The 144,179-nt window shown below is 41.3% G+C and overlaps 1 protein-coding gene and 2 pseudogenes across 5 annotated transcripts; 2 read left to right on the top strand and 1 right to left on the bottom strand.

The window, feature by feature from the left end:
- The first annotated feature begins 33,782 nt into the window (after positions 1–33,782).
- On the top strand, positions 33,783–115,902 carry LOC148020654 (signal peptide peptidase 2-like). 5 transcript variants are annotated; one of them, XR_015694578.1, is made up of 10 exons: positions 33,787–34,234; positions 101,488–101,612; positions 101,825–102,060; positions 109,278–109,358; positions 110,663–110,774; positions 111,919–112,018; positions 114,435–114,491; positions 114,644–114,866; positions 115,103–115,411; positions 115,528–115,902. XR_015694578.1 is itself a non-coding variant. In XM_087698456.1 (9 exons), exons 1-9 carry the CDS (start codon positions 33,911–33,913, stop codon positions 115,249–115,251), a joined length of 1,407 nt encoding a protein of 468 aa, XP_087554582.1. In that variant the 5' UTR covers positions 33,787–33,910; the 3' UTR covers positions 115,252–115,902. The 5 variants fall into 5 exon arrangements, 1 of the variants encoding a protein (XP_087554582.1); XR_015694577.1 differs by having other exon boundaries at positions 115,503–115,902; XR_015694579.1 differs by having other exon boundaries at positions 115,103–115,448.
- On the bottom strand, positions 36,335–59,840 carry LOC148020655 (uncharacterized; annotated as a pseudogene).
- On the top strand, positions 40,757–40,824 carry LOC148020656 (U6 spliceosomal RNA; annotated as a pseudogene).
- Positions 115,903–144,179: the final 28,277 nt, after the last annotated feature.

Raw genomic sequence — 144,179 nt, 5'->3', positions numbered from 1 at the left:
TAGTGAATTTTTCAAATCCTGATATTGCCATGTTACGATGGATTATATACATAAAGTCACTTAACCCTGATTTTCAGCATATTGAAAATAGAGAAAACCTCATGGTTGGCATGCTTTCACAAGCAAGGTTTGAAGATGATGAACTGATGGAAGATGAAGAGGATGATGTGATAGGTGTTGAAAACAACTTTACAACAGTAGGGAATGAGTATGTTGTTACTACAGGTACAACTATTGTAACAGGGATTTCATCAATAAGAAAAAAACTTATAGCCATGAAGAGGAGATGGACAGTAGAGAGAAAGCATCATCATTGCTATGCTTCAGTGAGAACACAATTTTTGAAAGAATTGTATGAGAATGATTGGCTGAAAATAGGTGATATCTCAGCCTCGTGACAAAGAAGGTTGAGTGGTATGAAGCTGAATTCAAAAGGATTAAAAGAAAATCTTATGGGTTTTTCTTGAAAGACCGATATTTATGGAAGCATGCAAATAAAAAGAGAGGAGCTCCAGTACGTGTATTGGGAGATACGGCTTTTCAACAACAGGTGATGCAAAAGTTTCATGAAAGCTTATGGGTTGGATATAGAGGAGTTTGGGGCACATTTGCCAAGATCAAAGAGAAGTATTGATGGCAAAACATGTATAAAGATGTGGAGCATTATGTGGAATCATGCAATGTCTATTAGATGTATTCCATGGTAAAGCATAGGGTTGCAACCAACCTATCCATTGTCTATGCAATACAAATGGGTAGTTGATTTGGTTACTATGCCTACAGGTTTATGGAATATGAGATATCTTGTGCTTGCATAAGAAGACTTGACAAATCAAGTGGAAGGTCGAGCTCTTAGTACAAAGACTATTCAAGCAGTTTACAAGTTCTTATTGGAAGAAGTTTTTTGCAAGTATGGTTGTGTTGGTAAAGTGGTTGCAGATAGAGGAGAATTGGATGTAGATGAGGCTCGTGACTTCTTTTCACGATTGGGTATCAAGCTAGCTTTAACTTCAACCTATAATCCTAAAGCAAATGGCAAAAGTGAAAGAGGTCATCAACCTATCATTAAGGCATTAGCAAAGTCATGCAAGGGTAGGATGAAAGAGTGGCCAAGAATGTTACCCTTTGCTTTGTGGGCTGATAGAACCACTCATAGTGTAGTTACAAGGTATATGCCTACTGGATTAATGTATGGAAAATAGCCAATCATGCTTATTGAGGAGACTATTGCTACTTGGGGTGTTCTACCATGGGAAGAGGGTTTGAATAGAGAAGAGTTGTTGACCCTATGCACAAGACAGTTAGAAAGAAGACCTGAAGACATTGAGATAGCCATGAAAAAACTGAAGACTGCAAGGATCAAGAACAAGAAGAGGTTTGACAAGCAACACAGACTTCAACCACGAGCTATACAAGAAGGGTACTGTGTGCTGGTTTATGACAATAGCTTGGAAAATTAGCATAGTGCCAGCCGAAAGATGGCAAAGTGGTGGTTTGGTCCATGTGTGGTAAGGTTTGTTTTTTATAATGCTACCTATGCATTAAATGAGATGGATGGGACAACTCTAAGGATTCTAGTGGTTGGAAAATGTATCAAGCTCTTTAAACATAGGGAGTCTTCAGCATATGAGTTGAAGGAGTTGGATACTGAGCATGAATATGAGAATATGGAAGAAGAAGAAGAGGTAGAAGATGAAGACATTGACATGGCAGAAGAAACTTCTTTTGACACTGCAGATCCATAAGACTTTGGCACATGCCAAAGGATGTGTAGGTTAGGAGGGGGTGGATGTCATGCCACTACGTGCACACTGTGTGAAAAACTCTAGATTTCGTCTTTCTTATTGATCTAGAGAGCCAATGCCAGTTTAGACATCAGTGTTAGTGTCCATGGTTCAAAAATATTAGGATTTTGGACAAGTTTAGTCAATTTTTGATCTTTTAGATATTATCTCTTGTAAAAATCCAAGAACTATAGATAACTTCTAGAATAGGATGACATGTAAAAGAAAGTAGAAAGTTTTCAGTCATTTTGAGAGGACTTTATGTAAAAAGAGGGATTGGCGAAATCATGCGACGCGTGATCACTGTTTTCAAGCAGTAGTGAACAACACTCCGAAGTGGAAGATGAGGAAGGAGTGATTTGGTAGAATGTTGGCCAAGTGTTCTAGTATTTTACCCCCTTTTTGGAGCCAATTGAAGCATCCAATTGGCCGTTTGAGCAACATAGAGGAAGGTATTATTTTATGCATGTTTTTGTCTACAAGAGTTGTATATTCTCATCATGCAGAAATAAACTGATAGGTTTCATCTTTGTGAGTATTCTTCTACATCTTTTATTTCTTTGAACCCCTTCTCTTCCATCTACTCCTCTCCCTGAATCTCCCTTCACCCCGCTATCTCTTACCCCCGCGGTAGACTTTCGACCCCAAACGCTCCCGAGAACGCTCAGCTCACTCCTTTTTACACGCTAGAGTATTAGGTTTTGAAGGAAAAAAAAGCTAAATAGAAAGAAAATAATAATAAATAAATGAGATCAAGATTTACAAAGTCCTTGCCTAGTGGGAGCTCCTAGTTCTAGTATCCTGGGTTAGGTAGGTAGGTCAAACAACCACTTAGGATGATCTCTTTGATAGTTCTTTTTAGCTAGGCTGTGTTGGAGCAGTTGGTTGACAACCGACTCTTGACATCTTGATTAGATACTGCTTAGCTTCTCCCTCATGGATTTCATGCCAATAATTTTGTGTATAGACTGCGTATTGCCAATTGTTCGTTGTAATCTGCTTCTGTCAGTTCACAGGTGTGAACAGGGGCTTCCAGAGGGTAGTAAACTGATTCGTGAGCTGCTGAATATGAACTACCTCTATAGTAGTTGTTGAAGATTGAAGTTAGGACCTTAGTGACTTGGAGTACTTGGAGTTTTAGTCTTTTAGACTAATCATGGACTTTTAGGACCTGGGTATATTGACGTCCGATTCAGCGATGGGCAGTATATGCTGCCGCCGTCGACGGGTTAAAATGAGTAGTGAAGCTTTTTAATAAGCTTCTTTTGAAGCTTTACAAGCTTAACCTTAAGCTTTAAGAGCTATGATGAAGAATTTCTTATCTGTTCTCAATGACTTCATGAAGGATCTTCCCGCATGGTCCTCTGCCTCTGTAGAGGCTGGTCCCTTACGATCTGAGTGTATAGCAAGGGGTTCTTAACTGCCAGGAACACGTCGGTATCAACCGTTTGCCACGAGACTATGACTATAGAGCTCGATCGTTCCAGGAGCTCTGCCTTCGCGCGAGATGGTAAGCGATTGGAAGCTCTCGATCTTAGCTTCGCTCTGATACCACTGATGCACAGATCGGATGCCGTATGTGCACGTAGTGAGCGTTAGAAGGTCCCCAAGAACAAATGAACTCTACTTTTGCACAAAAAATAAGGAAGAAAGCTTGCACGACATGAAGCAAGAGACTAATTGGGTGCAATCTCCCCCCATGCCTTGTGTGAGTGCTCCACAAAGCATGTATTTTATATATTATTTATCTACAAGCTCAAAAAAATAGCCCAATTTACAATTAGCACGCTTTAGCTTTTGTGTTTACTTTTGTGCCACTAAAGAATTAAAGCTATTGAGCGCCCAATGATGCTAGGAGGCATATTCCACGGTGGATTCCGTGAGGTTTTACGGTGGATTCCGTAAACCTAGATGACCGGGGCTCATACGCAAAGAGGATTCTTTGTGCGAGAAGTTGATGGGGACGCCTGTCCTTTTCGGACGTTTCATTAATTTAGTGTGTACATGGGTGATTCCATAGCGGGTGATTCCGCAAAATGCATATTAAATTAATAAACGTTTATGAGTTTAGAGTGCGCACTCGTAATAAATTAAGGTTAGGATTTATTTCTAACCAGTTGATTTATTTATGTAGCTGAAGACTGCTAGGTATTCACTTTTGTCGGTTTAATTGTGTTATTTTACTAACGATTGTGAATGCTTCAGTTGATGTGTAGAGATAGCAGCAGTGGCGGAGGAAAGCATTGGAGTCTAGCGGGTTTTCGACCTTTGGACTATATTTTGATAGGCGCCACGCCTATATTTTATTATGTCTATAGAGACATCGATTATTTATTATTATTTTGTATGCGCTTATGCGCCTGGATATGTTATTTCTATTTGGACATTGAGATTGGGCGTGCCAGACTCTATGGGCACCGTCCATTAGCTTTATTTTCTTATTTTTGGTAGAAAGCAAACTCAAAAGCTAAAAGCTTGTCATATTTTTGTAATTGGACTATTTTTGAGCATGAAGATTGGAAATATACATTAAATACATGCTTTGTGAAGCGCTCACACAAGGCATGGGGGAGATTGAACCCAATTTGTCTCTTGCCTCATGTCGTGCTTGCTTTTACATGGGTTTTTGTGCTAAAAAGTAGAGTACTTTGTTCTTGGGGACCTTCCGGGATTCACCACGTGAGCAATCTGCGACCGATCTGCGCACCAGTGGTATCAGAGCGGAGCAGAGATCAAGGGCTTCCAATCGCTACCAATCTCGGGCGAAGGCGGAGCTCCAGGAACAAACGGCCTCTACAGTCAATCTCGTCGCGAACCGTCGATACAGACAGACTTCTGGCGATCAAGAACCCCTGTTTCCACTGTCAGATCGCAAAGGACCAATCTCTGCAGGCGGAGAACCACGCATCCAACTCCTTCATCAAGTCGTGGAGTTACAGAGATAAGCTTCATGGTTTTTTTCTCAAAATTTCTTTCAATTATGCTTAAAAGAAAGCTTATGAAGCTTGGAAATCAATAAGAAAACAAATCGATCCATCCTGGAGAAGCCCGAAAATTCCGCGTGGGAAAAAACGGCCCCCCCCCCACGAAAATTGACGACGTGCTGCCATACTTCTTCCTTCCATAACTTAAGCTTATTAAGCTTAAGCTTAATTCATTAAGCTTAAGTCACTCCATACTTTGCAAGTTATACAGGGCAGAGAAGTCGATATACTCCGGGTCTCGCACTCCAGAAGTCAAGTTCAGTAAGTCACTTGGAATCAAGTACTGCAAGTTCCGCAAGTCGGCCTAAGTCCAGCAAGTCAACAACCCTACAAGTCTGCTAAGTCTGCAACTCTGCAAGTCAGACTAAATCAGAACTGACTAGTGCTTAAAACTCATAGAAGACTTGTTCGTATGCAAAAACTCTGAACTGGAAAGTTGTTCGCAGCAAGCTATTCTACCTATCTACAAGTTCGTTGAAGTACTTTCAGCAAACGGAGACAGAAATATTGCAGAATTTCTAAAAATTGAAGAAGAAAATACCCAAAAATACATAGCCTTGTAACCCCAAATTTGAGCTACGCTCATCCCGCTAACTGATTTTGAGTGAGAAAGGTTTGTTGAGTTTTACAGGATGACTACCCCACATATGGATGATCCTATGGCTGAAGACGATCTACCCGAGCCTACCATGGAACAAAAGCTGGATCTTATCATGCTGCAATTGGAAGAAGAGCGAAGAGCTAGGCAAGCCTTGAAAGCGCAATTGACAAAGCTACAAGGAGCGTCCACTGACAAAGAAGAACCTCAAGCTGAAGATTTGATTCGCCGTACCATCGACGCCACTCTTGAAGCACAAACCATTCGCAAGGAATCTAAGATAAGTAAACGAAGTTTCAAGTTTCGCACTTTCAATGGCATAAAAGACGGAAAGACTGTTTTATCATTCATTAGCCAGTTTGATGACTATTTCCATGAGGAAACTTATCCCGAGAAAGATAAAATCAAGTGTGTTACTAACCATCTGATAGACAGAGCATCACTTTGGTGGACTGTAGTCCGCAAGAGTATAGAATGTCCTGCTACATGGGAAGATTTCAAGAAGAAGTTCATGCAAAATTTCCTTCCACCGCAATTTCATGAGAAGGCTATCAAGCAATGGGATTTACTTCAACAACGCGATCGTGAGCCTATTCCACAGTATACAGAGCGTTTTTGGAATGCACTCCTACAGCTACGCATGCTTGAAGATGTACCAGAGACGACACATAAGCGGAAGTACATGTCTGGACTTCTTGGACATTACTACGCTGAGGTGAATATGTTCAAGCCTACTACCCTTGAAGACGCCATCTCCTTAGCTCACGACACTGAAGATAAGTTACGCGGAAGAGATCGACGACCACAGCCATTCCAAGCAAACGGTAATTATGGATCTAAACAATTCAATTCCAATTTCAGAAGATTTAATCCAGGTCGTTTCTCATTACCATCTTTCCGCAAGAATTGGCCTAAACCACCTGCATTACCATCCACTGTCAATCCAAATCCTAAGCCTATTCAACAAGCAAATCCAAATATACCCAGACTCCCAGCCATTGCAAATAATGTGACCAAAGCCAAGCCCATAGTATGCTACAAGTGTCACCAGCCAGGGCATCTCGCAGCAAATTGTCATTCAAAGAAGCCATCAGCACATATCAACTACCTTGGAGCTATAGACGAAGACGAGCATGAGGATATGCCGGATTTCACTGAAGAAGAAGATGATATTACTACTACTTCCGACACTTTACCAGGTATGCCTACTTCACATTCATTGTTGACTATAAAATGTATGGTGCATGGAAAAAAAAGAACTATATTGCATGATGACGGTAGTACCCATGACTTTATTTCAGCAAAATTGGTAAAGGAATTGAAACTGCATACTGTACCTACGCACTATCGCATAAAAGCTGCATTTTTAGGCACTAGGTACAATGGCACACAAGAAGTTCAAGATTTAGAAATTCAAATTGGTTCATATATTGAAAGAAGAAATTTCTTAGTTGTCCCATTACAGTCTAGCGACATTATTCTAGGAATGCCATGGAGACACCAACATAATCCCAATATAGATTATTCCACACACACAATGAATATTAATTTTCAAGGAAAATCTATTACATTATTTGGTATGCATGCATCTCATATTTTTCCACTGCTTTCGCATACTCAAGCAAAACGTGCACTACGCAAGAACACTAAATCATATCTCATTTGGGTGAATGAATTGCACGCAAAAGAAACTCATATGCACCCTCAGCATAAGGAATTTCTTGCATATTTTAAGGACTGTTTTGCAGAAGACCTACCACCAGGTTTACCTCCATCACGTCCAGAAGACCATAAGATTGACCTAATACCTGGCACACAACCACCTTGCAAAGCCCCATATAGGCACAATCAAATAGAGCAAAAAGAAATCCAGAGTCAAGTAGAAGAATTACTAAATAGACGCTTAATTCGACCTAGCAGTTCTCCATTCGGTGCACCTGTGCTCCTAGTCAAGAAAAAGAATAATACTTATCGGATGTGTATTGACTACCGAGCATTAAACAAGATCACTGTAAAGAATAGATATCCTATACCTAGAGTTGATGACCTTATGGACAAACTGCAAGGATCTTCTATATTTAGTAAAATTGACCTTAAGTCTGGATATCATCAGGTGAGGCTTGATAGATCCGACATATTTAAGACTGCATTCAGGACACAGTTTGGCCATTACGAATTCTTAGTCATGCCATTTGGATTAACTAATGCACCTGCTACTTTCAGTAGAATGATGAACCGTATTTTTCTAAAATATCAATATTGTGTCATTGTTTTCTTTGATGATATTTTAGTGTTCAGTCAAAGTGAAAAAGAGCATTATGAGCATTTATCATTAGTTTTTCAATTACTGAAAGAAAATCAATTGTTTGCAAATCCTGACAAGAGTGAATTCTTTAAGACAGAAATAGAATATCTAGGTCATATTGTATCAAAAGAAGGAATAAAAGTTGATCCTAAGAAAATTGATGCAATATTGCATTGGCCTGTTCCTAAAAATGTACATGAATTACGCTCATTCCTTAGTCTTGCTAGTTTCTATAGGAAGTTTGTACGTAATTTCTCATTACTTGCTTTACCATTGACCAAACTTCTTAAGAAAGGCATTGTTTATCAATGGACTGAAAACCAGCAGAAATCCTTTGACTTACTCAAACGTGCATTGACCAATGCCCCTGTTCTACAATTGCCTGACTTTAACAGACCATTCTTTTTAGTTGTGACCGATGCTAGCGGATCAGGAATAGGAGCCGTGCTAATGCAAGACAACCATCCAATAGCATATTCTAGTTCTAAGCTGAAACCCTCTGAGCTTAAATATTCCACTTATGACAAGGAACTCTTAGCAGTTGTCCAAGCATTAAAACAATGGAAGCATTATTTAATGGGTTCAGAATTCATGATAAAGACCGACCAGCAAAGCATTAGACATCTACTTAGCCAACCCCAAATTTCTGACCGTCATATCAAATGGGCTTCAATCATTCAAAGTTTCCATCCTATCATTCAATACCAACCTGGAAAAGAAAATGTAGTTGCTGATGCATTGAGTAGAAGACCTGCAATTCATAATATATCTATCATATCTTTTGATTCTTTGATTGCTATGAAAGATACATATCACCAGGATATTACTTTTCATTCTGATTGGCAAAAATTAGTTCAAAATAATTTCATTCCTGTTGATTCATTGTCATATAATGATGGATTCATGTTCTTTGAAAAGAGACTGTGTGTTACTATTCCATTCCGATTTTTTGTTTTGAATGAAATTCATTGTCCCCCATATCAAGGTCATAGAGGTATCATCTCTACATTACGCATGTTAACTGAAGATTTTTATTGGCCGCATATGGATGCAGATGTATCTAATTTTGTCTCTGAATGTTTGATTTGTCAAAGAATAAAAAGACATCATGGTAAACAGTATGGATTATTAATGCCTTTATCTATTCCATCTAAACCTTGGGAACATATATCTATGGATTTCATTACTGGCTTACCAAATACTAAATCTAACCATGACATGATTTGGACAATTGTAGATAGATTTAGTAGGCAAGCATATTTTATTGCATGTAAGAAAACTTTAACAGCATCACAAGCAGCACAGTTATTTTTGAAAACTGTTTTTACTAACTATGGATTGCCGAAAGTGATTATTTCAGATAGAGATTCTAGATTTTGTAATAATTTTTGGATTACACTGTTTGCAAATCTAGGCACAAAGATTGATTTCTCATCTGCATTTCATCCAGAAACAAATGGACAAACAGAAGCCACAAATAGCACCATTCTAGATCTTTTACGTGCATACACTATCTCTAAACCTCAGACATGGGATACTCATTTACATTTATTACAGTCTGCATATAACAATACACCGCACACATCTACAAAGAAAGCACCTTTTGAAGTTATTTATGGATATAGATTATCTACACCTGTTGCCTCTTTGTCTAATAGAATACAAAGTGCCGATGATATTGCTGTTATGCATAACACTATTTTTGATGAGGTCAAGGATATGATTGCTAAAGCCTAACAATCATATACCAAACAAGCCAACAAGAAAAGACAAGCCATGAATTTCAAAGTTGATGATTATGTTTGGCTTAGAATAGAAAAGCGTAGACTGCAAAGTGTAGATAGACATCCAGTTGTCAAATTAGCTCCTAGATTCTACGGACCATTTAGAATCATTCATAAGATTAATGACAATGCATTCAAGTTAGAACTGCCATCCCATTGGAAAATTCATAATACATTTCATATTAGTTTATTGAGACCATTTAGAGGACAATTACCTATCCACCCTGTCTATGAAAACCCACCTTTACTAGAAGAAGAGACTGAAATACTTGAACCAGAAGCCATTATAGACACTGACTACATGACCACTAGAACTGGCCGAAGGTATTCTAGATATCTAGTAAAATTTAATAACCATCCTGTAGAGGAAGCACAATGGATGCACGCTAGAGACTTAAATGCTTTCCCCACTCTGTTAGCTCCACATTGAGCTAATAGCAATTGAGGTCAATTGCTATCCCACCCCGGGGGTATGATGCCAGGAGGCATATTCCACGGTGGATTCCGTGAGGTTTTACGGTGGATTCCATAAACTTAGATGACCGGGGCTCATATGCAAAGAGGATTCTTTGTGCGAGAAGTTGATGGGGACGCCTGTCCTTTTTGGGCGTTTCATTAATTTAGTGTGTACATGGGTGATTCCATAGCGGGTGATTCCGCAAAATGCATATTAAATTAATAAACGTTTATGAGTTTAGAGTGCGCACTCGTAATAAATTAAGGTTAGGATTTATTTCTAACCAGTTGATTTATTTATGTAGCTGAAGACTGCTAGGTATTCACTTTTGTCGGTTTAATTGTGTTATTTTACTAACGATTGTGAATGCTTCAGTTGATGTGTAGAGATAGCAGCAGTGGTGGAGGAAAGCATTGGAGTCTAGCGAGTTTTCGACCTTTGGACTATATTTTGATAGGCGCCACGCCTATATTTTGTTATGTCTATAGAGACATCGATTATTTATTATTATTTTGTATGCGCTTATGCGCCTGGATATGTTATTTCTATTTGGACATTGAGATTGGGCGTGCCAGACTCTATGGGCACCGTCCGTTAGCTTTATTTTCTTATTTTTGGTAGAAAGCAAACTCAAAAGCTAAAAGCTTGTCATATTTTTATAATTGGGCTATTTTTGAGCATGAAGATTGGAAATATACATTAAATACATGCTTTGTGAAGCGCTCACACAAGGCATGGGGGAGATTGAACCCAATTTGTCTCTTGCGTCATGTCGTGCTTGCTTTTACATGGGTTTTTGTGCTAAAAAGTAGAGTACTTTGTTCTTGGGGACCTTCCGGGATTCACCACGTGAGCAATCTGCGACCGATCTGCGCACCACCCAAGGAGTCAAGCGGTACCCAAATACAATGTCCAATACAAATATTTAAATCGTGCACCCATGTGCATACAAAAATAATAAATAAATATCAAGCACTTTAGTAAATAAGCGGGATAAAATATGAGCGCCATGCCTAAGATACGCACCCATCAAAAATTGATGATAATTTGAATACACACTATCCTCCAATGCTTCCCAATGCCACCGCTGCTTGCTCTACACATCAACTGAAGCATTCACAATTGTTAGAAAAATAATACAATTAAACCGACAAAAGTGAATACCTAGCAGTCTTCAGCTACAAAAATAAATTGGTTAGAACTCAATCCCAACCTTAATTTATTACAAGTGCACACTCTAAACTCATAAACGTTTATTAATTTAAATATGTATTTTGCGGAATCACCTGCTATGGAATCACCCACTTACACATTAAATTAACAAAACGCCCGAAAAGGATAGGCGTCCCCATCGACTTTTCGCACAAAGAATCCACCTTGTGTATGAGTCCCGGTAATAAAATTTTACGGAATCCACTGCAAACCCACCGGAATCCACCGTGGAACATGACTCCTAGCATCATTACTATGAAGGATAAGTTCAATGGTGAGCTTGATTTGTTGGCTAAAGAAAATGCTAAGTTGAAAGCTGATAGAGTATTGTTAGATGCTTGTTTGCAACCTCTTCTTAAAGTGGAAAAGCAACTCTTGAGTGATATGGAGGTTGATCTTGATGGATCATTTTTATGCAGTAGAACTTAGCATCTATGAGGACTACATTGACCAGTTTAATGCATGACCAGTGGGTAGGTATTGCTTCTTGGATGTCTTAGGCTATATCTCGGCCCTATGCAGTTCTGTAGCAAACATTTGTATCTAAGAATATGGAGGCATTAATTCATGATAAAGACATGCTGAAGGAGAAATTAGATGGTTTGCAGGCTGAGTATCATCGACTTGTGGACATGGTTGATGGTTTGCAGCAAGTTAAACAGGTTCATGGTGTTGAAAATCGGCCTACAAAGGTTGATGATGTAGTTCAGGCTGGCATTAATGATGTGTTGCAGGATCTTAACCAGTAGGTTAAGATTAGAGATCTCACAACTGATAGAGTTCATGATATGGCTATCTTACCTTTTGGTTCACATGAGCAGCATGATCAGGAGCAGTTAGTTTACTGATTGCCATGATGATCATGAGCCTACTAGCTCATGAGTGATTTTGATGTTCCAACTGCTAGACTTTGTTTCTTTCTTTGTCTATCATACTTCCATCAGATTATGACATGTATGCATCTATGATTATGCCTTTATATTTTGTTTTGGGTGTCTCTTGAGGGGCTTATGCAATTGTAGTAGAAGGCTATAAGTACCCTACTAGAGAGGCTCTGATTATGGTTTTTCTCTGTGGCTTACTTTACGATGAAAGGCTGTGGGTAAGGCATAATCTTTCTCATTAGGTATGTCAGTTTTGGATAAGGCATTTGCACTTCATACATCATGTAAGGGTTCGTGTCATGGCTATGCCAGCCATCCACCGGGCTATACTAGGTGTTAGCCATGGTCATGGTCTCACTGTATATTGAACATGTATTATGCCCTTAGCATGGTTAGACCTTAGTTGTGTTAGTTCTATGTGTGAGGCAGCCTCTAATTGTCTCATGAAGTTCTTTGCCTCATGAAGTGTAGTTTTTGGGTAGTTGTAATAACGTGACCTGATGAGACATTTTCATGTATCCTTCTTATATATCTGATCTTATCTGATGTCTACTTCTGATGTATGATGGATTTACTTTGAAATATGAATGATTTGATAGTTGGGGCCATCATTTCTTGTGTATCTGTTCTATTTACAGCATGCTTTATGCATTATGGTTCTTATTCTCTGATTTCTAGTGCTGAGTAGAGTAGATCTATGTTGTCATATGATTATTTCTGAGTTTCTATGATTTCTAGGGATGATATGGAGTATTTGCTTCATGAAGTATTCTCTGTTCTTTTATGCATTTTGCATAGAAAGGACAGCAACAACAGGGAGTTTAGAAAATCTGTCCTTTTTGTAGTTGCGGTGGGACAAGAGTGACCTACGACTTTTATTCTGTCAGCTAGAAGGATCTTTATAACTTTCTCATAGATATAATGGTTTAGTTTAGCCTTCTTGCTTGTAGTATACATGGTTGAGTTTACACTAGCCTCATAAAATAGATAGATCTCAATAACTTTAAGATCTTCCATCCATTTTACCCTTTTCATATTATTTTAAAGATAAGCTAGACGGCTTGCATCAATATAGCAGTAGTCTCCGCTACTCATCCACTGTCTTTTCACAATATAGAGGCGAGGGGTTGTACAACTGATCTAGTATCTACATCATTTGATTCCTCCTCTAGCCAAGATTGGATGAATGCATAGCTGATATAAACATTACTCGAAAAATCAAGAATCCTTTCCAAGTTTGGTTATTATACCATAATTCAAAAAACATACATTAACAAAGAGAAGAAAACATATCCTACGATATAATTACCATCCAAGGAAAAAATAAATTCTTAGGATTATATCATATTCTATTCTAACAAGCACTCTAGTACCAACTATGAGGTGTCTGCCAGTCTCAATCCAAGGCACACCTTTTAAAAGTCCATCAATAGGTTTTCCAAAATGACTATGCGCGGCACTCCCTTGGAGTATCACGGGGTTTACCACTTAGGCCCTACTGAGTCTACATCACAACAAAAGAGTTCCGGCCGAACCCAATAAGATCGACCTAAACTTTTGGGTTCCTAAAATCAGATGGCCTTCTAACACCCAGTTAGCGTCAGTAATTTTGAGTTCTCACTTCCTACAAGATTACTCGAACTGAAGCGAACTTACCATTGCACTTGGTTCAAAGAGAATGGGAGATGGAGGAGAGTGAAATATGTCAATCCTCCTACCCATAAGGCAAAATCCCATTCCAGCCCCTTAAAACAATGCAAGTTGATTCTACCTAATGACTAATTGGTCAATTTATAGTATTCCTATTTCTATCGCGGATTTAGAAAAGCTTCCATCTAACCGAGACCACCCTATCATTGGACGGACCCGTCAAGGGTCATGCCCACCCGCTTTCCTTTTTTGACGTTATAATATTTAGTTTTTTAATTATCTACAACAAATTTATTGAAACATATACAACTAGCTTCCTTAATTAGTCCGTTAAATCACAAGTTCCCTTCACGTAATTTATTTCACAGACATGCATACAATTCAAACAACCCTTAAATAAAAAACAAATTCCTTTATTATATTGGAAGTTTATTACAATTCCCATCCTTTTGACCTTGCAGAAGATATAGAGAATTCCACAAGGGTATTTTATCCACCAAGTTTCCTCCCTTATAACTAGTATTAGAGTTCCAGGATCCCATCCTGGGTCGCAAAGGGGCTCGTTCGATTCTAGGAGTAATGCGAAATTTATGCCCATCTTTTCGACCTTGCAGAAGATATACAAAATTTCAAGAGGGTATTTTGTCCACCAAGTTTCCTCCCTTGTAACTAGTATTAGAGTTCCAGGATCCCATCCTAGGTCACAAAGGGGCTCGTCGGATTCTAAAAGCAATGTGAAATTTATGACTAGATCCCCTCCTAGCATTCACATTTCCTACTGCTCAAGACTATACCTATGGATAGACATTTCCACTATGGAGTCAATCACACCATCCTTGTAAAGGCTTAGATTGACTCCATAGTGGAAATGTCTATCCATAGGTATAGTCTTTTTTAATTAGATTTCCACTATGGATAGGTTTAATTAGAGATCTAGATTCTAGCAAACACAAACAATCCTTGTAAACAATGACAATCACACCATCGTGTAGTTCACAACTTCATTAGCCAAGGTAGATCCTTAACCCAAGGTAACCTTACATTCTAACGAGGATTCTTCTTCCCATAAAGAAGTGTTGAATACAAATCTTTCAATGTTGTTAAGAAAGACACAAATTTCCTGTTTAGGGCTAACTTATCCAATATAAGCAAATTTTCTTTAGTTGGTACTTAGAAAAATATTGCGACAATAATTTAACAAGATGATTTACAAGATTCTTTAAATAAACTTTCACTTTTCAAGCATTAATCAACTCGTAACCATTGTTGTTTTTGGCAATAAATATATCAAGTTATTTTACTAATCTCAAGTGCGCATAACGTCCTTTACTCATTTCGTGCAATAACCTCTTGCAACTATTTCTATCATGATTCTATGAATTATAATCTCGATTAACCTATCTACAAATCATAGGTAGTAGTTAACTGTTTGTGTGTGTATTAGTACGCTCTCTAGATGAAATTGACATCTCGTGTAAGTGTAAATGCAAAAGCTAACATTTTATGTACTTAATTTCGAAAAAAAACCTTATTATTTTATGTGGCAATATGAAAATAATAGACTATTTCTGAGTTGTGAACAACCTAGTTTGGCATGATGTCATTGGGAATTTTGTCTTTGCTTGCACTTGCGTTCGCCCACACCCGATGTTCCGTTGGTAGTGGCAATTCCGACAACCTCGGGCATTTCACTATCTCTGGCAATACCCCGTTCTTTGACCAGTTGCTATGGATTTCATGGTCTTTTCACCTCGTTTCTTTGGAGCCATCATTCGCGAGTGGGTTCGAGAGATAGAGAAGGTGAATGAATTCAGGATGGGAGAGTGTGAGAGCAGCTTGCCGAGTTGAAGAGAGACAGGGGGAGGTTGAGTTAATTCGTTTCCTCTCTAATCCCCTCTCTAATTCCCTCTCTTGCAGCCTCTCAGGATCTTCTTCTCTCTCTCTCTCTCTTTCTAATTCTCCCCCTCTCAAACTCCCTCTCACATCCTCTTGGGGGGAGGGGGAGAGGGGTATCCTTCTATCTCCCGCTCTTTTCCTCCCTCTTGCTCTATGCTCCTGAGAAGGGCCTCTTCGCTCTTGCTCGGACCTACCTCACCTGCTCCCCATGCCTCTTATTTATAGCTAAATTAGAGAAGAAGGGTTGTGAGTAAGAAAAAGAGCTCTTTATCAAGGGGATGTTAGCAAAATCAGCAATCTGAAGCTTCTAAGCTATAAATCCGATGGTTTCGTTGGCTCCGAAAGGGAGGTAAAAACCCCAAGCCATGACACCTGCTCAGAAATCTTCCAAATCACTCCTTCTTCTCCCCATTCGAAGTGCTACTTACTTTCTATAAATTGTGATCGCAATATGCACGATTTCACTGATCCTTGTTTTTGCATTAAATCTTCAAAACTGGCTTTAAAACCCACCTTTTTTTTAATATGACATCATGTTCTAGAAGTTTCCATAGCCTTTTAGGATATTTATATTAAATAATATCTAATATATCAAAAATATCCTAGTTTTGTCCAAAAATCTAATATTTTTGGACCATCCATATTATAGACAGTGACACTAATGACTAGTATGGCTCATAACTCTCATTCACATGGTAACTTCCGTGATGGGTGGCTACAGTCCCTGTCCATCAAAAAAAAAAAATTTGAGTTACAATCCTTGGGGTTTTTTTTTGCTTGAGATCTTCTCTATTTAATGATTTTAGAGTTCTTCAAGTTCATATTGCGAGAAGTCAGGATATCACACCATACAAATGTTGAACTGGTGCAACAAGACCAGTATCTCTAGCGGCCTGAAATCCAAGTTCTCTATTCTTCTAATAATTTTGTAGTACACCACAACAACAAATTCAATAAGTCCCTATTGCTAAAGGCTACATGTAGACTAATAGATTCTTCTTGAACAATGCTCATCCTTGTATTGTATACATAGATAGTAGATATGGAATCACAAGATCACCTTTGTTAATATGTAGATGCCATTAGAATGGATTTGAGAAAAATACTACTTAGAAAGAGAGGAATGGCTATGGCTATGGCTAGGAGAAGCTGGGGGCTGTGAGGCTATGGCTATGTGAGCATATAAAGATAAGAAAATTTTTGAGGGAGGTAAGAGAATGACCATGAAAAAGAAGTTAGGTGATGCATGGTTATGGCTATGAGAAGCTGGGGGCTTGTGGCTATGGTTATGCTCAAAAGAAATAGAGAAGTTGGATGATGCAAAGCTATGGTTGAGTGAAGTTGGGGGCTATGTGGCCATGGGCTATGCTCAGAAGAAAGAAAGAAGCTAGGGTTGTGTAGCTATGCTTGTGTGAGCATAAAAAGATGAGGAGATTTGTGGAATGGAAATAAGATAATTACCACAGACGAAAGAGAGAAGCTAGATGTTGTGTGGCTATGGCTGGGAGAAGTTGAGGGATGTGTGGTTATAGCTATGTGAGCATAGAAAGTTGAGAAGATATGTGAATGGAGGTAAGATAATGACCAAATCGGAAGCATATCTTACAGAAAGATACCAAAAAAATTTTAAAAGCCTACATGATATGAAAGGAGGTTTTGAAGGGGAGGAAAGCTCTTTTTGGAGAGGGAGGAAAATTTTCAAATTTTTAGTTACACTACAAGATATAGACCTTATAGCGACGTTTAAAGCGACGAAAATACAAACAACAAAATTTTCCCCCGTCGTCGCAAAAAGCGTCGTTATTGACGACGCCATAGAATCGTCGCTATATGCGTCGCTATATGCATCGCAATTTGCAATGCATATAGCGAAGCATATAGCGACAGTTGCAGAGAATTTGCGACGCTTATAGCGACGCCAATAGCGACGCGTGTAGTAAATTTGCAACGGAAATAGCGACAGTAACACAGAAAAAAAAAATTTGTGGCAGGGCAGCAAGCTGCCCTGCCACATATAGCACTGTGTGCTGTATGAGAGCCATACAAAATAGTTTATGCACTGCTGCATACAAAGCGTTTGCAAACAAAAAGAATGTATACTGAAATCATAAAACTGATACATGAAATAAATACATGATCGCATAAAATGTGATTGGTACAATCATGAAACGATATCACTAATACATAAAAAATGTCTACATAGATCAGGCGACTAAAAACTAAAGGTGTGTGAGCTCTAAGGATCCAAGGGCGAGCTACAAATCCTCGTCCCCCGAAAGCTTGTCCCGCTGCAAAGGAGCGTCAAACGGATTCTGCAGAAAAAGAAACAACATATCAATCCACCATACAATAATGCATTCAAATATCTCATGGTAACTACGGACAAGAAAGATGAGTGACTTACAGGGCCGCCGTGTCTATACAATCGGTCGATCAATGCCCTGAAACCGTGCCTCTTTGCATATCGAGTCTCAAGGCCTTGCGGATCGCGATTTGTAACGGAGTGCTGCAAAGAAAACAAAATGCTAACTGTTAGAAACATGATTGTCAGTACAAAGAATATCTCAAAAAAACAAATAAGCAAAACAAAAGAGAAACTTACAAAGTCCTCCAAATATGTCCTGTGGCCGCCACTCCCAAGATGATGCACCGATCCGGCCTCGATTCGTGCCCTCGATTCGTGCTGACTCCAATGTCCTGGCGAATTTGTAGCCTCCTCCCTCAGTCGGCGCCAGTCGTCTGCATCTAACCACTCGGGCTTTGGAGCCCCACTCTTGATTGCCTTGCGTGCGTCGGATCGTCTATGTGACATGTATGCACGCATGCAATCCATCATCCAGCCCGTAGAGAATCTATCCACTGCGGCTGGCACTGAGAACTCCTCGTGCAAGGATGCTACTATGTAGTCCTTGCTCCCCTCCGGTATGTTCCTCCACTGATCCAGGACGTTGTACCGAAAAACTTGTTGGCACAACTCCCTCATGCGAGCCATCACCCTCCTCCCCTCATCATTCATGATGATGGCTCCTGACTTGCTATCCACTAGGTATCCATAACCCCTAGGAGTCTGCCTAAGATGGGCCCTCTCCCATCTCTGTCCACGCTCCTGGGCATATCCAGGAGACCCCTGTACATCCAGTGTACCGACGGGGGTACCCTCTCCCGGAGTGCCACTCAAAGGGGTGCCACCAAAAGGAGTGCCACCAAAAGGCGTGCCATCTACCGACGGTTGCGCAAAAGCCGGAGTAACTAGAGTGGACGTCCCCACAGGTGTGACAAATCCTGGAGGTGACGCAGCTCCAGCTGAACGATGAGACGGAGACACCACGTCCGTGTCTCCACAGCAGCACCCCCTGATCCTCCTACAGTCGCAGTCCCTCCCTCTGGCCCAAGTCGCGAGCGTCGAGATCGTCTGCTCGAAGCTGAAGCATCTGATCGCGTTGAAGCTGATCTCGCTGAAGCTGATCTAGCAGAGCGCCCTAACGAAGAACGAGACAGCTCCTGATCTGCCATCTCTCTGAATCTCGCGAGCTGATATGGAGACATGCGTGCCATCATGTCCTAAAACTCCTCATCGCTCATCCCTCGACTCATCCTGAAAATGTCGATACCTGCACAGATTAAAAAAAATCTTATCTACCTTTATGGAAGATCTAAACAACGAATTGAGTAATACAATTCTCCAAGAATGAAGTATTCTATGGTCCCATGTTAATCTCCTGACACAACTCTGCATACATTGGAAGGTCGATAGACATGTCACCACAAAAGAACGAGTCTACCTCGTTCTCAAAAAATTCTACGACTTCTGTATTTCCATCATTGTTAGTCGATGCAGGCTCCAAGCTTGCGGTGGCCTCCACCCCTTGTAATATCGATCCCTCTATTTGCATATTTTCTTCATCTATGCCTGGAACATCGCTTTGATCATATACTCTCGCACCTCGAGGAGTTGAAGGTATAACATACCACCATCGAGGTTGTCGGGGGTTTGGATAGAAGATTACCTGTTCACAAACACTTACAAAGCGAGTTCAAACCATTGTGACATAAATCATGTCGTATTACAATTAGCAAGCAAATGACTATTTGTACCTGTTCACAATGGGCCGGCAACACAAAGGTGTCGCGCAAATCCATCCATTTTTTTCGGAATCTATTTCGAGAAATCCAGATGGACCTCGTTGAAATGTTGCTCCAGCTCCTCCAAGTACCACTTTGAACCACTGCACATCGAATAGTATCATGGAGAAGCTACAGTAATCCACCGTAATAATACTTTGCAAGTTCCCAAAATACTCCATCTCATCCACAACCGTGTTTGGATCCGTTGCTCGTCACTGGCTCTCTTGCTCAAACCTTGCCATGACACCACAGTCCATTGTGGAGCGCATTTTGTCAATACGCTCCACCCGAAAATGCCGTCCGCGCGACCATGCTACACTATATATTTTGTACTGCACATTGAAACACTCAAATTAGATGTAGCAAGCAAATTTAGATACGACGCATTCTAAACCCCTCATTACCTTTGGACTGCATCCCCTCGAGAACTCCCACTCCTCCATTGAGACCTCTGTCCCTTCGCTCGATGCTGCGGTCAAGGCTCCATGCAACCATCGTGTTGACATAAACCGTGGCATCTCCTCTATGCCTTCGGGATATCGAATCGGTCGGTGACGCGTACTGCGTCAGAATTCAGCTCGCGCTTCCTCTCGATCTTGCCTTGCAATCTGGTACTTGGCGAGCCACGTCTCCATGGAGGCATGGTGCAACATACAAAAGCGATTCACCTTCTCTTCCATTGAGACATCCATTCTTTTTTCTACCCCATTTCCAACCACCACATCTCCAGTCAGCCTATCATCGTCCTTCAGCGTCCATAGCATTTCATTGTCTGGTTCCACCGTTAATAGCCATTGTGAGATATGCAGTAATGCCTCTGACACCAACCAACCTTCCGCCATGCTACCTTCCGGACGAGCTCGTTGTCGCACAAAGCCTTTCAGGGTTTCCATGAAGCGCTCCAGGAAGAACATCCATCGCGTATGGACAGGTCCAGCAATCTCCACTTCGTCCACAAGATGCACAAGAAGGTGAACTTGTATCGTGAGCATGCTAGTGGGCAGGTATTTCTCAAAGAGACAGACCGTCTCAAATGCTCCCCGCCTTGCGGATTCAATAGAGGACGTCTTAATCTCTTTCTGTGAGATCCATTGCACCAAATTCGACAACTTGTAAATGGCCTCGCGAATTTCTGGAGTTAGGCATCCCGCGATCGCGATCGGTAGGACAAACTGCCACAAATGAGAAAGCATTAAGAATAATGGTCACTTTTCAAATTTCAAAATGTCCACGCTAATTAAAATCCATTCTGTTCACAAACCTGACATATCTTATCCTAATCATGGGATTTTAGCCCAGACATTTGGTCATCTTTAGAAAATGCGGACCTAAGAGAACGCATCATACCCGTCGGAGTGCGGATAGACTTGATTACTTGCTTCACAATGCGCTCTTCTTTGAATGTTGGCCGACCATCGCGCATGCTCATATCTTGCACCGTGACCCCCTCCTCCCACAAAATCTTAAGCTCATCGACTAATGGACGAAGATACACGTCCATATTTTTTACTTTGTAGCGGCCCGGGACGAGCAAGCTAAGGATGAGATGTCCTTTCTTTGTAGAAAGCCATGGAGGGATGTTGTAGTTGACAAGCACTATAGGCCACACACTGTAAGAAGTCGAGCGCAGACCGAATGGGTTCACACCATCCATGGCAAGACCGAGCCGAAGATTCCTTGGCTCTCGTGCAAAGCCTGGGAAGGTAGAGTCAATGTGGCTCCATGCGCGCGAATCTGCTGATATTCGTTGAACTCCATCCGTGGACCTATTCTGCACATGCCACGTTGTCAAGCTTGCCATGGCAGACGTGCGAAGCATGTGGTTTATGTGGGGGATGAGCGGAAAGTATCTAAGAACTTTTTGAGGGATGGTTTGCCCTTGCAAGTCCTGTCGATACCTGTGAGCACCACACTTTGGACATGTCTCCATAGTCTCGTATTCATCTCAAAACAATATGCAGTCGTTGATACATGCATGGATGTTATTGTAATCCATGCCAAGCTTCCGTAAAACATGTCGTGCATCATCACGAGACTCAGGCATGGTATTTGCAGGTGGCAATATATAATATTTCAATAACCTTAAAAAATCATAAAACACCTTGAAAAAACACAAATGTTTGCAATAATACAGTTTTTAAAAAAATCAATGAAGCCTGTGTACAAGGTACCTGAATAACTCAGTCACACTCGTATCGCTCCAACCGTATTTTGATTGCACACTTAAGAGTGCAAGCAATGTCTTCAACCAAGATACTCGGCACCCATCATATAATGGTATGGATGCTTCCTCTCTAAGCGGATCAGATGTCTCAACATCCATGGGAATCAATGCATCGATCATTGCCTCCATCTTGGGCTCCAAGATTGTAGGCAGGTCGGGAAGGTTATCTGTCTCCTCTGGCATTGACGGTATAGATGGGCCTTGCGAGTGGTCGATTGGCTCCTGCAATCCATCCATCGCACGTCCACGAACTCTTCTAATTGGCCGCAAAGGGTGCACTCCCCCTTGGGTCGAGACATCACCCCCTGGATACAAAATTTGCCAACAAGACCCAATCTTATTGTGTATGGTTTTCAATTAGCTTGAGAGTACAATGCATGAAAAATGCTAACTTCAAATTACCGTTTGCTGAAAATTCGCAATCGCCTGATCAATGATCTCAGATTGAAACTCGCCAAATCGTCGTACGTGTTCTATAGACAATCGGCGTTTTCGTCTAATTGCCAACTTGCATTGAGAGCAAAGACATGGGACATGCTAATTAAGATACGTCTCGCGGTCTTGAACAATAAGACCTTCTTCGTTTGCCATCTTATCTACATTACAGCAAACGAGGCTTAAATGGATAGCTTTATGGAGATGTACGTCAAGTTACAAGTTGACCATAAATCTTGCATTGTATATAGTAGTTGAGAGATTTTCCGATGTTATATCTCGGCCTTGTATCATGCTCAACGATTTGTTTGTCCCGGTAGATAATTATTTGTTATATCTCGGCTTTGAGTATAAGTAATCCATTTTAAAATTAATGTGCGCCATCTATGAAATTTTATAACTATAGTAATAAAATTTGTTTCAATCAATTCTACTCATAGTCATAAGACCTGAGAGAAATTATCCTATACTCAATTTAAGGGTTTCTTCTTCTATAACAATACTTTTGGGTTCATTTTGATGAAGTACCTTAATGACCATTAGCTAGGGTATCATTTTCTTTTAGTCCTTCCGTTGACTAGTTGGCATGATTTCTAATTTGGCATGCCTATAAAGTTAAAACAAAAACAATGAATTATGCATATCACAATTAGATCCCCTACTTGGACTTCATGAAGGAATTGACCATTTTTAAGTCATCTTAAAGAGTTACAAATGTACGTGGCCCATGGCAAAGCACATTGCATACCATTATCAATAAGTCTATTATCTTAAATTTCCTTCCCCTCCCTCTCCCTCTCTTTCTCTCCCTCTCTCTCCCTCTCTCTCCCTCTCCCTCTCTTTCTCTCACCCTCTCCCTCTCCCTCTCGTTCTCTTTCTCTCCCTCTCTCATTTCCTTCCCCTCCCTCTCCCTCTCCCTCTCTTTCTCTTTTTCTCCCTCTCCCTCTCTATCTCTCTTTCTCTCTCATTTCCTAAACAAGCAACAAATAAAGTGATTTAAACATCCTCTAAGCAAAAGGGAGAGGGATAGATACAATGCACTCTCCCTCTCTTTCTTTTTCTATCCCTCTCTCATTTCCTTCCCCTCCCTCTCCCTCTTGCTCTCTTTCTCTCTCATTTCCTCTCCTAAACAAGCAAAAAATAAAGTGATTTAAACATTAAACAAGCAAAAGGGAGAGGGAGAGAGAGAATGCACTCTCCCTCCTTCTCCCTCTCTTTCTCTTTCTCTCCCTCTCCCTCTCCCTCTCCCTCTCCCTCTCTTTCTCTCTTACTCTCTCATTTCCTTCCCCTCCCTCTCCCTCTCTCCTAAACAAGCAAAAAAGAAAGTGATTCAAACAACAAACAACCAAACCCGTCGTGAGAGAGAGAATGCACACACTCTCTCTCACCCTCTCCCTCTCCCTCTCGTTCTCTTTCTCTCCCTCTCTCATTTCCTTCCCCTCCCTCTCCCTCTCCCTCTCCCTCTCTTTCTCTTTTTCTCCCTCTCCCTCTCTATCTCTCTTTCTCTCTCATTTTCTAAACAAGCAAAAAATAAAGTGATTTAAACATCCTCCAAGCAAAAGGGAGAGGGAGAGATACAATGCACTCTCCCTCTCTTTCTCTTTCTCTCCCTCTCTCATTTCCTCCCCCTCCCTCTCCCTCTCCCTCTCTTTCTCTTTCTCTTTCTCTTTCTCTTTCTCTTTCTCTCCCTCTCTCTCTCCCTCTCCCTCTCCCTCTCTTTCTCTCTTACTCTCTCGTTTCCTCTCCTAAACAAGCAAAAAAGAAAGCAATTTAAACATTAAACAAGCAAAAGGGAGAGAGAGAGAGAATGCACTCTCCCTCTCTTTCTCTTTCTCTCCCTCTCCCTCTCCCTCTCTTTCTCTCCCTCTCTCTCCCTCTCCCTCTCCCTCTCCTTCTCTTTCATTTCCTCTCCTAAACAAGCAAAAGAGAACGATTTAAACCTTCAACAAGCAAAAGAAAGAGAGAGAGAGAGACTCACCAATGAGATATGGCGAGCGTGGGCGGCTTCTCTTTGCAATGAGGGCTCCTCCTCTCCTTCGCGAACAACGACGGCGGCGGCGGCGGCGGCAGCAAGTCTCTTCCTCTTCTTCTCTCACAAAGCCTTCGCTCTCTCCCTCGCTCTCGCTCTCAAAAGGCGAAACAAAAGAAATGAAAACGGCGCTCGGGTTTCGGCCGCGTTTTTTTTCCTGCGGCGTGCGATGTATATAGTGACGCCAATAGCGACGCCGATATCCGCCGTCGCTAATCGGCGTCGCTAATTGCCCAATTCCTTGTAGTGTTACCTTTTTGGATGCTCATGGGACCCGCCTAACATAGAGTGGTGAAAGAGGGGAAGGAGGAAGGGGAAGGCGAATAAAGGGGGACAAGCCTATAAGTGATAGGGACAATGGAAAAAAGAGAGTGGATAAAATGTGCACACCATCCCCCCTCTTCCATTGGTCCACTTTAAATCTCTTGTTATTAAGAGAGTCATTAATTCTTAAGTAAAATGATCCTTTTTGAGTCCATATTCCCCCTAATGAGGGTTCATTGGCAAAGTAGACATAGTAGGCACGATAGAGAAGACACAAATTAAAGAATTACCATCTCTACCACCATGCTAAAAACTGACCCTACTAGAAGGTGATAGGGTAAAGGCAAAAGTCCTTTAAATGGCTGTAGCAATCATGTTGTCACCTATTTCTTAATAAGTATTGTTGCATGGAGAAACAAATGGGGGAGAAGGGTTGAGGCTTAAAGGTTGAGGCACATATACATAGCTTAAATCAAGTGGCCACAAATGAGGGAATGGAGGCTAGCTATTTTGTGTTCCAAAAACAATCTTTCCATCTGGTAATGAGAACTATTGTTGGCCATTCGGGACATGATGAAGTGAGGACCCCCTTGGAGTGTGCCTTGATTTGTAGAACATCGAAAATGAAATGGCATATTTGAGAGTATAAGCTTGCACATGTCAAGGGCAATTGTTCAGTACACGTCAACGACGCTTAACCACGAGAAATTTATTAAATTTCAAAGCATACTAGTACTTGTGTATACGAGATGTGGACTTGTTGTACATAACCTAGTACTTGAAGAAGCGAATACTCATTGCGAGAAAGTAAAGGTAAAATTGAAATTTTGGTGTATGATTGCAAGAGCAAACTAGTACATATATAGTCAATTTTTATAAGGAAAATATTGAATACATAAATAATGATAGCTAGAAAAGTAAATAGCTCCTAAGATAATTTCATGAAACGCAATGCCATTCAAATGCGATCATGAAAAGTAGAAGACCATGAAAAGCAAGGCCGATCAGAGGCAGCGAATGAAGAGTTGTTGTGGAAGAACAAGCACTATACTCCTTCATGTAGTATATATGTGTTCCCTTTTGTAGGGCTTCGTGGAGCATCGGCTGAGGCTGTACTGCCAATGGCTTACCAGTGCAAGTTGGAGAGCAAAAGGTGCCATAATCCATTGCGCGGCACGCATGGCGAAAGGAGAATGTCGACTCGCTACATTCGTTAAGGTTGGCTACAAAATTCAAATAGGCCCGGACACAGAATTTAACATGACAAAGGAAGGGGCGTAGTGTTCAGGAAGCTAGTGTCTTAGCTTATCAGGAAACTAGTTAGATTTGAGAAATTCCTATTAGACTACAACCTAGAAGGATTTTAGCCTGTAAAGTGAATATATAGATTACTATAAATTCTCAAAAAATATATGTCCAAATTTGTTGGTTTTTGGAATCAAGAAGAGTCCAACATGAATTGTATTTGTTTCCCAAAAATGTTTTTCCCCGATACTAGTTGGTTGGGAAGGGGCTCTTACCCTCCTTTATTTCCTCACTGCCATGTTTCTTTTCTTCTTTGGGGGGTATTTTGTAGGTGGAGATTTGAGGATTAAAGATTTAATCCAACACAACCTTTAGGCTAATAAATACATGCAACATGAAGGTTTTGTGTGTAATCAAATTTCTATCTTTAACTAAATTACCAATTTTTCATTGTAACCTTTACTACAAGTTAGTCTACTAAGGACTTCATGTCTCCACAGGGCATCTAAGCTTGTATAATCAATGCTCCACAGGGTATCTAAGCTTGTATAATCAATGTGTCCCATAGCTACAAAAGCCTCAATTTTAAAAAACCCAAAATATCCAAGGTTGTATAGTCAATGTGTGCCATAGCTACAAAAGCCTAAATTTTCAAAAAGAGGGATCTTATTAATACATATTGTGTGTACCCAGGTTCCTACACCTAAAATCAAAGAATATAAGAGGAGGAATTTGTGTAGTAGGCCTATAGAATTTAGTTGAAAAAACTTAACTCATAGTAAAGTCTCTCCATAGAATTTAATTCAATGTGAGCTAAGTTAAGATTGAAGTGTCTCACAACTCATAGGCTCTTCTGCATATATGATTTGTGAGAATTCCAGCTTAAGGGGATTTGTTTTGGGTTCCTTTACACAAGTGGCAAAGGTTAGGGCTTTATTAAGCTTCCTTTGTCACTACCCTTGTTGAGGTAGAAGTAATGGTGCATTGGAGCCTAAACGCAATGGTGGCTAACACCTTCTGTGTTTGGGGTACCAGTATTTGCTTGTTTTCCCTGTAACATCCTTAGGCCTCAAGTAGAGATCTCATCAACCATGTTAACATGACCCTTTGACTCGTTGACTCACATTGGTAGTTATGTGCTCTTGTATTAGTTGTGATACCTTCTAGAAGCTTAAGTTGAAGTTGTAGTTAAAGCTCTTCAAAGTGTGGGTTGAGTCTTTATTGCACGCTACTTGTGAAGTGTCATGTTTGCACTGTGTTTGAGTATTTTTTAGATCCAATGTATCAAGCTTTTGAGTTTTTATGGTTGTTTTGTGGCCAATTTTCCATATGTAGAGGAAGTCTTCCCATGATGTGCTCAAATAGATGTAATTGAGGCTTAATTATAAATATGGCAACTAGTACAAATCTTCTATTTTCTCCAAGGATAACAAAAAATCTTAGGAGAATAGAGAAATCTATGGGCATGGATTGGCTAATGGATGAGTATTTTGGTCGAAATTTTTGTATTCTTTTTGTAATGCAATTGGCCTAACCATCTCAGTGGCCTTAAACAAGTTGACTTACGCTCTTAAGAGTTGTGCATGAAACTTTGCCTTACCATCTCAATCTTGGGATACCATCCTCGTCGTCAATATTTTTTGCTTCAATTAAGACAAGAAATAAACAATTATAATATTTGATTTAGTGTAGACCTTAGTATCTATTCCCCTTGATGTCTCAAGAGGGAGAAAAAAATCCTTAGGCCTCACTTGTGAATTATGGGTTTAAGTTGCAAACCATAGTGTTGTTAAGCTAAGACAGAAATAAGTTTGGCATCATGGCCATCACTAACTAAACTATTCTTGTAATATTCTCACTATCTTGAAGCTTGACATGGTCATGTAAGCATTGTCATTCATCCTTATTCTATTATTGGTACAAAGGGGTGATTTCTAGTTGGTGCTTCTTTGTTTCGAGTTAGTGGAAACATGAGTCACATGTTTAACATTAGCATCTATTATTCCATGCTCAAGAATTTGGGACTTACGTGTACGTGCTACATTGTCCATAAACTGTGTTTGTATGTCATTTGTTGAAACTCTTTTGTCTTTTTCATTTGCTTTTTCTTCATTATTTATATTTGTTGATGTTCTTCCCAAATAAAAGAGAAAAAGGATAGGATAAATATGAATCAATTTTGATAGCTTTGAATTGTGAAATCATTAAGTTTAAAAGTCTTAGTACTCTCACTAAGATCTAGTGTCATTTGCATATGACTTCCCACAAGACTAAGTTTTTAGATGAATTTTTGATACTTATACAATCAATAAGTAAAGGTGATGAAGCCCTATTTGCCACATTTTCAATTTGTATGGGTACGAGTAGTAAATAATGTGCAAGAAAACAAGCATAGTAATGCTAACTACATTGATTTGCTTTCTACTTGTGTACTAATGATTTTGAGTATCAATATGACCCATAGTGTAATTAATAATGAAAATGAATATCTAAATGACCCTTGTTGAAATCAATAGTGCAAAGTAATGATTTTGAGTATCTAGATGATCCATTAATTTTCACCATTGTCAGATATAAAGCAATATAATCATAGACCTTGTCATGGTGATGTAGCAACAATACACTTGGCCTTTCTCACCACTAAGCTCTCAACACCAAGCAGTACCTTCCAAGTTTATCTCATTCACTCTAACATTCCTATTGGATCTTCAGACTAGTCCAGCTAGATGGATTCATTGGTCCTGTGGATCCAATGGCCACATAAAATAAACATACCAATGCAAGGAATACAGTCTTTTTCCATCAATAAACAATATCAACTAAAGTAACTCTTTAATCCAAATAAAAGTAAACAAGTATAAAATCAATAACTCAAATCTAATTATCACAACTCAGTAGTATGGTATGGTCTATATACTCGATGTCATCTTCTACGTTCTTTAAAGCACTACAATACAATTTTACACCCTGGAGTTCATAATGTGTGTGGTGGATGCTATCCAGATTGCATTGTAATATGCCATTGAAAGCAAAGCATAGCCTATAAAAAACAAACTCTAAAGAGGATGAAGCAACTATATATATGTATATATATAGATACTTCATCCTCTTTAGAAACTATTTCGTTGGTGAAGTTGCAATCATATTTAGTATATGAATAGAAACTATTCTTGGGTAGGAACTTTGAAAGCTTTGACAACTTAGGCTAATACAATATTGAACACGTGAAAATGCAATATATAGAGATATGACACTCACTAACATATATGGAGTGAGAAAATTTTATTAATAAGATCAAGCCTAAACTCTCTCTAAAGAATCTTTATAATCATTTCTCAAAGTTTCTCAAAGACAAACCTAGTTAATGGTGATTTCTATTCACATTAAGCCATGATATGTTGCTTGTTGGTGGGAGTGTCCATGATGAGTTGGATGCCTTCAAAGGTCAGCTCAAGAAGAGCTTTGAGATTAAGGACATGGAACATGCCTCACATATTCTTGGGATACACATTACATACGATTGTGTTAAGGGGCTCCTTTACTTATCATAGAAGGAGTACATCTAGAAGGTCCTTTAGTGGTTTCATATGCAAGATGTTAAGCCTATTGGTTGTCCTTTACCTTCTCATGTGAACATTAGTTACACTGATTGTCTGCAGTCTAATGAGTGAAAGGTCGAGAAGGCCAAGATCCCTTATGCATCCATAGTGGGTTGTTCGATGTATGCCATGATAGCCACTCACCTTGACATAGCATTTGTAGTTGGAGTTTTGGCACGTTACATGGCTACACCTAGTAGATGGGATTGGGATGCCATCAAGGGTATCATGAGGTACCTAAAGGGCACAATAGCTATGTGCATTTGTTATGGTGGCCAAGACACAAGAGTCATGGGGTACATTGACTTTGATTATGCAGGATATGTGGATAGTAGAAAGTCTATCTCTGTCTATGTCTTCACCTTTGCTGGAAGTGTTGTTTCTTAGATATGTCCAAGGTGCAAAAATGCACGGCCCTATCTACTACAAAGGAAAAGTATGTTGTAGCCACTAAGGCTTGCAATGAGGATCTTTGGTTAGGTTGTCTAGTGGTAGATCTTGGTATTAATGATGAGGTCCCTACACTGCATTCAGATTCTATGAGTGCTATTTAGTTGGCCAAGAATTTGATCTTCAAAGCAAAGACAAAGTACATTGAGATGCATTACCACTTTATTCTTGAGGCTATTGAGGATAAGTCCATTGAGCTTGTCAAGATCTCAACTAATCAAAATCTTACAGATCTGCTCACTAAAAGTCTCTCAGCAGAGCGTTTTGCCTTAGGAAGTTGATGTGCATTGAATGAGATAACACCTTTCCTCATCCTATTGTACTTATATATATTTATACTTTGTCACTTTTTTCTTGTTCTCTCCTCACTAGCAACACATTCACCTTTAAGTGGGATGTTGTTGGGGGGTAAAGGCGCCTATGCCTAGCCGCTCATGTATTAGTTACATTGACAGTACCCACATCATGTATTAGTTATCCACACACATGTTGTACAATGCATGTGACTAGTGCCTATCACTGTCACTTTATTCTTTATTCTTTTAGTGACATTTGAAAAAAGGAAATGCCAGTTACATATTGTGACTATTGGAGTTCCCACATCTTGTGTGTGCCTCTCTCTCTCTTGCTCTTGCTCCTTTCACTATGACTCTTGCTTCCACTCCGTGCTTCCACTTCAGGGCTCACTCCCTTCATTTACATGCCTTATCCTAGGAGGCATATCATTGATTATGACTCTACAAAGCATGGCATGCATGGTTTTTCTTTTATATTTAATGTCAATATAGGAAACCTAGAAGATAGCCTCAAGTTATGAGAGAAATGACTTGATTTCTTCTTTTAAACAGTTCGTGGAGGATTTCTCTTCTTATCCAAAACTCACTTTCATTACAACGTAATTATTTAAGATTGCTTCTCCAACCGCTCATCTAAAAGAAGACGGCATAAGAGGAGAGACTCCACCCATTGGCATGCATGGTTTTTCTTTGATATTTAATGTCAATATAGAAAACCTAGAAGATAGCCTCAAGTTCTGAGAGAAGGACTTGATTCCTTTTTTCAAACAGTTCGTGGAGGATTTCTCTTCTTATCCAAAACTCACTTTCATTACAACATGTAATTATTTAAGATTGCTTCTCCAACTGCTCATCTAAAAGAAGACGGCATAAGAGGAGAGTCTCCACCTATTATTTGTTGATGTGAATGCAAGAATAGATAAGTATGCCATGGTAAGATTACTCCTTTGTACTACACTAGTATTGGTATATTGCCTTGAACAACTAAAAGACATGAAAATTAGCTAGTTCACTAGGTGCAACCACCCTTTTCCTCCATTAATAGCCATGGTAGCAAGGTTCATGTTGAAAACCTATATGAAAAGGGCATGCTTAGAAATATCGTTGCGGCTACTACCACGAGCACCATCGAGGAATCAGAGAGCGCCACAATGAAGTCCTTGTCATTTATTTGTACAATATTTAGATTCATCCAAAAAAAGAGAAAAAATAATAATAATATAAAAAGACTAAGAGTCCACACAACCACATCACCTAGGAGAACTTAATCCCTAGCCCCTTCCCCACTTCACAAAAATTGAGGGACCTCAAGGGTAGGACATCTCAAGAACAATGGCAGACTTGTTACCCTTATCTTTGCACCATACCACCCCTGGCACCAAGTGGGTCCTCAAGTGTGGGACAACACTCTAAGCTCTCTTGGGGTGACTCATCTCCCGGTTGCACTAACATATACACAAAATTCATAGCATGGTGAGGTAGACACCCCTTTGTGCACATTCTTTTGTGGTGAGAACCCAACTTGAAGAGTAGCTTGATGAAACCAATGATATCAATGGCCCACATCATCTTGATCTCTCTCTCTTCTACCTTGACAACGAGCCTACCCACGAAACCTAGAGTGAATCCCATTCCCACCAATACTAGCTTGAAAGCACAATGATAATAATTGTTAACCCGTATACCTCTAACCGACACCAATGGCACATAGATCCCATTGGAGCACATAGTGCCATGGGCTTGCACAACTCTAGGAGGGGGTAATGTTAACCCCTTCTACGAAGATGCAACCAAGGAGTATGTAGAAGAATGCAAAAGAAAATTTTATAGAAGCATAAGAAAAGTAGAAATGGAGCAATAGCTTACTGCATATAGTTATTGAAACTATAAAATTACTTGGACTATTTTTGTAAAAGAGTACCAAGCTCGTTCTTGTGCAAATTGTAACAATTAATCTTGACCAAACTAGTTGGAAAATAATTAACAAAATGTAAATGGTGTGTGCAAAGTCGGTCTAGGCAATTGCAAAAGGAGGGTGCCCAAAAATTGAGGTCATGTATAAAAACTGGAAAGTGAATGGATAAGCTCATTCTTGTGGTGTGCAATCTTGAGAACTTGCTTACATCTCGCTTGTGAGAGAGAGATTGAGAGAAAGGGGGAGTTTGAGGTAGAGTGAGGGATCACTTGGAGAAGCTCTTGCTTCTTCATCTTCTTCTTCTCGGAGCTTGTATGACGATTGAAGCAAAGGAAGTGGAGCTCACTTTGAGGCACATTGTAAGGATCGTGGAGCCATCAATGAACCTTTCACTGTTAGCCTACAATGAGAATGTAAATTGATGAGTTTGGTATATTCATTTGGAGAGCTTGCAATGGTTACGTGAGAGGTAGCCATATCTACATTGTGCTCGAAACACTTGAAATAATAAGCGGTTTATAACCCTAGTGGCATGGCTCACGAGAGTGACGACACATGCAAGATGATGAAAGATACATAGTGCCAACTTGTAGTGAATTTACCATGCGTCGAATCATTGATGTGTCTTTCTCCTAGTCACACAATATCTGCACTTTTCCCCACCCTATTGTGCACAAGACACAATGGTATTAGAATGTCATCAATCAGAATTAGAGCCTCTATTAGAATTAAGAAACATGAGTTATATCAAAATCAAATGCTAACCTCTCAAGCAATTGACAAATGCAAACACTCCTATAGAAGTGCATTGCTTATTAAGTGGGCCTTGCCATAGAGGAGAGGACGCTATATGGTGCAATTGCATGTTTGCATGGACTTTCATTGATGGATATCCACATTCTCAATAGCTTAATTAATGGATGTGCACATTTCCATCCAGCTTTCTTTAGTGAAGTTTGTTTTTTATCTCTTCCTTTAGCACTCAACTTGTAGTCACTGAAAAAAGTACCCTTTTTTGGTCAATTGGGCAACTCTCTTGTGGCCTTCGTTCTCACTATCATTGAACCAGTAATAAACGTGGCTATTTTTGGTGAGCTAATAGTTTGCCACATGTGCTCAACTATATGTATCACCACTTTTAATATTTACATGAACAATTGCCATTAAGCAGTGTTCACGAAAACCATTTTTGGTAGCACAGACAAATTAAATTTTTGGAGGGATTTTTGAATCAAATTATATGTATTTGCCATTTTCATAACTAAAAAATTTCAAGAGTTTGAGGTTTTAAACCTTCTTCTTTCAATTTTGAAAATTTTAAATAACTTTTGCAATTTACTTTACATTAAACCTCGATTTTCGTGAACACTACCTATCTATTTTAAGTCTCCTGGTCTTTAGAAAACAACTTCGTTTTAAATACAGTCTCCTGTTTTTGAGTGAGAGAATTCTTTTAGTGACGGAACGATTTACTTTTTGAATAAAGGATAAAATTTCTAGTTGAGATGCTTGGAGATGACAGGTTCGGTATAGAAATATAACACACTTGGTGCAGCTCGGTGCTAACCCTATTTCAGTAGCCTTTTAGAAAATAGCTTGAAAATCCACAGCTTACTGCTTTCAAACTTAAGGACAGAGATCAGATAGTATATATTCTTAAATTAAAAGAAATCAGAATCTTCGCCAGCCAATCAGGGGCCTTAGAATCTTGTGCACTCATGTTAGAGTGCAGTGGTGTGCTGTCACAACCCTCTCTTGTGCTCATCCTCCAATCATGGGCTCTATCTCCCCTTACCACTCCTCTTCTCTCACCCTCAGGCAACTGCCTTGTCTTGCTTCGCCATGCACTGTCCCGGGCCATTCGAGAAAGCACCGTATGGTGATCGCCCAATTTGCAAGACATCGTTTGCTACAGGCCTTGCGCCCTGGAACTGCAGCTGAGAGCTTGGCTGTGAGGGATTCAGGCAAGATCAGGTCCTGTGTCTGCCACTGTGCCCCGCAGCAACCAGGTAGCCCAGAGGATCATGACACTATAGGTCCTGACACCTTACTTGGTTTCAATGACATTTGGCAATGGCGGAAGACCGCTAGAGAACTGGTAATTCTGTTATCCTTAATATCCCCTGTGCTGTTCTGATAGAGAGGAGGAGATGGAAATTCCATTCTATTTTAGACAAATTAAAATCTAAAGCATAATTGATCATATTCTTGGCGGTTTCATCTCCATTTGGACCCTTGCGTCTTTCCTCCATAGATTAACTGGGAGAAACTATGGAAAAAGAACTCGTCACCAGAGAATTATACTGTCTATAGTCTCGCAAGTTGTGCCAAATCTAGGAATATCCTGCAGAAAGTGCTAATAAGAATACCATCCTATAAATGCTTGCATTCACCCTCTGTTGTCGAGTGTCATCAGGGTAACTTTTTGACTTGGTCGTAGCTTAGCTGTGTCGTGTTTTAAATTCTCAAGAGCTTGGATAAACAAACGAAAATCAAGAAGAAAGCTAGGGAAGCAAATGGGATTAAATTCCCAGTGGTCCTAGTTGTGAACAATGGGATAGTAGGCATTGTTTCAAATTGGGGTATCCACTAAGTTTTCATGGGTGAACATATCTCTCCCTCTCATTCCACATCAAGTTTCTTTGCTGTAATCTTGCATACAACAGCTGAAGATAGGCCTAAAGTTGGTCACAGCCATCACCCCCATTATTTTCCATCTTTTCATCATTAAATCTTAAGCATCCTGCTTCTCTCTCTTGTTTTTCAGAATAGCGGACCTGTATACTCACTTCGAGGAACTCTTTTGAAGCATTTCTACCTCTTTTTATCTGCTTTTGGTTGTGAAGGAATCCATGTCGATGTATTGCTCGTCAATTTTGCAAACATGCTGATTTTGCCTCTTCTACTCCCTTCATTGTAAGGAAATTAACTGTTGCTGCTAGTCATTATATGCATGTGAGCATGTGTGCATTTGTACATCTTTGCATGATTTGAAAGAGTGGGTGATGCTTTTCTCACCCTTAGGTTGATTGTAATTGAGGTGTGCCCTAAGAGACTTGGGTTGAGTGGAAAGACATTTATTGGGAGGGGTTGGGGGTGAGCAGGATTGCTTATCTTCAGCCCTTAGTTTGTCTCCAACTCTTTCATGTGCCCTCAAAAACAAAAAAGAGGACTTATTGATGTGGCTTACAAGAAGGGAAGGGTTGCAGAGTACTACTCTGTTCAGCATTACAAAGGAGAATATAGGTATGGGGATGTAAAATCTCATGTGGAATTAGAGCATACAAATGTATATATGATGTATACGACATGTGCAAGTTGATAGCATATGAGTTTGGCCACCAATTCTTGACAATTAGGGGTTGACAAATAGTGGACAGCATGCTGTCCAGAACAGGCCTGTTGGAGAAAACAAGTCATAACTTCCTATAGGCAGCTCCGATTGAGGCATGTGACATGTCAAAATGAAGCTCATGAAATGTACTTTTAGTCCATATGGGTGACACTTGACTGTCATTAATGCAGGGTAAAAACTGTTCTAAAATAGTGTGCTGTCTGCTAGTTGTCTGCAATGTAGACCAGGGCAAATTTACCTACTCCTCAATCAAAATTGCACCCTTGACGTAGGGGAAGAACTGCACTGGTGAAATGATAATCGGGGTAGGGCTTTTCCAAGACCATTCTGTTCCCTTGGATCAAATGGATAACCTACATAATAAGCATCAAGAGCACAAGGGTCATCCATACAAGCATGGGTCACCGTACTACCACCAGGGTCAAAAGGATAATTGTAATCCAATGCAGCCACTGTATCATAGAAGTAATTCATGGTGTCATTTTCAAACACTGATGGTGGCACAAGATCGTCACTAACCCATACAGTAGCATGCATTGACTTGTCCATAAACTCATTGGGAACCACTATGCCAGGTAGAACTGGAGCAGATGAGGTTGCAATCACTATAGCATTCACTGCATCAACCCCTAGGCATTTCAGGTCCATGATTCCCGCATGCATGGCTACTACTAGGCATTCAAAGTTAAGGGCCTTGGGTTGATAGGGCACCTGCTCATGAAGCTGCTGCAATGAGATGCTTTCATCATGGCATTGTTCGTGAGAAGCATCATGTTGCTCATTAGGATGGACATGCTACTCACAGTAGTGATCAAGTGGCTAATGATATCGATCACTCCATTGCTAATAATGCTGTTGCTCCCCATGTACATACTCGTATACATTTGCATGATGTTGCCCATATACATAAGGCTGTCTAGATGGTTGTCCATGTTTGTGACTAGAATGTAGCTCATAAGAATATACATAGTCATCAGATGCATGCTGCTGCTCAAAATATGCAAAATCATCATATACATGCTGACCATAAGTATGCACATGATGCTGCCTTTGCACATCCAAACCATGCCAATGATCATGGCACTCATAATGTCCATGAGAATGCCCATGCTGCTGCTCATAATCATGCTGATCCGTCCTTTTAATTGTAGCCATTTGAGCAACTTGAGTCGTAAGGGCTGCAAGTTTGTTATTGATTGCCATGGTTTGCATGTTGGTGACTGAGATGGTTGAGATCACTCGGTCCAACTTAGACATGAGCTGACTGTGTTGCTCAATTAGTTGGTTGTGGCTCGCAGCTCGGAGAGCTTCTTGTCGCTGTAGAGTAGCATTCAATGTATTCATTTGGGGATGCCAAGAGTGAGAAAAGGAATTGGAACTAGGAGCCAGGACTGATTTGTTTTTGCAAATAATATTGTCTCTTTGTTGGTGCATTTTATCCATCAAGTCCTTATGCCTTTCTACATCCCTTGCATCAAGCCTATCCTTGTCCCTTGCCATTGAAGGGCGCAGTCTACACAGACCCCTAGTCACAAAATTTGAGATAACTTTGGCTAGGGAGCTCTGATCGGGGAACTTTCTGGTTCAAAACGGAGGGGAGAGTTCCCTCTGAGCCTATGCAAAAAAATTTATGACAGAAAATATTCAGAATTGACTGTGAACAACTTTCTAACGGCTGTACTGAAGGGGACTGCAGCCTGTCCTGCAAGACCACTGCTCACAAAAGTGGCTGTAACTCTCCAATGGGAGCTCCGATCGGGGAGCTTTCTAGCTCTAGTCGAAGGTATCGATCCCCTCTACGCAAAGAGCATATGGTATGTGATAACAGGTCTTATACAGAAAATTCTGTAATAAGAAATATGTGGCTGAATTGTGCAATCCAGCACCCCCCCATTTGCGACCGTGAGAGGCTTGCTTTGAATAGTCGATACCCTGTAGGGTCTAACCAAGTTATCAAACTGAATGAGGACCTTTGGAGACTTGTGAGCACCCTAGGGGACTTGCAAATACTTCAACCCACAAATCCCTTTGTAAACACCTGTGGAATTCTACAACAGCATGTATATGCCATTTATGAGTTGAAAGTTGTCCTGTAAATCATTGTGGGTTGAAAGTCGTTGCCAATATGATCCAAACCATGGCCAAATGCATTGCCAATAAGAGCATAACCTTGTCAAACATGATCATCTCGTGAGCACATAAGCATCATTGCCAAACAGGGGCACATAATTGCCAACATAGACAAGTTCATAGACATCTCAATGTCAGCATGAGCATATGAGTACCACCATAAGTGTCATTGCCAAAAATTCAATGTGTCAATATCCTTTGCAATCATGATATAATCTCTGAGGCATAAGTATACCACATCCATAGATCAATTAGCATCAAAACACCTATCATGCACTCCCATGTCTAAGGCTCCAGTTTGCAGTTTGTGTTCTCTATCTTTAAGCATCCTCTGTTGATGATCAAATATGCTGCTTAGCTTAAGAATCCTCTAGTGAAATCCGTATCTTCATGTAGCAGCAAAGTGAAGAAATCACTTAAGGATACTCCTCCTTGTCCTCTTTAATCGGAAAATATTTAGAATTGGCTAGCTACAGGGATGCTTGTTGTGATACATGCAGGATAGCACACTGGAATTCCAAGCATGCACAATTGCATGCCATCATATGTTGTCTGGTGTGTACTTTGACATGCCTTGTTCATCACATTAGTATGACATTTGATGTGAAGTTCAATCTTGCCCACATACATGATCTTTTGATGGAAGTCAAGCATCCATATCCCCATATCAAAATTGAGCCAATGCTTTGTTTTTGAGTTCTGGACATGCTTAGGTCAAGCAATCGATTTCATTACAAATACCAGTAATTTGCACAAAAACCCCAAATTGTGCACATGGTCTTCTGTCTCAGTATGCTGTATTTGTCCTCTATATCATGCCAAGAATCCCCTCATACATGGGTTGTCTTCCATCGTATACAATACCCTATGTATTGCTATTCTGCTAGCGATCCCACTATGATGTTGGCACCGTAGGAACCAGAGCAGCAATATCAGTTGCTGTTCAAGTTATAGAAGCTCAAGATAGTCTTGAACTTTTACTGGCTGCAACAACATCTACATGCTGAGCTTGAGGATGTGTCTTATTTGGTGACAGTCCAGGAGTAGCTTCAGTTAGCCTCTTTGCTTGCTAGACCGGCCACAACAACTCAATGGTTGCTTGACACTGGTGTGGTTGGAAAGATCAAACTTGCTACTATATAGTTAGCCAGGAAGTACATGAAGAGGATTGCATTAGAATTAGTGTCCATCAACTTGCTGGAAGATTCGATCCAGAGAGCATGCACACTTTTGGAAAGCTCAAAGATTATATAGGTGCCAAAAAAAGAAGGATCCAAATGTTTGGATCAAAGCATGAGGTGGTTGCAGAACTGCAAGACAACATGCCAACCTGAAGTTGCGATATTAATCATATTGTAGAAGGTCAAGGAGGATTCTGATTCCAACGCAAGTTTTGGATCATTGTCGCATTGCTTGCTTCACACCTTCCTTTCTTCTTGCTGTACCCTCTACATTGCTGCCTACTTTCATTCGCAAAACCATGGATAAAGTTCTTACTCCTGTGTTGCACAATCCTGTCCTTCAACATAGCAGCTGCTCAGGGAGCCGATTTCGTGGAGTTGATGTGCAGGTGACCAAAGATGCCATTAATGTTTGTGATTACTTGTGTCAGCACAGTAGGAGAAATGTATGCATCAATCTCTTCAGCACTAGCATTAGCATCAATGCTCTGCTTAGATAGCAGCAACATACTCCTTGCTCAACTTAGTGTCAAGCTTCATTGTCTTCTCACCAGATTTCCAGCCTGCATGAGACAGACCTCATCTGGATTGTCTTGCACGTATTGAACAGCTTGGAGGGTCCTAAGGGTCTCTTCCACACTACGCCTGATCGCAAGATTGTTGATGGTAGCATGCTGAATAATGCCTTGCTTGTCAATGATAAAAAGACCCCGAAGGGCAACACCCTGGCTAGGAATAAGGACGTTGTAGGCTTTTGAAATGGTTTTCATTAAGTCAGTAGCAATTGGGGCAACAGGGCGCAGCCGATGCTGAGGGTTTTCCCCAATTTGTAACTAGGCAAGTAGAAATCGGCACTGCCATGTCCTCGACCATCCATGCTTGTCGTGACAGAACAAAAAGAGGAAAAAATAGATGTCGGATGCACTCTGGATCGAGGGGAAAAGGGAGATGCATCAAGAGCTCTCAAATTTATGCTTGAGAGGTCAGAAGCTTGAACTATGTAGAGAACTCCTAGGGGAGATGGCGAGGGCCTGGTTGGACCACTGGTTCAGTCTTCTTCATGCTCGTCACCATGATAAACTCGAGGATTGTAAAGGAAGGAATTGTCACTGGTGCGTTTGACTGAGAGAGAGAGAGAGAGATAGAGAGAGATTCTTGAGTGATGGGTACACAGTAGAGAGGAGAGAGGGAGTTGTTGGAAGGAAGCTGCTACTAATGAGCCACTTAGGCTTTTGTCGCTGGTCTGTTGTTGGGGAGGATTTCTTGCATGGCGTCTCTCTTGTGGGCACGCTACTGCAGATAGCACATACAGAGAAAGAGACAACGGATTTGATTGCCAGGTCTACAATTTGACCAATCCCACTTCTGTGCTGTGTGAGAAATTGCAAAGCAGCTAATAGAGTTTCCAAAAACACCAGCGAGTTTCCAAGCCTCCTTGAACTTGTTGGAGAGTGCTGTAGATCTGTAGCTATGGAATGCCAAACGTGATAACATGCTATTGCGGGTAGTAGAGAGAGAGGAATGAATGTGGACACAAATAGAGACACAGTGAGAGAGAGAATAAAAATGAAGAAGAAAGTTTTAGTTTGAAAAGTAAATTGTAGTCAAAACTCTCTCCAAGTCCTGTGAACTTCCAACTTGGCCATGGCTCCTGTGAGATTTCCAAGAAAGGCTGCCAGCACCATGTGGTACTCCATCATTGCTTCTTACAGCTCTTGTCCCTGTTGTACCTGTCTAACTAGTTTTTTTTTTTTTTGTGTAAAATAGAACTGGATGTGAGCAAAGAGAAAGAACAAAGGACCAAATACCTATGCTCTGATACCAACTGTAATGAAGGAGACCTAGGAGAGAGGAGAGAAGGAAGAGATTGTAGAGAGGAGAGAGGAGGAAGAAGAGAGAGAAGGACTAGCATAAGAGAGAGAAAGATAGGAAAAGAGAGAGAAAGGGAAGGGAAGTCTCTTCGGAGACATCTGATAAAATTGGAACGATACAGAGAAGATTAGCATGGCCCCTGCGCAAGGAAAGGGGAGGGAAGCCATGAAAGCTGGAAGGAAGGGTAAAATAGAGACTTGATTATTGATAACTGATGCCCTAATTGGGTCTCTCAACACCTTATAAACCCTGTTAGTATAACTGGGTATTCCCATGCTAACCAGTGTCCTACCTGTCTATCCCCAGTCTTTTACAAGTTTAGTGGCCAAAGTCTATATGCAGTAGAAAGCATCGCAACCAGAGTCATTAGCACCGAGGGATACCATCTGACTTCCAATATTTGGCATAGTTGATTGCGAGGCTATTTCTTTATGGACCAAGAGTCCAAGCTATCCTAGTGGGTTGTTGAATGACTGCTAATACTAAATATCAAATGCTGAATTACTTCAGAATTGATAGCTGCCCCTCAGCACCAATAGTTGGCTGGGTCTCTCTTGTACCTAGTCAACACTCAAGACATTTCTTTCTCTATCAGAGTTTGTTGTTCACTTCTCATTAGATTTATCGGGAGGCTGGCATATTGAGAAATGTGGTGCCTTTAGGGCACAATATATACAAGTATGTATGTGAGAAGATCTTAGGAGAATAGGCACAAAACAAAAAGCAAAAGAGAGGAAGAGTGATAACCCAATGGTGTACTCGGCTCAAAGTCTAATGCAATAAGATGATTTGTCACAAGTTTCTTTCTTGTCTCTAAGCTTCCATTTTGATTAGCTGTTTCGAAAAATTTTCAATGTCCAGTTAGTCAGAGTCATACTTTGTTTTCGTAAGTTTGATCGCCCATAGCTTAGTGTAGCTCCTGGTCCATCTTTCTAACACGTTATCAGAGCCATGGTCATCTATAGCTATGGTAAGGTGTGGTGATTGGATAGGTCATTGTAGGTTTAGTTTAAGTTCTTGGTAGAACTTCAATCTCATTGCTTTGAGTTTTTCCCTCATCTTGTCTTAATCATCTCATTGCTTGCTATAAACAGATACTCAAGCAAAGAAGATAAACACTGCGTGTATAACAAAATACAATGATAAATAGTAGAACTCAAAGGTGAAGAGTAACTCAAAAAGAACGAGAATGAATGCTGAAAAACACTATGCAAAGTGAATACAATAACCTCAAACCTCTGTGTCTCTGAGTGGATCAGGACAGAGATGAACTAGAGAGTGTGACTTACTGTGAATGGATATCGAATTGCGGCAGGCAGCCTCTCTATGCAATCAGCGGCTGCAAATGCAGATCATATTGAGGAAACTTTCCAAATCAGGCTGATCAATGGCAATGCCAGCAGGGCAGCCTGCATAGGTGTGAAAACACCAGGTGGCAGCTGAGAAACACAAACTGGAACAGCTGTGGAAGATGGCTAGCAGGCTGAAGATGGTCTTTGTGATGCAGGTGACTGCAGTGTGCTGAAGAAGCAGCCCTGTGCTGCCTTTGGAAGTGCTCATGATCATGCAAATGCTGACATCAGCAGTCGTGCTACCCAAAATAGGTAGAAACACAGCCTGAATGGATGGTGACTGCAGAGGGATGTGAACAGGCTGCTAGTGAAGTGCGTGCAGCAAACATAGCAGTAGGGCTGTTTGGAAAGGTCGCCTGGCAGTTGGGTGATGGATTGCTGGACCACAAACTGAGGTGTCCGCCGGTGGAGGGGTATAGGCTACAGTGGATGATGGTGCTAGCTGATCCAATGTCAGTATTTGTAGAATAGGATTAACCAAGTGGTTGGACAGCCTCTCTATTTATAGATGTGGATACAACCAAAAGTTTGGGTGTTTGCTAATGGGGTGTCAAAAATAACAGTTATTCTTGATACCATGTCAAAATTAGCGATTGTGCAGAGAGATAGTAGGGTTTGTGGGGAGTAACATAGAGTGTGTATGGCAAACACTGAGAGAGAAAATCAGAAACACAAGAAGAACTTGGTGATGATGCATTGAATCATGCTATGAGAAGAAAAGCTGATACAGTGGATTTGAAGCTCTAAGATAACTGCATTGTCTTGTTTGAATTAGATGGCAGTACTTATGGGGAATCTGCAAAGTGAAGGGAGTGAAACATAGTTCTTTGAGTAGTGGGCCATCGAAGTAATCACTGGAAGGTGAAAGAGCTCTCGAGGGAGTGGATTGCAATCCTCTGATGCCGTCAGAGATGTGGAAGATGATCACCAGCTGTTGACGGAGCGAATCGCAGTCCTTTGATGCTAGGGAGTGACTTGGGCAGCAAAACGCAAATCCGAGAATGTTGGACCTATCAAATGTAGGGGAGTATTCCAAATGCTAATGCTAGGTGGATAATGATAATGCCAAATGATGGAGGATGAGTTGGGTTGCAAAAACGTAGGTCCCGACAACCTCTATGACACATGAGTGATGCTTAGTGATGGAAGAGAAGCCAGGTTGGAAAAATGCAGGTCCCAATTGCCCTTGTGATAAACGAGTGATGCCAGGTGATGGAGGAGGAGCTAGGTTGTAAAAACGTAGGTCTCAGTAGCCCCTGTGATATACGAGTGATGAAATCACTGACGCTTGATGATGGAGATTGTTGCTAAAGGATAGGATGCTGACGCCAACTTGGAGATGATGACGCCAGGCAAGGAGAAGGCCTCCAACCTGAAAAATGTAGGTAAAGGTGGAGCCTGAAGGAGAAGGGTGCTGATGCTAAGTAGGTGATGGTGAGGCTAGGTGGAAGATGCTCCAAATGCAAGGCCTGATGCTGTGGAACAAGGTGCTTGAAGCAGAATAGGAAGGGTGAAGGCAGCTACGAGCCACGATCCGCAATGTTCTTCTGAAGGGGTGTGAGGGGAGTGGAAGGGCCTGGTGAGAGAAGGGAAGTGGTGGTGGTGACCAAAGAAGGTGGTCAAGAATGACTAAAGAGAGTGGTAGGAGTGAAGAATGAATGAACTGAGTGCCTATTTATAGGCATAAGCTGTCTACGGTGGCGCACCACTTTGTGGGCACCCAATGAAAAAGTGACCAAAATGTGGCGTACCACTGTATGGGTGCTCATTGAAAAAGTGACCAAAATGTGAATACCAACCCTTTTGGGGCTGACAATGTGAAACCCTAAATGAAATGTATGAACTGAAGAAGTGCTTTCTCAATACTCCCTCTTAGGCCCAAAAAGGAATGAAGAAAGAGGAGCAAAGAGAGATACGATGAGGAAGAAGAGAATCCCGAAGATCCAAGATTTCCACTTGAAAGGTAACTTGTAATAAGAAACAATAGATAGGATGAACTATAGAATGTTACTCCACCTTGGGAGAGAAGCCACTAGCTCCGTAACTCCATGCTGGAAGGAATGCGAAGGTCTCGTCACCAAGTTGTGGCTGAATCTCCACGGCCCCGGCCGGTCTTTGAAGATCCTAGGTATGAGGAGGAGAAATGATTGCTTGAAGACTAACCATTCCAAAAGAGTAAATGGTGGGTGATGAATTTCATGATGAGTAGGTGCTCCCCTTAAGGGTGAAGGTGCAAGGGCCCCCTTTGAAGTTGAAGAAGTAGAAGCCCCCTCTAAGGGCAAAGAGAGTACATCCCTCTCTGAAGTTCCCTTCTTCTAGAGATAGGGAATCTAAAACTCATGGATTACGGACTCCGAATCATTTGATGGCAAAGAAAGTGTTGCTTGTCATGCCAAAGAAGGTATTTGGAGTGTTGAATTCCCAAAGGTGGTCTCTTGAGCTTGAGTTGTCAAGGGTGGGGAAAGGTGAGGCTATTGTCTCTCAGTGGAGCAGATTGTGGAGCCGAAGTAATAGAAGGGGTTGAACAATCACTTTCTCTCGAAGGAGCAGATTGCCAAGGAGACAGTATCCAACAATCTGTGTCTCTCAGGGGAGTGGGTTGTAGAACCACTGTTGCCGCACGGGATTCGTGCGGGGGCTCGTGAAAGTCACTCGCCGTAGGGACGTTTTGAGATGGGAGAATTCAACGAAATAAAACTTATCCAAAATAATTTTGAATGAGAAAAACAATTTCATGATTTAAAACATAGGCAGTTATAGGTTCATAAGACTTTTGAATTTGATCACAAGAGTTATGGGAAAGACAAAGATGAATTCTCAATCTGAGAGAGAAAAGAAAAAGGTGGGATATCAGATTTTATGGAAGAATTTCAAGGAAGGTGAGGAGCATCAAGAATCTTCATAAACGTCTCGTGATGGAAACTTCAATGTAGGTGAGGGGCTTAAAGCTCATCCTCAAGCCTTTCTCTCTCGAATTCGATGGCAAACTTTGAAGAAGGCGAGGGATACAAGCTCCATCTTAAACCTACACTCCTGAATTCGAAGCGAGATCTTCAAGGAGGCGAGGAATTCAAGCTCAACCTCTAGCCTCTCTTCCTTGATTTGATGGCTCATAACTCGAACTTGTTGGCAAAGCTTCGAAGAGGCGAGAAGCATTAAGCTCGACTCAAGAGCCTCTCATACGTGTTCTTCATGGAGAGATCAAGGAGGGTCCCTTTGCTCTTCACACTCTCTCCTTATATAGATTTTCAAACACTTATATCACGTTGAGTTTTGCTTTTGCTTTTAAAAAAACTTAAAGACTTTTTAAGCCTTAGCTTTTTCTAGGATGCTAAAACACGTTAAGACCAAAAAAGCCTTTAAAGCTTCTACTAAGCGTTAATTCAAACGCTTTTCTGAGAATCTTGCAATAATTACTATCTCGTGCGTTCTAGACACTCTGTTTTACTTCCCCAATTTTTGCCATAGCATCCGTCAAATTAGGCCGCCATTATCTTCAAATATTTTACCACCTTCACCATTGCGTTGATATGTCCAGCGGCGCAGTTCTCTCGGCTAGCTTCTTCTTCTAAGGCTGCCCCATCCTTATCGACAATCTCATCAGTTATGCTTATTCACACAACACAAGCCGCCATCGTGGCCGGGTCTTCTGCACTGTTACTCAGCAAGAAGAAGGCATGGAAACATCCTCAAAGGATGCCTCCAAGGCAGACAAGGTCACACGCAAATATGGTTTGGAAACTGGCCTATGATTGATGATAGGTTGGCTGCCATGTGTGGCACTTGTATAAGAAGAACCAGTTGGCTGTGTTCATCGCCTTCTATCTCCTGGAGTAGCTTGTCGTGTTAGTCTCCTTGTCGTTTGAATTCGTGCTCTTGCTCTCTCGCGCTCCCACTCTCCCCATAGCGATTGAAACGTCACAATGACAGGAAAACCACAGCACGACCTCGAGAAGAAGCAGCAGCAGACGTCTCCTTTGCTTGTGGTGTGTCTTTGTCCCAAATTCAAAATGCGGTCTGGTAACGATTCCCATTCCCGAGTTCTTTGTCTTCTATCTTCGTCGTGGTGGTCATCATCATGGTTTGTCTGTGTGGATATGCCAGACGAGCCTTGACAGCATGATAGCAAACATAGCCAACGGCAACTGCACCAGCTGATGACGTCTAACCCAATCCATTATAGCCATGATGTCTCATTAGGAGGTCATCCAATTAGCTCTTTCACTAATCCTTAACAATACAGCCAACTCAGGTTCAAAGGTGCTCCTTTATTATTTTCTTCCAATGCTCAATCGTCTCGAAATGGAGAGAGAGCTCAATCTGAAGCCGACCAGAAGAAAGGTAATGCCATAATTGCAAAGAGACATGTCGTAGAACATGACCTCAAACCATCTCATCCTCTAAGCTCTGAAAACAATGAATTATGGTCAGTAAGTAGTTTGTTTTCTTGGCCAAGCTCAGCCCTGTTTCTTGGTCTTTCAAGGCAAGGATCCAATTGAAGAAAAGCTCAAATTTTTCTTTCTTGTCATGAAAGCACCCTCCATGCAGGCACATTTTCACAGAACTTTTCATTCACCATAAGTATGATTGATTGAGAAACCCTTCACCCACAGTCTGCTTTTTGCGTTTAGGGTTTGCAGCCCCAAAAAGAGGTGCCATACTAGACTGACTGTGCCTATTTATAGGTTACTCTCTCATTCATTCCTCATGGCTGATTCATTCGGTGCGTCACCTTTTCTCTCCAGCCTCTCCACTACCCTCACACCCCTTTAGGAGGACATTGCGGTTCGTGGTTCGTGGCTGTTTTCATCATCTTCCTTGTGCTACGGCACCCTTGTTCCCTTGTATCACATTCACTCCATGATTCAGAACTTCATCATTCCATTCATTAGAGTTTCATCTCTCTTCTCTTCTCTTCTTCATGTTTGTCGAGTTCACTCTGTGTTTCTCCCCGCAAACCCTACTGTCTCGCTAGTACGCCATCTTTTGACATGGTATTAGAGCTGATCTGCTCACCTAGCAGCAAAGATTCTCCATTCCAGTGAAGGCAAAGACCGGTGGCGGGTTCAACATCCACTTCACTTTTTCTGCTTCATCATCTCATTTTTGCAGATTTCAAGTGTTTCAGCTTGTTGCCCACACCCCGTTTGCGGAGGATATCTTTGTCGAAGCTGTCCATTGTTGTCTCCATCAGTTGGCGCCTGATTTCCAACCCTCAGTCGAAGCTGTCCATTGTTGTCTCAATCAGTTGGCGCTTAATTTTTAGCCTTTTTCACACAGTTTGAAGTTGATTCCAGCTAGGCAACTGCTGTTCCTATGCAGACCTGCTCCGTACAATCTGCCCCATCATCATAGTTCTGTTGTCTACGTTTTTAGTCTTTCTCTCTCCTGCAGGCTGTCCTGCTTGTGTTTTTGGTCTTTCTCTCTCTTGCTATTGGTTGCAGTTTGTTACTGCTGGTCACATCCTCCTCCCACTGGTAGCTCACTTTCAGTCCTTCCACTACCCTTCCATCCCTTGAGACGGACATTGCAGTTCATACTTCACATTGCCCTCATACCCCTTGAGGCGGACATTGCGGTTCGTGGTTCATGGTGGCTGACCTCTTTCTTCTTCAGCAAGGCACACTGGTATCCATGGCTTCTTTACCAATAGATGACCAGACTATTGGGTGCTCCTACTGTGGCATCATCGGACACACCACCGATGCTTACCGACTTCGACCTTTGCTTCCCATTTCCTCGGAGTATATGCGTCTTCCACCAGACACTCCTTGTGTCACCTCTCCTTTTTGGGCCACAGAGGTCGTTCTGCATCGGCTATCAGAGTACTATGCTCAAGGCAATAAGACGCATCCGATACGCACTAAGTCCTTTCGAGCACATGGAGGATCGATTGACGCTACGACCTACTAGAGATCGTCCCAATGTCAGCGGGACAGTCTTCTCCCATCTATTTTTGGGTACAGTGGCTACCATGGCCCGCGGTTCTGTAGTCCACTCCATTGAGAGATAGTGATTGTTTGATATCTTCTCCTTGTCAGTCCGCTCCTTCGAGAGACAGTGGCTGCTTGACTCCTTCCTCTTCTTCGGCAACCCAGTTCGCTCCACTAAGAGACATCGATTGTTGCCCACCTCTTGCTCATTCTGAGCCCCACCCTTTCCCACCCTCGACTACTCAGCTTCGAGAGGCTACCTTTGGGAGCTCTTCGGCACCCTAGATATCTTCTTCAGCACAACCGGCAACACTTCCTTCATCATCAGACATTTCAGAGTCCATGATCCATGAGTTTTTGGATTCCCTATCTACTTCAGAGGGGGATTTAGAGGGGGATGTTATTTCTTTGCCCTCAGAGAGGCATCTACTTCTTCTTCGACTTGAACGGGGGCCCCTCCACCTCCCATCGCAGAGGGGGAACCTACTCCACATGTTCTTCACCCATCCTCTCCTTTCTTGGGGTGGCTGTCTTCGACCAATCATCTCTTCTACTGATACCCAGGATCTTCAGGTACCACCTAGATCGGGACCTTGAAGGTTCAGCCGCGACTTGGTGATGAGGCCTTCGTATTTCTTCCAGCATGGATGCACAGAGCTAGTGGCTTCTCTCTCGAGGTTGTATTTCGGGTTCTCTAGTTCACTCTGTCTACTGGTCTTTACTGCCGGTTCCCTTTCCGGTGGAAATCTTGGATCTTCGAGATCCTCTACATCTTCTTCCTCCTCTTCTTCTTGCCTTCGTCCCTTGGTCAGCATGGAGCCACCTATAGAAATAGAATTTGTATCCTTTTTCATTAATTTGTCTATATAATGATTTATTAAATTTATTTCCTTTGCACTAATTAGATATAAAGAAAAGTGCATTGGAGCTGGCCACTGATGAGTGGTCACAGGTTATGGTGGACCCACGCGGTGGGTTAGAGAAAAGATAGTTCACACTTCCACCTATATGACCCGATTGGGCGCCTGTGACTAGAACTCACGCATATCAGGGTTAGACTCGCACACAGAAAGGATTGATGCCTTGAAGTGTGGGCTAGATCCACCAGAACAAACAGTTACAATCAACAAGATGGCATGATCATGAAATGCTTGTATAATGTGCATGTGTGGGCTGAAAGCTTGAAATGCACATTTCTTTGCATAGGAAAGTCACATGAAGATTCGGATACCATTTTTGCGATGTACACGGAAAAAGCTTTCATATGACACCCATATTGGGGGGGTCCCTAAATTTTAGGAGATCCCTAAATTTTAGGAGGTCCCTAAAATTTAGGAGCCTCGAATTAGCCTAAAAATGCTAGTCCTAAAAAATAGGGATATCATTCTAAAAATAGTAAGTTCTGTACTCTGACTGTGCTTACTAAATTTGGTTGTTTCTATTCTTGACAGTATTCAACCCAAAAAGGAAGGCCATAGAGAAGAGACAAGTGTCAAGACACTTGTCACACAAGTTTCCAAGTGTCCCACCACTTGTCACATCTCATGACATGTGGCTGGACACTTGTCTTGTGCTACTCCACTTTCCCCTTTTGTACTAGCTCTCCCCTCTCCTATAAATAAGAGCTCGTTTTTCTTCATTCATCATCATTTTTCTTTGCTGTAAACTCATGTACAGCACCCACAGATAGCCAGAAACTGGCCCCATCCATCCCCATCATCATCCCCCACTTCTCCATTATCAAATTCCTCCATATTCCCTCTTCTATCACTGCTGTTTTACAGGACAGCAAGCCTGTAAATTCATTACAGCACCTCCTTCTCGAGCTCTTTCTTCCATTTTAGCTACAAGAAGCAAGCCCTATCCATGTACTGCTGATCAACGATGGAGAAAGGCTGAATTTCCCTTTTTCTTCTCTCATACTGTAAAGAAATCAGTTCTTATCATTGCATAATAGATAATGCATGTGTGTTTGTACATCTTTGCATGATCTTGTGAGAGTGAGAATTACTTCTTCTCACTCTCAGGTTGATTGTAACTGAGCTCTTCCCTAAGGGACTTGGGTTGAGCAGAAATGCATTCCTTCGGGGGGGGATTGCCCATCTTCAACCCTCAATCTTGTCTCCATTACTTTTACATTTTCATGGCTGTAATTTTGTGAGTAATTTTCATTTTCAGCTTTAAGTGTTCATTCTCTTTTATATTAAAACTCGAAAACAAGCGAATATCATAATTGTTAAGCATACTACGTTGTTCGGGGCGTTTACAGTGGTATCAGAGCTTTGGCTTGGTCCTCACCCCCAACACTGGTAGTGCTTACAACTATAAGTTTGTTTGTTTTCAGCCCTTGCATTGAGTGCTTGAGCATATTTTTTTCTTTAGTCTCAATGGATCAATCAAGTGCTATCCTTCAAGCCATTCAAAGTCTTAGAGAGGAGAATCAGCAAATTTGTGAGCAACTTCTCAAACTAGAAAAAGTTGAGAATCCCAAAGAATTCAAGGAAAAAAGCCCATCTACTTCAAGGAGACAAAGCCATACCAATGAAAGGAGCCGATCAAGAAGTCCAACTACTTCTAAGAGGCAGTCCCATTCTACTTCAAGACAAAGAAAGAGATTGCGTCGAAGCTCATCCTCTTCTTCAAAGTCATCTGGCGCCTATTCTAATGGATCCTCTTCTAGTAACGAAGAGTCACACCCTTCTCGTGGAAGACCTCATCATCGTCAAAGGCGTCGACATTCTTCACCCTCATCTTCATCTTCATCCCCATCAAGAACTTCATAATCTTCAACCTCAAGATCCGAGCATGGACGAAGGCATAAGAAGAAGAAGAAGACTAAGTCACTATCTCAACTTGAAAAGAAGATCAAGTTCAGTATGTATGATGGTTCCCGAAATCCTGATCTTCTTCTGAAGTTTATTCGTCAATTTCAAATTTTGTATGGTCGTGACAAGTATAAAGAAAAAAAAAAGATTAAGTTTGCAGCTTTACATTTAACTGACTTAGCCCATACTTGGTGGACGGGGTTGGAATATGATCATGCTGCCCCAAAATCATGGCGGTCCTTTGTTCGCATGATACAAAGCTAATTTCTTCCTGTTCATTTCAAAAGAGATGTAAAAATGGAATGGGATCGGCTTTGGCAAAGGAAAAATGAGTCACTTGGTGACTATACCAAGAGATTTTGGGAGCTACTTTTGAAGGTCCAACATTTCAAGAAGATCAGCAGTTCGGAAACGCTTAGGAAGTTTCAAGGAGATTTGCATTTTAAACTTCGTACTGCTCTTAATCATTATCATTGTTCTAGTCTCAGGGAACTCATTGACCATGCTGAGACATGGGAAATGGAGCACAATGGCAACAAATCATTCCAAAAGAATGATAAGAAGAGAGTAGCTGATGATGAGGAGTATTCAGCCCCAAATGAAGGACAAAAACAGTGGCAAAAGCAGCCATCAAATCAAAAGAAGATGAAGTCCTATGCACCTCCTAATGCTCCTCAATTTCGCTCCAATCTATACCCACAAGCAAAGCAATTTTCCGAAGAAGAAAAGCAACGCTTCATGAAAGAAGGGAAGTGCTTTAAATGTGGACAAACAGGCCACATAGCGAAGCAATGTCCAAACAAGGGACAAAGCAAGGTTTTTGACAACAAGCCTAAGTCGCCAGTGAAAATCAATGCTATCAATGATATAGTTGCAAACACAACTCACACTCTAGAGACGCGCAAATTATTAAAAGCTTGGGGACAGTTGCAAGGTAAGCAAGCACTATTCTTGATAGATCTTGGGGCGAATGAAAATATTATTTCCTTGCAATTAGCTAAAGAGCTTGGATTAAAGAATGAAGAGATGGACACTCCGGCAGAAGTTCGCCAAGCTTTAAATGCTGATGAAGGTGACACAGTGAAGACTGTGGAGTCAAGGCTACAGTGACGAAGATACCTTCTGTATCGGAGACCTTGATGGTTGCGATGTGATTCTTGGCATGCCCTGGAATCATAGAGTAGATTCAACCATCTTCTCTCAGAAAAAGAAGGTAGAACTCACCAACAAAGGCAAGAAGTACGAGATCCAAGCTGGAGTTTCTGGAGACACCATACCTATGGTAAGCCATATGCAAGTCTCTAGAGCAATTAAGGATTGTGTTCAATGTTGTCTGCTTTATGTCACTGATGTAAAAGATAATATGAATGCTGAAAACCAAGAGCAACTTTAGCTCTTGGAAAAGTATAAAGATTGTTTTTCGGAAGATCTTCCTTATCAGCTTCCCCCAGAAAGGCCAGAAGACCATCATATTGATATTATCCCAGGCAGTTCTGCTCCTAATATAGCACCATACCGTGTGAGCCGTCCTCAACAAGAAGAAATCAGAAAGCAAGTCGAAGACCTACTCAACCGTGGGCTAATTAGGCCAAGTAGCTCACCATTTTGTTCACCGGTTCTTCTTGTTCAAAAGAAAGATGGCACATTCAGGATGTGCATTGATTATCGAGCCCTCAACAAAATCACTGTGAAGAATCGGTTTCCTATTCCCAGAATTGACGACATTTTGGATCGTCTAGGAGGCTCAAAGGTTTTCAGTCGCATTGATCTAAAGAGTGGTTATCATCAAATTAGGGTAATACTACAAGATGTACACAAAACTGCTTTCCGCACTTCATACGGTCTTTATGAATTCTTGGTGGTTCCTTTCGGATTAACCAATGCACCAGCCACCTTTAATCGAATGATGGAGCGCATCTTTAGAGAGCATCGACAATATGTCGGTACTTTCTTTGATGATATTCTTGTCTTTAGCAAGAATGAAGAGGAGCATCATCAACACTTGGAAATTGTTCTACAATTACTACAACAAAATCAACTCTTGGTAAATGGTAAAAAGAGTGAATTTTTCATGCATAAAATAAATTACCTTGGGCATGTCATCTCTTCTGAAGGGATTCAGATGGATCCTGAAAAGATCAGGATAATCCAAGAATGGCCTCATCTTCGTGATGTACATGAGGTGCGATCGTTTCTTGGCTTATGTTCTTATTACCGCCGCTTCATCAAGCATTTTGCACATATGGCTTCTCCACTTCATGACCTTACAAAGAAGAAGATCTCTTTCCAATGGAAGGAAAAAGAGAAGGCAGCCTTCACAAGGCTGAAAACAGCTCTTACTTCTGGACCTGTTCTTATCATTCCAAATATGGTAAAACCATTTGTGGTGGAAGCAGATGCTTGCGGTGATTGTATTGGTGCAGTGCTAAATCAAGAAGGCCATGCCGTAGCCTTTGAAAGCCGCCGTCTAAATGATGTGGAGAAAAGCAATTTGGTCAAATTTACAGCAAGGAGGTTCTCATCCAGATTATTCCATCAAAGATGGTTACCTTCTCATGAACAATCACCTTTGTGTCACTCTTCCTGTTCGACAAAAGGTGCTTAAAGAAAGTCATGAACCCCCTTATGCAGGGCAGCCACTCTAAGTGCAATTGAGCGCTACTTTTATTGGCCAACATTACGAAGAGATACACATAACTTCATTGAGGCTTGTCTGGTATGCCAAAAATCCAAATATGATAGGCAGAAGATTCCAGGATTGTTGCAACCTCTTCCAGTGCCCAAAGATCCATGGGAATCTATCACAATGGATTTCATCTCAGGTATTCCAAGAACACCTCAAGGTCATGATATGATTTGGGTCATAATTGATAGATTCAGCAAACAATCACATTTTATTCCATGTCATAAAACATTGAAATCCGCACAAGCTGCAAGACTTTTCATTCAACATATCTTCAGATTACATGGTATGCCTTCTGAGATCATTTCAGATAGAGATTCCAAATTCACAAGTAACTTTTGGCGTGCTTTATTTGAGAATTTGGGAACCACTTTAAAGTTCTCCTCAGCTTTTCATCCTCAAACTGACGGCCAAACAGAGGTGATGAATCTCACTCTTTTGGATATGTTGAAAGCTTATGTTAGTGAACATAAGTCACAATGGGAGAAATATCTTCCATTATTGGAGTTTGCTTACAACAATACAGTGCACTCATCCACAGGGAAAGCTCCAAATGAAATAGTACAGGGTAAAGTGATTCCTCCTCCAATTATTCGCACTAAAGATAAGATTTTTGCTGCTGATGAGTTTGCTTCAGATTTAAAAACAACAATGGATCAAGTTTGAGCCACTATCAAAGTTGCGCAAGAGCGACAAAAGAAGCAAGCAGATAAACGAAGAAGACCTTTGGCTTTTGAAAAAGGTCAATATGTCTTGCTAAAGTTTGATAAAAGCAGGCTCAAACAAGGTTCTGGTCAAAATTCATCTTTTCCAAAGCTCTCCAGTAGATACTTTGGACCCTTCAAAGTGATTGAGAAAATAAATGAAGTTTCTTATCGACTTGAGCTTCCTACTCATTGGAAAATACACAATGCTTTTCATGTAAGTTTACTAAAACCTTACATAGGACCAGAACCAAAGGAACCCATTACTGAAGATCCCCCAGAAGTTGAAGAAACAGAGCAACTCTTGGAACCTGAAAAGATTTTGTTTCTCAAGGATCGAACCACGAGAAGTGGCCTTGTGACACGAAAATTCTTACTAAAATTCAAGAATCTACCCACAACAGATGCACAGTGGGTAGATGAAAAATTCATAAAGGATTACCCAAATATTCTACAGCAATATCAAGAAGCTTTTCAGCTGAGGACAGCTGAATAAAAGCCAGAGGGCTGTCACAACTCTATAGAAATAGAATTTGTATCCTTTTTCATTAATTTGTCTATATAATGATTTATTAAATTTATTTCCTTTGCACTAATTAGATATAAAGAAAAGTGCATTGGAGCTGGCCACTGATGAGTGGTCACAGGTTATGGTGGACCCACGCGGTGGGTTAGAGAAAAGATAGTTCACACTTCCACCTATATGACCCGATTGGGCGCCTGTGACTAGAACTCACGCATATCAGGGTTAGACTCGCACACAGAAAGGATTGATGCCTTGAAGTGTGGGCTAGATCCACCAGAACAAACAGTTACAATCAACAAGATGGCATGATCATGAAATGCTTGTATAATGTGCATGTGTGGGCTGAAAGCTTGAAATGCACATTTCTTTGCATAGGAAAGTCACATGAAGATTCGGATACCATTTTTGCGATGTACACGGAAAAAGCTTTCATATGACACCCATATTGGGGGGGTCCCTAAATTTTAGGAGATCCCTAAATTTTAGGAGGTCCCTAAAATTTAGGAGCCTCGAATTAGCCTAAAAATGCTAGTCCTAAAAAATAGGGATATCATTCTAAAAATAGTAAGTTCTGTACTCTGACTGTGCTTACTAAATTTGGTTGTTTCTATTCTTGACAGTATTCAACCCAAAAAGGAAGGCCATAGAGAAGAGACAAGTGTCAAGACACTTGTCACACAAGTTTCCAAGTGTCCCACCACTTGTCACATCTCATGACATGTGGCTGGACACTTGTCTTGTGCTACTCCACTTTCCCCTTTTGTACTAGCTCTCCCCTCTCCTATAAATAAGAGCTCGTTTTTCTTCATTCATCATCATTTTTCTTTGCTGTAAACTCATGTACAGCACCCACAGATAGCCAGAAACTGGCCCCATCCATCCCCATCATCATCCCCCACTTCTCCATTATCAAATTCCTCCATATTCCCTCTTCTATCACTGCTGTTTTACAGGACAGCAAGCCTGTAAATTCATTACAGCACCTCCTTCTCGAGCTCTTTCTTCCATTTTAGCTACAAGAAGCAAGCCCTATCCATGTACTGCTGATCAACGATGGAGAAAGGCTGAATTTCCCTTTTTCTTCTCTCATACTGTAAAGAAATCAGTTCTTATCATTGCATAATAGATAATGCATGTGTGTTTGTACATCTTTGCATGATCTTGTGAGAGTGAGAATTACTTCTTCTCACTCTCAGGTTGATTGTAACTGAGCTCTTCCCTAAGGGACTTGGGTTGAGCAGAAATGCATTCCTTCGGGGGGGGGGGTTGCCCATCTTCAACCCTCAATCTTGTCTCCATTACTTTTACATTTTCATGGCTGTAATTTTGTGAGTAATTTTCATTTTCAGCTTTAAGTGTTCATTCTTTTTTATATTAAAACTCGAAAACAAGCGAATATCATAATTGTTAAGCATACTACGTTGTTCGGGGCGTTTACAACTAGGGCGCTTGGGCAAGTGAACAATTTTCCCGCGAGGGCCACTATCCAAGTGGCACCTGCTGCATGAGCATTCTTCAGCATATAGTATTGCATATCCACCTCACTCTTCTCTTGTTCCTCTTTTTGGGCCTAAGAGGGGGGTGTTAAGAAACCCTTCACCCTTCACCCGCAGTCTACGTTTTGCGTTTAGGGTTTGCAGCCCCAAAAAGGGGCACCATTCTAGATTGACTATGCCTATTTATAGACCATTCTCTCATTCATTCCTCACGACTGATTCATTTAGTCCGTTACCTCTTCTCTCCAGCCTCTCCACTACCCTCATACCCCTTCAGGAGGACATTGCGGTTTGTGGTTCGTGGCTGTCTTCATCATCTTCCTTGTGCTACGGCACCCTTGTTCCCTTGTATCACATTCACTCCATGATTCAGAACTTCATCATTCCATTCATTAGAGTTTCGTCTCTCTTCTCTTCTCTTCTCCACGTTTGCCGAGTTCACTCCGTGTTCCTCTCCGCAAACCCTACTGTCTCGTTGGTACGTCATCTTTTAACAAGGTTTTCCAATGTAGACGTGTCAGCATAAAAATTAGGCCATAGGTTATTCTTCAAACTTCCTAGGCATCAAAGAGATGATGCTACCAAGCTTCACTTTTGTGAGCATTACTGAGGTTTCTCCTTCACCAAACTTGTGAAAATTTATTATCTGCTTCAAAAAATACGCACTACCGATGCAAGACTTATGATATTTCCTTTGATCCTTGAGTCTTCAAAACGGATATTCCTTTCATATAAACTAATGAGATCAAAATCCTGGAGAAAAACTTCGCCCTCAGGTTTGTAGAGGTGGACGTGCAGCGTCACAACACTATGGGTTGTTGAGGTGGCATTTTTAAAAACCTAGAAGAAGCAGAAGCAACCTCAGTAGTGCATTGCAGCGGTTATGAGGAGTCTGTGGTACCGGCCGATTCTTCTGTGGCTCGAAAGGGTTTAGTGTGCATTGGATGCATCTCATTGCCTTGAGTGTAAAATTCTGAAAGTTGGTGCATAAGAAACTCTGTGGCCCAGAAGAGAGAGGTACCACAACGAGTGCTTGGGGGTAGATGCATATACTCCGGTGGGGTAGGGAGCAAAGGTCTATGTCGGCAGGCATGAGTGGGGGTTTTGGTGATGCTAGAAGAGGAGCACCTAGTGGTTTGTCCATCTGTTTGGAGAGAAGTTATAACGCTGGAGTATCAACATGTAAAATGGTGGGTGGGTGGAAGAGGAAGAGAAGGGTATCTCTCTCTCTTGGTGATGCAAGTTATCACTACAGTAGGTGTAAGATGATAGAGATTTAGAGGTGAAATTTGAAAAGAAGTGTTTCTAAAACTAAAAAGAAGTATGAAAAAAAAAACCATGAAGAAGAGACCTCCCCATCCAAGATGGTCGATGATTGTATCTCCTCCATTGCATCCGCTATAAGATGATAGAGGAGGCCAATAGTAGTCCCCTCCATGTCCGTCATGTGAAGCACCTTGTAGATGGGAGTGACGTCAATGATAATGCCCCACATCCATCCAAAATTCCTCCTTTAAGCAAAGCCTTTGAACGGTCTTTGTTTCTACTTAGCTTGATGTGGACTCCTCTTTAAGCCATTCCTTAAACTCATCTGGCACAACCGTTTTTTGTAGCTTGTTATGAATGTCATAGAGACGCTCGAGAAGAAGCCACATGGCCACAAACCGAGTCTTCGAGGGCTTCTTTAACTCCAAGTCCGAGTACGAGCGATATATCGCAAGAACTTGGACCTTGGAGTTGACAAAGCCAACGATTGTGCAAGCATTGTTGACAATCCTTGCCACCCACTCCAACTTGCCTATATCTTCCATAAGAAGATCTAGACAATGCGTAGCGCACGGTGTCCATACTATGGACGGAAACTCGGCCTCAAGTTTCCGCCCCATAGATACACAATTCGAGGCATTGTCCATGACAACTTGTACCACATTTTGCGGCCCAACCTAGAAGACTATACACGATAAAATTATAATAAATTTGGGAGGTTAAAATAAGAGATTATAAAATAATGGATTTAGAAGCATTACCTCAATGATAGCTGGCACCGTATGTGCCGATACATGAACAAGCCCGTGGTTCTCCTTCTCCTTGTACCCGCATCCACTGCTCGTAGCAAGTATGTGCAAAGTGGGCAAGAGACGAGGATGTTGATGATCCCCCTTTTTTTCGGTCACTCCATCCGTCGGATAGAATAGAGCATCCATACTTTACCCAACTGGCACGCACGGTGTCGGAGGGTTTTTGTCGAAAGGTCGAATCCACCGAGGATCAGAAGTAGAAGGAAGTAGAGATAGGAGATGTAAGAGAAGATAGAGAATACCCAAGTGGTAAACACGACAAAAACAAATCACAATGAATTGAATCAATATGTATTGAAAGAATTTGGAATCTTCGCACTACTCAAAAGCAATCTCCAGGCATTAGTTCTCCTGGAGCTCCTTCGTAGACAAAAAACGTAGATCAGAAAAATCAGCTCTTTCTCTGCTGCCCAAAACCCGAATTTGATGGCTCCATTGGCTCCGAAAGGGGGGGTAAAACCCCCAGGACGCTTGGTCACGAATCTCCCAGATCACTCCTTTCTTCAGTTCAATCTGCAATTTTCAGCCTATTTATAGCGATCGCAACGCGGGCGATTTCGTCAATCTGTCTTTTTTGTGAAAATCCCCTAACCGGTTACAGCGATCGCGACACGTGCGATTTCGTCAATCTGTCTTTTTTGTGAAAATCCCCTAACTGGCTGAAAAAGCAATTAGCTTTTTCGCATGCTATCCTAATCTAGAAGTTTTTTCTAACTTTTTCGGATTTTTACAATAAATAATATAAAAAATAGACTAAAATTATAAAAAAATATAGTATTTTCGGATAATCCATGCAACTCACACTAGTACTAATGGCTCCGGTCACATTGACTCTCTAGATCAATAGAGAAGTCGAATGATGATGCATTTCATACTTTTTCACAGTGTCCTCATAACATCACGACAACGGGCTCAAGGGACTTATCAATCCTCTCTCTCTTCTCATCGAGTTTCTTGGTACGCATGTCATTGTACGTGACGCCGTACCATCCCTCGGATGGAAGCAATGGCTTTCACCATCCGCTTCCATCGATCCACTTTGAGAATATGGAAAGAGAGATTGCACTTAATTATGGTCCGTGCAATCTCTATTTTTGCTTGCTTTTGTCTCTCCTTGAGAAAGGAGAGAAGACCGGAAACTTGCCCCATTGGTTGGGCAAGAGTGGCTTGTCTCTTGGGCATAGGTGCACCACTCGAATGGCTTTTTCTAGATGGGATAGAAGAGGCCCCTCCAACGGAGGAAACCGAGACAGTTGGAGATGGATCGTCTTCTGCATCCGAGACCTCATGATTGGGAGAGATCATCTCCTCACTTGCCCTTGAAAGGCCTTTGCGTCGCTTCAATGGTAAGTATTTCCGACGACAATCTTCATAGACATCGTCGGGAATATCGGGGCATGGTGTGGCTTCCCCTCCTAATTTGCAAAGGTGGATGAGAAGGCGAGTGACGGATGAGATTTGGACCTTTGGGCAACACTTGCATTGCCACTTGCAAGTGTTGGATTTCTCCTTTACTCATTTGAAGTAGGCACAATGCAAGCGAAAAGCCTCATGGAGAGGGGGTGCCATTGATGATGTATAGAGAGAGCCTAGAGGGTCACGGGTGGAGGGTGAGATGATTAAAGAAAGGAGTGGAAAGAGTAGAGAGCTTGAAGGAGCAGAGAGCTTGAGGGAGTAGAGAGAGGCTATAGCTTGATGGAGGAGGTTGGAAGGGTTGAGAGGTTAAGGGAGGACTCGAGGAGAGAGCTTGAGAGAGTAGAAAGGATGGAGAGCTTGAGTGGAGTAGGAGGGGTGGAGAACTTGAAAGGATGAATGAAATGGTGGAGGAGGGGAGATTTTATAGAAAGGGAGAGTGCTTTGGGGTTTAGGGTTGGCCCTTGGGGGGAGGGAAGAGAGAGGGAGAGGAAAGGAGAGAGAGTTTTTAAACTTGTTAGTTTAAAACTTTAATCTTTAATCTTTTCTCTCGAGTCTTTGTGAGAAAGAAAGAAAAGATAGAAAGAAAGAAAGAAAAGAATAGAGAGAAAGAAAAAAAGAATAGAGAAGATTCAAGAAAGAAAAGAAGAAAAAGAAAGGTGAGAAAGAAAAGAAAGAAAAGAAGAAAAGAAACGTAAGAAAGAAAGATGAGAAAGAAAGAATAAAAGAAAGGTAAGAAAGAAAAGAAAAACGGTAAAAAAAGTAGCCGTTTACAACTTTATTGGCTGCAAGGCCCAGGCGTATGGGAGTCAGGACTCGCGTGCAGTGTAACGGTCACGGCGGGGTGCAGTCGGTGAACAGGTCACGGCGGACGCAGTCAAACGGGTCCGGATGGGACCGGACACAGCGGATGGGACAGGACGTGTTGACCCATTCGTCGAACGTAGACAACCTTGGCAAAGTTTCATGCTCAAGCAAAAATGCAATACAATAGTGCTACTTAGATAGCGTCCTCATAGGGGAATTGTTCACTTGCCCAATCACCCTTTTACAATTATGATAATTAGGATGCAACCATTGATGGTACAATATCCATATGTAATTGAGAGAATAGTGATTGAAATTTTGTAAGCACCTAGAGAAAAAGAAAACTTTCTCTCATCATTGGATGGTGGAAGAAAAAGATATGGGGACTCCCTCTCCCCATCATGCCAATGTTAAAGGGGAGAGAGCATCCATGCCAATTTGTGAAAGAAGATACTATAGGATTAGGCGGTTGATTGGTTTGGTTGGTGTGTTTGCAAAATTGTTTGTACAAACTATAGTGCTGAGCTTAACTTGCTCTTTGGTGAGATGGTAGTATATACTAACATGCTTCATCTTTGGATTGATGATGGGGTTATTAGGTAGTGCAAGTGCACTTTGATTGTTGCAAGAGATCATAGTGGGTATGGTGCATGGAAGTTGAAGCTTCACCAGCAAGATCCTTAGATAGATGGTTAGTATGTTTGCAAAATTGTATGTACAAACTCTTAAGTGTATTAGTGCCAAGCTCAACCTGCTCTTTGGTGAGATGGTAGTATATATGAATATGCTTTATCTTTGGATTGATGATGGGGTTATCAGGTAGTGCAATTTCACTCTAATTGTTGCAATAGATCATAGTTGGTATGGAAATTGAAGCTCCGCCAACAAGCTCCTTAGATATCTAGATGGTCTTAGTGGTGTCATTGTAGAGAGCGCAAGACTTAGCCTTGGTAGTGGAGGTAAAAAGTGTCGGGCTAAAAAAGATGCATTACACATTAAATCTTCATTGGCTTGTTAAAATAGACCAAAAATTCAAATAGGAGGCTACCTAGCTAGTTAGTTCATTCCTTGTTTTGCAACTTATGTAATGAAATACCCTAATGTAGAAACACAAATACCAGCATAAACTGAATAGAACATGGTTAGGGCAAGGGTAACTTAGAGACAATAAATATAGTGAAGATCATAAATGAATGGATCTGTACAATACAATGCTCAGGTAGCAAACACACTATGTAAAGAAATACTCTACCCTGAACTCTCGTGTTTCTAGGATCGAGGCAAAGGTAATGAGTTGGAGAGTGTGCAGTACTCTTGATGGATTTTGAAACGCACCAAGGCAGTCTCCAAGATGCCTAGCAACAACAGACATAGTAGTAGATAGTGGATCTGAGTAAGATGGAGTAGCGAGGAGAGAAAATCCTGCAAAATGCAGCCTTCCGTGGGATGGGAGGTAAGTGTGAAAGAGAAGTGCCGACTCCATGCTAAGACAAAACAAAAGATACATTTCTAGGTGTAGCTATTGAAACCAGCCTTCCTTCAGTGGATGGGTGGTAATTCCCTAATTACAACTTAATTACAGCACTAAGTATTTATTGCAAAACTGAAAATACAAATTTACATATTAATCTTTGGACAATGGACACTTGGTTGGCTCCAAAACTAGTGCCCCTTTTGGTATTTCTTTAGCTTTATTGAAGTAGAGGTTGATTTACGATGGGATTCCCCCAATCCCCTTTGCAATTCAAACCCCCTTGTTGTCCAAAGTGACTAGCAAGTCTTCAATTTGATTTGCCCCTTGATTGGAGCAATCAATTGGCCTTCACTCACTTCGGAAAGAGTGGAAATTCCCAAATTTGATGGTTGGTTGGTTTTCCACCTAATTTCAGCTGAAATCACCTTTAGCCCTAAATAGTTCAGGTCTTGGAGTCTTCAATGTTTGGCATGCTTCCTGAGGTAGCCGCTAAACCCTAATTTACATTACAGTAGAGAAAACTGAAATTCCTTAGCTTCTAAGGGTTCAAAGTTGAGATCTTCGAAGCAAGGTTGTGAAATGGCTGGGGAATGAGAGAGAATGTTGAGGAGAGAGTAAATTCAAAGTTTTGTTGGTAGAAATGACAAAAAATCAGTCAAATGCAGTTGCTGCCCTGTCCCAACAGCAATAGATCTTATTACCTGTACTTGGAGACCCAAAATTTGCTGACACATTTAGCTTGCAGCTGTTGCCTAGTTGAGTAGGATCTTGTGCACTTATCGGCTGCTCCGAATTTGCAAATGCCAGCTGGTAATGGCTAAAACTCAGCTCATGATGGCTGCTACAGCTCCTAACAATGTGTTTCTAGTAAGAATGAATGATTCTCTCTTTCTCTAAGCCTTCATCTTTGCGCTCTAAGCCTTCCCCACATTTTTCCTAGCTTCCCTTGGAAAATTTAAGAAGTGTCAACCTTTCCAAATGAATTTCTAGCATTATTTACATATTATATTAAATTTTAATCTAAAATTAATGGAAATTAATATAATAATTATTTCGGTGCCTAGAAAAATAGTTTGACCAAATAGTAATTAAATTGGCTAGGCCACTTTATCTCTTGAGTGGCCCTGTGCCATTTTTGGCTACTAGATCAGTGTTAAATACCATTAAAGGGCACATCTCAGGTGTCACCAATTGATAGTTATGGCCAAATAAATGACTTAGACTAATAATTGGCATACTTGTTGCACATTCATTCTTCTAACTCCTCATGGGCCATGAAGTCAGGAAATGGAGAAGAAAGTGAATGTGAATACGAAGTGTTGTCTTTCTCCTTGAGTCCATAATGCCTTGCCCTGATCTCCGGTGATGGAGAGGCCTGAAGAGTCATTGTGGGATTTCAAGGAGTCTTAAGACATTGTGAAATGGTTATGTGTCGTTAGTGTAACTCGCACAAAACCAAGCCTCCACAATACCATAGGATACTCTTTAAAAGAGCACCGGCTTTGATACCATGTGAAGATATAGTAGGTTTTGCATAGAGAAAACAAAGAATGCACAAATACGATTAAAACACAATAACTCAAATAGTAATGCGATTAAAAAAACCCTAAATGCAAAACACAAAACACAAAAAACACAAATACAAACAGAGAAAAGAGAGTGTTTAGCTAAAATAACCATTACATGTTGAATTAGCCTCTTAAATAGTCCCAAAAAATGCTTAATTAATTAAATTCCTAAAATGGTGTGGGGTTTGAGAGAGTTTTAAACGGTGTGCGGTATGAGGTCCCAATACTTTCTATAAATAGGCCGGCTGCCCTCTATTCAGCCTCAATCTCATTTTTGCAAGTTTCAAGCCCTTTGGCTTTGCTGCTCACACCCTGTTCACAGAGGGCATCTCAGCCAAAGCTGCCCTTTGCTATCTACATTAGAATGGAGCCTATTTCCAGTCTTCTTGCAGTTTGCACCTCCACCAGTTTTCGCCTATTATTCACCGCCTTCTTGGTGGTTGTGATTCAGCCTTGCGGCCTGTTTTCCTGCATTCACAGCAGCTTACTGTGTGGCGACTGCCCCCCAAGTTTGCATTTGCATCTATTAGTTTCTGCCAGCACTTTTCCACTCTAGATTTGCTGCCTTTGACCCCTGCTGCCGCTGTCTAGGCTGCCTGCACTTCATAGGTATTTGCGTTTGCTATTTTTCTCTCTCTTCCACTGCTTGTTTGCATCAAATCTAGTCTTTGTGGCTGCAGTTGCTGGTGTTCAACTCTTGGCTACCTTTGTTGCGTTTTGGGATCCGTCAAGAGTACGACATACTCTTGCTTAGCACCTCTGCCTTTGTACCTGAGACGAGAGTTTGGGTTACAGTTTTAATTCTGCACGGTTTGTTTGCTGCATGAGCATCATATATTCAATATTCAATAATTCATTTAGATTTTGTGTGTTCATTGTCTCTATATTACCCTAACCCAATTGTGTTTTTTTATTTTTATGCTTTGTTGTATGCTTTAGTTTGTGTTTTGCATTAGGATATTGCTTCACACAGAGAAGTCTAAAGTAAAGGAATGAATGAATGCTGTAAATGAAGGAAAGAATGTACAAGATCCTCAAGGGAAGAGCTATCCAATAACCTCTGGCTCTTGTGGGAACAAGTTGAGGGAGGTGTTGATGTGTGCTGTCCATCGAAGATGGATCTTGAGTATAGTAACCATGAGTTAGAGCAAAGGCTGATGAAGAAAAGGGCTGAAAACTCAAAACTTGACCTGTGGTAGATGCAAATGCAAATTAGGCTAGTGTTGAAAATGGAAGGGTAGTAGGATGGAAACCAAAATGTAGCAATCTCTAGGGCTGGAACTAGTAAATGTAGCAATGTAATTGTCTTGTGATGATGGCAGTTGATCACCAGTAGGAGTGAGAGATTGGGTGACAGCTATAAACTACGTAGCAATAGTTGCTTTGGATTGGATAGTTAATGGAAGAGGGGTGATGGTTGAAACTTATAAGACAAGGATAGCGCTGAATGGTGGGCAGTCTATCTATTTACAGATACAAAAGGATTCTCCCAAATTAGGGTCTTGTATGTGGGACATAGAAACTCTCTAGAACCACTTCCCATCTAATGAAACTTTTGGTAATTTACATGGTTTGGTGCTGTTTTAAAGAGCTAATTAGTATGGAATGAATTTTTAGCTCGACAGTTTGTACCTAAATCCATGGGAGATAGGGCTATTTTGGATGTTCAGTCTCATATCACAGCCCTTCATTGGTCTCTTTTTTAGAAAATATATGCTAGTCACAACCTTGGATTGTTATTGTTCATTTTTCCCTTGAGGGTTAGGGCCTTTGGTATGGTAATACGAAGATTCAAGGTTCGTCATGCATGCATTGAATACTAAGGATCAATTCTCTACATTGATGTTAGTTATTCTCAACCATTTGGTATGCTCATGGAAAAATGGTGCTTTGGAAGGTCCAATGGCATTTTGCAGAGGATGGATTGGCTGCCAATTCATTGCAAATGGAAATACTAACGGTATATTGTCTGCTTTCTTGCAAGGACAAATCATAGGAGAGACCTAAGTTTAATTGCATGGTCCGCTTTGAATTGTTCTCAATGGTTGATGCAACTCTCTTGCCTCGAGGCACATTGATGCATTTTCACAGCGTCAGACAGGCTTTTCAGGTTTCTTGTGGCTATCGAGATCTTTGGGACAAGGTCTCCATACTTTTGTAAGACTAACAATCCTTTCCTGTCTTGGATTTTGATTGTCTCTGGTAGGATTGAGACTTGTGGGCCAGTTGATTATTGAGTCATCTTTGGTTAATGAGATTTATCATCTTATGATCAGAGATATATTACTAGAATAATAAATGAACTTATGAACTTAATGATTTAATTAGAATTCATGAATTTTTTTCTAAAATGGATTTTAATTCTACTATCCCTAGCTCTTGGAATGGTAATCATTGCACTAATACTAAAGGATTTGACATAGGGACATGCAGTGGATAAGTGTGTATGGGCCATGTGGTACATGGATAGGGCTAAAGGAACAAGGTGCAACGGGAAACTTTCATTAAATTAAAAGTTTGTACCTTAGAATTCAGTTACATTAAAAGTTTCATCTAATAAGTAGCTCACTTAGGACACTTAAGTTATTAAGCAGACCTTGAGCGAAAGTTTTGCCTAGTGAGTAGCTCACTTATGATTAATGACTAAGTCATTAATTAGCCTTTAATAAAAAATATGATTTGGGAGTAGTTTGTTACTTATTTAGAAAGCTTATCTTGGCTATTTGGGGCTTATTCTCTCTCATTTTTTTTGGAGAGACCCAAGTCGAGAGACAATCATTCTTCTCTTTCTTACTTCAGAAAATTGTAGATTTGAGCCATGGAATGAGCTTATAGCATAGATGGAGTATGGATAGCAACTCATTTTTCTCCTCTCGGCATGGAGATTTCATTAGGCAGTCTCGTAACTCCATATACAATAAGGTATGCTGTTGTTTTTGAGCTAAATATAAAAGAAACAGGTTATGATAGCACTATGGGGTGAGATTCTTTTCTCTTCTTCGAGATCTCAAGCCTAGTGCACTTTCTGGGCAAATTTTTCATAAAAAAAGTAACATTTTCATAGTTTTATCATGAGAAACCTCCCCTAGAGGAACAATGTAAGACTGCATGGAAATTATGCAGGAGAGTTATCTCAACAAATGCTCCCGCGAAATTGGGTCAAATGCTTACTGTCATGTTTAGGGTTTGGCCAATTGAAATGTTCATTCGTAGTTTTGAACACTCTATAGTTGGTTAGAGATCAGTAGTGAAGGTGCTAAGGTCATTGTGCACTTGTGGATCAGTTATGTCACGAGAAATCATTGAAATATAGCCATTTGTAACCAATTTCGAGATATTTTAGTAATCTAAAGAAATACTAAAAGGTGCGCCAAGCTTTGGGGCCAACAAGTGTCAATGTGTGGTGCAGGAGCACTCTAGCTCTTGCTGTGTATGGAGTTTTCTTGCTAAATTTACAATTAAGTTGAATTGAGTGCTTTACTAGCCTCTGGGCTTTCAAAGGCTGGTTTCATGGTTTTGTTGCTGAGACATCACCAACTTTTTGAAGGAGGTGAGCTTGTGGTCATCTCGAGAAGCAAACACATGCATTTTGGTTTGCTGTAATTCAGTTACAGCAAGGTTTATACTCATTGAAAACAGCGTATAGCAAGGGGAAAACGGTAAAAGATGTCACACAACAATGGTATAGGAGCGAGGAATAGGAATCCCCTCTTGAAAGGCACTTAACACATGGTTTTGAGTCTTCTAGAAAATGCTTTAAGACAATGAGCAACAAATGTGATTGGTGAGCATGTAGCTCAATCACATGTAAATCCACAAGTCCAAGGTGCTTAAGAAGAAAATGCAATGTTTATGACACAGTTAGCAAGTGTTGTTATGAACTTGCAATAGTTAATTCAGCAACCTCAATTTTCCGAATTTATGTTGTCAGCTCCTAATGTTAAAGGGAAAAAGGTTGCTTCGCATTCTAAACAACCAAGTGAGGCTCATGGGAAAACTTTTCAGCCAAAGGTATTGCATACACTGGCACCTGTAATGCTGAATGTGCAGGGAACTCCAATTCAGTAGCATGATCATCCATTAGGGAATAATGTGCAGTATATTCCTTATGGACAGCAAACAATTCCTCCACCATCTATACATCTAGGTTATTTTGGGAATGGATCAATGTTTCAGGCTATGGATGCCATTGCACCCACCCATGTTAGTATGCAAAATGTAGTTGGTTTTCAGCCACCTATGTAGTTGGTATGCAAAAGGTAAGGGGAACTATCATGGGGCAATGCACAGCCCAGAATGCACATTGGCATGTATGGTAATATTGCTTTGCAGCGAGGTATGCAAACTAGAATGTTCGGTCGATTGGGAGGCATTACTGGGCATATGTCAAATGCAAATGTAGCAATGGCATTACTGGGACCACCATTTTTATAGCCATCCATGTATAATAACTTGATACCTTTGGGTAAAGTTAAAGACTAGGAAGAAGGTGGGACAACAGTCAAATTTGAAACCTTTAATGCTATGCAGGATAGATTGAAGGATTTGACCTTTATTTAACAATTTGATGCAGTCTATTTTGGAGGCAATTTTTTCGAGCCTTCAAAAGTGTGCAAGCCAGTCACTTTTTAAAAAGGAAATGCACTTCAGTGGTGGACAACACTTTTGATGTAGGGTAAGGCACTAGCAACTTCGGTGCAATTCAAACTGGTTTTCTATTCTCAACACAAGCAGTTTTGAAGTTGATGTGATAACAACTTGGCACAAATTGGATGCAATTCATTGTGCTGATTTGGAAGAGTACAAAAACAAATTCTGGGTAGTTTTGCCCTCAATTAGCTCTTTTCGTGAGGTCATGATGGCTGAGCAAATAGAGATCTACTATTGTGGTCTACCCAAAGAAATCCATGACTATTGCACCAAGACAAAAGTGACTAGCATGGCACAATTGATTGAAAATGCAAATACAGCTTATGCATTGATGAATGGATATGTCACATGATTTAAGGGAAGCAAAGATGGTTCAAAGGATAATGCTGAAAATAAGGGCAATAAGACTGAAATTTTTGGCAGCAAGTTTAAATCCTCAAAAAAGGGTCAACATTCTGAAAATTAGACAAAGTCATTCTTTCAAAAAGGCAGACAAGGCAAAAGGTCATTTGCTAGTGCTAAGAAAGTTGTTGAAAAAAAGGTATTGCATGGTGCAAAAAAATGCTATGTTTGTGAGCAAGAGGGGCATATAGCACGTGAATGCTTAGAACGTAAGTTTAAAAACCATGCATATGACAATAGGGAGCAGAAAGGAAATTGGTATCCGATCTTGTTGGTGAGCAACCAAACATGGATGCTTCAAAGCTATGGCGTGTATGGGGCAAAGTGAGGGCTCAACATGCTTTAGTTTTCTTTGATGCAAGAGCTCGTGCCAACTACATTTCCCTAGAATTGGCAACCAAGTTGGGCATTAGAGATGATGAGATGGGTCCCATGGATGAGGCTAGTTTAGCTTGTCTTGGACATGTAGAGCTAGTAGTCACCCCTATCATTGAAAAACTCCGAATTCATTTGCAGCCATATGTGGACAGTGGGGATCTTCACATTATACCACTGGAGGGTTGCGATGTCTTATTGTGTATTCCATAGTGTCATAGAATGCATGCAATGATTGATGTATATAATAGGAAAATCGCTCTCACTCATAAAGGAAGGCAACATGTTCTTGATGTAAAGTTAAAGGAAAATCGCTCTCACTCATAGAGTGTCTACTTCATCAATTTCTTCAGTAATGAAAAATTATCCTTCTGCATATTTAGTTTTTGCAAAAGATGTTAGTAAAGATGATGCTAAGTCTAATGTTTCAATGCTGAATAATGAGCAGACAGAATTGTTAAAAGAATTCCAAGATTGTTTACTTGAAAGGCCAAAGGATCGTTCTATTGATCTTGTGTATATTACTACACCTCCAAATAGGCCACCCTAAAGAGTGAGTGCTGCTCAACAATAGCAAATAATGAATCAAGTTAATGAGCTGTTGGAAAAAGGGTTGATTTAGCCGAGTTCATTACCCTTTTGCTCACCTGTACTCCTTGTGCAAAAAAAGGACGATTCATAGTGAATATGTATTGATTAAAGCACCTTGAATAAAAAGAGATTCCCTATACCAAGGATTGATAATATCCTTGATCGGTTAGAGGAAAGTGTGTTGAGATTTGCAATCACACCTATTGTAGCCTCTTTGGATAAGGCAGTCCTGGACTGAGGACATGCAGGCTACAGTAATCTCATAGGCATAGAGGAAAAGAGTGTCACCTATCAAACTCTATTTAATATTGTACTTGCTTTTCATTTTCATATGAGATGAATGTAATGTCACTGTCATGTTGCTCCTCAGTATAGTGTACTTGATGATTGTCATTTACTCTTGAGTCAAGGTTCTTGGTCTCTATCATGCCAGTGTCTTCATGTGTCTAATCAAAGTCTATGAGCCACCATAGCTGCCATGCTCTAGATCCTGTGTTTTCACATGGTATCGGAGCGCAGTTGAGCATGGCTTAGCATGTTTAAGCTCACCTCTCTGCTTCTATAGGTCTTTTCTCACTTCTCTCAGCTCAGGTCCAACTTGGCTTGAGTGCATGAACTCATTTTACACCTCTATCTTCACTTTGCCTCTTGTTTGCCGCCATAGCCAGACAATACCCAACTCACTTAGAGCTTCTTGATCTACTCCTACAGCCCATATCTCTTCACGCTTACTTCTAGGGAAATGTAAGTCAGGGCACAACTTTCCATCACAAGAATGCTTGACATTGATCACTCTAGAGCCTGGCATTGCCATTTTGTGAGATTGCTGCCTCATTCTGCACCTGTCTGCGTCCGTACGTTGGCGTGCTCTCTGCGCTATGCAATCTGACGAGCCATCATGGGGCTTTGGTAGCCTATCTACCAAGCTTCATTTCTATAAAAAAAGTTTTGAAAATGATCAACTATCCAACTCACACAGAGTGAAAAACCATGCTACTCTTAGAAATCGTAATTCTTCCTCCATAGCTAAATATTCCTCAAGCTCGAAATCACCTCATTTTCTCTCTCTTGCTATTCAAGCCAAGACATTATTATTGAAATCCAGTTACTCTCTGAAGATTCAAGCAAGTACACACATAAAATCATTGAGGAGGGGAGATCGTGGTGACTTCTTGCAAGATTGAAGCATAGTATCATAGTGTCTCTTGACACTTATTTAGTGACTCTTATCACTTATATCAGCTTTGCCTCACATCAGGTTTGAGATTTTTGGGCTACTCCAGCATCAAATCAAGGAGGGAAACACAACCTTGAAGATCAATTCTTGAAGACTCATTGAAGATTTGAAGATCTGCTGATATTTGACATTTTTGGAGCTGATTTGTTGTTGTTCCTGCAAATCCAACATGGGTAAGGACTCTCTGACAGTTCGCTTTAAGGGGGTCAAGTCTCATACCTGGTAAACCCGCATCAAGCTTATCCTAATGAAGAAGGGTCTTTGGGCCATCATAAGTGGCAAAGAAAAGAAGCCTCGTGATGCGGACCCAGTAGTCACTTGGCAAAAGAATGATAATAAGACTCAGGCCATTATCAAACTGGAGCTAGATGACAGCTATATCCACCATGTGGATAACTGCGATACTTCACATGATACATGGAAGAGACTTGACACTTTGTTTGGTGCACAGTCTAAGTCATCAAAGTATGGTCTCTTGATTGAATTTTTCAGGCTTGACATGAAGTCCAACACATCACTTGTCATACATCTAAATTACATGGAAAGACTTTTAACCCAGCTTACAGGAATCAACATTAAAATGAAAGAAGATGTTTGCATTGGTGTTCTGCTTAAAACTTTTTCTCCTGAATATAATAATGTATCAACAACCTTCATCAATATGCCAAACCTTAAGCTTGTTGATATCCAAGCATCACTGTTAGAGGAGGAAAAGAAGCTAAAAACTAAGGAAGAACCAAGCACCTCTAGAGATGAACAAGCATTATATGTTGGCAACAGGTACAAAGGCAAGAAGGACCAACTTTTTTGTGATTTTTGCAAAAGGACCGGACACACCGAGAAGTTCTACTACGCCAAAAAAAGGTCCCAAAAAGCCTATCTTGCTGTAGTTAAAGAAGAAGAAGACCATGGAGCAAAGGAATAAGAAGAAGAAGAAGACCACCAGGAGAAGGACAAGCCTCATCAGTCCTTCTATTCTGATAGATTGTTTTAGCCTTGTAATATCTAAGGCCCAAATGCCTTTATCATAAGCTTGTAAAACTTCTAATGTAGCCATGTATTATAGCCTCTGTACACTTTGTGAGGCCCCTGTTATAGCCTTTGGATGTCCACCATGTTTGTGGTACCCACACTTAGCATTTTCTGCGACAGCCTTTGGTGTTTTGCCATGTCTATGATGATGTGACTACACTTTGCAGGCGTTTCTTTCACTAAAGCCTCTACATACTTTGTTCTTCTGGTTGTGATTGAGAAGCAGTATTGAGATTTGCAATCACACCTATTGTAGCCTCTTTGGATAAGGCAGTCCTAGACTGAGGACATGCAAGGTGCAGTAATCCCACAGGCATAGAGGAAAAGAGTGTCACCTTCCCAACTTTATTTAACATTGTACTTGCTTGTCATTTTCATATGAGATGAATGCAATGTCACTGTCATGTTGCTCCTCAATATAGTGTACTTGATGATTGTCATTTACTCTTGAATCAAGGTTCTTGGTCTCTATCATGTCAGCGTCTTAATGTGTCTAGTCAAAGTCTATGAGCCAACATAGCTGCCATGCTCTAGATCCCGTGTTTTCACAAAGTGCAATCTTTAGAAGAATAGATCTTAAAAGTGGATATCATTAGATACGTATAAGGCTAGAAGATGTGCACAAGAGAGCAATTAGGATCACTTTTGGATTATATGAGTTCTTGGTCTTGCCAATTGGGCTTACAAATGCACTTGAGACGTTTAATCGCATGATAGATCTAAATTTTCCACCCTACAGATCTTTCATTAACTTATTCTTTGTGACATCATAGTCTTTTCAAAGAATGAGACAGAACATGGGATGCATTTGACTGCTTTGTTTAAGGAACTTATAAAACACAAGCTGGTTATTAATGCAAAAAAGAGTGAATTCTTTATATCAAAGATTCACTTCTTAGGGCATATTGTCTCAAAAGATGGTGTTAGAATGGGTCCTGCAAAAGTGAAAGCAATATGCAACTAGTCTCATTTGAGAACCTTGCATGATGTATAGAGCTTTTTGGGGCTGTGTTCTTACTATAGAAGGCTTACATGCCACTTTGTTGAAATTGCTTCACCCCTCCATGCATTGTAGAAGAAGGGAGTTTCATTTACATGGGCTGATAAGGAAATTGCAGCATTCAATAAGTTGAAAGAAAAGCTTACTTTAGATGTAGTGTTGATCTTGCCAGATCTGTGAAAATCTTTTGTTGTTCAATGTGATGCCTATGGAATAACATTGGTGCAGTTCTAATGCAAGAAGACCATGTTCTTGCATATGAGAGTAGAATTTTACAAGGTGATGAGAAAATATTGCAGTTTTTGGTGTGTGATATTTTTGTGTTAGAGTCTTGGTAGACTTTCATTTGTGTTTGTTTTGTCTTTGTTGACCTGATGGTCTAATGTAAATATTTACTACTTAATTCAATTATCTTTATGAGAGAGAGAGAGAGAGAGAGAGAGAGAGAGAGAGAGAGAGAGAGAGAGAGAGAGAGAGAGAGAGAGAGAGAGAGAGAGAGAGAGAGAGAGAGAGAGAGAGAGAGAGAGAGAGAGAGAGAGAGAGAGAGAGAGAGAGAGAGAGAGAGAGAGAAGAGAGCGCGATGACGGGGAGCGAGCTCTGAACCCTATTGTTGGGCCGTCGTTTCTGTGCCCGTCGCACGACCCGTCTGCGCCTGTTGCCCCGTCGCTTGACCTGTCCGTGCCTGTTTGTGCCTGTTCGGACCCATCTGCCCTGGTTCGCGCCTTTTTTGTCCGCCCGGGTCCGTGCCCGTTCGCTCCCGTCCGCCCTGGTTCGCGCCCCGTCTGAACCCTACCCGATGTCGAGCTGACCATCTGCGAGCCTCGGCGTGCACGTTTGTGCCGTTTGCCCTGTCCGGCGGTCCCTGCGTTTGCACGACGACCTGCCCCGCAATTCTTTATGTCGGTGCGCCCGCTTGGTCACTCGTCAGACCCGCCTTGCTGAACCTGTGATGTCGGCTGACCTGCCCTGCGAACTTGAGACGTCGGCTGACCTGTGACCTGGCTGACCTGCCCCGCGGACGTGCGACGTTGCCCTTGGTTGCGTGCCCTGACAGAGAGAGAGGACAGTAGTATGGCTGGCCTGGATATGGCTTTTATCGACCAGACGGTGGCAGCCCTTGGTCCTGATTTTGATACAGAGGAGCCGGAGGATATGGTTCCGTACACGGAGGAGATGCCTTTTGGTGCTGACTTGCCGCCTGCGGGTAAACGCTCCAAGTGTACTTCCGATGAGACAATGGGCCCTCAGGAACGTTCCTATGCGCAGATTGCCTTTGATTCTGTGGATTCGCAGGAGATTGACTGGGAGCATTTGCTGGAATTTGCCAATACTCTGCTTGGCGATTATGTCCAGCATAATCATGAAGCTTTTTCTGACTCGGGAACTGATGAAGTGCTGGAAGCCACGGTGGACCCGAAATCTGTCTTGCGGTCTTTTTCGGTGTTTTATGACCATCCAGTTATAGTCTTCTTCACTGGCAAGATCCCAGTGCTTTCCCATATTCACCAGTGGCTGCACCATTTATTACAAGGGGAGTGTGTTGAGGAGATCTTTCTTGGACCCCGCGGCTTTTATGAGGTGCTGCTGAAATCAGAGACACATCGGGCTGAGCTCCTGTCCAAGTTGCCATTGTTCTTTGATCGCTGCTTGGTCCATGTTGTGCCATGGTGCCCTATGGCAAACTTTCAGCGCCTGCTTCAACGTGAATACCCGGTGTGGGTTGAAGTGGAAAATTGTTGGCCATTGTTAAAGGATGCGATGGCAGTTGTGGGAACGGTGCTGGTTCCCCCAAGCCTAAGGGCTATGAATCGAAACCGTTTATGCATGTTATGGGACACGGCCAGGAAAAGGCCTGCGTGGCTTCGTCTCAATTGTTTTGGCATGCATCCTTTGCACTTCCGCTTGAAATGGGGCAACTTTGCAGGACACTGCTTTTCATGTGGTAAATTGGGGCATTTTATGGCCGAATGCCCAGAGAGACAACCGTCTTCAGATGATGCACATGTTGTGCTGCCTAAGGATGACATGGTGCTTGATGCCCCGGCACAGGAGACCCCTAGCCACCTGATGCTGTGGATAAAGGTAAACAAAAGGTCTTGGGTTTGGATTCCCGTAGCAATGATTGGTTCGAGGCACGTCCCAAAAAAGGTAAAAAGTTGGATGCAGGCCCGGCGGATTCTGGGCCTAATGTTTCACAGGATTCCGTGCGCATGTATATGGGCAGGAAAGAAATGTTCTCTTCACAGCATGCTGCGCGTACTATGGCTCCTTCTGCCCCCTGTAATCAGTCTACAAGGAAAGTCTATTCAGACGGTCCAAAGGGCCCACTTGCTCAGCTGGCGTTTGATACTAGAGGTAATGTGATTACACCCTGGGATCGTCGTTATCCCCGTTCCACTCCCAAGGCAGTGGATATTCCATCTACCTCTAAAGTGGGCCGCTAGAATTCTTTTGCAGTGTTAGCTGATTTTCTGGATGAAGGTGTCCTGGACGCTCTCGCGGAAAAGGTAAAATCGAGGCAACAGGTGCCTCGTTCCTGATTCCCCTTTTTTGAAGATATATGAAGATAGCCACGTGGAATATGCGAGGCATTTGCTCTCGTCATAAGCAACATGCCATGTGGACTGTCTTGCATGAGAACCAGTGGGATGTCTTGTGTGCAGTTGAGCACAAGAGTCACGGTGAAGTAGGAAAAGTTGTGGATTGCCATGGGTTTCGCCTATTTTATGCAGGGACACATGCTATGCACTATTCAGGCGTGCTTATGATTATCCATGAGAAATACCAACCTGTTCTTATTAAAAATGATGTACAGGGCCACTTTGTGGTAATCGAAGTTTTATTTGAAGGAGAGATTTTATGGTTGCTGGGCCTCTATGCTCGGAATGACCCCGCATCCCGACGGGATCTTTGAAGACTTTGCAGAGCTCCATGTCACTTGGCAGAAGGGATTTTTGATGGGGGATTTCAATATGTGTGTTGACTCTTCTCAGTCCACTTTAGGGCATTCGGTAATGGATGCTCCGGAAAGTCGGGTGTGGAATGCCTTTGCTCTTCACGTACTTAAGCAAGATCTCTGGTCTTGGCTCCACCCTTCTTCTTCAGGGTTTACTTTTCATTCCGCACAATATGCAACTACTTGGTCGCGGTTGGGGACCGAATGTATATCATACAGGGGGATGATTTTCTTCCCGAGATGCTGGAAATGAAAGTCTTGCAGCAATATGCCTTGTCGGACCATTTCCCTCTCTAGCTTGAGATGCTTGCACAACCTATTGCACCTTTTACACAGTTGCTGGATAGACTCCCTTTACGTTTCAACTCGTCTTATTTAAAGCATCCAATCTTTCAGGGCTATATGCAGCAATTGATTGAGAGGTTCTTATTGGACTTTGCCTTTGAGGGCTTGGCTTTCTTTGCACGGCTGCTCTCTAATGCGCAGCGGGTTACTCGGTAGTATGGGATCCATCATGCCTCTATTTGTCGGCGGCGTTGACATGTAGCGGAGGACTTACTGGCTTTGGTCCGTTCGCTGCTGGTGGACACCCCAGATGATGAATTTCTGCTGTCACTGGCGATGCGTTTGGCTGATCTTATTAAAGTATTTCAGTTGAAATCTTATCAGCAGGCCAAGTTGCACAACTTGACTGACACATTGCAAGATAGTGCTTGTCAGACTCGTAAGTTCTTTCGCGCCTTGCATCCTTCTCCTGCTCGAGAAAATATGACTAGACTCCACGATTCAGAAGGTCGCATGGTCACTGCTCCGCAGACCATTGTCAATATGTGCAGAAATTATTTTATGGATCTTCTTGGTTCTTCTCCATCAGCTTCTAACCAGGTTACACATGCACGCTCGGTCTTCTATGATTTGGTCCGCCAGGAGGCTCCACTTGATATGCAAGCTACTTTGGAGGTAGATATTTGCGAAGAGGAGGTTATGGATGTTTTGTTATACCTGCCTAAGGATAAAAGTCCTGGTTGGGATGGTCTCACCAATGAATTCTTCGAGAGCTCGGCCACCCAGCTGGTGAAGCCATTGGCGGCTATGTTTCAGCAGGTTTGGGAAACAGGGGTCATGCCTTCCTCATGGAAAGAAGGCCTTATCAAACTGCTTCCAAAGGTCCCTTCGCCGTCAATGTTGCAACATTGGAGACCAATTTCTTTGATGGGTTCGGTGTATAAAATCTTCTCCAAAGTGCTGGCGAATTGGCTTCACAAGCGCTTTCCAGCTATTGTGCATCCTCTCCAATATGGTTTCATTAAGGGCCACAACATTCTGCATAATATCTTAAGTGTGCAAATGGCTATTGACTATGCGAGGCACTCCAGTCATCAGGAAGTGGTGTTGATTCAATTGGATCTGGAAAAGGCTTTTGACTACTTAGACTGGTCTTTCATTGCAGAACTTATGTCTGCTATGGGTTTTGGTACTCGGATGTCCCGATTGATCTACACCATTAGTGCTGCGGCTTCTTCACGCGTTATACTCAATGGTGGGGTTACAGAGCCATTTGTCCTTGCATGCTCGGTCAGACAGGGTTGCCCTATGAGTCCTCTCTTCTTTGCCCTAGCGACTCACCCGGTTCTTTCAATGTTATCTTCAGTGGCAGCTTCTGCTCAGCTGGCCGGATTGTCTCTTCCTTTGGGACAGCACTTCATTAGCCAATCTTTGGCTGATGATAGCTTTATGATTTTGCGTGCGGACAAGGACAACATTCGCAAGGCATTAGATGTTTGGACGCTCTTTGGTCATGCTTCTGGTCTTCGCATCAATGCGGTCAAATCAACCATACTCAGTTGCACGGAGTTTGATTTACAGTCATTGGGCTGGCAGGGTCAGGTTGTTTCCCGTGGCTCCATTGTCAGGCATCTTGGATACCAATTGGGGGTGGATGTTCGGCCAAAGGAACTACTCGAGTGGATTTCATAGAAACTGGCAGCGAAGTTTATGTATTGGAAGATGCAAGCGTGGCCATTCCATGTCCGCCTCAAAGTGGCTCAGACAATTATGTTGCCAATGCTCACATATTTCTTGCCATTGCTGCTGTGGACCCCTACTACTTGGAAGGCTCTCACTCACCCCATTTGTTTCAAGTTATGGAAGAAGGATTCATTGCAAGCAGGTATTTTGTGGATTTCATGGTCACATACATGTACCCCCAAACGCTTGGGTGGTGGAGCTCTTTTGGATGTTGCAACTCATATGCTGGCTCTTCGTTGGTCTCTTTTTCGCGCCATGTGTGTGGATCATCACCCCTGGACCATTATAGCCCGTTATTTTCTTGAGGACAGCGGGCTTCGCCATGGTAATACACAACTTCGGTGCTCCTGGTGGCATGTCCTACAGACTCTCGATTTTCCAATCCCTCTTCCTCTCTGTTATTGCATTTGGTCGGCTCCTAGAAAGTGGTGCTCCAAAAGGCGTGTTGGCATCCAGTGGGGGACCGCTTGCATACTAACTCTTTTCAACTGGAATTGTTGGCAGTCTCGAGATTACTTTCATGGGAAGACAAACATGAGCTCAGACCAAGATTTAACCGCATGGCCCGTTTGGGTGTCAATTCAGTTGCGGATGCCACCCTTGCCACTCGTAATGTCTTCGCATCGTTTTGTACTGCCAGGAGACTTTTCAAAATCCCGCGCGGATATCGTGATTTATGGGAACAGCTTTTGTTGGTGCTTCGGGCTAGGCAACCCTTTTCTGCCTTGGCTGTGGATCGTCCTTGGCAGGACTGGGACCTTGCAGGCCGGTTGAGTCAGGAAAAGGCCTCAATTCAGTTGCGGATGCCACCCTTGCCACTCGTAATGTCTTCGCATCGTTTTGTACTGCCAGGAGACTTTTCAAAATCCCGCGCGGATATCGTGATTTATGGGGACTGGGACCTTGCAGGCCGGTTGAGTCAGGAAAAGGCCTCTGCTAATCAGGTGTATCATCTTCTCATTAAAGATCATCAATGGCTGGGTGTGAAAGCTAATATTGTATGGGGATTGCGGAAATCTTAGTCATGGTGGAAGTCAACTGTGATGGAGGGCTGGTTGAATAAGACATCTTTCAAATGCAAGGTTTTTCTTTGGCAGGTGATGATCGGTGGTCTTGCTCTTGCCTCGGCCCTTTCCAAGTGTAGAATCTCGAACGACAATTGTTTCTTCTGTACCACTACTGTGGAATCGGCCCGACATCGATTTATTTCTTGCCTGCTCGCCAAGAATATCTGGTCGCTCTTGTCACAGGTTTGGCGCTCGGCGGTGGGGTCCTCACTAACCCCTTTCGATTGGGTTTTTGTGTGCCCAAAATACCCCACACCGCCATAGTTGCATATGAAGATCTTATTCCACTTTTTCCGATACTAGGGATGCTGGCACATTTGGATCACGCGGAATGCCTTTCTTTTTGATTCGGTCTCTAATGTACCGAGATACATTGCCCGCCTTAAAGGTCTCTTGCATTGGCAGATAGATCTCATTCGGCACTCGGACTTGCTCCCTCGGGAGGACTTGGTTCCCTGGCATATGGCAATTTCCTCTGGGTCTTTTGCCATGACTTTCGTAACTTTTTCGTGGCTTAGTACTGGGATTTTACACACGTTGGCTTAGGACCCTTGTGTATCTTGTAATCATGTAAACTTGTACCCTTTTTTTGGTAATTAATACAATTACCTTTTACGGAGAGAGAGAGAGAGAGAGAGAGAGAGAGAAAGAGAGAGAGAGAGAGAGAGAGAGAGAGAGAGAGAGAGAGAGAGAGAGAGAGAGAGAGAGAGAGAGAGAGAGAGAGAGAGCCCTTTGCCCTACCTGCTTGCTCCCCCTTTTTACCTTACTTGTCACTTGTGGTTTCAGCGAGCACAGGCTTGGCGGTTGCAGCCACCTGCTCGCCAGACTTCTGTGTTATATCCATGTTTGCCCTGTGTCGGCACTATGTAGGAGTTGCGTGTGATTGCATCCGCTATCAATTTGAGCTGGGTGTCGACTTTCAAGTTGGGGGATTTGGTGCCGTTTGCATAGGGTGCCACCTTGCAATGTTGCGACCTGGGCTGATATGTGATCTCAGCACAACAAGAGAGACATGTGAGTTTTGATATGGCAAATATGCAGGAATCAAATGGTATTGATGTGGCTTTTCTTAATCAACATATAGCACATGGGGATGATAAAGATTCAGCGGAGTCGGATGGTGACTCTTTGGCTGAGAATTCAAGGCAGTTGATGGATGGGGAGGAGATGGGAAAACGCCGTAAGATGTCGGCTGATGAATCGCTTTCATGTGCTCTGAATTTGCTTCAGCAAGATGTTCATGTTCCTTGCTCATAGATCAATGGGATTCGGCGGAGTCGGATGGTGACTCTTTATCCATTGCTTCCAATTGGTGCTTCGGATTGGGATATTCTCCAACCTTGGCACTTTTCTTTTTTGCTATCTTAGGAGCATATATATTGTATGCTTTGGGACACAGGGAAACCTCGGTCATCCAAAATTAGTTTTGAGGTCCTGGGATGCAAACGTTGGTTTATGAGCTTAAATGGGGAACGTTTGCTAGACACTGTTTTAGGTATGGTCAATTTGGTAATTTTATTTCCGAATGTGATAGAAGCCCTAAGGTATTGTAGTGTTCATTGGATCCTGATATGGATATGCAAGAGCATGCACCTCAGCAGATGGCTTGGCAGCAGAGCAAGAGGCTGTTTCTATGCCTCTTGCCCTACATGGACATGATACTAGAAATAAAGATGTCTCCCAAGCTGGTATTAAGCATGTATCGCACTTGGTGGTCGGAATTCGCCTCCTCAGGAAGATTCTTGGGTCACTGTGGTTAAACGTAATGCCAGGCAGGAATCTTGTTCAACTCGTGTTCACCCATCTCCTCAACCAATTACTCAGACTTTTCAATGCAGAGGTAAAGGGTTTTATATGAAACCTCAATGCCAGACAGGAATCTCGTTCGACTCTTATTCACCCATCTCCTCAAACCAATTACTCAGACTTTTCAACACAGAGGTAAAGGGTTTTACATGAAACCTCAATCTTCGCGGGTACGTGCAGTTGGTGTGGACGATCAAAGGGCTTCTGATTTTGCTTCGCGTTTTGACGTGTGGGGGAGGCTTGTGCCTCCTCGGGATGTTTTCCGTTCTCACCAACAACAGTTTCCTTCTCATGCTTTCATTGTTAATTTGATGGTCAGCACCATGAGCACTATACTCTTAAAGAGGGCTTTCTTATGATGCATGATCGATTATGCATTACAAAGTAGTTAGGGGCAAGGTTATAATTGAAAGTCATGCACTTTTGTATGCAGGGCATTGTGGCATTAATGCTATAGTGAAAGCAGTTGAGACTTTCTTTTATTGGCCAGATTTGAGAAGTGATGTAGATCACTTTGTGTGCACATGCATTGCATGTCAAAAGGTCAAGTTTGACTGATAGAAGGCACCGGGTTTGTTGTAGCTCTTGCCTATTCCTGATAGACCATGGAATAGCATAGCCATGGACTTTATTTTTTATCTTCCTAGGATACCTATAGGAAATGATGGCATATGGACCATTATTTGTAAGTTTAGCAAACAAACTCATTTCATTTTGTTGAGAATAAAGATAATTGCAGATCACATGACAAGATTGTTCATGCAGATAATCTTTAAATATCATTGCATACCACAGTCTATTGTGAGTGATAGGGATTTTCACATGACAATTCTCTTTTGGGAGGGCATTTTTGAGAAAATAGGTGCTACCCTAAAGTTCTCATCTTCTTTTCATCCATAGATAGATGGGAAGTTTGAAGAAGCACATGTTACTATTTTAGATCTTTTGAAATTCCATGTGTCTAAGCATAAAACGAAATGGGAACAATTTTTGTCTCTTGTGGAATATGCTTATAACAACATAGTACACAATTCCTCTCGGAAGACACCATTTGAGATTGTCAAAGGGGGGAAGAAAGTTCCACCCATTTTTCATATGAAAGCTAATATCTTCGAGGCCGACAAGTTTGTTGAGAGTTTGGATGAAGCTTATGCTAAAGTAAAAGTAGCTATTCAAAGGACTCAAGCAAAACAAAAGAAAGCAGTTGATCATCACCACAAAGCTTTGACATTTGCAGAGGGTGATTAGGTCTTGTTACACTTTGCAAAGGCTAGGTTAAAGAAGATGAAGGGTAAAGAGTGTCTTTTCCCTAAACTTAGCATGAGGTATTATGGGCCTTTCCAAGTGTTGCAAAGGATCAATGAGGTGGCTTAGAGGCTGAAGCTACTTGATCACTAGAAGATTCACAATACTTTTCATGTGAGTCCTCTTAGGCCTTTCCATGGTGATGTGCCTGACGATATTAGTGATGAGATGCAGCTAGAGGTTGAGGAATTTGATGAAATCTTGGTTCTTGAGTAGATATTGGCATAGGAAGGTCAAGGGTAAAGTCTCCTGTCACTATTTGGTGAAGTTTCAGAACTATGCATCTCTTGGTGTAAAATGGATGGAGAACGAAGTTACTTGGAAACATATATAAACAATTGTACATTGACGGTACATGCAGTAAATGGTAGTATACTTGTTTGCCAGAAAACATGTATTGGTCATGTAGTATGTCGTGTTCAATCTTAACTATGTACCATCGAGGTTGCTTGTCATGTTTCAAGAGGGGAGTATGTCACCAGAATGAGAATTGAACTTATGGACTTAATGATTTAATTAAACTTCACGAAGATTTTTAAATAAAATGAACAGTAATTTTGGTACCTCTAGCCCAGTGATCAGCTCACTTACGATTAATGACTAAGTCATTAATTAGCCCTCAATAAAAATCGTGATATAATTAAGGAGCAGCTGGTTACTCATTTGGAAAGCTTATCTTGGCTATTTGGGGCTTATTCTCTCTCATTTTTTTGGATAAAACCCAAGTTGGGAGACAACCACTCTTTCTTTTTTTTGTTGCAAAAAATTGTAGATTTCAGCCATGGAATGAGTTCACAACATAGATGGAGCATGGACCATAGTGAATTTTTCTTCTCCCTTGGCATGGGGATTCCATTGGGCAGCCTTGTAACTCCGTAGACAGTAACATATGCTATTATTTTTGAGTTAAATATTAGGAAAATAGGTTTTGATAACACTATGGACTAAGATCGTTTCCTCTTCTTTGAGATCTCAAGCCCAATGTACTTTTTGAGCAATTTTGTCATAAAGAAAGTGACATTCTTATAGTTTAATCACAAAACCACCCCTCTTGTTTGTGAGAGGAATAAGGTGGGATTACATGGAACTATGTAGGAGAGTTATCTCAGCAAATGCTCCATAAAATCATAGTAGCTAAGAAATGTATTTCTTTGAATTTGAAACTTATGAAACGTTTCTGAGAGTAAAAAACGTGGGCGTTTTTTTTTTTTTTTTTGTGAGTTGGGACCCAAAACATGATTTTTTTGACAAAAACTATTGGGCAATGTTAAACATGATGATGATGATATGTAATGATTCATAAAGACTGAAGATTTTGGACGAGAGACTGATTTTTTTGTGATGTTTTCTAGTTATTGGACTTTGTCAATCTAGTATCTATTCTTGTCTTGAGAGTTGAATATTATACGACTTTAGTCATTTATGAGTTATTTATGATATATTATGATTCATTCTCGATTTTGACATTTTGTCAATTCGTTTTGAAATGAGAATCATGATGTTGCAACTTGACTCAGTCCATATTGTAGATAAGCTATTTACATGTTAATTTCAATTTTCTTTATATGACATGTATGAATCATAATGTTTGAGTTCTAAACCATAGTATAGCTTATCCAAAGACTAACTTTGACATAAGTGACAAGTTAATAATGGATCATGGATATATAACATATTATTCTCAATTGACTCTATTATTACTCAAGCTCACTTAGTCATTCTTTGTTTAAAAGAGAGTTGCATAGAGGTTTAGAACCTCTCTTCCTAGTCAAAACTATTAAAAATCCCTATATAAAAAAACCCACGTTTCTTATATTATCCCCTCTTGAAAGAAACTTACGAAACACGTTTCTGACGTTTTGTTTCTAAACGTTTCTGGCTGCTATGCGTGAAATTGGATTCGAATGTTTGCTGTTATGTTTAGGGTTTGACAAGTTGAAGGTATGAAGGCCATTGTGCATCCATGGATCAGTTATGTCGCAAGAAATCGTTGAAATACAACCATTTGTAACCAATTTCGAGCATATTTTCGTAATCTAAAAAAATACTGCCAGGGGTGTAAAGCTTTGGGACCAAGAAGTGCCAATGTGGTGTAAGAGCACTCTAGCTTCAGTTGTGTGGAGTTTTTTTGCTGAATTTATTGTTAAGCAGAATCAAGTGTTTGTTGAAATGTGGTTTATTGCCCTTTGGGCTTCCAAAGGCCGGTTTTAAATCACTCATGGTTGATTGCCAATGCCAGTGCACTTTGAGATTGTACAAATCTAAATCCTAGTGGAAATTGATAGTGATGGGGGGATGGATCAAGAAGATGCCATTCAAATGTAAGGTATTCATTTGGGGAATGCTAGTGGTGGTCTTCCCCTTGTATCGCCTCTTCACCATAGGGGTATTTCTAATGGGAACTGCTTCTACTGCACCACTATAGTTAAGTCTTCATGTCATAGATTCATCTCTTGTCCTTTTTCTTGGAAGATATGGGCCCTCCTTTTTGACATTTGGCATGTTGTGGTGGGGACTAGGATGTGTCCTTCTGATTGAGTCTTTGGCAAGGCTAAAATATCATGGTTCGGTGCGACCTCATATAAAGATTCTCTTTTGGTTTCTTAGATTCTAGGGTTGTTTACATATTTGGGTTACTCGCAACGTGTTCATTTTTTATGTTGCCTTGAGCATCCAATGTCATGTTGTGAAGTTTAAGGGACTTCTTCAGTGGCAGTTTGATCTTATTCAGCATGCTGATATCTTGACCAAAGATGATTTGGTTTCTTGGCTTCGGGTGGTCTCTTCAATGACCCTACCTTGACATTTGTAATTCTTTTCTGACTAATATACATACTCATCATGAGAGAGAGAGACGAGGGGGGGGGGGGGGGGGGAGGAGGAGAGACCAAATGACTCTTCTTATTTGGTTAAGTTGAACGTGTGGTGATTAGGTGGTCTTGTTAGCCTGCCTATTTAAGGGTTTGTTAATTTGTCATCTCCTAGTTGCGAGCTCCTATTAGAGTCTAACGAAGATAGTGGAGCTTTGACAGTTTAGTGTGTGCATTTCCAGACATTTATTCTATTGCGCACTCTCATATGGTATCATCACCAAACGAGGACACAAAGCTGTTTGGAGTTGAGGCAACCCTCCCAGACTATAATTGCAGCCATCCACATCAGGGTTTTGCTAAAACGCATTTGTTCTATTGTAGGCGATAATCTCCATTAGCAAACGCAACAGTTTTTTGGTGCAAGCAACAATCCAAATCATCATGGCAATAGTCTGCATCAGCTTTTTGTTCAAACACAACAGTTTTTGGTGAAGGCAGCAACTAATCTCCTCCAGGCATACCATCTACATCGATTTTCTTGTGAACCTAAGCTGATTTTCATTGTTCAAGGGATTATCTATTGTCAATGCAGATCTTTTTTGGGTATTTTGCAGGTTATAGAAGATGTCTTATCACTAGTTTATAGGCGTTGATGATTCAAAAGATGAGCGTTCTCATCATTTCTTTGAAAGGCGGTGAGATTATCATGATGATTCTTAGGAAGATCGAGAACTGAGGTCACCAGGGCTGTTTGTACAGCGGTTCGCATATACCCCCCCCACACAAACCAATGTTTCCCAGAAGATCCATCACCTTGGTCTTAAGATGCCTCCAATGGCACCCTCAGTGCCGGTGCTTGCCACCCCATGGGATCAGCTCAACTTTTGAGCTAGATCCTTTCTTTTAAAGTTTTCATGAGCTTAATAGATTCTGTCCTAGTGTATCATCGCAGATTGAAGACTATCGTAAAGGTGTGGAAGAAGCTAGCATCTTTGTACCATTAGAAGATATTTTCCCACCACATATCCCGTGAGAAGAAGCTTCGGATGCTTGATAATGATGATTCTCCTTCCATGAAGAATATATAATCTAACTAGAGGATATGAGAGATGAGCTTTCATCTCTCAGATGGACTATATCTTCTGAGGACATGGCTATGATTCTTTTGACTCAGCTACCATCTTCGAAGTTTGATGTTTTCTACACTAGTCTTTTGTCTTCAAGGATCCGCGATACTCTTTGGGAGGTCCTTGCTCTGCTAGTTTTGGAGCATAACAAGCGTCTTAGAAATGTAGGTGCCAGTGGAGCTAGCTCCACAAAGGCTTTCATAGTAGGTTCCGGAGGAGGGAAGAAGGAGAAGCCCAAAAATAGGTTGACAAAAGGGATGATTCCAAGGATTCTAAGGATTCCAAGGAGAAGCCTATATACTCCTATTGTGGAAAGGGAACTCATCTAAAGGAGAAGTGATGGCAGAAGTATCTCCATTTGAAGCCCAAGGAGGGCTCCAAAGATTCGAAGGCTACACCTGCTACCATTGAGTCCATCTTTGTATACTTGTTCGAGGTGGAGGATACAACTCTCTCTTCTTTTTCTAAGGAGAAGCCTTGGCTCATGGATGATGGAACCTCTTCCCACATGGCTTACTACCAAGATTGGCTTTAGAATATGCAATCTAGAGGGGGATTTGTTACCATCAGTAACAACTCTTTTGTCCCCGTATGAGGGGTAGGGACCATTTTCCTATTGTTGGATTGGCATATTTCTTTGGCCAAACTCCCTTATGTACTAGATTTAGACTGTAACCTACCACCGGAACTGCTCTTTGCATTGGTACACAAGAGGGTGGACTTTACACACTCATAGCCCTTGCTGCGCGGTCTTCATATGAGCTTCGACTACTTTGGCATGCTCGTTATGGACATTTAAACCTTCATGCTATTAGATGGTCTTCTTGGAAGAAGATAGTGGAGGGACTTTCTGATTTTCCTTCCATTCACACTCTATATCCTAGCTACTTAAGAGGCAAGCAACATAGGCCATCTCATCCACAGGTTGTTACTTAGAGGGCCTTGAGTTGGTTTACATCAACCTTTGGAGACCTATGGGCATGGCCTCCCTTGGGAAGACTAAGTATCTTATGCTAATTGTTGATGACTTTAGTCGATGTACTCCCACTTTTGTGAGTAGTAGGTGTTTGCGGAAACACAAACCTCTTTCATAGTTGTGGTGTATGAGTGGACCACGACAATGAGTTTTGTTTTAACATATTTACTTAGTTTTATAGGGATCATGATATTTGGATGGAGTATTTTCATCCAAATACACCATTTGAGAATGGTGTGGTGGAGTGTGCCAATCAGACCATGCTTGAAATGGCCCTAGAGTACAAGAGTCTTCCCCATCCCCTTTGGGGTGAGTCCGTGGTGACCATGGTCCATGTGTGCAACAGGTCCTCTACTTCGACATTGAAGGATATGACTCCCTTCGAGGCTTTCTTTGGGAAGAAGCCTTTCATATCCCACATTCGCATCTTTGGGTGTAAGGCATATGCCCATGTGGACAAGAAGAAAAAAGGGAGCAAACTCGATCCCAAGTTGAAGAAGATTATCTTTGTGGGCTACAACATGACTATGAAGGGCTATCGGCTCTACGACCTGAAGAGTTGAAAGATCGAGGTGAATAGGGATGTGACCTTTGATGAGTCTGCAGCCCTCTGAAGATTCGATTGATGGTTCTTTTGTTGTACGTGGTTCTTCATCATCAACCGATGCATTATAGGTACTGGAGACTTCTCGATCTCTTTTGGAGCAAGTTGAGCCTATCACTATCCTTAGATGGCATCACAGGCTCATGAGGAGTCAACAATTACTCATTTCCTTGAGATACTATTGCCCCATGCAGATCACTTAGGATTTAGGCCCAAAGGGACAGTTCACTCTGTGTGAACTATGTCCTTATGTTAGAGATTCTTTAGGACCATGAGTCTACTATAGTTGATGAGGTTCTTTTTCATAGGAGGTTTGACATAGTGCTATGCAGGCTAAGCTTGATTCTATCAAGTGGAACGAGACTTGGGAGCTAGTTCCTCATTTGACAAAGCAAAAGGTGATTGGTATAAAGTAGGTCTATAAGACCAAGTATCTAGTAGGTGGGACAGTGGATGACCGTGGACAAGCATAAGGCTTGGCTTGTTGCCAAGGGATTTTCTTAGCAAGGATGTTTGGATTACCTCGAGACCTTTGCACCTACAGCTTGGATTTTCTTAGTTGGAAAGTTTGGATTACTTTGAGACCTTTGCACCTATAGCTCGGATGTCCACTATTCGAGCTATCTTGGCCCTCACCACTCATCACCATTGGCCATCTAGTGGATGGATGTAAAGTCAGCCTTGCTAAATGGCATCTTAGAGGACAAGATTTATGTCTCATAGCCTCCTGGTTTTCTTATGTAGGGAAAGGAGGACCATGTTTACAGGTTGTCAAGGCCCTTCATGGCCTAAAGCAAGCTCCTTGAGCTTGGTACTAGAGGATTGATTGCTTCTTCTTATAGAGTGGCTTCTATTGTTCGGATCATGACCCTAGCCTTTATTACAAGGTTGAGGGTAACGAGTGTGTCTTGGTCATTGTGTATGTTGATAACCTTATTATCACAGGGAGTGACTCATAGGAGGTTGATTGAACTTTGGACATATTGCGGTAGGAGTTTGACATGATGGATCTTGGGATCCTCCACTGCTTCCTTGGTTTGGAGATTTATCTGATAGCATAGGGCATCTTCATTTCTTAGCATAGGTACATCTTCAAGTTACTTTTGGAGTTTAACATGGCCACAGCCTATTTCTTGCCTCATGGACTCTTTAGTCCAAGTTATTGGTAGGTGGTGATCCCCTTCCAAATGCTACTTGGTATAGGTGTTGTGTTGACTTATTGATCTGGCTTATTTACATTTGGCCGGGCATTTCCTTTGTGGTGGTGTTGTTATCTTTTTTCATGAAGACTCCTACTCAGGCTCATTGGAGAGCCACTTTGTGTGTTCTATGCTATTTATAGGGGACTTGATTTTACGGGATTGTGTATGGAGGGGGGGCTACACTTTTTGGATGGAGCAACTCCGATTGGACCGGTGATGTGGATTCGAGATAGTCCACTACAAATTTTTCTTTCTCCCTTGGATTGGCAGCTATCTCGTGGAGTAGGAAGAAACAACCTACTATGGTGCTTTCTTTTACAGAGGTGGAGTGTTGCATTCTTTGTTTGATTGCTATGGAGGCAGTGTTGCTCCATCGTATGTTGGAGAAGATTGGCTTTCTCCAGACCAAACCCACTCAGCTATGCATGGACAACCAAAGTGCCCTAGCTTTGGCTAAGAACCGTGTGTTTCATGCTCGCACAAAACACATTGAGGTTTAGTACCATTATGTTCGAGAGTAGGTCGTGGATTTCGAGTTATCGGTGGCCTACTGTCCGATGGAGGACAATGCAACGGATCTCATCACAAAGCCTTTGCCCAAGCCTTCCATGCTTCGTCACATGAGATTGTTGGGTCTTCAAACACTCGTAGGATCTGAGAGGTGGTGTTAGCTAGCCTATTTTAGGGTTTTTCAGTCAAGTGGCTTATCATTAGGGTAGCCACTTGATTATGGCAAGAGAAAAAAAGGAGACCAATTGCGCACAGCCCCACACGTTTCGCCCTCCTGCTTCTGCACGGGTAAGGGTTGCACCCAGCCCCATTCATTCTCTCGTGACAGTGCGAGAGCACGAGAGTGAGAGACAGAGTCCCAAAAAAGGTAAAAAGTTTGATGCAGGCCTAGCGGATTTTGGGCCTAATGTTTCACAGGATTCCGTGCGCACGTATATGCGTAGGAAAGAAATGTTCTCTTCATAGCATGCTGCGCGTACTATGGTTCCTTCTGCCCCCTGTAATCAGTCTACAAGGAAAGTCTATACAGACGGTCCAAAGGGCCCACTTGCTAAGCTGGCATTTGATACTAGAGGTAATGTGATTACACCCTGGGATTGTTGTTATCCCCGTTCCACTCCCAAGGCAGTGGATATTCCATCTACCTCTAAAGCAGGCCGCCAGAATTCTTTTGCAGTGTTAGTTGATTTTCTGGATGAAGGAGTCCTGGACACTCTTGCAGAAAAGGTGAAACCGAGGCAACAGGTGCCTCGTTCCTGATTCTCTTTTTTTTGAAGATATATAAAGATAGCCACGTGGAATGTGCGAGGCATTTGTTCTCGTCATAAGAAACATGCCATGTGGACTGTCTTGCATGAGAACCAGTGGGATGTCTTGTGTGCGATTGAGCACAAGAGTCACGGTGAAGCAGGAAAAGTTGTGGATTGCCATGGGTTTCGCCTGTTTTATGCAGGGACACATGCTATGCACTATTCAGGCGTGCTTATGATTGTCCATGAGAAATACCAGTCTGTTCTTATTAAAAATGATGTACAGGGCCGCTTTGTGGTAATCGAAGTTTTATTTGAAGGAGAGATTTTATGGTTGCTGGGCCTCTATGATCCGAATGACCCCGCATCCCGACGGGATCTTTGAAGACTTTGCAGAGCTCCATGTCACTTGGCAGAAGAGGTTTTTGATGGGGGATTTCAATATGTGTGTTGACTCTTCTCAGTCCACTTCAGGGCATTCGGTAATGGATGCTCCGGAAAGTCGGGTGTGGAATGCCTTTGCTCTTCACGTACTTAAGCAAGATCTCTGGTCTTGGCTCCACCCTTCTTCTTCAGGGTTTACTTTTCATTCCGCACAATATGCAACTACTTGGTCGCGGTTGGGGACCGAATGTATATCATACAGGGGGATGATTTTCTTCCCGAGATGCTGGAAATGAAAGTCTTGCAGCAATATGCCTTGTCGGACCATTTCCCTCTCCAGCTTGAGATGCTTGCACAACCTATTGCACCTTTTACGCAGTTGCTGGATAGACTCCCTTTACGTTTCAACTCGTCTTATTTGAAGCATCCAATCTTTCAGGGCTATATGCAGCAATTGATTGAGAGGTTTTTATTGGACTTCGCCTCTGAGGGCTTGGCTTCCTTTGCACGGCTGCTCTCTAATGTGCAGCGGGTTGCTTGGCAGTATGGGATCCATCATGCCTCTATTTGTTGGTGGCGTCGACACGCAACAGAGGACTTACTGGGTTTGGTTCGTTTGCTGCTGGTGGACGCCCCAGATGATGAATTTCTGCTGGTCACTGGCGATGCGTTTGGTTGATCTTATTCAAGTATTTTAGTTGAAATCTTATCAACAGGCCAAACTGCACAACTTGACTGACACATTGCAAGATAGTGCGTGTTAGACTCATAAGTTATTTCGTGTCTTGCATGCTTCTCCTGCTCGAGAAAATATGACTAGACTCCAGGATTCAGAAGGTCGCATGGTCACTGATCCGCAGACCATTGTCAATATGTGCAGAAATTATTTTATGGATCTTCTTGGTTCTTCTCCGTCGCCTTCTAACCAGGTTACGCATGCACGCTCGGTCTTCTATGATCTGGTCCGCCAGGAGGCTCCACTTGATATGCAAGCTACTTTGGAGGCAGATATTTGCGAAGAGGAGGTTATGGATGTTTTGTTACACCTGCCTAAGGATAAAAGTCCTGGTTGGGATGGTCTCACCAATGAATTCTTCGAGAGCTCGGCCACCCAGCTCGTGAAGCCATTGGTGGCTATGTTTCAGCAGGTTTGGGAAATAGGGGTTATACCTTCCTCATGGAAAGAAGGCCTTATCAAACTACTTCCAAAGGTTCCTTCGCCGTCAATGTTGCAACACTGGAGACCAATTTCTTTGATGGGTTCGATGTATAAAATCTTTTCCAAAGTGCTGGCGAACCGGCTTCACAAGCACCTTCCAGCTATTGTGCATCCTCTTCAATATGGTTTCATTAAGGGCCGCAATATTCTGCATAATATCTTAAATGTGCAAATGGCTATTGACTATGCGAGGCACTCCAGTCAAGAAGTGGTATTGATTCAATTGGATCTGGAAAAGGCTTTTTGACTATTTAGACTGGTCTTTCATTGCAGAACTTATGTGTGCTATGGGTTTTGGTACTCGGATGTCCCGATTGATCTACACCATTAGTATTGAGGCTTCTTCGCGCGTTATGCTCAATGGTGGGCTTACAAAGCCATTTGTCCTTGCACGCTCGGTGAGATAGGGTTGCCCTTTGAGTCCTCTCTTCTTTGCCCTGGCGACTTACCCGGTTCTTTCAATGTTATCTTCAATGGCAGCTTCTACTCAGCTGGCCGGATTGTCTCTTCCTTTGGGACAGCACTTCATTAGCCAATCTCTGGTTGATAATAGCTTTATGATTTTGCGTGCGGACAAGGACAACATTCGCAAGGCATTAGATGTTTGGACGCTCTTTGGTCATGCTCCTGGTCTTCGCATCAATGCCTTCAAATCAGCCATTCTCAGTTGTACGGAGTCTGATTTACAGTCATTGGGCTGGCAGGGTCAGGTTGTTCCCCGTGGCTCCATTGTCAGGTATCTTGGATACCCATTGGGGGTTGATGTTCGGCCAAAGGAACTACTGGAGTGGATTTCACAGAAACTGGGAGCTAAGTTTATGTATTGGAAATCGCAAGCGTGGCCATTCCATGTCCGCCTCAAAGTGGCTCAGATAATTATGCTGCCAATGCTCACATATTTCTTGCCATTGCTGCCGTGGACTCTTACTACTTTGAAGTCTCTCACTCGCCCCATTCATTTCATGTTATGGAAGAAGGATTCATTGCACGTAGGTATTTCGTGGATTTCATGGTCACATACATGTACCCCCAAACGCCTAGGTGGTGGAGCTATTTTGGATGCTGAAACTCATATGTTGGCTCTTCGTTGGTCTCTCTTTCGTGCTGTGTGTGTGGATCATCATCCGTGGACCATTATAGCCTGTTATTTTCTTGAGGACAGCGGGCTTCGGCATGGTAATACTCGCCGTCGGTGCTCCTGGTGGCATGTCCTTAATGCAGACTCTCGGTTTTTCAGTCCCTCTTCCTCTCTGTTACTGCATTTGGTCGGCTCCTCGAAAGTGGTGCTCCAAAAGGCGCGTTGGCATCCAGTGGGGGACCGCTTGCATACTAACTCCTTTCAACTGGAATTGTTGGCAGTCTCAAGATTACTTTCATGGGAAGACAAATATGAGCTCAGACCAAGATTTAACCGCATGGCCCGTTTGGGTGTCACTTCAGTTTTGCGGATGCCACCCTTGCCACTCGTAATGTCTTCGCATCATTTCGTACGGCCTGACACTTTTCAGAATCCCGCATGGATACCGTGATTTATGGGAACAGCTTTTGTCTGTGCTTCGGGGTAGGCAACCCTTTCCTACCCTGGCTATGGATCGTCCTTGGCAGGACTGGGACCTTGCAAGCCGGTTGAGTCAAGAAAAGGCCTTTGCTAATCAGGTGTATCATCTTCTCATTAAAGATCATCAATGGCTGCGTGTGAAAGCTAATACTGTATGGGGATTGCGGAAATCTCAGTCATGGTGGAAGGCAACTGTGATGGAGGGTTGGTTGAATAAGATACCTTTCAAATGCAAGGTTTTTCTTTGGCGGGTGATGATCGATGGTCTTGCTCTTGCCTCGGCCCTTTCCAAGTGTAGAATCTCGAACGGCAATTGTTTCTTCTGTACCACTACTGTGGAATCGGCCCGACATCGATTTATTTCTTGCCCGCTCGCCAAGAATATCTGGTCGCTCTTGTCACAGGTTTGGCGCTCGGCGGTGGGGTCCTCACTAACCCCTTTCGATTGGGTTTTTGTGCACCCAAAATACCCCACACCGCCACAGTTGCATATGAAGATCTTATTCCACTTTTTCCGATACTAGGGATGCTGGCACATTTGGACCACGCGGAATGCCTTTCTTTTTGATTCGGCCTCTAATGTACCGAGACACATTGCCCGCCTTAAAGGTCTCTTGCATTGGCAGATAGATCTCATTCGGCACTCGGACTTGCTCCCTCGGGAGGACTTGGTTCCCTGGCATATGGCAATTTCCTCTGGGTCTTTTGCCATGACTTGTGTAACTTTTTCGTGGCTTAGTACTGGGATTTTACACACGTTGGCTTAGGGCCCTCGTGTATCTTGTAATCATGTAAACTTGTACTCTTTTTTTCGTAATTAATACAATTACCTTTTACGAGAGAGAGAGAGAGAGAGAGAGAGAGAGAGAGAGAGAGAGAGAGAGAGAGAGAGAGAGAGAGAGAGAGAGAGAGAGAGAGAGAGAGAGAGAGAGAGAGAGAGAGAGAGAGAGTCGTGAGGCTGTCGATGGCGGACCGTGGTCGCTGCTGGTTGCCTGTCGTCGGGTGAGCTTGTCCGTCGCCTGTCCTGGGCGCGGGTGTCCCTGCCGTCGCCCTTCCGTCACGTTGCAGCCGCTCCGTCTCCATCGCCTATGCTGTTGGTCGAGGCTCCGCCTGCGTGTGCTGCTCCATTCTTGCAGAGGCGCCCGATCCTGCAAACCCTAAACCTCACGTCCGTCGCCTGTGCTGCTGGTCGAGGCTCCGCTTACGTCTGGTTCTCCGTTCCTGCAGAGGTGCCCGCTCCTGTAAAACCCTAAACGTGACGACCTGCGTTTGCTTGTCCTTTTCTGCAGAGGTGCCCAGCTCCGCCTCGTGGGCTTTGCGCCCGCGTTTCGTCCTTTCGCCCTATGCGTTAGGGTTTCTGCTGACACCTGGCCCCTACCCTACACCCCCAACTGTCCCGCTCTGCCATTGACTGCCCGCCGTCCTATGTTCCACCCTTCTGTCCTTGCACTGTTAGGGTTGTGCCCTGCCGCATGGGCTCTTGGGACAGGTCACGGACTGAGGCGGACAAAGAGAGAGGACAGTAGTATGGCTGGCCTAGATATGGATTTCATCGACCGGACAGTGACAGCCCTTGGTCTTGATTCTGATACAAAGAAACCGGAGGATATGGTACCGTGCACGGAGGAGATGCCTTCTGGTTCTGACCTGCCGCCTGTGGGCAAACGCTCCAAGCATACTCCTGACGACACAATGGGCCCTCAGGAACGTTCCTATGCGCAGGTTGCCTCTGATCCTATGGATTCGCAGGAGATTGACTGGGAGCATTTGCTGGACTTTGCCAATACTCTCCTTGGCGATTATGTCCAGCATAATCATGAAGCCTTTTCTAACTCGGGAATTGATGAAGTGCTGGAAGCCACGGTGGACCCGAAATCAGTCTTGCGGTCTTTTTCGGTGTTTTATGACCGTGCAGTTATACTTTTCTTCATTGGCAGGATCCCAGTGCTTTCCCATATTCGCCAGTGGCTGCACCATTTATTACAAGGGGAGTGTGTTAAGGAGATCTTTCTTGGACCCCGCGGCTTTTATGAGGTGCTGCTGAACTCAGAGACACATCGGGCTGAGCTCCTGTCCAAGTTGCCATTATACTTTGATCGCCGCTTGGTCCATGCTGTGCCATGGCGCCCTATGGTAGACTTTCGGCGCCTGCTTCAACGAGAATGCCCAGTATGGGTGGAAGTGGAAAATTGTCCGGCGGTCTATTGGCCATTGTTAAAGGATGCGATGGCAGTTGTGGGAATGGTGCTAGTTCCCCCAAGCCTAAGGGCTATGAATCGAAACCGTTTATGCATGTTATGGGACACGGCCAGGAAAAGGCCTGCGTGGCTTCGCCTCAATTGCTCTGGCATGCATCCTTTGCACTTTCACTTGAAATGGGCCAACTTTGCAGGACATTTCTTTTCATGTGGTAAATTGGGGCATTTTATGGCCGAATGCCCAGAGAGATAACCGTCTTCAAATGATGCGCATGTTGTGCTACCTAAGGATGACATGGTGCTTGATGCCCCAGCACAAGAGGCCCCCCAGCCACCTAATGTTGTGGATAAAGGTAAACAACAGGTCCTGGGTTTGGATCCCCGTAGCAATGATTGGCTCGAGGCACGTCCAAAAAAAGGTAAAAAGTTTGATGCAGGCCTGGCGGATTTTGGGCCTAATGCTTCACAGGATTCCATGCGCATGTATATGCGCAGGAAAGAAATGTTCTCTTCATAGCATGCTGCGCGTACTATGGCTCCTTCAACCCCCCGTAATGAGTCTACAAGGAAAGTCTATACAGACAGTCCAAAGGACCCACTTGCTAAGCTAGCGTTTGATACTAGAAGTAATGTGATTACACCCTGGGATCGTCGTTATCCCTGTTCCACTCCCAAGGCAGTGGATATTCCATCTACCTCTAAAGCGGCCTGCCAGAATTCTTTTGCAGTGTTAGCTGATTTTCTGGATGAGGGTCCTGGACGCTCTCGCGGAAAAGGTGAAATCGAGGCAACAGGTGCCTCCTTCCTGATTCTCTTTTTTAAAGATATATGAAGATAGCCACGTGGAATGTGCGAGGCATTTGCTCTCGTCATAAGCAACATGCCATGTGGACTGTCTTGCATGAGAACCAGTGGGATGTCTTGTGTGCAGTTGAGCACAAGAGTCATGTTGAAGCAGGAAAAGTTGTGGATTGCCATGGATTCTGCCTGTTTTATGTAGGGACACATGCTATGCACTATTCGGGCGTGCTTATGATTGTCCATGAGAAATACCATCCTGTTCTTATTAAAAATGATGTACAGGGCCGCTTTCTGGTAATCGAAGTCTTATTTGAAGGAGAGATTTTATGGTTGCTGGGCCTCTATGCTCCGAATGGCCCCGCATCCCGACGGGATCTTTGGACAACTTTGCAGAGCTCCATGTCACTTGGCAGAAGGGGTTTTTTGATGGGAGATTTCAATATGTGTGTTGACTCTTCTCAGTCCACTTCAGGGCATTCGGTAATGGATGCTCCAGAAAGTCGGGTGTGGAATGCCTTTGCTCTTCACGTACTTAACCAAGATCTCTAGTCTTGGCTCCACCCTTCTTCTTCAGGGTTTACTTTTCATTCCGCACAATATGCAACTACTTGGTCGCGGTTGGACCGAATGTAAGATGCTTGCACAACCTATCGCACCTTTTATGCAGTTCCTGGATAGACTCCCTTTACGTTTCAACTCGTCTTATTTGAAGCATCCAATCTTTAAGGGCTATATGTAGCAACTGATTGAGAGGTTCTTAGTGGACTTTGCCTCTGAGGGCTTGGCTTTCTTCGCACGGCTGCTCTCTAATGTGCAGCGGGTTGCTCGGCAGTATGGGATCCATCATGCCTCTATTTGTCGGCGGCGTCGACATGCAGCGGAGGACTTACTGGCTTTGGTCCGTTCGCTGCTGGTGGACACCCCAGATGATAAATTCCTGCTATCACTAGCGATGCGTTTGGCTCATCTTAGTCAAGTATTTCAGTTGAAAGCTTATCAGCAGGCCAAGCTGCACAACTTGACTGACACATTGCAAGATAGTGCCTGTCAGACTCATAAGTTCTTTCGCGCCTTGCATGCTTCTCCTGCTCGAGAAAACATGACTAGACTCTAGGATTCAGAAGGTCGCATGGTCACTGATCCGCAGACCATTGTCAATATGTGCAGAAATTATTTTATGGATCTTCTTGGTTCTTCTCCGTCGCCTTCTAGCCAGGTTACGCATGCACGCTCGGTCTTCTATGATCTGGTCCGCCAGCACATTCCACTTGATATGCAAGCTACTTTGGAGGCAGATATTTGTGAGGAGGAGGTTATGGATGTTTTGTTACACCTGCCTAAGGATAAAAATCCTGGTTGGGATGGTCTCACCAATGAATTCTTTGAGAACTCGACTACCCAGCTGGTGAAGCCATTGGCGGCTATGTTTCAGCACGTTTGGGAAACAAGGGTTATGCCTTCCTCATGGAAAGAAGGCCTTATCAAACTGCTTCCAAAGGTCTCTTCGCCGTCCATGCTGCAACACTGGAGACCAATTTCTTTGATGGGTTTGATGTATAAAATCTTCTCCAAAGTGCTGGCGAATCGGCTTCACAAGCACCTTCCAGCTATTGTGCATCCTCTCCAATATGGTTTCATTAAGGGCCGGAACATTCTGCATAACATCTTAAATGTGCAAATGGCTATTGACTATGCGAGGCACTCCAGTCAGGAAGTGGTATTGATTCAATTGGATTTGGAAAAGGCTTTTGACTACTTAGACTGGTCTTTCATTGCAGAACTCATGTTTGCTATGGGTTTTGGTACTCGGATGTCCCGATTGATCTACACCATTAGTGCTGCGGCTTCTTCACGAGTTAAGCTCAATGGCAGGGTTACAGAGCCATTTGTCCTTGCACGCTCGGTCAGATAGGGTTGCCCTTTGAGTCCTCTCTTCTTCGCCCTGGCGACTCACCCGGTTCTTTCAATGTTATCTTCAATGGCAGCTTCTGCTCAGCTGGCCGGATTGTCTCTTCCTTTGGGACAGCACTTCATTAGCCAATCTCTGGCTGATGATAGCTTTATGATTTTGCGAGCGGACAAGGACAACATTCGCAAGGCATTAGATGTTTGGACGCTCTTTGGTCATGCTTCTGGTCTTCGCATCAATGCCTTCAAATCAGCCATACTCAGTTGCACGGAGTCGGATTTACAGTCATTGGGTTGGCAGGGCCAGGTTGTTTCCCGTGGATCCATTGTCAAGCATCTTGGATACCCATTGGGGGTGGATGTGCGGCCAAAGGAGCTACTGGACTGGATTTCACAAAAACTGGCAGCGAAGTTTATGTATTGGAAGATGCAAGCGTGGCCATTCCATGTCCGCCTCAAAGTGGCTCTGACAATTATGCTGCCAATGCTCACATATTTCTTGCCATTGCTGCCGTGGGCTCCTACTACTTTGAAGGCTCTCACTCGCCCCATTCGTTTCATGTTATGGAAGGACTCATTGGAAGCAGGTATTTCGTGGATTTCATGGTCACATACATGTACTCCTAAACGCATGGGTGGTGGAGCTATTTTGGATGCTGAAACTCATATGCTGGCTCTTCGTTGGTCTCTTTTTCGCGCCATGTGTGTGGATCATCACCCCTGGACCATTATAGCCCGTTATTTTCTTAAGGACAGTGGGCTACGCCATGGTAATACACGACTTTGGGGCTCCTGGTGGCATGTCCTTAATGCAGACTCTTGATTTTCCAGTCCCTCTTCCTCTCTGTTACTGCATTTGGTCGGCTCCTGGAAAGTGGTGCTCCAAAAGGCGCGTTGGCATCCAGTGGGGGACCGCTTGCATACTAACTTCTTTCACCTGGAATTGTTGGCAGTCTCGAGATTACTTTCATGGGAAGACAAACATGAGCTCAGACCAAGATTTAACCGCATGGCCCGTTTGGGTGTGACTTTAGTTGCGGATGCTACCCTTGCCACTCGCAATGTCTTCGCATCGTTTTGTACTGCCAGGAGACTTTTCAGGATCCCGCGCGGATACCGTGATTTATGGGAACAACTTTTGTCGGTGCTTCGGGGTAGGCAACCCTTTTCTGCCCTGGCTGTGGATCGTCCTTGGCAGGACTGGGACCTTGCAGGCCGATTGAGTCTGGAAAACGCCTCTGCTAATCAGGTGTATCATCTTCTCATTAAAGATCATCAATGGCTGGGTGTGAAAGCTAATACTGTATGGGGATTGTGGAAATCTCAGTCATGGTGGAAGGCAACCGTGATGGAGGGCTGGTTGAATAAGACACCTTTCAAATGTAAGATCTTTCTTTGGCGGGTGATGATTGGTGGTCTTCCTCTTGCCTCGGCCCTTTCCAAGCATAGAATCTCGAATGGCAATTGTTTCTTCTGTACCACTAGTGTGGAATCGGCCCGACATCGATTTCTTTCTTGCTCGCTCGCCAAGAAGATCTGGTCACTCTTGTCACAAGTTTGGCGCGCAGTGGTGGGGTCCTCTCTAACTCCTTTCGATTGGGTTTTTGTGCGCCCAAACTACCCCACACCGCCACAGTTGCATATGAAGATCTTATTCCTTTTTTTCAGATATTGGGGATGCTGGCACATTCGGACCACGCGGAATGCCTTTCTTTTTGATTCGGCCTCTAATGTATAGAGACACATTGCCCGGCTTAAAGGTCTCTTGCATTGGCAGATAGATTTCATTCAGCACGCGGACTTGCTCCCTCGGGAAGACTTGCTTCCCTGGCATATGGCAATTTCCTCTGGGTCTTTTGCCATGATTTGTGTAACTTTTTCGCGGCTTAGTACTAGGATTTTACACACATTGGCCTAGGGCCCTCGTGTATTTTGTAATCATGTAATCATGTAATCTTGTACCCTTTTTTTCGTAATTAATACAATTACCTTTTACGAAAAGAGAGAGAGAGAGAGAGAGATTGATACAAGTGAGATGAGACCAATGAGAAGATGTGTGGCGGAATTGCTATAATTCTAAGAGAATCTTTGAAAGCAAGCCCTACATCAACTCAACATTGTGGTAGCATTATGAGCTTCCCATTGGTGGAAAAGTTTAGGGTAGTAGGTATAAGGATTAGGCCTTGACTCTAACTCTTGTATCCATTTCCATAGGCCTTGAGAAGTTAGTGTAAAGAAATGCTAGGGTAGAGAAAGAAATATGCAAAATGTACGACAAGTGTGGAATAGAATCTATTGAATGCCTAGATGAATAATGAATGAATGTGATACAATAGGAGCTCAAACCTTTGTGTCTCGAGGACCGAGGTTGAGGTGGGCTGAGTGTGGTGATGAAGATGTTGAGAACAGCTTTGAGAGCATATCGTAATCCTAGTGGATCTCAAAATGCAGCAATGAGTGGTCCGCCAAGGTTGATGATGATGTGGCCAGCAATAGAGGGAGAAAATTTAGTCCTCTGGGGTGAGCCTTATGTCGGGGATGATGAGGATCAGCAAAATGCAGATGACAGGATGAAAATGCAGCAGTTTCATATGTGGATGATGATGCAACAAGTTGTGGATGATGATCTTAGCAGGTCGGCCTGATCGGGCATAGAACTGCAACTGTATGGATGCCGAAGACACATCAGCTAGTGGATGACGACGTTAGGCTGACAACTGCTCCGTGCATATGGCAAGATGTTGGGTGACTGCAGACCTCCATTGATGGTGATCTCCTCTAGTTAGGACAGCCGCAGGATTTTGGCAACAGGCTGAGATAGGGTGGCAACAGCTCAGGATGGGTATGGGTGGCACTATGAGGATAGGTGGCTTAAGATGCATGATGAATGATTGAAGTGGGATATGGGTATGGGTGCCTGAAATGATGAATGATCAAAGTAGGATAAAGGGATGCCCACAACTGACTCTTTCTATTGAGGATTTTAGTGCATTAAAAAATAAAGGCAATCTTTTTGGTAATCAGCATTAGTTGCTTTTTGGGGTTGTTTTAAGGGGAATAAAGTAGGAATTAATGTACTATAATAATAGATTAGTACTAACCCTAATTTTAGTGGCTCAGCTCTCCTTCTCAGGCCCAAAAGAATCCAAGACTCTCTGTGTTCTCCCTACTCTTTTTTATTTGGATTGTCCAACCCCAAAGAAACCAATGCATCTGATCAAGGGTGCCTAGAGGCCTACCATGATTGTAGAGGTGACAAATATCTTGTTTCAAGTAGCCCACTGGATTGGGCTTATATTTTTTTATTCATTTTTTTTTCATGGTTGATATTTGAACAACAAGACATTAAGATTTTATCCTTCAAAGGAACTATTGCAAGGCAAGGGTAGGGGTGATGAAGTGTAGAAGAAGTAAATGATGAAATTTTTGTCTTATGTAAATGGTTGGTTGGTGCAGGTTGCTTATGGGGTGCTGCTTGCAGCTGTACCACTAGGTACTTTGCTGCCACAGATAAAGAACTCTGGAGCTTTTTATTTTGTATTCATGGCAATTTGGTCCGTGTATGTTGGCAGCCATCGAAGGTACTGACTATCTCAAATTGATTTTCACTTTATAAGTTGCCAGCTACAATGACAGCATTTTCATTGCTGAGGCATACATGATTCGGCTTATTATCTCTTGCCTGGACGATGGTCATTGTGATTTAACCCTTCCTATCACTTTCGAGTGAGCAGCACAGAAGTACAGTGGCATGCATTTAACATTGTACATCTGTGTATTTGCTTGTGTGCAGCTTACAGAAGAGTCCGCCTCAAACAATTTCATTGAAACAAGGGCTTGTAGTGCCAATCATGTGTTCAGTATCATTATTTGGATTCTATTGTCTCCTTCGGTTCTTTCCTGATCTTGATTTGCGGACATTCATATCTATTTACCTGGGTTTTGCTGGAACTCTTGCTGTCGCCAGCAATCTAGTTGGCCCTGTGGGTTACATTTTGCCAGAGACAAAGTCATTGTCTTGGAAACTTGGTAAGTAATTTGTGTCTTGGTAAACATATGCCGCCATTCTTTGTGCAAGTTTGCGACATGGCAAGGTAAAGGTAGTTTATTTTGTGTGGAAGGGAATTTATATTGCTGACAGATAAGGAAAGGGCCATAAATGATGTGATTGATTATGCATTAGCTTCTTGATACCTCATGCTAATGCCAGCAGTTTGAGTGGTCATCAGATGCTAATGCCATGAAGGTAGCTGCTTTTGTCACCCATCAAATATTGGTTGATAGTGTATGCAATACCAGGCTTTAAATCTGCAGCTTTCCATCTGTATGGATATTTCAGGGGCAAGCCTTAGGGCAAGATTTTCTCATTAAGCACATGATGAGATGTCCCTAGTTGTCCACGTCCGATGGACGGTTCAACTTGTCCAATCCGTCTCGTCCAGTATGACATGTCCAATCACATCCGATGGTGTCCGATGGAAACTGTCCGGACTCATTTGGGGTTACTTTTGGGTAAGTTGTAGGTGCTGTTTAGGCTTCCTCTCCACAACATACATGTACATACCCCAAATCTCTCCAGCATCCACCTAACCCCCAACCTAACCCCCCCTACTTTTGGGGTATGTTGTAGGTGTTGTTTAGGCTTCCTCTCCACAACACACATGTACATACCCCCGGCAGCCCCCAAACCCCTTCTAGCAATATATTCTCTCCCTCTCTTTCGCTCTATAATTTCAAATTCAAATTTCAAGCTCAACTTTCAAGCTCTCTATTCCCAAACTCTCTCTCCTCAAGGTAACCCCACTCCCTTAAGCTCTCCTCCTCCATATCTCCACCCTACCTCTACTTTCAAGCTCTCCATCGGCCATTCTCTCTATCCTCAAGCTCTTAATATGTAAACTCTTGGTACAAAGTCTCTGAATGTTTAAAGTGTATTATTTTAAGTCCTAACATTAAATATAGGCATTAAAATGATGTCCAATTTTTTTCATTGGACGTAGGTGTTAGATATGATCAATGCCCCACCCTCATTAGGTACTACCAATGATCCATGGTGCTCAAAGTTGTAAGGCCCCCATTATGAGGAGAAGCCAAGTGTGAGCCCGGACATTGGTGGAGTCCTGACTTGTATATCAGATGAGGTCTATGTGACCGGATGGCAAAAAGGTGACCATTGTGGGTCTAATCTTTGGGTTAGACAGAGTGGTTAAGCTGGTAGCAACTCGAGGCACATTGCATTGAGTTGCGTAGTAAGGGAGTTAAAAGGGGCCCCTATTGTGGGGTCCGGGGGCCGCGGAAGCGGCCCCTGGCTGGGGGGTCCCAGGGGGGCCAGCGGCCCCCCTGGCGGGGGTCCGGGGGCAGCGCCCCCGGCCCGATGGTAAAGGGAATATTCCCTGGAATATTCCCTGGCCGACTAGTGGAGGCTCATATGGTAGGTCGGTCAGCAGGCCGACCTAACGACCTACGCGGGCTATAAAAGCTAAACCCCTTCGCAGCCATCTTACACTTATCTTTCACCCAGTCAGAGTTGTTGTTCCAGCTAGCCTTAAGCTCTTCACCTATCTTCTGTCTAGATCGCCATCTAAGCTTCACACAGTGGAAGCGCACGGGTGGACAGAGCCATCTTTGTATCAGTTGTTTGGAGTTAAAGAATTTTACTGATTCTCCTCTTATCTGTTGTGTACTCTCTATCTCTTTCTCAGATTCTGTTCGCTGCGCCGTGTAATATTTTACATGGTATCAGAGCCCAGGGGGCTCTAGAGATCGGAGAGCGTGCAAGAGGCAAAGGCTTCAACAGCAAAGAGAAACGATGTCGACTCCGGGAAGCAGTTCTGGCGCATCCGGAAGCGGTGCAGGAGGTGGTGCTGCTGTACCGGCTATTCAAACACTGAGGATTCGTCCACCAACCTTCAGCGAAGGCAAGTTAGATGGTACAAACTACACCTTGTGGAAGTTCAAAATTACTACTATCCTTGATTCTTATGAGCTTCTGGAGACTGTGCTGGGGACTGACGCAGAACCACAGCCTACCCCCGACCCATCAAATCCTAGTGTGATGATTCCTCCGAATGCAGATCTTCTGCGAGCTTGGAAACGAAGGAATGCAGATGCATTGTGTGCCTTAGTTACAAGCTGTTCTGACAGTGTTTTGACTCTGATTCAGCATACAACCAAAGCGTCAGAGGCTTGGAATGTACTAAGGAGTCAGTATGAAACACGAAACCAAACAAGGATTCAAAACTTGGAGAATCAACTAGCAGCGGAGAAGTTTGCTGAAGGAGAGACGGTTGAAGCATTCATCACTCGGATTAAGAATCTACGCGACCAGATGGCTGGCGCTGGGATACAAAAGACTAGCGAAGAGCTAGCTCGGAGGTGTCTTCGGATTTGTCCACAAAAGTTTGATGGACTAGTAACTGCCCTTAATACTCAGGTGAGACCTCAAGCTTTGACTTTTGAGGAGTTTTGTGCATTATTAATGGAGGAGGAGTTGAGGCTGAAAGCCCGAGAAGGAAGCAACAATGGAGATGCTGCATTCTCTGCCAATGCAAAAGGCAAAGGTGTTTCCTCCACCAAAAATGATGGTGACAAAAAGAAGAAGGGCGGCAAGAAGAAGTTTCAAGGAGAGTGCTTCTACTGTAAGAAGAAAGGACATGCAATTGCAGATTGTCGTGTCAAGAAGGCAGATGAAAAGAATGGTACCCTTAAAAGTAAAGGGAAAGAGACAGCCAATACGGCTGAAGCAGAGTTGGAATTATTCATGGCGACCATTGAGGAAGTGTGCTCCTCGGCGCAAGAAGAATCTACCACTGACTCTTGGGTGTTGGATAGTGGGGCCTCCCGTCACATGACCAACAAGAAAGGTCTATACAGTTCTATGCAGCCTCTACAAGAATCCATCACTGTGACGGTTGGAAATGATGCTAAATGCCCTGTTGCGGGCACAGGTACTATTTCTTTTGTTGCTGCAAATGGTGAAGTCAAAAAGCTTTCAAATGTGTTGTATGTTCCCGAAATCAGGAGAAATCTCTTATCAGTTGCTGCCATAACTGATCTTGGTCATGAAGTGAGGTTCAAGAAGACAGGTGCAGAAATTATTGATAGTGCTGGCACAATTGTTGGCAAAGGAGAAAGAAGGAACAACCTGTATGAGCTAAGTGCTCTTACAGCCACCGCTGGAGTGGGCACAAGTAAGCTTTGGCATGAAAGGTTTGGACACATCGGATTTGCACTATTGAAGGAGATGCAAAAGCAAGGTATGGTTGCTCACCTACCTACAATAACTGAATTGAAGGAACCATGTGAAGCTTGTATGATGGGCAAGCAACAGAGAAAGGCATTTCCACAAGAAAGCAAGAATAGAGCACATGCTCCTCTAGAGTTGGTGCATGCTGACTTGTGTGGTAAGATGCCTACACAGGCCTTGGGGGGATCTTCTTATTTTATGTTGATTGTCGATGACTACAGTAGGAAGATGTGGGTGTACTTCCTTCGTGATAAGGCTCAAGCTTTTGGTAAGTTTAAAGAATGGCTAATACTTGTTGAGAATGAAACAGGGAAAAGTGTGAAGAAATTTAGAACAGATGGTGGTGGTGAGTTCAACTCAAAGGAGTTTGAAGGCTTTTGCAAGAGCAAAGGGATCAAGCGTCAATTGACGACGCCTCACACACCTCAGCAGAATGGTGTTGTGGAACGCAGGAATTGTACCATTGTGGAGATGGCAAGATGCATGCTAAAGGGCAAGGGATTGCCTAACCATTTTTGGGCTGAAGCTGTTAATACTGCAGTCTACATTCTAAATCGGAGCTACACAAAGGCTCTCAAGGGAAAAACACCTCATGAGGCTTACACTGGTAAGAAACCATCTGTTTCACATTTCAGAATTTTTGGATGTGAATGTTATGCACATGTTCCAGATGAGAAGAGAAACAAGTTACAACCAAAAAGCAGAAAATGTATCTTCTTGGGTTATAGTGATGAGCAGAAGGCTTACAAGTTATATGACCAAGAGGCAAAGAAGATCATCGCGAGCCGTGATGTGGTGTTCAAGGAGGAGCCGCATACAGTGGAGGAGGAGAAGGCAAGGTCTTCCACTTTATCATCAAGCGAAGAAGTAGTCCACTATGAACCTGTCCCGAGAGCTATCCCTATCCTTAAGGAGGAGGAAGCATCATCTTCAGATGATGAGGAAAAAGTTCACCAACCTGACATCACCCCACCGGAAAAGCCATTGCCGCGCTGGGTGAAGCAGCTCTATGACCACAATAATCCTATGCCTGCATCTGTTGAGGAGAAGGCAGACGGACCAAGGAGGTCTCAGAGAATAGAGGAGCAAAGGAGGGCTTCTGCTCACATAGTCAACATGGCCTTGATGGTTGAGATTATGAGAGAAGTAAAGGAGCCAACTGACTTAGAAGAAGCACTTGCAGATCCATCATGGAAGGCTGCTATGCAGGCGGAGTATGACAGCATAATGAAGAATGACACTTGGGAGCTAGTGGATCGGCCAGCAAAGCGGAAGATTATTGGCACCAAGTGGATCTGGAAGGTAAAGTACAAGGCTGATGGTACCTTAGAAAAGTACAAAGCTAGACTGGTTGCCCAAGGATTTTCACAAGTTGAAGGGTTTGATTTTCAAGAGTCATTTGCCCCAACTGCCAGAATGACCACTATTCGCACGGTACTTGCAGTGGCTGCCCACAAGAAGTGGCCAGTGTACCAAATGGATGTTAAGTCAGCGTTCTTAAATGGTGACCTCAAGGAGGAGGTGTACGTGGCTCAGCCACCAGGGTTTGAGGCCCCCCATTCTGAGAACAAAGTGTGTAAACTGAAGAAGGCATTGTATGGGCTGAAACAAGCCCCCAGAGCATGGTACCAGCGGATAGATAGGTTCTTTTTAAACCTAAACTTCAAAAGATGTGCCTCAGATGCTAACTTGTATGTTTACAGGGATGGTAAAAAGTCTGTAGTGATTGTCCTATATGTGGACGACCTTCTTATTACAGGTGACTATGAAGATATGATCAACCAAACTCGAAAGGCTTTGAGTTCTGAGTTTGAAATGACAGACTTGGGCTTGCTGCACTATTGTTTGGGGATTGAAGTCTGGCAAGAGCCAGGAAAGATCTTCATCTCTCAGAAGAAGTATGCATGGGAGATCTTGAAGGCATTTGGCATGACCGAGTGCAAGGAGATAGCTACACCTATGGAGGTGAATGCAAAGTTATCCGTCGAGGATACATCAGCATTAGCAGACATTGGGAGGTATAGGAGGTTGGTCGGCAGTCTGATCTACTTGTGTAACACCAGACCAGATATCAGTTTTGCTGTTGGTGTTTTGAGCAGGTTCTCAAACAAACCTCATGAGAGTCATTGGAAGGCTGGGATGCGGGTGCTCAGATACTTGAAGAAAACTCTTGACTATGGTATCACATACAGTTTCGGAACTTCTCTTGTGGGGAACTGTGACTCAGATTGGGCAGGAGACATTGATTCCAGGAAGTCAGTTTCTGGTTATTGTTTCTCTTTGGGTTCAGGAATTTTCTCTTGGATTAGTAAGAAGCAACCAACAGTGGCATTGTCTTCTACCGAAGCAGAGTACAAGGCAGCTTGTTTTGCTGCATGTGAGGCCGTATGGTTGAGAAGGATTCTATGGCATATGGGAGTGCAGGATGAAGAACCAACTGTGCTGAGATGTGACAATCAGAGTTGCATCGCCATTGCCAAAAATCCAGTGTTTCATGCACGCACCAAACATATAGAGATCCAGTATCACTATGTGCGTGATTTGATGGAGGATGGGATAGTGGAATTGGTCTACTGTCCAACAGAGGAGAATGGAGCAGATATCTTCACCAAAGCACTTACGAAGGATCTGCTTCAAGTTCATCTTCAGAGACTCGGCATTGGGCCGAGGAGATAGTTCACCTATGGGTGGACATTGAGGGGGGGTGTTAGATATGATCAATGCCCCACCCTCATTAGGTACTACCAATGATCCATGGTGCTCAAAGTTGTAAGGCCCCCATTATGAGGAGAAGCCAAGTGTGAGCCCGGACATTGGTGGAGTCCTGACTTGTATATCAGATGAGGTCTATGTGACCGGATGGCAAAAAGGTGACCATTGTGGGTCTAATCTTTGGGTTAGACAGAGTGGTTAAGCTGGTAGCAACTCGAGGCACATTGCATTGAGTTGCGTAGTAAGGGAGTTAAAAGGGGCCCCTATTGTGGGGTCCGGGGGCCGCGGAAGCGGCCCCTGGCTGGGGGGTCCCAGGGGGGCCAGTGGCCCCCCTGGCGGGGGTCCGGGGGCAGCGCCCCCGGCCCGATGGTAAAGGGAATATTCCCTGGAATATTCCCTGGCCGACTAGTGGAGGCTCATATGGTAGGTCGGTCAGCAGGCCGACCTAACGACCTACGCGGGCTATAAAAGCTAAACCCCTTCGCAGCCATCTTACACTTATCTTTCACCCAGTCAGAGTTGTTGTTCCAGCTAGCCTTAAGCTCTTCACCTATCTTCTGTCTAGATCGCCATCTAAGCTTCACACAGTGGAAGCGCACGGGTGGACAGAGCCATCTTTGTATCAGTTGTTTGGAGTTAAAGAATTTTACTGATTCTCCTCTTATCTGTTGTGTACTCTCTATCTCTTTCTCAGATTCTGTTCGCTGCGCCGTGTAATATTTTACAGTAGGTCCAATATTTATTAGTTTGGTTAGTACCATATTAGTATTGGACGCCATCGGACATGAGACTGGTGATATCTGTTATAGGGTGTATCTTAGTCAGTCTCAAGAGAAACTTTAGACTCGATTTGGCATGTATGTGGATTATGAAAAGATTTAAAAAAAATACGGCAGGGTTCTTGGAAAGAGCGATCACATCATATGGTGCTAAAGCAAATCATTCATGACCTCAAGCAGCACTGAGTATCCTATTTTCAGTAGAAACAATCCCTTTTACCAACTACTTCAATAAAAATGGCAGGGGCAACTATCAACTTTATTGGTAACTTGCAGTATAGAGAAAGGTAAAGCTAAGGAAGAAGGGGAGTATAATGATTGTTTGAGTTTTGTTTTGATTAACTTGCTATGGAGTTTTGAAGTGGGAACTTGTTCTCAAGCTTCTACTAGCTTCATCTCACAAGACAATCTCAACTTATGGGCTGACATATATTTCTATGCCAGAGTGAACGTTTAAACATAGCAATCTGGTGTTGATTTATGACATATGTGCCTCTGGCTACTGACAGACTTACCACAATGGCTTATTCAAGATGCTGGACAGCCTGTACATGTCACTGTGACAGCTGCAGATTGCATTGCACTGCTTGGTAAGTAGAGATTCAATTAGAAGATGCAGATGAGTTGTCAAGTTATTGTGTGATTACAATTATGAAGTCGAGGCTGTAATGCATGGATAAATGTAACTAAGTGTTTCATGAAATCTCTTATTCAAGGCCATATTTTGGAATAACACACATGGTGTAATAAGATCTTGCCTGCCCCATGCACGTTAGTATTTGAATTTAGAATAATAGTTTGTATGTTGGACCTTGAGTTTGAGGGTAAGGGGTAGGATAATGATACAAAGGTGAGTGATAATTGGAGGCTTGTTCTAGAGGGCATGTTACTTGATGCAGGTACTAGGCAGAAAATCAGAGATCAGCCTAAACTTGGAGTCTGGTTTTTGAGTACAGGCAATTTCAGGGCTCTTCTGGCTGTGTGGATGCACATGATTGCTTCAAGGCTGGAGCAGCCTTTTTGTGGGAAGTTTTGGGTCAGATGGGCTGGAATTGTAGCAGTTCGCTACCCACATATTGAGGCTAGGCTATGAGATCCTCATGTTTGGAGCGATTGTGAAGCTTCGACTCTCAAATTGCCTCAAAGAAGAGGAATTGCCTTGGAGAGAGAAGGCAAATGATTTGGTTTTTGTTAATGCTAACCTTTGCAGAGATGAAAGTTTGTAGAGAACCTCTAGATTTATCATGAACACCCTGCATGTGAGCAGCATCACCTCAACATTCTGACCAGTTGCATTAGGCTAGACCACAATCAGCTGAGAGAAGCAAACTACGGACAATCACTCATACCTCTAGCACGTGAAGTAAAAATGAACGCAGGTGGGGGAACAGGAGACAGTGTAGAGGGGACTATATTAATAAGCACAGTTGTATAAAGACTACCATCTTTTTTGTATCTTTAATCTGCTGTGCTTTACTGTTTTTCTCCACTTTGAGAAACATTCCCACTCTTGAGTATCCAGTCTAACAGTTATTTGAATTTTTTCAATCATAGCAATGAGACTTTGACAGCATGACATCATGAAATGATTTTATACAAGAATCCTACATACAAACTTCGGTTTCTTTGTTTTAAGGCTTTGGGACTTAACTCCACAATTTCAACAAATGCTTCTATTGAGACTATCAGGGTTACTGAGAGATGCAAGGGGTCTTATTAACATGCTCTCCACTGTTTTGGGTACTCAAATGGAGAGGCTTATTTCATGTTTGGCAAAGGGTTGTTTGAATAAAGTAATAGAGGAAGTTTTATAGGTCAATGAGGTTTTTTTCTCAGCTGCTCATTATAAGTTGCCATGTTTCATGCAGTAATATCAAATTTTTTGATATTGCAGTTGGGATTGGTGCAGCGGTTGCAAGTAGGCAGGCTGGGGCTCCTTTCACATTAAACAATTTCATAGCTGTGTGTATAGTAACTGAGCTTTTGAATCTTCTCTCTCTTGGCAGGTAGATTTTTCTCCAAAGAGTCTTTACACTTCTAATACTCCTTCCATTCTGATGGCGTTGTTTTTTGTCCACTGGCTTGGTTTTGTGATGATAAACCATCACTTTACCACAAGACCAGTCTGTCAATCTAACTGCTTTACATGAGATTGACTTGTTTTACCTGCATCTTTGTTAAGATGCCAATATTGAAGTCTTGCTGTTACTGTTTGATCAATTATAAAGACGTTCTGACAAGCTTATACAGCCTGTTTGTGAAAATTCCATATGGATTTTTCCATATTTAACCTCCCTTTTTTCTGACAACCAGCTCGTTTGTGCTAACCCACAATGTCTAGATGACTTTAAAACAGAAATTAGGTTTGTGATATATTTGATTTGAGAAGCCTGAAAGTCCTATTTGTTGATCTTGCCGTGATTATTCAGCTTCTTTTTGGAAAATCCATGCTTCTTTTTAAGTTGGGGCAAGAATAAGCATTATTTTCAGAGGCTCTGATAACCAAGTCAAGATAGCAAATCATGGCATTTGGGATATATTCTATTGGAAAACTTTAAAGTAAAACATGAGCTGTCCCAAGCTTATGCTTGGATGTTTTTTGCAATGCTAAATTTCCTATTTTGGACAATGTTTGTCAGGTTGTCTTAACTTCTGTGATAACTTCAGAAGAATCATATAAAGTGTTTGGGTAATAAGGCTGCACCCTTGTAGAGATGAGGATAATTTCTAATTGAAAATTCAAGTCAATCATTAAACATTATGTTTTCATCAAATTCTCATAGAATCAGTAATGCCATGATTTCTTAGAAGTAGATCAGATTGAAGAACTTTAGTTGTATCATTGTATTGGTGGTGAGGAATCAATTTTGCATAATGATATGTCAAGAGTCTTAAGTAGCTAGAGATGTAAGAAATGTGAAATGAAGAATTCATTTTTCCAGCTCTTGAATTCAGCATAAACAATCCTCAACCATTTTGTAATGCACATATAATAGAGACTGAGGGCTCATTTTGGATTCTTTAAATGTATCTTCAACCGTTTTGTAACGCACTTATAATAGAGACTGATGGGATATTTTGGATCGTGTAAATGCATTATGTATGATCTGATGTTTAGTATGCTGTGTCACTGACTTTCAATCCTGTCAGTTTCCTGACAGCAGCAGCAATGCTTGGTGGACTGTTACTTTATGATGTTTTCTGGGTCTTCGGATCTCCTCATGTATTTGGTGACAATGTCATGGTCAAGGTGAGAGACTAAAAGCACATAGATTTTCATGCATCTTTTGCCTGTCTTTCTTTAATGACATAATGTGGCTGAGTAAATGTTTTGGGCATTTGTTTCATCAGCATGTGCTTATAGCTTATAGCACATTTCAAGAGAAATCCTTGGTTCACATAGGTAGAGCCCTAGGCTAAATCTCATCTTGATGTTTGAGAATGAACAAGCAATCTGTGTTGTTCATTTGAGATGCTCATCAGTATTCATTACATCTGCAAACTGTTGAGTCTCCTAGACATCTGAGATGCTCATCAGTATTCGTTGCATCAGCACACTGCCAAGTCTGCAAGCTTGATAGGTTTCTCGATTACCATAGAAAGATCGAATGTGGTTCACCTATTGATGCTCCCAGTTAATTTTTATCTGTGCAGTTAAATAGATTTTCTAGATCTATTGATACAAGCAAGCATATGTTCGTTGTTTGAAACCTAGGTATCCGTGGAACCCTCTTTGCACTTCAGAAAAATGAACTGTTCAAAGGGGTGAAGGCCTAAGGTCCAACAAATAGAATACTACTTCTAGAAGTCCCCATGCTGATTAAACAGCCTAATGCACATGCTTGTCTCAAACTTAGGTCAGCTCACACATGAATTTAGCCTAGGAACCATGGCCTTCCACAATCTTTGACAACCTACTTACATAGTCACAAGTGATGGTCATTTTTGGACCGGCGGCTTCTTTCTGTCCCACATCACATTCCATGTTGCTATATAGTCATGAGTGACAGCAATTCCTGTTCATTCCCCTGTCCCCATCCTGTTTTGTGTCACTTGTGACTACGACAATCTACTTACTTGGCAATGTCACCTGTTCATTCCCCTGTCCCCATCCTGTTCATTCTCCTGTCCCCATCCTGTTTTGTGTCACTTGTGACTACGACAATCTACTTGGCAATGTCACAATAACAACTGGTCCAGGGGGGAAAACCTTAATATCTGTTCTCAGGTCTCATGTTTGTTTATTATTTAGAGACTTGGAAAATTACAACCCCCTTTTCCTCTTACATCCCCTTGTGAACAGGCACATGAAAGATCAACTTGGATGCTAATGGTCCCAATTGGGATAGATATATGCCAAAGCATTTGTTGCAGCCTCCTCTATAGCTACAAGGTTTGAAGGCTCAGTGTCAATGATCAGAAAGAATATGAACATATTTACACCTAGCCTTAACTTCTGTCTTTCACGAGTCTTCATATTTTGGCCTTGCTATTACATTCGAATAGTCTTACCATTAAACTTTAACCCATCAGATAGATTCTTGGGTCGGAAATACAGCTGTTAAAAAAGTTACTTGGGACTGATGGTGCTGCAACCAAGTGATTAGAGATAAAAAGGGAGATGCAAGAATGAGAATGTGGAAAAAGAGAACATTGATGTGATTAAATATTTGATTTGTCTTATGGGATAGAGACCTGTTTTAACATTGACCTGGCCAATTGAGGCCAAATCTAGCCTCAAGTAGTTCTAATATCAACAAAACATTCATTGGATCTAGAGGTAGATTAGGTCAACTAGCAACCAAATGAATCAGGACCACTTGTCTATTGTCAGGCCTGGATGAATTGTAATTCATTTCCCGGTAACTGGCCCATCGTAGGAGTTGTACTAAAAGAAGGACACCTGATGCGATCTGGCAAATCAATCCTGTGGTAACCTTGTCATGTTCAGTGCCAGGATGCCCATTTATCTCAACCTCCATGTGCCATTGGCTGGATCTTCTGTAAGTTGCAGGACATATCATTAATCCTCTTGATCCAACCCCACGGTAGAACATGCATGGCAATTTCTTACTAGAGCTCTCACCCGTGTGAAGAAGCTAAACAAATATTTTAGTTGCAATAGAATTCTGCATATAAGTTTGTTTTCTTCTTTTGTTCATGGTAGCTTCCTCCCCCATTTTCAAGACTTTAAAGGTGAAACACCTATTCCCATCATCAATAACTTGATGTGGAAAAAAGGCTTCCATGGAAAAATAAAAATGTACAATATTGTTTGAGTTGTAGTCTTTAAGATTCCATACCCTGGTCACTTTCTCTACATAATACAAGCCATATGCTTGAATTTATCCAATTCAAAATTTATAATAGAAGACATGATGTTAAGGTATGCAATCTCACACCATCTTTTCACTAAGGTGTGAACAATGCATTTGGGATACCAGCTATCTCCATGAAAGCAAGAAGTTTCCTTCTCAATAACTTAAGCTTCTTGCATGGTAGCTGCTTCAAGAGCCTCCCTGTTAGCTAACCATGTGTGCCTACAATAAGCATTGTTCCACATGTTTGGTCACTTGTTATTTGCATCATCTTTTGATGTAACATACGATAGTTTCCTCTCTCCAGCAGATTTACATATTTTAATGCAGAGTATCTGGTTCATGCAGGTAGCAACATCGACTGCTTTTGAGGGCCCTATGAAACTAATTTTCCCTCAGTTGAAGGTTATTCCTATCTTGCATACATCTGTATTTTACTGGAAATCATTTTGTTTTACTAATAGTCTGTATCACTTCTTAAAATTAACACTCCCCTTATAAGGCTGATAGTAATCATTATTTATAATCTTACCAGGAACAAATGTATGTGTTTGCAGGAACACGCTGCCAACATGTATTCTGTTTTGGGTTTGGGTGATATTGCTGCTCCTGGCTTGCTTATAGCCCTCATGTTACGGTTTGATAGATCTCGTTCAAGAGATCTGGGAGCAAATGAAATGGTGGATGGACTTGTTAGAGAAAGTCAAATCCAAAAGCCAAATAAAACATACTTCACCACTTGCCTTGCCTCATATATGGTTGGACTGGCTATCACTGTTGGTACTCATTCAAACCAGGCATTTCTTATTTTTGGGTTCTTTAACTGCTTGTATTACAGGTTCATATTGCTGATTAGCCATGCATGATGGGAACTTTGGTTGCTAAATAGAGAAACTACCTACTAGCAGTGGCTGATCAGCATGTTTGACCTTATTTGTCCTTGAAATCTTGCTTTTTGATTGTGAGGATTTGTTTGTGTGTGGAAGTTTGACTGCCGTATTTGCCAACTGATGCAGCCGCTAATGCGGTATCTGGAGCTGCACAACCAGCCCTGCTTTATCTGGTGCCTTCACTTCTCTTTGGAGTGATTGCTATGGCATCCTATCGTTCAGAGGCATCATTGCTGCTGGATTTCAAAGATGAATCACCTGCTAGTAAAGACTAATGCTAGAATGATGGTTTTACTGGAAAGAAAGCTGAATGTTAGCATTCAAATCTGCAAAGCTCTAGGATTTCTTGACAGTCTATTTACACCAGCAGCTGATGGGGTTTAACAAAGTTATGGTCCTATCTTGTCTCCGTTGTTTAGAGGGCATTCTCTGAAGGTATTCTTCAGAACAGTACGAAGTATAACTTCATCTGGTATTGATCATGTCACGCTGTTGTTCTTATTTTGGTGTTCTGTCTACTCTGAAGGTCAATTTAATTCACATCCTGGCAGATGGGTCATCTTCAGGGCTGCCAGTACTTGGTTTGTATGCACTTGGCAGATTTGATTTGGGTTGATTGATGATGGCCTGATTGGTATCGGACCATCTGCATCTGGGGCCCCACTATGTAATCAAATGCTTTCAGTCTCTACTGATAGATGCACCACAGCCCACAGCCAGCTCAAGCGGTACCTCGTAAATATTGGGTTGTGTTCTCCCTTGTTTCCTGAGGCTCAGCCGCTGTGCTTGTTCTTTGGGGAGGCTCTACATTTCCAAGGTGGTTGGAAAAAAGCTCTAAATCACACCCACATGGTTTGAATTGGACAAGGTGGAAATGGACAACAAAAATACAAAGATTTCCTATGGAAAGAGATTCTAATTTCTTGTTATTGAGTTCCATTCAGTTGTTAGTGCAGTTTCTCTCAAAGCTCTTTTGTGGGTTAACGATCGCAAGGAATCTCCTCTGAATGACAGAATTTGCATTCAATGCATCTCCTCTCCCTAACAGAATGCTCCTTTGTTTTATATCCATCCAACCTCTAGCTTCACAGCCTTTCCTTCCCAGCAATGATCATAGGATTTATATCATCCAATCATTGAATAGGTAATTCGCATGACTGAGCATCATCTTGGCCCTTTTTTTTGTGTTGGGGGGGGGGGGGGGGGGGGGGGCGGGGGTTGTGCTTGTTGAAGGCTAGCCTCAATGGCTTCCTCTTGCCATCTCTCTCTCTCTCTCTCTCTCTCTCTCTCTCTCTCTCTCTCTCTCAATTGAACATAGGATATAATAATAGAAAGGGAAAAGTATGTGGCTCCCTCCTCTCCCTCTCTCTCTCATGATTTAAAAATAAACAGATGTGTAAGATGATATGATATTTTAATGGTTTAACATATGCATGCAATGTATATATACTTTTAAAAAACATCCATAAATGCACATGCACAAAAAATAGAGTTTCTTTTTTTCTTTAATTGAACATATGGGATGGTATAATAATTTTAATGGTTGAACATGTTCATGCAACACACACTCTCTTTAAAATTACATACAAATAAAAACTATAAAAACACCTGAACAATACATGTGCATATATACATATATACATGCATATATATATGTACATGTACACACATGTTTGCATACGTCTACAAGCTCATACACAATACAAGTGAAAAAATAGAGCAAAGGAGAGAAAATTGATACACTTGTAAAACACGTATTTACAAACATATGCATTTACTTATATAAACATACACATTCACACATAAATATATACGTATACATGCAACACATGCACGCATATACATGTGTACACATGCACACATATAAATTGAAGAAAGGTGAGAGAAGAAAGGCGAGAATAAAAATGATGAGAGAGAGAGAGAGAGAGAGAGAGAGAGAGAGAGAGAGAGAGAGAGGACACATTTATGAGACCACACAAATAGACATGTATATATTAAACACACATATGCATATACACATATATGTACACACACATAAAGCATAAGAAAAACAAGAAGCAAAAAGAAAAAAATGTGTGTATATGTGTATGTGTGTGTGATGTATTAATAATTAACTACTAAATATTATTATGTAAATTATATTTAATTTATAATCAATACCTATATTTAGAGCTAACATTTATATTATATATACATATTTAATTATTATGTATCATTATCACTAATTTATTATATAAATTAATTGTGATCATAATATGCATATTATAACTATTAATATGTATATATTAATCAATACATATTATTATTTAAATGCATATATATATATATATATATATAATATTTACTTTGTATATATATATAGTTGTATGTATTATTATATTTATCATACAATATAATTATACATTAATTTAATAACATATGTATTAATTATAGTTAATCATACATTAACATAATCGATTATGTATTAATCATGAATTACTAATACATTAATTAGTTATCAATAAAAGATGTGTAATGCATATTTATATTATAATTAATGTGTGTGTGTGTGTGTGATAGTAATGATTATATTTAATTATATATAATAGTTTAATCAATTAATTTTTAAATTAATTTTATTCATTATATGGAGAGAGAGAGAGAGAAGAAGAAGAAGAAGAAGAAGAAGAAGAAGAAGAATAAGAAGAAAGAGTGTTCTTTACTTAATTTAAAATGTTTACAAAAAAAAGATAAAATAAAAAGAATAACAAATTCTCAATATGACATATGGATTGTCAAAATTATGTGATGTTGTAGACTCAGTAATGTAAGAATAATATGGTGGCATGGTAGGCTTAATGTGAATAGAAATCACCATTAACTAGGTTTGTCTTTGAGAAACTTTGAGAAATGATTATAAAGATTCTTTGGAGAGAAAGTTTAGGCTTGATCTTATTAATAAAATTTTCTCACTCCATATATGTTAGTGAGTCATATCTCTATATATTGCATTTTCGCATGTTCAATATTGTATTAGCCTAAGTTGTCAAAGCTTTCAAAGTTCCTACCCAAGAATAGTTTCTATTCATATACTAAATATGATTGCAACTTCACCAACGAAATAAAATTGGCCACACACACACACACACACACACACACACACACACACACACACACACATATATATATGCTTCATCCTCTTTAGAGTTTGTTTTTTATAGGCTATGCTTTGCTTTCAATGGCATATTACAATGCAATCTGGATAGCATCCACCACACACATTATGAACTCCAGGGTGTAAAATTGTATTGTAGTGCTTTAAAGAACGTAGAAGATGACATCGAGTATATAGACCATACCATACTACTGAGTTGTGATAATTAGATTTGAGTTATTGATTTTATACTTGTTTACTTTTATTTGGATTAAAAGAGTTACTTTAGTTGATATTGTTTATTGATGGAAAAAGACTGTATTCCTTGCATTGGTATGTTTATTTTATGTGGCCATTGGATCCACAGGACCAATGAATCCATCTAGCTGGACTAGTCTGAAGATCCAATAGGAATGTTAGAGTGAATGAGATAAACTTGGAAGGTACTGCTTGGTGTTGAGAGCTTAGTGGTGAGAAAGGCCAAGTGTATTGTTGCTACATCACCATGACAAGGTCTATGATTATATCGCTTTATATCTGACAATGGTGAAAATTAATGGATCATCTAGATACTCAAAATCATTACTTTGCACTATTGATTTCAACAAGGGTCATTTAGATATTCATTTTCATTATTAATTACACTATGGGTCATATTGATACTCAAAATCATTAGTACACAAGTAGAAAGCAAATCAATGTAGTTAGCATTACTATGCTTGTTTTCTTGCACATTATTTACTACTCGTACCCATACAAATTGAAAATGTGGCAAATAGGGCTTCATCACCTTTACTTATTGATTGTATAAGTATCAAAAATTCATCTAAAAACTTAGTCTTGTGGGAAGTCATATGCAAATGACACTAGATCTTAGTGAGAGTACTAAGACTTTTAAACTTAATGATTTCACAATTCAAAGCTATCAAAATTGATTCATATTTATCCTATCCTTTTTCTCTTTTATTTGGGAAGAACATCAACAAATATAAATAATGAAGAAAAAGCAAATGAAAAAGACAAAAGAGTTTCAACAAATGACATACAAACACAGTGTATGGACAATGTAGCACGTACACGTAAGTCCCAAATTCTTGAGCATGGAATAATAGATGCTAATGTTAAACATGTGACTCATGTTTCCACTAACTCGAAACAAAGAAGCACCAACTAGAAATCACCCCTTTGTACCAATAATAGAATAAGGATGAATGACAATGCTTACATGACCATGTCAAGCTTCAAGATAGTGAGAATATTACAAGAATAGTTTAGTTAGTGATGGCCATGATGCCAAACTTATTTCTGTCTTAGCTTAACAACACTATGGTTTGCAACTTAAACCCATAATTCACAAGTGAGGCCTAAGGATTTTTTTCTCCCTCTTGAGACATCAAGGGGAATAGATACTAAGGTCTACACTAAATCAAATATTATAATTGTTTATTTCTTGTCTTAATTGAAGCAAAAAATATTGACGACGAGGATGGTATCCCAAGATTGAGATGGTAAGGCAAAGTTTCATGCACAACTCTTAAGAGCGTAAGTCAACTTGTTTAAGGCCACTGAGATGGTTAGGCCAATTGCATTACAAAAAGAATACAAAAATTTCGACCAAAATACTCATCCATTAGCCAATCCATGCCCATAGATTTCTCTATTCTCCTAAGATTTTTTGTTATCCTTGGAGAAAATAGAAGATTTGTACTAGTTGCCATATTTATAATTAAGCCTCAATTACATCTATTTGAGCACATCATGGGAAGACTTCCTCTACATATGGAAAATTGGCCACAAAACAACCATAAAAACTCAAAAGCTTGATACATTGGATCTAAAAAATACTCAAACACAGTGCAAACATGACACTTCACAAGTAGCGTGCAATAAAGACTCAACCCACACTTTGAAGAGCTTTAACTACAACTTCAACTTAAGCTTCTAGAAGGTATCACAACTAATACAAGAGCACATAACTACCAATGTGAGTCAACGAGTCAAAGGGTCATGTTAACATGGTTGATGAGATCTCTACTTGAGGCCTAAGGATGTTACAGGGAAAACAAGCAAATACTGGTACCCCAAACACAGAAGGTGTTAGCCACCATTGCGTTTAGGCTCCAATGCACCATTACTTCTACCTCAACAAGGGTAGTGACAAAGGAAGCTTAATAAAGCCCTAACCTTTGCCACTTGTGTAAAGGAACCCAAAACAAATCCCCTTAAGCTGGAATTCTCACAAATCATATATGCAGAAGAGCCTATGAGTTGTGAGACACTTCAATCTTAACTTAGCTCACATTGAATTAAATTCTATGGAGAGACTTTACTATGAGTTAAGTTTTTTCAACTAAATTCTATAGGCCTACTACACAAATTCCTCCTCTTATATTCTTTGATTTTAGGTGTAGGAACCTGGGTACACACAATATGTATTAATAAGATCCCTCTTTTTGAAAATTTAGGCTTTTGTAGCTATGGCACACATTGACTATACAACCTTGGATATTTTGGGTTTTTTAAAATTGAGGCTTTTGTAGCTATGGGACACATTGATTATACAAGCTTAGATACCCTGTGGAGCATTGATTATACAAGCTTAGATGCCCTGTGGAGACATGAAGTCCTTAGTAGACTAACTTGTAGTAAAGGTTACAATGAAAAATTGGTAATTTAGTTAAAGATAGAAATTTGATTACACACAAAACCTTCATGTTGCATGTATTTATTAGCCTAAAGGTTGTGTTGGATTAAATCTTTAATCCTCAAATCTCCACCTACAAAATACCCCCCAAAGAAGAAAAGAAACATGGCAGTGAGGAAATAAAGGAGGGTAAGAGCCCCTTCCCAACCAACTAGTATCGGGGAAAAACATTTTTGGGAAACAAATACAATTCATGTTGGACTCTTCTTGATTCCAAAAACCAACAAATTTGGACATATATTTTTTGAGAATTTATAGTAATCTATATATTCACTTTACAGGCTAAAATCCTTCTAGGTTGTAGTCTAATAGGAATTTCTCAAATCTAACTAGTTTCCTGATAAGCTAAGACACTAGCTTCCTGAACACTACGCCCCTTCCTTTGTCATGTTAAATTCTGTGTCCGGGCCTATTTGAATTTTGTAGCCAACCTTAACGAATGTAGCGAGTCGACATTCTCCTTTCGCCATGCGTGCCGCGCAATGGATTATGGCACCTTTTGCTCTCCAACTTGCACTGGTAAGCCATTGGCAGTACAGCCTCAGCCGATGCTCCACGAAGCCCTACAAAAGGGAACACATATATACTACATGAAGGAGTATAGTGCTTGTTCTTCCACAACAACTCTTCATTCGCTGCCTCTGATCGGCCTTGCTTTTCATGGTCTTCTACTTTTCATGATCGCATTTGAATGGCATTGCGTTTCATGAAATTATCTTAGGAGCTATTTACTTTTCTAGCTATCATTATTTATGTATTCAATATTTTCCTTATAAAAATTGACTATATATGTACTAGTTTGCTCTTGCAATCATACACCAAAATTTCAATTTTACCTTTACTTTCTCGCAATGAGTATTCGCTTCTTCAAGTACTAGGTTATGTACAACAAGTCCACATCTCGTATACACAAGTACTAGTATGCTTTGAAATTTAATAAATTTCTCGTGGTTAAGCGTCGTTGACGTGTACTGAACAATTGCCCTTGACATGTGCAAGCTTATACTCTCAAATATGCCATTTCATTTTCGATGTTCTACAAATCAAGGCACACTCCAAGGGGGTCCTCACTTCATCATGTCCCGAATGGCCAACAATAGTTCTCATTACCAGATGGAAAGATTGTTTTTGGAACACAAAATAGCTAGCCTCCATTCCCTCATTTGTGGCCACTTGATTTAAGCTATGTATATGTGCCTCAACCTTTAAGCCTCAACCCTTCTCCCCCATTTGTTTCTCCATGCAACAATACTTATTAAGAAATAGGTGACAACATGATTGCTACAGCCATTTAAAGGACTTTTGCCTTTACCCTATCACCTTCTAGTAGGGTCAGTTTTTAGCATGGTGGTAGAGATGGTAATTCTTTAATTTGTGTCTTCTCTATCGTGCCTACTATGTCTACTTTGCCAATGAACCCTCATTAGGGGGAATATGGACTCAAAAAGGATCATTTTACTTAAGAATTAATGACTCTCTTAATAACAAGAGATTTAAAGTGGACCAATGGAAGAGGGGGGGTGGTGTGCACATTTTATCCACTCTCTTTTTTCCATTGTTCCTATCACTTATAGGCTTGTCCCCCTTTGTTCGCCTTCCCCTCTTTCACCACTCTATGTTAGGCGGGTCCCATGAGCATCCAAAAAGGTAACTAAAAATTTGAAAATTTTCCTCCCTCTCCAAAAAGAGCTTTCCTCCCCTTCAAAACCTCCTTTCATATCATGTAGGCTTTTAAAATTTTTTTGGTATCTTTCTATAAGATATGCTTCCGATTTGGTCATTATCTTACCTCCATTCACATATCTTCTCAACTTTCTATGCTCACATAGCTATAACCACACATCCCTCAACTTCTCCCAGCCATAGCCACACAACATCTAGCTTCTCTCTTTCGTCTGTGGTAATTATCTTATTTCCATTCCACAAATCTCCTCATCTTTTTATGCTCACACAAGCATAGCTACACAACCCTAGCTTCTTTCTTTCTTCTGAGCATAGCCCATGGCCACATAGCTCCCAGCTTCACCCAACCATAGCTTTGCATCATCCAACTTCTCTATTTCTTTTGAGCATAACCATAGCCACAAGCCCCCAGCTTCTCATAGCCATAGCCATACATCACCTAACTTCTTTTTCATGGTCATTCTCTTACCTCCATAGCCTCATAGCCCCCAGCTTCTCCTAGCCATAGCCATAGCCATTCCTCTCTTTCTAAGTAGTATTTTTCTCAAATCCATTCTAATGGCATCTACATATTAACAAAGGTGATCTTGTGATTCCATATCTACTATCTATGTATACAATACAAGGATGAGCATTGTTCAAGAAGAATCTATTAGTTTACATTTAGCCTTTAGCAATAGGGACTTATTGAATTTGTTGTTGTAGTGTACTACAAAATTATTAGAAGAATAGAGAACTTGGATTTCAGGCCGCTAGAGATACTGATCTTGTTGCACCAGTTCAACATTTGTATGGTGTGATATCTTGACTTCTCGCAATATGAACTTGAAGAACTCTAAAATCATTAAATAGAGAAGATCTCAAGCAAAAAAAAACCCCGAGGATTGTAACCTGACTTTTTTTTTTTGGATTGACACGGACTGTAGCCACCCATCACGGAAGTTACCATGTGAATGAGAGTTATGAGCCATACTAGTCATTAGTGTCACTGTCTATAATATGGATGGTCCAAAAATATTGGATTTTTGGACAAAACTAGGATATTTTTGATATATTAGATATTATTTAATATAAATATCCTAAAAGGCTATGGAAACTTCTAGAACATGATGTCATATAAAAAAAAAGGTGGGTTTTAAAGCAGGTTTTGAAGATTTAATGCAAAAAGAAGGATCAATGAAATCATGCATATTGCGATCACAATTTATAAAAAGTAAGTAGCACTTCGAATGGGGAGAAGAAGGAGCGATTTGGAAGATTTCTGAGCAGGTGTCATGGCTTGGGGTTTTTACCTCCCTTTCGGAGCCAACGAAACCATCGGATTTATAGCTTAGAAGCTTGATATTGGTGATTTTGCTAACATCCCCTCGATAAAGAGCTCTTTTTCTTACTCACAACCCTTCTTCTCTAATTTAGCTATAAATAAGAGGCATGGGGAGCAGGTGAGGTAGGTCCGAGCAAGAGGGGAGAGGCCCTTCTCAGGAGTATAGAGCAAGAGGGAGGAAAAGAGAGGGAGATAGAAGGATACTCCTCTCCCCCTCCCCCCAAGAGGATGTGAGAGGGAGTTTGAGAGGGGGAGAATTAGAAAGAGAGAGAGAGAGAAGAAGATCCTGAGAGGCTGCGAGAGAGGGAATTAGAGAGGGGATTAGAGAGGAAACGAATTAACTCAACCTCCCCCTGTCTCTCTTCAACTCGGCAAGCTGCTCTCACACTCTCCCATCCTGAATTCATTCACCTTGTCTATCTCTCGAACCCACTCGCGAATGATGGCTCCAAAGCAACGAGGTGAAAAGACCATGAAATCCATAGCAACTGGTCAAAGAACGGGTATTGCCAGAGATAGCGAAATGCCCGAGGTTGTCGGAATTGCCACTACCAACGGAACATCGGGTGTGGGCGAACGCAAGTGCAAGCAAAGACAAAATTCCCAATGACATCATGCCAAACTAGGTTGTTCACAACTCAGAAATAGGCTATTATTTTCATATTGCCACATAAAATAATAAGGTTTTTTTTCGAAATTAAGTACATAAAATGTTAGCTTTTGCATTTACACTTACACGAGATGTCAATTTCATCTAGAGAGCGTACTAATACACACACAAATAATTAACTACTACCTATGATTTGTAGATAGGTTAATCGAGATTATAATTCATAGAATCATGATAGAAATAGTTGCAAGAGATTATTGCACGAAATGAGTAAAGGATGTTATACGCACTTGAGATTAATAAAATAACTTGATATATTTATTGCCAAAAACAACAATGGTTTACGAGTTGATTAATGCTTGAAAAGTGAAAGTTTATTTAAAGAATCTTGTAAATCATCTCGTTAAATTATTGTCGCAATATTTTTCTAAGTACCAACTAAAGAAAATTTGCTTATATTGGATAAGTTAGCCCTAAACAGGAAATTCGTGTCTTTCTTAATAACATTGAAAGATTTTTATTCAACACTTCTTTATGGGAAGAAGAATCCTCGTTAGAATGTAAGGTTACCTTGGATTAAGGATCTACCTTGGCTATATGAAGTTGTGAACTACACGATGGTGTGATTGTCATTGTTTACAAGGATTGTTTGTGTTTGCTAGAATCTAGATCTCTAATTAAACATTGACAAACATGATAAAAGGAAAGATCTTGCTAGGCTACCCCCAAGCTAGCTACGAGACTCTACTCCGAGGGGGTCATGATTAGCACTTCAAGAGGCTTAGATTGACTCCATAGTGGAAAGGTCTATCCCATAGGTATAGTCTTGAGCAGTAGGAAATGTGAATGCTAGGGGGGGCTCTAGTCATAAATTTCACATTGCTTTTAGAATCCGATGAGCCCCTTTGCGACCCAGGATGGGATCCTGGAACTCTAATACTAGTTACAAGGGAGGAAACTTAGTGGAAAAAATACCCTCTTGAAATTTTGTATATCTTCTGCAAGGTCGAAAAGATGGGTCGTAAATTTCGCATTACTCCTAGAATCGAACGAGCCCCTTTGCGACCCAGGATGGGATCCTGAAACTCTAATACTAGTTATAAGAGAGGAAACTTGGTGGATAAAATACCCTTGTGGAATTCTCTATATCTTCTGCAAGGTCAAAAAGATGGGAATTGTAATAAACTTCCAATATAATAAAGGAATTTTTTTTAATTTAAGGGTTGTTTGAATTGTATGCATGTCTGTGAAATAAATTATGTGAAGGGAACTTGTGATTTAACGGACTAATTAAGGAAGCTAGTTGTATATGTTTCAATAAATGTGTTGTAGGTAATTAAAAAACTAAAGATTATAAAGTCAAAAAAGGAAAGCGGGTGGGCATGACCCTTGACGGGTCCGTCCAATGATAGGGTGGTCTCGGTTAGATGGGAGCTTTTCTAAATCCGCGATAGAAATAGGAATACTATAAATTGACCAATTAGTCGTTAGGTAGAATCAACTTGCATTGTTTTAAGGGGCCGGAATGGGAATTTGCCTTATGGGTAGGAGGATTGACATATTTCACTCTCCTCCATCTCCCATTCTCTTTGAACCAAGTGCAATGGTAAGTTCGCTTCAGTTCGAGTAATCTTGTAGGAAGTGAAAACTCAAAATTACTGACGCTAACTGGGTGTTAGAAGGCCGTCTGATTTTAGGAACCCAAAAGTTTAGGTCGATCTTATTGGGTTCGGTTGGAACTCTTTTGTTGTGATGTAGACTCAGTAGGGCCTAAGTGGTAAACCCCGTGATACTCCAAGGGAGCGCCGTGCAGAGTCATTTTGGAAAACCTATTGATGGACTTTTAAAAGGTGTTCCTTGGATTGAGACTGGCAGACACCTCATAGTTGGTACTAGAGTGCTTGTTAGAATAGAATATGATATAAGCTTAAGAATTTATTTTTTCCTTGGATGGTAATTATATCGTAGGATATGTTTTCTTCTCTTTGTTAATGTAGGTTTTTTGAATTATGGTATAATAACAAAACTTGGAAAGGATTCTTGATCTTTCGAGTAATGTTTATATCAGCTATGCATTCATCCAATCTTGGCTAGAGGAGGAATCAAATGATGTAGATACTAGATCAGTTGTACAACCCCTCGCCTCTATATCATGAAAAGACAGTGGATGAGTAGCGGAGACTACTGCTATATTGATGCAAGCCGTCTAGCTTATCTTTAAAATAATCTGAAAAGGGTAAAATGGATGGAAGATCTTAAAGTTGTTGAGATCTATCTATTTTATGAGGCTAGTGTAAACTCAACCATGTATACTATAAGCAAGAAGGCTAAACTAAACCATTATATATGTGAGAAAGTTATAAAGATCCTTCTAGCTGACAGAATAAAAGTCATAGGTCACTCTTGTCCCACCACAACTACAAAAAGGTCAGATTTTCTAAACTCCCTGTTGTTGCTGTCCTTTCTATGCAAAATGCATAAAAGAACAGAGAATACTTCATGAAGCAAATACTCCATATCATCCCTAGAAATCATAGAAACTCAGAAATAATCATATGACAACATAGATCTACTCTACTCAGCACTAGAAATCAGAGAATAAGAACCATAATGCATAAAGCATGCTGTAAATAGAACAAATACACAAGAAATGATGGCCCCAACTATCAAATCATTCATATTTCAAAGTAAATCCATCATACATCAGAAGTAGACATCAGATAAGATCAGATATATAAGAAGGATACACGAAAATGTCTCATCAGGTCACGTTATTACAACTATCCAAAAACTACACTTCATGAGGCAAAGAACTTCATGAGACAATTAGAGGCTGCCTCACACATAGAACTAACACAACTAAGGTCTAACCATGCTAAGGGCATAATACATGTTCAATATACAGTGAGACCATGACCATGGCTAACACCTAGTATAGCCCGGTGGATGGCTGGCATAGCCATGACACGAACCCTTACATGATGTATGAAGTGCAAATGCCTTATCCAAAACAGACATACCTAATGAGAAAGATTATGCCTTACCCACAGCCTTTCACCGTAAAGTAAGCCACAGAGAAAAACCATAATCAGAGCCTCTCTAGTAGGGTACTTATAGCCTTCTACTACAATTGCATAAGCCCCTCAAGAGACACCCAAAACAAAACATAAAGGCATAATCATAGATGCATACATGTCATAATCTAATGGAAGTATGATAGACAAAGAAAGAAACAAAGTCTAGCAGTTGGAACATCAAAATCACTCATGAGCTAGTAGGCTCATAATCATCATGGCAATCAGTAAACTGACTGCTCCTGATCATGCTGCTCATGTGAACCAAAAGGTAAGATAGCCATATCATGAACTCTATCAGCTGTGAGATCTCTAATCTTAACCTATTGGTTAAGATCCTGCAACACATCATTAATGCCAGCCTGAACTACATCATCAACCTTTGTAGGCCGATTTTCAACACCATGAACCTGTTTAACTTGCTGCAAACCATCAACCATGTCCACAAGTCGATGATACTCAGCCTACAAACCATCCAATTTCTCCTTCAGCATGTCTTTATCATGAATTAATGCCTTCATATTCTTAGATACAAATGTTTGCTACAGAACTGCATAGGGCCGAGATATAGCCTAAGACATCCAAGAAGCAATACCTACCCACTGGTCATGCATTAAACTAGTCAATGTAGTTCTCATAGATGCTAAGTTCTACTGCATAAAAATGATCCATCAAGATCAACCTCCATATCACTCAAGAGTTGCTTTTCCACTTTAAGAAGAGGTTGCAAACGAGCATCTAACAATACTCTATCAGCTTTCAACTTAGCATTTTCTTTAGCCAACAAATCAAGCTCACCATTGAACTTATCCTTCATAGTAATGATGCTAGGAGTCATGTTCCACGGTGGATTTCAGTGGGTTTGCCGTGGATTCCGTAAAATTTTATTACCGGGACTCATACACAAGGTGGATTCTTTGCGCAAAAAGTCGATGGGGACGCCTATCCTTTTCAGGCGTTTTGTTAATTTAATGTGTAAGTGGGTGATTCCATAGTAGGTGATTCCGCAAAATACATATTTAAATTAATAAACGTTTATGAGTTTAGAGTGCACACTTGTAATAAATTAAGGTTAGGATTGAGTTCTAACCAATTTATTTTTGTAGCTGAAGACTGCTAGGTATTCACTTTTGTCGATTTAATTGTATTATTTTTCTAACAATTGTGAATGCTTTAGTTGATGTGTAGAGCAAGCAGCGGTGGCATTGGGAAGCATTGGAGGATAGTGTGTATTCAAATTATCATCAATTTTTTATGGGTGCGTATCTTAGGCATGGCACTCATATTTTATCCCGCTTATTTACTAAAGTGCTTGATATTTATTTATTATTTTTGTATGCGCATGGGCGCACGATTTAAATATTTGTATTGGACATTGTATTTGGGTACCGCCTGACTCCTTGGGCGCTCAATAGCTTTAATTCTTTAGTGGCACAAAAGTAAACACAAAAGCTAAAGCGTGCTAATTGTAAATTGGGCTATTTTTTTGAGCTTGTAGATAAATAATATATAAAATACATGCTTTGTGGAGCACTCACACAAGGCATGGGGGGAGATTGCACCCAATTAGTCTCTTGCTTCATGTCATGCAAGCTTTCTTCCTTGTTTTTTGTGCAAAAGTAGAGTTCATTTGTTCTTGGAGACCTTCTAACACTCACTACGTGCACACACGGCATCCGATCGTTGCACCAGTGGTATCAGAGCGAAGCTAAGATCGAGAGCTTCCAATCGCTTACCATCTCGCGCGAAGGCAGAGCTCCTGGAATGATCGAGCTCTACAGTCATAGTCTCGTGGCAAACAGTTGATACGGGCGTGTTCCTGACAGTCAAGAACCCCCTGCTGTACACTCAGATCGCGAGGGACCTGCCTCTACAGAGGCGGAGGACCACGCGGGAAGATCCTTCATGAAGTCATTGAGAACAAATAAGAAATTCTTCACCATAGCTCTTAAAGCTTAAGGTTAAGCTTGTAAAGCTTCAAAAGAAGCTTATTAAAAAGCTTCACTACTCATTTTAACCCGTCGACGGCGGCAGCATAAACTGCCCGTCGCCGAATCTGGTGTCAATATACCCAGGTCCTAAAAGTCCATGATTAGTCTAAAAGACTAAAACTCCAAGTACTCCAAGTCACTAAGGTCCTAACTTCAATCTTCAACAACTACTATAGAGGTAGTTCATATCTAGCAGCTCACGAATCAGTTTACTACCATCTGGAAGCCCCTGTTCACACCTGTGAACTAACAGAAGCTGATTACAACGAACAATCGGCAATACATAGTCTATACGCAAAATTATTTTCTTGGAAGACGATTGTGACATCGAATTTCGCAATCGTAAAGGAGAAAAACTACAAAAGCCAAACTAAATATATATATATATACAAGCCTTGTAAACCCGCCTTTGAGCTACTCTCATCCCGCAAACAAGGTTTCGAGTGTGTGAGGTCTTTTGAAATTTTGCAGGATGACTGATCAAACCATGGAAGATTTTATGGCTGAAGGTGATCTACCCGAACCAACAATGGAGCAAAAGTTGGATTTGATTATGATGCAGCTTCAAGAAGAACGAAGAGCACGACAAACTTTGCAAGCTCAATTGGCTAATTTGCAACAATCTACCACCGACCAAGATGGATCGCAACCTGAAGATCTTATACGACGTACCATCGATGCAACACTTGAAGCCCAATCCATTCGGAAAGAAACAAAGATAAGTAAAAGAAACTTCAAATTTCGTACTTTCAATGGATCACGCGATGGAAAGACTGTACTTGCTTTTATCAGTCAATTTGATGATTATTTCCATGAAGAATCATATGCTGAGAAAGATAAAATTAAATGTGTCACTAACCATTTAGTTGACCGAGCATCTTTATGGTGGATTGTTGTCCGCAAAAGGGTTGATTGTCCCACTACCTGGGAGACTTTCCAAAAGAAATTTTTGCAGAATTTTCTTCCACCTCAATTCCACGAAAAAGCAATCAAACAATGGGATCTTCTACAACAAAGGGATCGCGAACCTATTTCACAATATACTGAACGTTTCTGGAATGCTCTATTGCAACTACGGATGCTCGAAGATGTACCTGAAGCAACTCATAAACGCAAGTTTATGTCTGGTCTACTTGGATATTTTTATGCGGAGGTCAATATGTTCAAGCCAACAACCCTTGAAGATACAATTTCCTTGGCCCATGACACTGAAGAAAAAATTCGCGGACGAGATAAGCGACCACAACAATTTCCAACTAATGGTAACCTTGGTTCCAAACAATTCAATTCAAATTTTTGAAGATTCAATCAAAGTCATTTTCTTCCATCTTCATTCCGTAAATCTTGGACACGACCGCCTGCTTGCCATCAAACACAAATCCAAACCCTAAGCCATCCCTACAGTCAAATCCCAACATTCCTAAACTTCCTGCTATTACCAATAATGTATCCAAAGCAAAACCCATAGTTTGTTACAAATGTCATCAACCTGGACGAGATTGGTACTACTTTTGATACTTTGCCAGGTATGCCAACTCCCCATTCCTTATTAACAATGAAATGTTTTGTGCACGGTAAAGAAAAGACTATTTTACACGATGATGGGAGCACACGTGACTTTATTTATGCAAAATTGGTTAAAGAATTGAATTTACATACTGTTTCTACACATTATCGCATCAAGGCTGCATTCCTAGGTACGAGATATAATGGAACACAAGAGGTGCATAATTTAGAAATTGAAATTGGTGATTATACTGAACGAAGAAATTTCTTAGTTGTACCTTTGCAGTCTAGTGACATTATCTTAGGAATGCCCTGGCATCATCAATACAATCCTGATATAGATTATTCTACGCATTCAATTAAAATTTATTTTCAAGGAAAACAAATCACACTACATGGAATGCACACTTCCAATAATTTTCCATTGCTTACTTATACTCAGGCTAAACGTGCATTACAAAAAAGTAGCAAATCTTATTTAATATGGGTGAATGAAACTTAAGCTAAGGAAAACCAGATGCATCCTAGGCATACACAATTTCTTTCCTAATTCCAAGATTGTTTTGCTGCTGATTTACCACCTGGATTACCACCTGCACGTCTTGAAGATCATAAGATAGATTTAATTCTTGGAACACAACCACCATGTAAAGCACCATATAGACATAACCAAATTGAACAGAAAGATATTCAAAACCAAATAGACGAATTGCTTAACAGAGGATTAATTAGACCTAGTAGTTCTCCATTTGGTGCACCTGTCTTATTAGTGAAAAAGAATAATAATACCTATCGCATGTGCATTGATTATCGTGTCGTAAATAAAATTATTATTAAGAATAGATATCCAATTGCTAGGGCAGATGATCTTATGGAAAAGCTACAAGGATCTGCCATATTCAGTAAGATAGATCTTAAATCTGGATATCATCAAGTAAGATTGGACAAATCTGATATATTCAAAACTGCATTTAGAACATAATTGGACACTATGAATTTTGGTTTAACTAATGCACCAACCACATTCAGTCGTATGATAAATCGCATATTTTTGAAACATCAGCATTGTGTCATTGTTTTCTTTGATGACATATTAGTTTTCAGTAAAAATGAGAATGAGCATTATGAACATTTGTCTTTAGTTTTTAAGTTATTGAAAGACAATCAATTATAAAAGAGTGAATTCTTCCAAACAGAAATTGAATATTTAGGACATATTATTTCATCAGAATGTATTAAAGTCGACCCTAAAAAAATAGAAGCAATTTTAAATTGGCCGATACCCAAAAATGTGCATGAATTACGTTCTTTCCTAGGACTTGCTAGCTTTTACAGAAAATTTGTGAAAATTTGCTAGCTTTTACAAAACTCTTAAAGAAGGGTATCGTGTATAATTGGTCTGACAATCAACAAAAGTCCTTTGATTTGCTGAAACATGCTTTAACTCATTCTCCTGTATTACAATTACATGACTTCAATAGACCATTCTTCTTAGTAGTTACTGACGCTAGTGGATCTGGAATAGAAGCAGTCCTTATGCAAGATTCTCACCCCATAGCTTACTCTAGTTGCAAACTCAAACCATCTAAACTTAAATATTCTACCTATGACAAGGAATTGTTAGCCGTAGTACAAGCCTTACGTCAATAGAAACATTATTTAATGGGATCTGAGTTCCTGATCAAAACTGACCAACAAAGCATTAGACATATTCTTAGTCAACCACAAATATCTGACTGACACATTAAATGGGCTGCTTTTATTCAAAGTTTTCATCCTCTTATACAATATCAACCTAGAAAAGAGAATGTTGTTGCTGGTGCTTTGAGTAGAAGACTGACAATTCAAAATATTTATGTGATATCATTTGATTCTCTTATTCCTATGAAAGATACTTATCACCAAGATCCTACTTTTCAAGCTGATTGGAATAAATTAGTTGTAAATAATTGGATTCCTATTGATTCATTATCTTACACTAATGGATTTATGTTTTATGAAAAAAGATTATGTGTGACTATTCCATTTCGATCATTTGTTTTGCATGAAATTCATTGTCCTCCATATCAAGGTCATTGAGGAATTATATCTACTTTGCGTACATTGATTGAAGATTTTTATTGGCCACACATGGACACTGATGTATCTAACTTTGTATCTGAATGCCTAATTTGTCAACGAGTAAAAAGACACCGTGGTAAACAATATGGTTTACTAATGCCACTATCCATTCCATCACGACCATGGGAACAGATTTCAATGGATTTTATCACTGGTCTACCCAACACTAAAACTAATCATGATATGATTTGAACTATTGTAGATAGGTTTAGTAAACAAGCATATTTTATTCCATGCAAGAAAACCTTAACTGCATCTCAAGCTGCTCAATTGTTTTTGAAAACTGTTTTTACTAACCATGGTTTACCAAAAGTCATTATTTCTGATCGTGATTCTAGATTCTGCAATAATTTTTGGATTACTTTGTTTGCTAACTTAGGAACAAAGATTGATTTTTCATATGCATTTGATCCTGAAACAAATGGTCAAACAGAAGCTACTAATAGTACCATTTTAGATCTTTTGTGTGCTTACACAATTTCAAAACCACACACATGGGATACATATCTACATTTACTTCAGTTTGCATATAATAACACATCACATACAGCTACAAAGAAAGCACCATTTGAAATTATTTATGGATATCGATTGCCTACACCTATTATATCATTATCAAACAAAATTCAAACTGCTGATGATATTGCTAACATGCATGCTACTATTTTTGATGAAGTTAAAGATATGATTGCCAAAGCCCAGCAATCATACACAAAACAAGTAAACAAGAAAAGAAAAGCTATGAGTTTTAAAGTTGATGATTATGTTTGGTTACGAATTGAAAAACGAAGATTACAAAGTGTAGATAAACACCCCGTTGTCAAATTAGCACCTAGATTTTATGGACCACTCAAGATCAATGACAATGCATTTAAACTAGAATTACCACAACATTGGAAAATCCACAACACTTTCCATATTAGTTTATTACGACATTCTAGAGGACAACTACCTGTACACCCTATCTATGAAAACCCTCCTTTGCTAGATGAAGAAACTAAAATCCTTGAGCCAGAAACTATTATAGATACTGACTTTATGACCACTAGAACTGGCCGTAGATATTCTAGATATTTGGTCAAGTTTAAAAACCATCTTGTTGAAGAGGCCCAATGGATGCACACTAGAGACCTAAATGCTTTTCCCACACTGTTAGCTCCACATTGAGCTAATAGCAATTGAGGACAATTGCTATCCCACCCCGGGGGTATGATGCAAGGAGACATGTTTCACGGTGGATTCTGTGAGGTTTTGCAGTGGATTCCGTACAATTTTATTACCGAGACTCATACACAAGGTGGATTCTTTGTGCAAAAAGTCGATGGGGACGCCTATCCTTTCCGGGCGTTTTGTTAATTTAATGTGTAAGTGGGTGATTCCATAGCGGGTGATTCCGCAAAATACATATTTAAATTAATAAACGTTTATGAGTTTAGAGTGCGCAATAGTAATAAATTAAGTTTAGGATTGAGTTCTAACCAATTTATTTTTGTAGCTGAAGACTGCTAGGTATTCACTTTTGTTGATTTAATTGTATTATTTTTCTAACAATTGTGAATGCTTCAGTTGATATGTAGAGCAAGCAGTGGTAGCATTGGGAAGCATTGGAGGATAGCGTGTATTCAAATTATCATCAATTTTTTATGGGTGTGTATCTTAGGCATGGCGCCCATATTTTGTCGCACTTATTTACTAAAGCGCTTGATATTTATTTGTTATTTTTGTATACGCATGGGCACATGATTTAAATATTTGTATTGGACATTGTATTTGGGTACCGCCTGACTCCTTGGGCGCCCAATAGCTTTAATTCTTTAGTGGCACAAAAGCAAACACAAAAGCTAAAGCATGCTAATTGTAAATTGGGCTATTTTTTTTGAGCTTGAAGATGAATAATATATAAAATACATGCTTTGTGGAGTGCTCACACAAGGCATGGGGGGAGATTGCACCCAATTAGTCTTTTGCTTCATGTCGTGCAAGCTTTCATCCTTGTTTTTTTGCAAAAGTAGAGTTCTTTTGTTCTTGGGGACCTTCTGACACTCACTACGCGCACATATGGCATCCGAGTCTATGCATCAAGTAATAATCCATTCCTTAAAAGCAATTGAGAACAATTTGCATTTATACAACATGTCTGCATAATCATCAATTTTCCTCCTCATGGAACCAACTTCATTCTCATGCAATTCCCTCATTTTCTCCATTTCAATATGCATAGTGTTCTTTTCGGTCTTCATACATTCCAGCTGCTCCTGCAAGGATTGCACCACTTCTAGCTTGATTGCACCACCTACATGTAACCCAATGATAAACCAATGCAAACTTGTAGCATAAGAGAAAGCCTCATCAAGATTTTGAGGAACACATCCATCATAAACCACTTTCCTATTAAAAGATATATCACCACTATGCTGCATAGAATCACTGATCTTGGGCATAGGCATAGTATCCATTTTGATTTTGGAGAAACAAACCGTCTTCTTGACCCCTGTAACCACTACATCCTCATGAACATCAACATTCTTAACATCATCATTTAGCCATTCATAAATATCTAATGGCATAGAAGCTCCCAAAGGACGAGCATGAAGAGATGTCATGAGAAGAAAGTTGCATAAATAAAGGATCCACAAAATCCTTTCCTTTGTCGTTATCCACATGAACTGAAGCATCAACATGAGACAAATCTTTGTCATAAATGTCAAAAAGTATCCCATCCACCGATTTTTGCTTCTTAAAGGCAGTGACCTTATCCATCTTTGGAGACTTGCAAAGAGACGGATGCAATATCGGACATGCAACCTGCAAATGTGCATATAACCCAGCAAGCATAGGACCAACCCTGCTTTTATGTTGCTGCTTCCGAATAGTCGGAATATGAACTTCCTGCATCAATTTTTCATAAAGAGTCCCATGCCAATTTGGCATTCCAACATTTTCTACATACCACATAATACCAAAAGTATCTTTGGTGACCACATCCGCCTTGATAAACAATAAAAACCGCTGCATGGACCACTTGATAAAGAACCTTCTCTTCGAGTCTGCATGATGAAGGACATACTGATTCCGAACACTTATAGAAGGCCCAAATTCTTGATGCATAGCCTCATCAGTACACTGTCAATGTTTAGCTCGATCATTCAAGTCAATATAGAAGACTTGAGCTATAAGAGAAGGAGTAAGCTCTAACTTGCCACCAATCTTTGCACTTTCCTGAATCAATAACAATTGTTGCTGAGCATGAATATTATTTTTCCAAACATCCCACGACAACTCAGCAAAACCAAGAAGACCAATTTGCTTTAACCAACCCCCGGCATTAGAATCATGGGTATCCAAAACAATAGCACAATCCAACATAGGCGTAAGCATTTCACCTTCATCCTTGCTTAACATAGTAGAGGATGCCTTGGTTGTGGAGTCCTTGACCTTCAATGGAGTTGACTTAGGTGGACTATCACTCTAGCTTTCGTCATGCTCTTGGACATCCTTTGGCTACTCTCACCCACGCTTCATAGGAAGCTTTGAACTCTTCCTTTGCCTTGTCTTAACCATGGTAGCATCAACCACAACTTGCTGTTGATTCATGATGAAGAGAGAAGAAGAAAACGACGAAGGATGATGGCGTGAGATTGGGGGAAGGCGCTGTTGTATGGGTGCAGGTGACAACACATGAACCTTCCTTCCCATACTTTGCCCTTTTTACACTTGCCTTACTTGACAATGAGTTGAAATCCTTGAAAAGAGAGAGATGATACCACACTGATAACTAGTTGTACTCACAGTGAGTGTGACATAAGTCTCTTGTCTCTTCAAAAAGACCTCATGCAAGTGAAATTTTGTGACTTCACACACTCGAAGTACCAAAGGGACTGGAGTTAAAGTGAGTTGACCCTCTAAATCATGACACAAAAATCTGAAATAAAAAGATAGAAGTCACTTCAAGACACACTCTCCCACAACCATGATATCACTTTGCCAAGGCATAATACCTTGAGAACTAGATATGAAAATAGAGTCTTCACAAGGAAAATTGCATAAACCAAATTTGAATATCATATAGTGCCACCACTTCATGAAGCTACTTTGTACTTCTATCATCACCAAAAACAAGTCCAAAAGACCCTGCACTTCATGAAGCACTATGGAAATTTGCATATTGTCTTTAGGAACTCCACAAGTAATGTATAAGATAACATCATCTCCCAATATATGACAATAAAATAATGATTCTTTGTGTAAAGAATGAAACCAAGAAACCCTAAAAACAATTAGAAGATTCAAAGAATAAAAAACTGCTCCATGGGGTAAAATCCCATTACTTGCTCCATAAGGTACCATTGCTGGAACTTGAATAAAATTCACAACAACTGTGGATATACTCTAATCTTCACAAGATGATTCATCATAAATTGGTTGCACTAATCTTCTTAACCAAAACCCATTCACTGTCGGCTTAATTACTTGACCCTGCAAAGTAGCCAATAGAAAAGTACATTGTCCAACATCATTTACAACTTCATAAGGTCCAGTGTACCTTAACTTGAGTTTCCCTGGATGCTTTCCAAGCCGTGAATTATACACCATAACCAAATCTCCTTATTTAATTATCTTCTTTTTAATGTGCCTATTAATCCATGCATGTCTTCTTGAATGAACCACTCCATGAATGTAATGTGCCATGATCCGATCTTCCTCCAACTGCATCAACTGCTGCAACCTATTATGAAAGGGCACAACTTATAAGTAACTGCTACTCTCAAACTAGGCACCAAAAACTCCATAGGAACAACTGCCTCAAGACCATAAACCAACTTAAAAGGAGCCAAACCTGTTGAAACTTCATATGCTATATGAAAGGACCATAATACAGAATCCAATTTTGTGTCCCAATCCTTACTGTTATCAACAACAATTTTCTTAAGGATTTGTAGTAGAATTTTATTAGAACTTTGAGCTTGCCCATTTGCTTGAGGGTGGTAAGGTGTAGACTTCTTATGTAGAATCATGTGCTTAGAAGTCAACTCCTTAATCACTTCATTCAGAAAATGTTTACTTCGATCACTTACCAACTCTATGGGGCAACCAAAATGGGTCATTATGTTAGAGTACAAAAATTGAGCCACACTTGCTGATTTGTTATCCCGCAAAGCTTTGGCTTCAACCCACTTACTACAATAGTCCGTGCAAACCAAAATATATTGATTCTTACTCTGATGAGCAACTGGCTTGATGGGGCCAACAAAATCAATCCCCCACTTTTGAAATGGTTCCAAAGGTAAAATTGGATGATCTTACATTCTATCTGTAGATTGAGGTTGACCCTTCCTCATACAAGTAATGCATTCCTTGGCATACTGATGAGCATATTTAAGAACAGTTGGCCACCATAATCCTGCTTGAAGAACCTTCCTAGCTGTAATCTCACCTGAGAAATGCCCCCCAGTGAGTCCATCATGTGCCTCGTGCAAAACAACAGGCTGCTCTTGAATAGTCACACATTCTTAACACATTATCAATATCTCTCCTATAGAGAACCCCCAAAATCATTTGCTAATTCCTACTCTACAAAGCCAACCTCCTACAATGATCTCTAGACAAATCAGTAGGCATCACTCCATGAAGCAAAAAATGTAACATTTGATCATAGAAGGAATTGAATTGTCTTGCTTGAACACTGAAAAGCTCTCCATCAAGCAATTGATCATTACCCCCAATGTAGGGTCCACTGTCTCAAGTCTACTAAGAAAATCAACTATTGCATGCTCTTTTCTCGGTGTATGAACTACTTTGTAATCAAACTCTTGCAAAAATAGCATCCACCTTGCCAATCTACTTGTAAGCTATGGTTTATTAATAATATACAATAAATCCTAATGATCTACATGAAAAATAACTTGATTTCCTAACAAATAATGTCTCAACTTCTACAATGCAAATATCATTCTGAGAGCTTCTTGTTCAGTGACAATATAGTTCTTCTCCGCTGTTGTAAGCCTCCTGTTTGCATAGTAGACAGTTCTGAACCAACTTGCAATCCTCTCCTGCATCAAAACTTCCCCCATTGCAATATCAGATGCATAAAAAAATACATGAAATGGAAGATCCCATTGTGGTGGTTGCAAAATTGGCGCTATTACCAACATCTTCTTCAAGATAGCAAAAGCTTTATCGTGATCAATGCCTCTAGACAAACTGAACTCCCTTCTTAGTAAGCAATGTAAGTGGAGCACAAATATGAGCTAGATACCTCAAATATCTACAATGCCATTTAACTTTCCCCACAAAGCACATCACTTTGGGGACTATTTTAGGTACAATAGCCTTCTGAGAACAACTTGAATTTTCCTTAAATCAATAGCCATACCTTCCTCTAAAATGATATGACCCAAAAGAACTTCTCTTTTGGCAGCAAAAACAGTTTCGAAAGGATTAAGGGACATTCCAAATTGACGGCATCTTTCAAAAAAAAGTCTAAGATGCTGTAAATGATCAACTTTCTTACCAAATACACAAAAATCATCTATGAAAACCCTCATAAAAGATATAAGATAGGGACCAAAAGTTTTATGAGCTGCTCCTTGAAACTCTAGAGGACCATTCTTTAATCCAAAATTCATGACAATACTTACATAAGCTCGCCATTCCGTTATGAATGCTGTCTTATCCATATCATCCTGATCTGATTATATCCCAAGAAACCACCCAAAAACCTATAGATCTCATGACCTATCACACCATCCAATAAAGAATTCGTGAATGGAAGAGGGAATGGATCAATGATTATTGCCACATTCAACTTTCTATAATCCACACAAACCTATATCTTGCTATTCTTTTTAAGCCCCGCCACAATTGGTGACAACCAAGTCACTTCATTGACACGTTTGATAAAACCAACTCCAAGGAGTTTATCAATCTCTTCCTTCACCTACTTAGCATAATTAGGATTCATGCGGTACCATTTTTGCATAATGGGCTTTTTAAAGTTAATTCTATGTTGACACACCCTTGGATCAAATCCCTTCATATCAGTATATTCCCAAGCAAAGATATCCTGAAAGTCTTTACAAAAATTAATCAATTGCTGCTTGAACTCTTCCTCAACAAAAATACTCATCTTAATTAGTTTAGAGCCAGTTTCAGCTTTCAAATACACTTCCTGGACATCATCCTAAAAAACTCTAGCTGACTTATCCATGGTATGCTCATATTTTAACTCTGCATCTATAATAGCTTGTTGACTTGATTTGTCCAGATCCTCCTCCGCCTCTAAAGGGGGCTTCTTTTGGTCTTTAATAGTTTCCAAACCAATGTTTTGACTTCCCTCAAAGGTACCACTGCTTTCCACAACCAAATTACTATCTTGATGTAGGAAATTACTTTATGCTCCATAAAGTGAAAGGTGAGAAGGATCGAAGCTTGCACTCGAGAGCTATGGCGGGAGAGAAAGAGCAAGAAAGAGAGAGACAAGAAATGGAAACTCCAACAGTCACAATGTGTGATCGGGCCTTCCTTTATTCAAACTGTCACTAAAAGAATAAAGAATAAAGTGACGGTGACGAGCGCCCGCCACCTACAGTGTGCAGTGGCGGTGACTGTCAGTGTAGTAATACACGGGCGGCTAGGCGGAGGTGCCTTTACCCCCAACAACCTCCCACTTAAAGACGAATATGCCCTAGTGAGGAGTGAAAAGAAAAAAGAAAAAGACAGTACAACATGTACACATGTACAATAGGATGAGGAAAGACGTCATCTCATCCCACGCCCATCAACCTCCTAAGAAAGGCAAAGCACTCTATAGAGAGGCTTTTCGTGAGTAGATTCTACAGGATTCTGGTCAGTGGAGATCTTGACAAGGTAAATAGACTTGTCCTCAGCGACCCCACATATGAAGTGATACCTCACCTCAATGTGTTTCGTCTTCCCATGGAAGACCATATTCTTGGCTAATTGAATAGCACTCATAGAATCCGAATGGAGTGTAGGGATAGCATCAATACCAAGGTCAGCAACCAAACGACCCAACCAAATGGCCTCCTTGCAAGCCTCAGTGGCTGCAACATACTTGGCCTCTGTAGTAGAAAGGGCCGTGCATTTCTGCGTCCTGGACATCCAAGAAATAGCACCTCCAGCATAGGTGAATGCATAGCCGGAAGTGGACTTCCTACTATCTGCATGTCCTCATAATCAGAGTCAGTGTACCCCATGACTCTTGTATCCTAGTTTCCATAACATATGCACATATCTACAGTGCCCTTCAGGTACCTCATGATACCCTTCACGGCATCCCAATGCTTCTTGCCAGAGGTGTAGCCATATAGCGTACCACAACACCAACTGTAAAGGCAATATCTGGATGAGTGGCAATCATGGCATACATAAGACTGCCCACTGCGGATGCATAGGGAATCTTGGCCATCTCGGCCCTCTGCTCATCTGTCTGCGGACAATCAATCTGTGAGACCTTCACATAAGAATGCAATGGACAGCCAATAGGCTTTATGTCCTGCATGTGGAAGCGCTCAAGGACTTTATGAATGTACTCCCTCTGTGACAAGTAGAGGAGTCCCTGATACCTATCGCGTCTAATGCGCATACCAAGTATGTGAGAGGCATGTCCTAGATCTTTCATTTCAAAGCTATTCTTGAGCTGAGCCTTAAGAGCATCTAGCTCATCATGAGCTTTCCCTGCTATCAGCATATTGTTAACCTGAAGACGAACAAGGCGGAAAATCTGGAAAAGCTAAACCAAAGACAAAGGCCAAGGCAAAGTGAAATGGAAGACAAAGACGTACAAGGAGAAAAGTCCTAAATAAGAGAACAAGGCGTACAAGGAAAAGCGCAAGTCAATACTTTTGTAAAAGAGCACAAGCGCATCATGTTTTAATTCAAGGAGTGCCGGGCTCTCACCTGTACAATTTGTAAATGTAGACGAGCTGTGGAAAGGAAGCTAGGAAGATAGAAGGACAATGGGAAAAATGGCCTATGCCACGGCCAGCCATGTAAAAAAGGAGATAAGGGGATGACCGCCCAAAATGGATTTAGGGTTTTGTATATAAAGTTGAAAAGTGAATGAGAAGCTCATTCTTGTGTGTGGCCAAAAGTGGCTCTCCTCTTCTTCTTCTTCTTCTTCTTCTTCTTCTTCTTCTGCTTGCTTGAGCTTGTGTTTGAGAGAGGGAGTGTGAGGGAGTGAGTGTGTGAGGGTGAGGGACCAGGGAGGAGAAGCTCTCCATCTTCTCCTCTCTTCTTTTCTTCTCTTCTCTTCTCTTCTCTTCTCTTCTCTTATCTTATCTTGCTCGCGGTGATGGAGCTTGGAACGTGGACCTTGAGGATGAAGCTTGCTTGAAGCTTGCACTTGAATCATGGAGCTACCAAAGTGCGTGGGAGAGGAGGTAACTCGATCGGCATGGAGGTAAGCTCACTACACCCGTAAATATGGATGGCGCGTTGGCTATGTGAGAGGTAGCCATTAGTTCTCGGCTTGGAACGCTTGAACAATAAGCGGTCCGTGGTCTTCGTGGTTGAGCGAAAGCTCCCATAGAACAAGGCAAAAAATATGAAAAAGCTAAAGCAAAAGACAAATGCCAAGGCAAAGTGAAACGGAAGACAAAGACGCACAAGGAGAAAAGTCCTAAATAAGGGAACAAAGCATACAAGGAAAAGCGTAAGTCAATACTTTTGTAAAAGAACGCAAGTGCATCATGGTTTAATTCATGGAGCGCTGGGCTCTCAACCGTGCAATTTGTAAATGTGACGGGCGGTGGAAAGGACGCTAGGAAGATAGAAGGACAATGGGAAAAAGGGCCTATGCCACGGCCGGCCATGTAAAAAAGGGGATAAGGAGATGACCGCCCAAAATGGATTTAGGGTTTTGTATATAAAGTTGAAAAGCGAATGAGAAGCTCATTCTTATGTGTGGCCAAAAGTGGCTCTCCTCTTCTTCTTCTTCTTCTTGTTCTTGCTTGCTTGAGCTTGTGCTTGAGAGAGGGAGTGTGAGAGTGTTAGGGGGTGAGTGTGTGAGGGTGAGGGACTGGGGAGGAGAAGCTCTCCATCTTCTCATCTCTTCTTCTCTTCTCTTCTCTTCTCTTGTCTTGCTCACAGTGATGGAGCTTGGAGCGTGGAGCTTGAGGATGGAGCTTGCTTGAAGCTTGCACTTGAATCGTGGAGCTACCGGAGTGTATGGGAGAGGAGGTAACTCAATCGGCATGGAAGTAAGCTCACTACACCTGTAGATATGGATGGTGTATCGGCTATGTGAGAGGTAGCCATTAGTGCTCGACTTGGAATGCTTGAACAATAAGCAGTCCGTGGGTCTTGGCGGTTGAGTGAAAGCTCCCATAGAACAAAGCAGAAAATCTGGAAAAGCTAAAGCAAAAGACAAAGGCTAAGGCAAAGTGAAATGGAAGACAAAGAAGTACAAGGAGAAAAGTCCTAAATAAGGGAATAAGGCGCACAAGGAAAAGCGCAAGTGAATACTTTTGTAAAAGCAAGCGCATCATGGTTTAATTCAAGGAGCGCTGGGCTCTCACCTGTGCAATTTGTAAATGTAGATATGCAATGGAAAGGAAGCTAGGAAGATAGAAGGACAATGGGAAAAATGGCCTATGCCACGGCCGACCATGTAAAAAAGGGGATAATAGGATGACCGCCCAAAAGGGATTTAGGGTTTTGTATATAAAGTTGAAAAGTGAATGAGAAGCTATTCTTGTGTGTGGCCAAAAGTGGCTCTCCTCTTCTTCTTCTTCTTCTTCTTCTTGCTTGCTTGAGCTTGTGCTTGAGTTAGGGAGTGTGAGAGTGTGAGGGAGTGAGTGTGTGAGGGTGAGGGACCGGGGAGGAGAAGCTCTCCATCTTCTCTTCTCTTCTTTTTTTCTCTTCTCTTGTCTTGTCTTGCTGGCGGTGATGGAGCTTGGAGCGTGGAGCTTGAGGATAGAGCTTGCTTGAAGCTTGCACTTGAATCGTGGAGCTACCGGAGTGCGCGGGAGAGGAGGTAACTCGATTGGCATGGAGGTAAGATCACTACACCCATAGATATGGATGGCGCGTCGGCT

This window comes from Lygodium microphyllum, chromosome 18, assembly GCF_053477565.2.
Source record: "Lygodium microphyllum isolate KBCC chromosome 18, Lygodium_microphyllum_v1.1.10, whole genome shotgun sequence".
Lineage (NCBI taxonomy): Eukaryota > Viridiplantae > Streptophyta > Polypodiopsida > Schizaeales > Lygodiaceae > Lygodium > Lygodium microphyllum.
This window is presented reverse-complemented; position numbering and strand designations above follow the sequence as displayed.

Bases quoted from the DNA above. Each gene is read 5' to 3' on its own strand.
- LOC148020654 (XM_087698456.1), top strand. From the start codon at position 33,911: ATGGGCTCTATCTCCCCTTACCACTCCTCTTCTCTCACCCTCAGGCAA. The intron at 110,775-111,918 runs GTAGATTTTTCT...CAATCCTGTCAG, and splicing joins AATCTTCTCTCTCTTGGCAG to TTTCCTGACAGCAGCAGCAA. The intron at 114,867-115,102 runs GTACTCATTCAA...CAACTGATGCAG, and splicing joins TGGACTGGCTATCACTGTTG to CCGCTAATGCGGTATCTGGA.